Source organism: Chanodichthys erythropterus, chromosome 9, assembly GCF_024489055.1.
Source record: "Chanodichthys erythropterus isolate Z2021 chromosome 9, ASM2448905v1, whole genome shotgun sequence".
Taxonomy (NCBI): domain Eukaryota; kingdom Metazoa; phylum Chordata; class Actinopteri; order Cypriniformes; family Xenocyprididae; genus Chanodichthys; species Chanodichthys erythropterus.
Genome location: NC_090229.1, coordinates 32,007,011 through 32,151,189, shown reverse-complemented (window position 1 = coordinate 32,151,189; position 144,179 = coordinate 32,007,011). Strand labels below are relative to the sequence as shown.

Genomic DNA, 144,179 nt, shown 5'->3' with positions numbered 1-144,179 from the left:
GTAAAATAGGATATTTATATATATATATTATTTATAAATAAAATTATATTTAATATATAGCTTATTTTATGTACATTGATCAACTTTGTACTTAATTCAAAAGAGCTTTGTTGGCATGACTAGGGAAAAATTGCTAAAATTTACATTATTGTTCATGATCTCGTCAGTATTTTCTTTATGTATGGGTTATTATATTCATATATATATCTGCCAGAATGTCGGAGAGGTTAAATGGGGACTTAAATTCTGGGCCGTGATAATTTTATAGCTAACCAATCATGGCCATACTTAATGTTATTTCCATATGATTGACAGTAAATGTATCCAATGCGCGTCAGTAAAATAATTGACGTTGCCAGATCACAAGTTAGCCGACCAATTGAATTGAGGAATGGGTGGAGAGATGTGACAGAATATCGTCCGGCATCTTTACTCAGTCCGTCCAGTTCGATCGGCAACGGGAGCGGAGAAAGGAAAGCGGAGAGCCCGAAGGCAGCAGCCCCCACCACCGCCGGCCCAGGTTACCATCTAGCACCGGGAAAACACACTAGAGAGCCACCGCCGGCTTTACCAACAAGAAAACAACATGAGCAGTGAGGCCGAAACACAGCAGCCGCCGCAGCCTGCCGCCGACGTGGAGAGCCCGTCCAGCCCGGCAGCCGCAGCTACCGCGGGGGATAAGAAGGTCATCGGTAAGCCTGTCAACAAAACCGTAGGTCTTTGGCCTACAGTATTCGTTCTTTCAAAAGAATGTATTTTATCCCATGCGTCGGTGCTTCAAGGTTTACTATACATTTATATTAACCGATTTTACGGTGAGCGTGCGGCTACTGTATGGAGTCGCTATTCAGACACCAACTTAATATTATTGCTGTACGTTATCCCCGTGACTACATGTCTAGTTTTCTATATGGAGTTGTCAGTTTATTTCATACATATTAGGATGTATACGTTAGTTTAAACTTGAGACGTTAAACGGTCTCAGTCAGTTTAAATGTTCGCTCGCGTGCCGCGTTCCATCACATCCGCGTGTGAATTAAACCGCCATGACGCGTGCTCAAGCCCGCGGCCTACTTCAGTGAACACAACGCGGTTCTCATTTTTTAGAACTACTATCGCGATAGAGCACTATTATTATTTACTACACCAGAAACCCCGTATACGATTACTGCATTGTGAAAATATAAATATATTTACTAATAAGGTTGTCGATGTTGACTGTCCATGAAACGGATCCTTGAGCTTGGCCTTGATCGTGACATAATGACCCAGATCACTATTAGCTATTTGTATTAAACACGCACTCTCCAATTACGCGAGTCCAACTGTCGTGGTCAGTGTGAACCGCGTCGATTTTAAATAATCAGATACTTTGAGGGCTGGCTTCTTTGGTAAGCGAATGTAAGCCAAGTTAAGCGCTTGCTCTTTCCCTTTGTTCGTGTGGAGCGTTTAACGCGTCGTTGCATACGTGTCCTCGTTTCTATTAACACCATCAACGCCGTCTCCGGTAGATCCCATCATCTGACAGACGATTTATTATATAAGATTACGTTTCGGTCGTATAGATAAAGATGATCTATATCAGTCACGCCACCCCAGATATAAAATGTCCGCCATGGTTTTTGGATGATGGACGCTTCTTTTGTCTGATCTGCTGCTACAAACCCAGAGCGCTTCGGACGTTTAACTCGAAACGCTAATCACCTGTCAATCTAGGTCTAAACATATAGATGTAACGTCTCGTAGTGCGTATCGTGTCCTGTAGTGAGGATGGAGAATCGGGACTGTTTGGCTTCGATCCGGCCACATGGCTGAGGCTAGTGTGCTAACTGCAGTTAGCATCTCAACATCATCATCACTTCCTACTTAAACACCACATTGGCCAAATGAATGTGCTTTTTAATATACTCCAGTGTAAATCTATCGAACCAACACAAGGTTCTCTTTCGCCCCGGGATCTACGTTTTTAATGCCTATTTTAAAACTTTTTTTAACAATTTTTTTTTATGACAATTGGGTGCAATTTCTTTTTTTTTTATTTTTTTTTTTTTTTTTTTTTTCCCAAGTTTCTTTGTAATTCATTTTATCATCAGTGGTGATTCTTCGTACTTTAATACAATAACTTTTTATGGTATTAAATATTTTTATGATTATGAAAATGTCTCAAAGCAAATCCAACAAGTTCATAACAATGCATTTTTTATGCAAAATGTACATTTATATGACTGATAGAGCTAGTGGGAATCTCACAAACCCTTTTTCCAGTCTCATGCAACATCTTTGGCCACAGCAATTTTTTAAACCAGGGGTTTTCATTCTTTTAAATGTCCCATCCAAAAATTTAAAAGGCAGCCATTTATTTTCATGTGTAAAGACACTTTATACTGTGAAAATTGGGGGACCCGGACCCCAGATTGAAAACCCCTGTTTTAAATGATTTGTAGTGTCTTGATTTCTTTAGCATACTTTCATAATTTTCTTCATTCTGTAATTGGCCTTTCAGTCATCATAACATAAATAAGAGGTTAATAATCTGAACTCTGTGGGTCAGGGCCTTTCATGGTGATGGAGGTTCTTCTGATAAGAGCAGCTGCCTTTGCATCACAGTCTATTAAAAGCACCACAGTTGGAGGTTATAAATAGGACACAAAATGAACTCAACTTGCCAAGAGTGGCTTTTAAATGGCTTTGCTATTTTAATGCATCTCTTTCTATCAACAGTTATAACTTGATTCATGAAAGTACTGTTTATGAGTGGTGTTGGATATATCTTAACAATATTTTTGTGGTTTTCTTTTCTCTTTGAAGCAACAAAAGTCCTGGGGACAGTTAAATGGTTCAATGTAAGGAATGGCTACGGTTTCATCAACAGGTAAATAACATTCAGCCTCTAAAGACTCTCTCTAATATAATATGTGGGTCAGGGAACATCCGCAATCCTATTACAGCCTTTATGTGCTTATAAAGCTAGACCTCACTTGCACTAGCACGCTATTATTTATTCAAATATTTAACTTGCTCTTCAACACTGTATGCTTGTTTATTCTCCATCTGTCCTCAGTTATTAACATTTGTCTCTCTGAACTTTTGCAGGAATGACACAAAGGAAGATGTCTTTGTTCACCAGGTAATTATTTGTTCTGATTGTCATCATTGACATACTAAGTTGGTTTTCAGGGACGATATGTTTTCTGATTGCTTTTGATTTGTATCCAGACTGCCATTAAGAAGAACAACCCAAGGAAATATCTTCGTAGCGTTGGGGATGGAGAGACTGTGGAGTTTGACGTCGTAGAAGGGGAGAAGGTGAGCTCAGGTTTTCAGTCTTTGTTGATTTAGTGTCACCAAAATACTTTATAGTTCCACACATAATGGTAAACATTAGGGTACAGAATTAAATCAATTCAGTTTAAAATACTATCAGATACATTTTGAAATTTTTTTTTTCTCCTATACACTAACAGTCAAGAGTTTGAATATAGATTGTGGGTGTCTTTAATGCATTTTGATCTAAAGCCTTCAATTAAAATTGGTTTCGGATTCAGAAATTTCCTGAATTTCAATTTATTAATTTGAATACATGTGAACTTAAGAAGCTTGTTGAAAGAAAGTGGTGAGTCTAGATGGGCAGCAAGAAAGTGTAATTACAGGAAATTCATCCATTCTGTATCCATTATCCAAACTAAATGTGTGTCTATTGAATTAGCAGACATGTGATATACATTTTGTCTTCATTCTATCAGGGTGCCGAAGCAGCCAATGTTACCGGCCCGGGTGGCGTCCCTGTGCAAGGTAGCAAGTATGCGGCTGACAGGAACCGATACAGGCGGTACCCACGCAGGAGGGCCCCCCCTCGCGACTACCAGGAAAACTATCAGAGTGACGGTGAGGGAGAGGTACGGGAGAAGAGAGAAGGGGGAGAAAACCCCCCCGAGGGTGAGATGCAGCAACAGCAGCGTAGACCCACCTACCCCGGCAGACGGCGCTACCCACCATACTTTGTGCGGAGACGTTATGGCAGACGCCCTCCCTACTCCAACACACCCCAGAGAGGGGACATGACAGAGGTAGGCCGACAAAGAAAAATTACTTGATGACAAACATGATTTAACATGCTCAGACCACCAAAGTTAAATTCTGCAATAATTTCTTCTCTAGGTTCTGTCTCTTCACAAACCTATTGAATCAGTTTTTTTTCCTTTTAATCTCAGTGAATTTGAATATACTTTTGAATCGATATTATTGCGAGCTCTTTGACTGAGAGATTCTGTTCTTGGCCTCTAGGGTGGGGAAGTTGATGAGAGCCAAGGTGGTCCAGACCAAGGCAACAAACCAATGAGGCAGAACTACTACAGAGGCTTCCGACCAAGGTTCAGACCAAGGTTTGCATGTTGTGTTTGCAGACGTGAGGCTGCAGCAATTGTGAGAAGTCAGAATTGTGAGGTATAAACTAGCAATTGTGAGTTTATATCTTGCAATTCTGAGAAAAAAAGTCAGCGCAGAATTTTGACATTTTCTTGCAATTTTCAGGGGAAGAAAAAGGTAGAACTCGCAATTGCAAATTTTAATTTGTGCCCTTGTAATCTTTATTCAAAATAACTTCCCCTCCCACTTGCAATGACTTCTGATGACGTGTTTTCTGCCGTGATGGCTGAGCAACCTGTCATTCACATGAGATCAACCAAAAACAAACCACATTGATTCAATCAATTCATCATGGACCAAAGTCCCAATCTACTTTTTTTTTTTTTTGTTTGTTTTTTTTTTGATAAGTGACAAGTAGCATTTTAAACTTAACTAGCAAAAATGTGGTTGGTAAGTTTGGTCAATTTCTGTGAATGTTCAAACTGTCTGATTCAAAGAATTCATTTAAAAGGTCATCACTCATAAATGTTTGCTCACGTCTGCATGGCATTATGCATATTAAAATGTTTAGTAATGCACAGCATTTTATGTAATTTTTGTATGTTGTTGATATACAATATCAAGATGCACGATATACTGGCTTTTTGGTTTCTGCTGGAATTCAATGGTTTTTATTTATTTTTACTTTTTTATTCAGCTGCAAGCCCTATCATAAATTAATGCTGCCTTCACATGCTTCACATGAGTTTCATAGTGGGAAATTGGACATGAATGCCCTCAAGTCATATTTACTACTGGGAAACTCCTGAGAAGTTTGAGTTGGGTGGGCCATAAACTTTAAACATGGTGCAGGGGAGAATTACTCCTGTGACAGCTTGTCTATATACATTTGACTAAAACACACTATGCTTCAAATGGTTAAATGCAAAAATAACGTTTTTGACCTTTAATGTCTAGAAACGTTAAGGTATCTAGATAGTGCTGTGAAGGTTTATATGGTTGTCAACATATGGGACGCTACATTTTATTTAAAATTAAATATCTCCAGTATATTTTGGCTTAAGAAATAGGCAAGAATAAACCTGGTGTCTTCCATGATACCAATCATTTCCAACAACAAAGCACCTGAACGTGACAAGCTTGTAATCACGACTTCAGAAGTGGGAAGTAGGAAATTTCCGATATCATGTGAAAGCAGCATCTGTAGTCAAGCATGTTATGGGGCCAGTTGCATAAACTGCCAAGACTAGTCTAACTAGTCTTGTTTGTTTTTGTTTTGTTTTTTTTCCCTCTCCCCATTAAGACTGTTTAAGTTTTTCAAACCAGACACATTAAAAAGTAGATTGATCTAATTTGATAGTTGGGGGTAATCAGTCATACTTTTCACTAACTGCTAGTTGGTCATACGAGTTCTTAATGCAGTCTTAACATAATGGCTATGTTTATGCAACTGGTCCCTTTAATGGCTAAATTTTGGCTTTGTACCTCTGAGAGCTTCTGATGGATCTTATACTGCATCTTTTGTGGTCATTTCTCTTATGTGATCCTTTTGATTTGTTAGATCTCTCAAGTTTTTTTTTTTTGTGTAATTCAAAGTGCATTAGATCCTCATTGTACACCAAGTTTGCAGCGTCACCATATATCTGTCCCACAGGGGTCCCCCACGTCCCCGGCCAGTGCGGGAAGGGGAGGAGGATAAGGAGAACCAGAGCGAGAGTGGCCAGAACCAGGAACCCCGTCAGCGCCGCTACCGCCGCAACTTCAACTACCGCCGCAGACGGCCCCAGACAACCAAGCCTCAGGACGGCAAGGACAGCAAGGCAGCCGATGCATCAGCCGACAAATCAGCCGCTCCCGAAGCCGAACAGGGCGGAGCAGATTAACCGGCTTGAACATCTAGACCATCCGGCCGGGTGGGTGCTAGTGCTTCAGATGAGAAGTTACTGCATGTAAATGAACATACTTGTTTATCAAGTATGTTGTTGACTGTAGCGTTCTTTCTTAGGGTTTCATCCTGTAGTTGTTTTCTTGCAGTCTTTGGGCAGCTTTTCTTTTTGTTTTTTTGTTTTTTAGTAAATCACATGAAACCTGTGAAGAAAATGTTCATGGCACATTTAACTCCAAAATAAAATAAAAAAATACTTTAGCTTTTTTTTTTTTTTTTTTAGCATTGATTTCTTTTGCATTGCCATTATTTTCATGACAATTAAGCACATTTTCACCCAGAATTTGTCATTCCTTTTGTTTAGTTTAATATTTTGTAAAGTTAAAATATATATATATATATATATATATATATATATGTATGTTTTACTGCATTTGGTGCTGACAAGTGCTTGATTGTCATGAAAATGTCATTGTTGTAAAAAAAAAAAAACTTGTTTTTAAAAATAGCCTTCAATTTATGCACGTTTGTGTGACTAGGATGTTTTCACGAGATTCCACTTGATCAGATTTGCATTGTTTCATTAGTGTCATAATTATATGTGGCAGTAGAATGGGTGGGGTGGGTCTGTACATAATGGATGGTGGTTCAGCTTCAGTTTGCACTTTTCATTGATGGAAGGCTAGATGATAATGCAGTGGATTTGAATTGGCAGACTGTCTGCTCTGTCCTGGCAAACACTCGTAGCAACTTCTAAAATCTGTCAATCAGTAGCATAAGCATGCTAATCTTTTTTTTTTGTGTGTTTGTGTGTTTGCCTTTTGCAGTTTTGTCAAGAAGAAACATCCAAGATCTGAGCAATAAGAAACGGATATGATCGTCTAAGCTTGCAAAAATGCATTTCGACCAGATTACCACCGATTGCCTGCAGACTCTATGCAGACCTGTTTTCTTTTCCATTATTTTTATGTGACAGCTAAAAAGTTTTGGGGAAACAGCAGATGTTTTTCTAAATCGGTCTTAAGTTTTTACACCAAATGGTTTTTAAAAGTAATTTGATATCTGGTCAGTTTGACATTTTTAAATAACTTTTTATGTATCCAAAACATGAATTTTAACAAAGGCAAGCTGAAATAAAACCAGAAACAGTTCCTCTAGTATGAGTGGTGTTTGTTAACTAACAGTTCATGAGTTCTGACAGTGTTCTAATTCACATTAATAGCACTTAAGACACTGTTTACAGAGACACTAATTGTTTACGTATCAGAAGTACAGTATGTTCCGCGGTGTAGTTTGAGACTTCATTCAGACATCAGTCTCCTTGCGTAGTCGTTCCATACGCTGTATGTTGTTCTCCATAGCAGTGCGGTTAGTGATCTGCGTGGCACAGTTAGCAGGAAACCAGCCCCTCTCGCCATCTCTCATCCGCTCTCCATGACACCAACCTACAACACAGTCAATCACACATTCACATAATTGTTCTATAGCCACACAATCATTTGGTAAACTATCCAAAGCAACACACAAAAAAGAAAAAGCATTATATGAGTTGCTGTGGAAAACGTGTTTTGAATCATGTGAACAGCTGAGCTGTCATCTCATACTCTTCTTCTGACACAACGTGAAAGTGTTATAGGGAGGATGGTTAAATGGTCTGGCTTGGTACGTTTCTGAAATGCTGTATGATTGAAGTGATGACAAAGAAAATCACCATGCTTACCGTCCACTTCCTGTAAAACGATGACTACTTCCGCCTGCTGCAGGCTCAGCTCATCTGGTGCTTTTGGCATATAGGCCTTAGTAGCTTCATATTGAGGCAGTTCTTGGAAACCCCAAACAGAATCAAGTGTCAGAAAACTAATACATGTTAACATGACAAGCTTAACCAAAAAGTGGTTTCCAAACTGAATTAATGTGTACAAAAATGAAGTTACAAGGCTGTTTTAATGACAAATTGCATTCAATGATCAGACTCACCATCATTATCAATGCTGTTGCCTTGTTTGACATCACCGAGTGCTGTGACCCATCGAGCTCTGTCCAGCCTACAAAACATTTCAGAGCAATAATCCATCAATCACTAACAGTACAAGTAAATATGGCAAAAATATTGAGGTGTAATATTTAAAATGTACTTTATTTTATATAACATTACAGTAGTCCTGCTTAGTCTTTAGCAGTATAATTACTTGGTTTACATGTTTTTGAATAATTTATCATGCAGATAGCTTTAGACACTACTAAGTAATATTACATTAATTTTGTTACGTTAAACAATACAAGGCCTGCTGTCATGTTGATAATTTGGAATCTACAAATATATTCAAAACTCTGCAGAAAAACCTATTGCACACAGCTTACTACATGCTAAAACAAATAAACTATTAATCAGACAGGGTAAGTAAAAGGCCTTTTAATACAGTGTTCCCTTCAGGTTGTGGTACATGTGTCTGTAAACCAAATATGACATCAAGCTTTTGAGGAATATTTATTTGTGTATATCTCCATCATTGCTTTATGAAAACGACAGAGCATTGATCATAAAACTAAGCATTTAAATATAATCTTAGTAAGACATTGCATATAAATATTACTATATATCTACCATTTTATGTATGTAGTCTGCTATACAGTTATAAAGATCTTATTGATTTACATTACAAGCTATCAGAATTTTTGTCTGTCTTTACAACTTCACAAAATTGCATATTTTTGCTCAGTTTCAACCACTGCAATTATTCAAAAGCCAATGGAAAAATTCTGTTGTGTTTTTGTCAAAGGAACCAGAGTAATGCCAACTTGTGGGTTGGCCTATAAAAATACAAAAAATGCTACTCTATTTACATCCAAGTGAATGGTAACTTATTTTCTCCTGAAAAAAAGCAAGGGTTAAAATTATTTATACCATAAATGCTGGTGATGAATCCAAACATTCCTTTAAAATTTATGTGGGGAGAAAAAATAGCTCCACCTGCTGACAGTAGCTATGTTCAATCCAAAGTTGCGAAATTAAAGGGTTAGTTCACCCAAAAATGAAAAGAATGTAATTAATTATTCACCCTCATGTCGTTCCACACTATGTAACTTTGGTGCTCCGAACCACTGATTCGTAAAGCTCCAAAGCTTCATGAAGCAGTGTTTTGAAATCGGCCATCACTAGATATTGTTAAAAACTCGTTATTTTGTTTTTTTGGGGCACAATAAATATTCTTGTTGCGTTATAATATTAAGGTAGAACAACTGAACTTGCATGAACTGATTTAAATACGTTACTGTCATGACTGTCTATGCAGGCCTCACTGAGCCATCGGATTTAATCAAAAATATTTAAATTTGTGTTTCTAAGATGAACGAAGGTCTTACAGGTGTGGAATGGCATGAGGGCAAGTAATACATTTTGGGTGAACTAACCCTTTAACTTGTTCACAAAACTGGAACACTGCATAAAACATTTGTGAATAAAGCACCGTTTCCACCCCATGTGTTCAAGAGAGGCTGTTGAGGCATAAAGGGATTTATCTGGTAAACGGGTTTCCATCATAGTTTACTTATGTATAATTATCAAATAAAAAAAAAGTATGCGCCTCAGTTGAGCACATTTCTAGAATTTATGCGCATCTTTGTGTTTCCAGCGTTTTTTATGGATAACCCAAATTTTGCATAAAAATAGGTGGATGGAAACAGCTATTGATAACTTACTTGCTTTCTGCAACAAGTATCATGTATTCACAACGGCCTTCACTGTTGGGATTCATCTGCAGCTTCAGATTGAGTTTGGAGTCTGTCATTTCCTCTTCCATCTCCACCTTCTCCACAGTGGCGTAGTCCAACACAACATAACTCTCCTCACTAGATAAAAAGGCAGTGTTATTGATATACCAGTGCCATCTAACCCTTACAGCCCTTAATATCACTGCTAACACATAATGACAAAGAAAATAAAGCTTAAAGTTAGTTCACCCAAAAATGGTGAAACCCGGTCCAAACCCATAGCACTTTGCTTAATCTTCAAAACACAAATTAAGATATTTTTAAATGAAACCTGAGAGGTTTCGGTCCCTCCAGTGAAATTCCAGGTAACCAGAACTTTGAAGATCCAAAATGGTCATAAAGGCAATGTAAATTCATATGAATAGAATGGATTAATCAAAGTCTTATGAAGAGATGTACGATAGCTTTCTATGATGAACAGATTTAAGTTAGGCTTTTATTTACATATAAACAAACACACATACAGCGCATCATATAAGGTAAACAGAAGCTTGTGTGTGTATCAGGAGCAAACGTCATTGGTTCTCGTGCATCATGCATGCACGTTTGAGTTTGAGCCATGTTTACCATATGTGATGCAATATTTATGTGGGTCGATCATTGTTTACATGTAAATAAAAGACTAAATTAAATCTGCTCATATAAACAGGGTCGCTGCACATTTTTTAAAGTAAATTTTAAGGCTTTTTAAGACCTTAAGAGATAAAAATTAATACTGTACATTAGAGGTGTGCAATATAGACAAAAATGCAAATCTCAATATTTTCAAATATTTTGTTAATAATTAGATGATATTTTGCTGAGTGTGTTTTTGTGCTGATACCATAGCTAGTTTAGGCCTGTTGTGGACAGCTGACTCATAAAGACATTCATATTATTCATATTCTATGCAGTGGTCAGTTCACAGAAGTGACAGCAATTATCTTTTTTATTAAGGGGCAATATTTGCTACCTTCAACTGATTTTTTTACCAATATATGCTTTTTTTTTTTTTTCTAAAGCAAGTAACCATCTTTATTTAATTAATGATTCAATGACCCATTCAATAAATTTGTTGAAAACATGGATTCATTCAGTAATGAATCATCGCTGTGTGTTGCTCGGAGACTCTGTTCTGCTGTGGTCCCATTTTGAAATTTTCATTGGCGAAACAAAAGGAAACAAACAATATTGACAGTATTGTGTCTAAAATGTAACACAATGTTTCTAAGAAACAATGTTTCTTTTATGACCTTGAATATTAAAAATCTAATTTAAGACTTTTTAAGGATCTGCGGGAACTCTGATCAATTCATTGTATCTCTTCACAAGACTTGCTAGATTCACATGGATTTGTTTTAAGACACCTTATGACCTTTTAGGATCCTCAAATTGCTGGTTGCTTGGAGGGACAGAAACCCTCTCAAATTTTATTAATAGTATATTAATTGATATTTTGAAGATGAACCAAAGTCCTATGGGTTTGGAATGACATGAGGGTGAATAAATGAAGACAATTTTCATTTTAAGGTGAACTAACCCTTTAAATGCAAGTTAATCCCCATTAAAGGGTTAGTTCACCCAAAAATGAAAATAATGTCATTTATTAATCACCCTCATGCCGTCCCACACCCGTAAGACCTTCGTTAATCTTCGGAACACAAATTGATATTTTTGTTGAAATCCGATGGCTCAGTGAGGCCTGCATAGCCAGCAATGACATTTCCTCTCTCAAGATCCATAAATGTACAAAAAACATATTTAAATCAGTTCATGTGAGTACAGTGGTTCAATATTAATATTATAAAGCGACGAGAATATTTTTGGTTCGCCAAAAAAACAAAATAACGACTTATATAGTGATGGCCGATTTCAAAACACTGCATCATGAAGCTTCGGAGCGTTATGAATCTTTTGTGTTGAATCATGATTCGGATTGCGTGTCAAACCGCCAAACTGCTTAAATCACGTGACTTTGGCGTTTCGAACTTCTGATTTGACACGCCGATTCACAACGCTCCGAAGCTTACATCACTATATAAGTCATTATTTTGTTTTTTTTTGGCGCACCAAAAATATTCTCTTCGCTTTATAATATTAATATTGAACCACTGTACTCGCATTAACTGATTTAAATATGTTTTTAGTACATTAATGGATCTAGAGAGAAAAAATGTCATTGCTGGCTATGGAGGCCTCAGGGAGCCATCGGATTTAATCAGAAATATCTTAATTTGCGTTCCGAAGATGAACGAAGGTCTTACGGGTGTGGAACGGCATGAGGATGAGTAATAAATTACATTATTTAAATTTTTTAACCCTTTAACTGAATGTGGCAAGGATCAAGATGTTGGCTATGTTCTGTCTATGTTTGGCAAATAGATAATATATGTTTACATTTTGAAATTTTTATTTGTTATTTATTAAAAACAAACTTCCATCTAATGCAGTAAAATCCAAATATATAGTTCACAGACAGTACAATGTGGATTCTACACATATTCCGTATTTTTCTCAGCAGGATGTGAGAAGTTTGCAGAATGTACTTAATTATGTTGAAATGGTGTCAAACTGAGCTGACAATATTAGCAAATTATCCACAGTATTTATTATACCAACACAGAAGAGGCCATGTAGAACTTTGTATATAACATTTAAATTCTGCGTGCCCAGATTTCAGTACAGGATCAGTTATGTGAGAAATAATCAATGACACACTTCTTTTGAATTATTTAATGCTAATGCACATTAGTGCACAGTTACTGCCACAATGTAAAGCAATTATTGCATTAAAGTTGAATAATTCAGCAGTCCTGTGTCAATTAAGTACATTTAATTTCTGTTTATGTCAATAAGTCGCCATAACTGCTTCAGAAACAGCATGATGAAGTCTTATGGAACTCTAATGCGGCCAACACCTTTGTGTCTTTGTCATCTAATCAGAATCAAGAACTCAACAGTGCTGTGGTTTGACTGAGTGGACACTGAATTGAAGTTGCAATTTGGTAAGAGACTGTACAGCATCACTGGTCTGACCTCTTTTTCTTTGTGACGATGAGCACATCATTGAAGAGAAACAGGTAGTAGCTCTTGTAGCTGAAAGCCTTCCGGAAAATGCTGAGATCATCAGTGTATGCAGACAGCTCACCACTCTTTTTTAGCCAGCGAGATGACGACACTAATGGGAAAGGCTAAAAACATATATAAAGTTTAAGAGACACACTACAGGATTATTAAACAGCATGCCAAAGAATTTAAATACAAAGTTTAAGTCGAGAAATAATTATTTTGTTCTTAAAACACATCCCTTGCACTCGTCCATCAAAATAACTTGCTCTGCTTCTGACATGACTTTCCTTTTCAGCTGATCTCTCTTATTTTTCAACCCTTTACCTCTAAAAACCTGGGTTGTAATACTCACTTTTTATGATACAATCAATTCCCGATGCATAAAATAAAGTTGCTGTTTGTTTTTTCATGTTAAATTTATTCAGTCAGAAATAAGTGAAAGTGGTTGCAAAGGACCAGGTTTTACTTTTGAAATATTTGAAACAATCTTAATAGAGTGCTGTAGAGATTTTGTAGGTCAGAACTTGGAAAAGAGGGCATGTTATTACTTCTGGTTCCATTGACCTGAAAGGGATAGTTCACCCAAAAATGAAAATTACATCATTTATTACTCACCCTCATGTTGTCCCACACCCGTAAGACGTTCGTTCATCTTCAGAACACAAATTAAGATATTTTTGATAAAATTCGATGGCTCAGTGAGGCCTGCATTGCCAGCAACAACACTCCCTTTTTCAATGTCCAGAAAAAGCTACTACAAACATATTTAAAACAGTTCATGTGACTACATTGGTTCAACTTTAATATTATAAAACAACGAGAATACTTTTTGTGTGCCAAAAAAAACAAAACAGTGACTCCATATATTCCACAATACCTAGTGATGGGCGATTTCAGAACACCACTTCATGAATCTTCGAAGCTTAACGAATCATTTGTTTCGAATCAGTGGTTCAGAGTGCCAAAATCACACGATTTCAGTAAACGAGGCTTCGTTACGTCATAAGTGTTTTGAAACTTCAATAGTTCATGTGACTTTGGCAGTTTGATACATGCTCCGAACCAAAGTTGTGTTTGTGTAGATTATCAAGATGATGTAGAAATCATAAGCTTTTGTTAGACACAGATCATAATTTCTGCAATAATTCAAAAGCCAATAGAAAAATTCTGTTGTGTTTTTGTCAAAGGAACCAGAGTGATGCCAACTTCTGGGTTGACCTACAAAAATACGTCATTACCGCAGCACTGTCTCTATATATCATAACTAGGCCTCATCTGGGTCAGAAAAGTAAATTGCTTTCTGTAAATGTGAAGTTCTTTATCAGCCACCTGCACAAACATGTACCTTGATTTTGCCAAACTCCATCTGTTTCTGGATGGTGTACATCTGCTCCGTCCGCTCCATCCTCCGGGCTCCATCATTACAGTTCTTCACCAACTTGACAGGAGTAAAGAGAAAAAGATTGAAAAAGGCCTACGTTAACTGTGAAAAACCATTTCAGTACAGTACAGAGTTTGTGCTACTAAAACATTTCTGAGAAGCACTCAAGAGCACTGTCATATTTTAGGCAAATGGAAGTGCAACAGTGACTGAAGTAATATAATAAGTAAGCTGTAAACACACTTGTGCAACTTGTGGCTTCTACAATACCATACATCATTTGTTAACTACATTTTGAAAAGGTATAGTTTTTCACATCCCTAGTTGCTGGATAGAGAGTAGGACCATACCTTACTGATAGCTTTTAAAGCCCAACGGGCAGCAAAGTATTCAGCTTTCTCTTTTGGGGTTTTCTGACAGATGGTCTGTGTAGATATGAAAAGACAAACACAATATCATATAAATACAATACAAGTTCGAGGGTCTTCAGGCTCACTTGAAAATGACAAGTAGGTTTGCTGCTGTCAGTGTTATGCTGCTTTCAGATCATCTGTTTTCAAGATGAGTTCACATGAATGATAAAACACAAAACATTCATTACACACCTCATTTTTAAAACATTAGCAAAACAAATCATTCATAAAACCATGTGCATGTAAATTAAGTTTGGAATAATTAAGATAAAATAGTTTTTTAATTGCTCGCCAAGGCTACATTTACTTGATCATACATAGAGTAAAAACATACTTTTTTTTATTATTTATTTTAATATACACCATATTGTCAAAAGTATTGGGACATGCAGACTGCTTCAACAAACATTTGTGAAAGAATGGGTCACCCCAGGAGCTCAGTGAATTCAAGCGTGGTACCGTGATAGATTGCACAGGTGGCAACAAGTCCATTTGTGAAATTTCCTCACTACTAAATATTCCACAGACAACTGTTAGTGATATCATAACAAAAGTGGAAGCAATTGGTATCATAACAAAGTGGAAGCAATTCGGAACAACAGCAACTCAGCCATGATGTGGTAGGCCACATAAAATCACAGTGCGGGGTCACTGCATGCTGAGGCGCACAGTGCACAGAAGTCGCCAACTTTCAGCAGAGTCAATAGCTACAGTCCTGCAAACTTCATGTGGCCTTCAGATTAGCTCAAGAACATTGTGTAGAGAGCTTCATGGAATGGGTTTCCATGGCCAAGCAGCTGCATCCAAGCCTTACATCACAAAGTGCAACGCAAAGCATCGGATGCAGTGGTATAAAGCACGCCGCCACTGGACTCTAGAGCAGTGGAGACGTGGAGACGTGTTCTCTGGAGTGACGAATCACGCTTCAAGCTTCAAGTCTGGGTTTGGCGGTTGCCAGGAGAATGGTACTTGCCTGACTGCATTGTGCCAAGTGCAAAGTTTGGTGGAGGGGGGATTATGGCGTGGGGTTGTTTTTCAGGGGTTGGGCTTGGCCCCTTAGTTCCAGTGAAAGGAACTCTCAAAGGTGCTAAAGAGGATCTTTTCATCGACTGAGAAACCAAAGACTGTTAGTGAGTTTTTGAAATGAGCGCATGCATAAGAACAACCCCCCTCCTTCACAGCTCATTTCGAGGGAACGCCTCCCAAAACTCGTGCACAAGTATTGGAACACGAGTGTTTACCACCGGCATTCGCTGTGTCGTGTTAGTGGATTCATTATGTCGGACTCACCGCAGGTAACTCATAATCTTCAGTTGTTACTCCTGTCTCCTGACAAAAACATTGCATGCGGCGCCGGTAGAGTGTGGAAAGTTACTGGAGCGTGCAGCTGCGCACGTCTCGCACAAGGAACGTCATGGCAGTGACTGACAAGCCAGAGGGCCAATCCGCGCACGTCTTTCACAAGGAACGTAATGGCAGCGATTGACAAGCCAGAGGACCAATCGTTTACGTGATGATTGCGTAAACGATTTGCTGATGTTTTCAAGGCCCTACCTCGTGCACAGATGATGTATATTAATATTATTCCTTTAAGTGCACCTAATAAATAGTCTTTTATCAGTTAGAATCCTGACCTCAACCCCTTAGAACACCTTTGGGATGAATTAGAGCGGAGACTGTGAGCCAGGCCTTCTCGCCAACATTAGTGCCTGACCTCACAAATGCGCTTCTAGAAGAATGGTCAAAAATTCCCATAAACACACTCCTAAACCTTGTAGAAAGCCTTCCCAGAAAAGTTGAAGCTGTTATAGCTGCAAAGGGTGGGCCAACTCCATATTAAACTCTACGGATTAAGAATGGGATGTCATTAAAATTCATGTGCATGTAAAGGCAGGTGTCCCAAACTTTTCGCAATATAGTGTATGTTTTAAAATGTAATTTATTCCTGAGATGGAAATCAATTCTAATACTGATCAGTTATTATCAATTATTATTGGTCCTCAATTATTAAAAATGGTTCTTATTAATTTCTCAATGTTGAAAACATTTTTGCTGCTTAATACTTTTGGGGAAACCACAATTTTTTCCCAGTATTTTTGATGAATATAGAGTTCATGAGCTTTTGATTGGTAGTGCATCACATGCCCTAAAAATATTAAGCAGCTGTTGATGAACATTAATAATAATAATAATAAATATTTTTTTCTTGAGCAGAAAAAAAAAGATATTATAATGGTTTTTGAAGGATCATGTGACATTGAAGACTGGAGTGAAGGCTGCTGAAAATTCAGCTTTGCATAAGCTTTTGAATAAATTTCATTTTAAAATATATTTAAATGTAAAACAGTTATAATTCAAATATAAACAAATATTCACAACATTACTGTTCTTACTGTATTTTTAATCAAATAAATGCAGCCTTGGTAAGCATAAAATACTTATTTCAAAAACATTAAAAATCATATTTATACCTTTTGACCAGTAGTGTATTCCATGATAAGAATAACTGAAATAATACAATCTAATTACACTTTAGTTTGTTTACTAGCCACAAAAAAAAGTATTACATTTATTTATTCCAATTTCAAAACTCATAAATTTTCAGTATAAGAGAAAGTAGGAAGTAGAAAGGCAGAAATCTAGAGACAGGTCTAGTGATGCCTTAGATGTTTAATATAAAGCTGTTGGTAACAGGAGGAATCAATGCGTCTCTTACATCCAAAAGAAGAGGCAGACGGGTAACTCTCTGCATGGGTAAGATGAGGAAGGAGATCATGGGCAAACCTCCACACTCTTCACTGCCTTCAATCTGCTTCAATGTCTCTCGAAATGCATTGTTGCTTGACCTAAAACAAAAATACATCACATGCCACTATGAGTTCCTATTAAACACTATTTTCCAATCAATACTGCTTTATTAGCATCTGTCCTTTATTTTATATTGTACTGTGTGTACTGGCGCTTACAGTAGTTTCTGGAGCGTTCTCTGCTGGAAAGTCTCGTTGGAGCAGTACACAATGTATGGCTCAAAGTGGTGAGCAGCATGATTCTGGACTATATCGCTGATGTCCTGAATCACAGGGTATTTTTGATGACGCTTTTCCAGATCTTCAAAAAACCTGAGAATAATTAGATATGGTGTATTTATGTGGGTCATCCTATGCCAAGTGTTGCAAACCATGGCTAAATAATACCACATTTATAAATAAAAGTAAACTGGTAAATATTTCTATTTGTAAATACATAAATATTTCCTAATCCTTTTAGGCAATAGAAATAAAAAAGAGATACTGTAAACCTGTTATGGGGGCATAACGCCACCCTAGCTCAAACCAGACCACCAGGGGGCGCAAAAGCATCATGTAACTCTGCTGCTGCGCACATCCTCTGTGTCTTGTTGCCAGGGAAAACTTTTAGTATAGACCTTATTCACATCAGCGCCATGACAGGTATGAATGGAGGCTGTGAGAGATAGACTTTTCATGTTTTCAGCGGTATCCGCTGTTAAAAGGTGTGTAAAGCTCATAGATCACTAATAATTTTCCACAGCTCATGCTGTCTGGAGTTTTTTGTCTACTGAAATTTCTTGGAAAGATATTTTTGCAGCGTTTCGTCAGCAGAACAATCCAAAAACACATTAAATAATAGTACAACCCACTAAACTGTGAATAAGGTCAATGATTGTAAAAACATCAACATCAGGTCATGGTGCAATGTGTCTTCTTTACTGTTTTTTTAGGCCTCAATTTTAGGAGTCCGAAATTTTTGCTCTGAGTATTTCACAAAGCATTTTAGCGCTAAAACTAGCTCCTAAATCTGTGAAACATTAGGAGTAGTCAAGAGGACTCCTAAGTCACTAAGACCAAATCACAAACAGTCCTAATCCACCTAAAGACACTGTACACCATTGAGGCAATAGCAATAGCAAGTAAATGTAAGAATACATTTTATATTGTTAGTTACATTCTTAGATTATGAACACTTGCTGGACTGAAGCAAGGTTTACTTGATTATCCTTTTTTTTTTTTTTTTTTAGGAAAATCATGTTAAAATGAGTATCAAATATGACATATCAGACTTTTGAGGATGTCTACACCTTATCATTGTATTGCATTGTAGGTTTCCCCCCCAGAATGAAAACTACAGAGCACTGATAATAAAAAACTAAGCATTTCAATCATCTTACAAATACATTATTGAGAGATATACCCCCCGTTTCCCAGAAAATGCTTAAAGGGTTAGTGCACCCAAAATGAAAATTATGTCATTTATTACTCACGCTCATGCCGTTCCAGACCCCTAAGACCTTTGTTAATCTTCAGAATGCAAATTGAGATATTTTTGTTGAAATCTGATGGCTCAGTGAGGCCTGCATAGGGAGCAATGACATTACCTCTCTCAAGATCCATAAAGGTACTAAAAACATATTTAAATCAGTTCATGTGAGTACAGTGGTTCAATATTAATATTATAAAGCGACGAGAATATTTTTGGTGCACCAAAAAAATAAATTAAAAAAATAACAAATTATTTAGTGATGGCCGATTTCAAAACACACCTTCAGGAAGCTTCGGAGCATAATGAATCAGTATCAGTGAGTCGAATCTGCAATTCGAGCACCAAAGTCATGTGATTTCAGCAGTTTGGCAGTTTGACACGCGATCTGAATCATGATTTGACACAAAAGATTCATAACGCTCCGAAGCTTCATGAAGCAGTGTTTTGAAATCGGCCATCACTATATAAGTCGTTATTTTGTTTTTTTTTGGCAATATTTTTGGTGCATAAGGTGTAAGGGATGGGTCAACAGTGTAATAATAAATGTAATTACAGAAATTAATTACAGATGTAATTACTTGCAGGTGTTTTTAAAATATAAGTACAATGTAAAAACATGTATGTACACAATAAGTACATTGTATCAAATGATTAATTTAAATGTAAGTACATAGTAGTTAAAGGTGCCCTCGAATGAAAAATTGAATTTACCTTGGCATAGTCAAATAACAAGAGTTCAGTACATGGAAATGACATACAGTGAGTCTCAAACTCCATTGTTTCCTCCTTCTTGTGTAAATCTCATTTGTTTAAAAGACCTCCGAAAAACAGGCGAATCTCAACATAACACTGACTGTTACGTAACAGTCGGGGTGTACGCCCCCAATATTTGCATATGCCAGCTCATGATCCCAACATTATGAAAGGCATTAGACAAGGGCAGCCAATAACATCTGGATCTGCACAGGTGAATCAACAGACTAGGTGCAAGCAAGAACAATAGCGAAAAATGGCGATAATAACTGACATGGTCCATGATATCATGATATTTTTAGTGATATTTGTAAATTGTCTTTCTAAATGTTTTGTTAGCATGTTGCTAATGTACTGTTAAATGTGGTTAAAGTTACCATCGTTTCTTACTGTATTCACGGAGGCAAGAGCCGTTGCTATTTTCATTTTTAAACACTTGCAGTCTGTATAATTCATTCATTCTTTATAAATCTCTCCAACAGTGTAGCGTTAGCCAGATCACAGCCTCAAATTCATTCAGAATCAAATGTAAACAATATAACAGTATACAATACTCACATAATCCGACGCATGCATGCCGCATGCATGACGAACACTTTGTAAAGATCCATTTGAGGGTTATATTAGCTGTGTAAACTTTGTTTATGCACTGTTCAAGGCAAGCGCGAGCTCCGTGGGCGTGGAGCATGAGAATTAAAAGGGCCAGTAGCCCTGAATCGGCTCATTTATAATGGTGCCCCAAAATAGGCAGTTAAAAAAATGAATTAAAAAAAAAATCTATTGGGTATTTTGAGCTGAAACTTCACAGACACATTCAGGGGACACCTTAAACTTATATTACATCTTTTTTTTTAAAAGTTCTAGGGGCACCTTTAAGACCACTTAATATAAAATGGGTCCCGTTTAGGTTATTCAAAGTTTAATTTTACCCCCAAACTATATGCGAGATACACATATCAAACAGAACATCTTGAGTCAGTTCTTTCTAAGCCCTGATGGCAACTCCCTGACTGGAAGGAATCACTCCCACAAACAAGCTAATTTAGTGAGCTTGTTTCATAAACAACACCAAACTGCATGACACAACATGTTTTGAAAGCTTTAGTATATATTAGAGCCACTTTACTTCAGCCTATAGAGCCACACCATTCAGTGTTCACAGCAGAACACATACACAGTTTCTGGGAAACAGGTATGAAGTTTCATTGTAAATGTGTGAAAGACCCTGTTTTGAGAAACATGAATCCAGGCAGCAGCAAGCTGCTTAACCAGTTCAACCAGCATGTTTGAACACGTCCAGCAGTGCATATACTGCACTCATGACTGCTGGAAACCAATGCATGATTCTGCATCCAGTTTTTGTAATAACCTGTATTAGATTTGGCTCAGAAAGGTGCTGAACCAGTAATTCCACTATTAATGATACACTATCATTTTGTATCTAAAGCTATTATCCTCAAAGATGTGGATGAAAACCATACGTGATATAAACTAGCACTCTCTAAACTCCAAATGACTTTAAGTATCGAGTAAATAAAATGGAATTATTGGCCACATGGCTGACTTTAACTTTGTTAGATAACATATGATTTGACTTGAACCGCAAGAACAATCGCCTGACCTTTGTTCATCTTCGGAAAACAAATTAAGATATTTTTGATAAAATCCGATGGCTCAGTGAGATCTGCATTGCCAGCAAGATCATTTTCTTTTTCAATGCCCAGAAAGGTACTAAAAACATATTTAAAACCTTAATATTATAAAGCAACGAGAATACTTTTTGTGCGCCAAAAAAAAAATAAAAAAAAATAGCGACTTTATTCAACAATATCTAGTGATTTCAAAATACTGCTTCATAAAGCTTCGAAGCTTAATGAATCTTTTGTTTCGAATCAGTGATTGGAATACGTCAAACTGCCAAAGTCACGTGAACTATTAAAGTTTCGAAACAATTATGATGTAACGAAGCCTAGCTTACTGAAATCACGTGGTTTTGCCGCTCTGAACCACTGATTCGAAAGAAAAGATTTGTAAAGCTTCGAAGCTTCATGAAGCAGTGTTTTGAAATCGCCCATTACTAGATATTGTTGAATAAATTCATTATTTTTTATTTTGTTTTGTGCACAAAAAAGTATTCTCGTCGCTTTATAACATTAAGGTTGAACCACTGTTGTCACATGAACTGTTTTAAATATGTTTTTAGTACATTTCTGGGCATTGAAAAAGGTAATGATTTTGCTGGCAATGCAGGCCTCACTGAGCCATCGGATTTTATCAAAAATGTCCTAATTTGTGTTCCGAAGATGAACAAATGTCTTATGGTTGTGGAACGACATGAGGGTGAGTAATAAATTATGTAATTTTCATTTTTGGGTGAACTTTAAGAAACCAAATCACACCATGATAGAAATCTTTCGACATGCATATTCTAAAAACCTTTACTACTTTCTACAATCAGGGGCCGTATTCACAAAACATCTTAAGGCTAAAAGTAGCTCCTAACTTTCCAATTAAGGAGAAACTCTTAAAAATAATGGGCGTGTCAGTCCTAATTTTAGGAGTCCGAAATTTTTGCTCTAAGAGTATTTCACAAAGCATTTTAGCGCTAAAACTAGCTCCTAAATCTGTGAAACATTAGGAGTAGTCAAGAGGACTCCTAAGTCACTAAGACCAAATCACAAACAGTCCTAATCCACCTAAAGACACTGTACACCATTGAGGCAATAGCAATAGAGCCTTGGGTGCTGAACCTTTTCTTCATAAATGCAATACAATTTGATTTATAGATTTGAATCTACGATGAGACGCCAAAAAAAAAAAAAACCCTAAATATTAAATAAATAAATAAATAAATATTGTCTGATTATCTGTGGCAATGGTGTTCATGAGTTCACACTTACAAATGATTGAATAGAGTAAAAAAAAAAAAAAATTATATATAATAATATAATATAATTTGTTGCTCGAATTCTGCATTCCCTTGAGATGAAGACGTCCAAGAGGTGGACAATTAACTGTATATACTAGTTTAATTAGTGACACTTAGTCTACATTTTAAAACCTTTATGGCAAAATTATGGCAACATTTTATTTAGACTATGCCAACATTTTTATTAAAAAAATATTTATTTGAATAATGCAACATTTGTATTTTAAAACCTTTATTTTAATTTGGAAACATGACACCTCATTCTACAATATTTCTATGATTAAAATCGCTGACTCCTCCCCCATCAGCCAATCACTGTGTGTATTCTCCATAGCAAAGGTCAACCCCGCCCTTACTCTTAGCTTAAGACTTCAGTCTATTCCTTAGTAAAAGTTTGTCTCAGCAGCTTTTGCTCACTGCTATTTAGGAGAACTCTTAGTGGTAAGATAAAATGTTTTGTGAATACGGCCCCAGTTGTTTATCTATCATGCTTCGCATTAAGACCCCATGCTGCAAGAGAATGACCTGCACTTGAAGAAATATTAACTCCTTAAAATACATTTTCTAGATTTCACTTTTCATCAGTCATCGTAACATGATCCATATTAGAATTTAGAACATAAGAGGATCTTTGTACCATTTGATCCATATTAAAATTTAGAAGGCAAGAGAAAGATCATACCGTTTGCTGACTTCCTGGATGACAGATATGTTGGAGAACAGGTGATGGTGTTCCGTTGTTGTCATGGTCTTTTTCAAATCTGCACTGTCCTTAAAATGACGCACTAGGATGCTTAAACTGTGCTGGTAGGAAAATTCCGATGTGATGATTTCAAAGATGGCCTGCACAAATACAGAGATACAATATGACTTGTTTATTACACAGTTATTAAAAATTCTGAATAGGTTTTATTACCTGATGTTTTTCTCCCTCAAATGCCAGAAACAAGATGCCAGGAACCAATACACTGATATAATGTAGAAATATCAAGAACTTTTCTAGTCTCCAAAGAACCATATAACAACTTATAAACTCTAAAAAGTTAAGAAACTTTCATGATAAAAATAGGATTGTATGCGTATAGTATGCAGTTCAGTGGTAGGTTCGATTCTCGGCCAATGCAAAAGTGACTTAGGAGCAGTCATGGCCTTAATGGTTAGAGAATCAGACTTGTAACCTGAAGGTTGCAGGTTCGATTCTCAATACTGTGAGAAAAATGTAGGGAGGGGAGTGAATGAACAGCGCTCTCTTACACCCTCAATGCTTTGACTGAGGTGCCCTTGAGCATGGTACCTAACCCCGGGTGCTGCAGCAATGGCTGCCCACGGTTTGTAGTGTGTGTTCACTACTCACTGCTCCTAATGTTTGTGTACTAACTTGGATGGGTTAAATGCAAAAGAAAAAATGTCAAAGATGGGTTACCATACTTGGGCTTCACGCCATGTAAGAAAAACAGAATGGCAAGAGAGTAATATGTTTGAATTCATAGTATTCGAAAAACAGTAGGCAAAAAGTACCTGGATGACCTACTACTTCCATCGAGATTCTGGAGTGCACATTGAATGGACACATCCAATGACCATCCACAGTAGCCACAGGAGAGGATTTGTGAATGGCAGTGAAGCGACACAACTGATGCTGGTAGGTCACACGACAGCGACAACATGGCAGATATAGTATGTCAAATTTCAGTCATATTCACTTTTTTAATGGTTTCAAACCAAATGTAGTACCAACTAGGCAGTATGTGATTTCAGATTCAGCAACTGATCTTGAAGAGACTTTAATGTGACATCAAGAACTCCATAGAACCATACACAGATGATTCTGCCAACCTCCATTGAATTCCAAATATCTCTTTAAAAAGGCAGAAATGAAGAAAACATTCCCCAGTTGTCTATGGTCACCACAGATTTAAGAATTGTGCACATAAAGTTAGTTATTTAAACACTTAATATTTGGCACGTAATTTGGCAAGTAACCTGTTCCACCCCAGCTGTGCCGTGGACTTGAATGCACCTCAGATCAAGTGTGCTTTTCTAAGTGTCAGATTTATGATCTCCACCCACTGGACAACAAAATCAAACAGACTTACATTGAAGGAAGATCCGAACCACATTTTGAGACAATATCATATACAGTATATCTATACTGTATCTATGAGAACTATAAGAGTTCTGGCATGTTTCTTTTACTCTCCTGAAAAGACATCTTAAGAAGAACAAATGTGCCCCAAAAGGTTTAGGAATGAATGGCTTTTCCATGAAAATCCACAATACAGCCTCATTTAAGGCAGCAGGTGGAACAAAAGAGCAGGTAAGAGTCAGATGTCTGGGTGTGTCTGTGTGGAGTACACAAAGTGAACTTTAGTATTGACACAGCCGAGTGAGTACACTCATATTCTACAACCATCTGGCTAAGAATACAAGAAAGTACTTTATTTACAAGTGCTAATGGCCCAAAATATATTTGGATACATCTTTTTAGATTGGCATTTCTTAATCATGTTTCCTGAGGACTTCAAACGGAGTATCTTTTGGATTTTACACACCAGAACCAACAATTAGCTCATTAGTATAGCACTCCATTAACTGAACTGGGTGTGTCAAATGGAAACATCTAAATTGTTATACATCAAACTTTGCAAAAACATATCCCAAAACTATGTGGAAAAAAGTGTTATGGTCTGATAAGACCAAGATTGAACTTTTTGGCTAAGATTGTAAAAGTTATGTTTGGCGCAAAAACATCAGAGCACATCAGCAAAACAACAGCATATTCACGGTGAAGCATGGTGCTGGCAGCATAATGCTTTGGGGCTGCTTTTCTTCAGCTGGTGGAGGGAACCATCAATAGTATCAGTCGATTTTGGCATCTACTAGAAAGCTGAAAATGGAGAGAACTTTCACCTCTCAACATGACAATGATCCAAAGCACACATCTAAATCAACAAAACAATGGATACAGTAAAGAAAGATTAATGTTTTGGAATGGCCCAGCCAGAGACCAGCCCAGAATCCAGTAGAAAATCTCTGGGGTGACCTGTACAGGGCCGTGTATAGAAGATGCACTTTATCAGATTGTTGTTGCAAAGTAGAGTGAGAAAATATTCCCAAGTCAAAAAGAGCCAAGCTGATAGACTCCTAACCAAACAAACTGAGTGCTATAATAAAATAAAAGGGTGCTTCAACTAAGGGTGTGCACACTTATGTAGTATGTTATTCCAAGTTTATCCATTTTTTTTCCCCTGAAATTTGCCACTTTGGTTTTCAGTGGAATTGCATAGGTTGTCATTTTTACATTATAGGTGCAAAAGTTCTGATATATATTTGTTTAATTTTTACATCACAAAAACCAGTGAACGTGCTAAGACTCACTTCTTGTCTTTTGCGTTCTTCAGGAGAGATGATTTCCAAAATGCCCAAATCCTTCACCTAAGTTTGAAAGAAGACAATAAAAGTCTATATTAGGAATCAGCAACTCTTATACAAATATAAGCCTAATTATTTTGAATTAATAGGATGAAAATGTAAAAAATGCATTTAAGTTGAAACAATAAGATTGGTTAAGTCTCCAAATGTTGTGAGACTGGCAGTATTCTACAGCCATAACATTTTTTGTGACCCTTTAACAGCATTTGACCCTCATCACCTGTTGTAGTTGACTCCATGTCATGTACGCTGCCCTGTAGTTCTTCACCACAATGCCCTGATCTTCCTCTGGAGGCCCGGTCGGTGTGAACTCATCATCCTCTGTGCTCAGGTTGTTGGCGTTCAGACCTCGCTCCCTTATCTCCTGGTAAAACCGCGGTTCTAGGAGATGATGATGAACAACTTACAACTTGCTGTAGTTCAGATCTCAGCTTCTCCCCCAAATTTATTTTGATAAGAACTAGTCAATTCAGGCCTACAGTACTGGAAAAATGCACTGTCAAAATATCTTGATATCCGAATTTTTTATGCATCACAACAAATATTACAGTTTTTACACTCACTAGGACACATTTCTCAATACTTGGGTCACTTTTTCAAAACTCTTAACACAGTGAGCACAACATCAGTCTATGTGGGCTAAACTGTGGATTATTTATCATTGCTTTGGAATAAAATGCATTCAATGAATACATCTTTCAAATTACATTATATTACTGAATTCACATTTCCCACATAGACACAACCACAGCCAAAACACTATATACTGTACCTACAGGCCAATTTGCACATTTACATACTCTTTTCAAAACTTAAGTTCAAAACCAAACATAATACAAAACTGAATAAGAAAAATTTGTTACATTTCTACAGTAATACCATTTTGAAATTTATTCTGAATCTAAAAAAAAGAAATACTAATCAAAACAATTAGATGTAGCTGAACACCTATACACATCTATAAAAACTTATCATTTTGTATTGTAATGTAAACATGGACTATGTAATGAAATCTAAACAGCAGAGTGTTATTCTTGTTTAGTAAAGAAACTTCACAAAAGAAAACATTGTATAATGCTACATGTTGTTAGAGTTTTTTAGGTCATTGTTTTATGAGACAGACTTTGTTAGTGTTATTATTTATTATTTATTTATTTATCCTTTATCCATCCAGGAAAATCCCATTGAGATATCGTAATCTCTTCTTCCAAGGAGACCTGGTCAAAAACGGCAGCACACATAGTTTCAGACAAATAATAAAAACACAAACAATCCAACAAATCAAATAGGCCGAAGTTCAAGAAAAGCACTTACAAGACTCTTTGAAAGCAGAATACAAAATACATTTAAAGGTGCTCAAAGGTGGCAAAAACTCTAGTTTCAGTACAGTTTGTAAGTCATTCCAAGCCCTAGGGGGCATAAAATAAAAAAGCATGCTTTCCAAATTCAGAGGATACCTTTGGGACTTTTAATCGAAGATGCAGCTGCGATCTGGTACCATAACCATTAGTATAAAAAGTTAAAAATTTTGTAATATAAGATGGTAATTTACCAAAAAGTGCCTTTGCAATAAATATATACATATGCAAATTTATCCTATGATATAAAGAGGACCATGACAAAGATTCATAAAGGATGCAGTGATGCGTACGAAATTCCGCACCACATACAAAACGTAACGCTGCATGATAGACAGAGTCCAATTTCCTTAATAAAGATGAAGCTGCATGCATGTAAACAAGATCACCATAATCAAATATTGTTAAAAAAAGTACTCTCAACCAGCTTCTTTCGGGCCTCATAGGGAAAGCAATTTTTAAAACGATAGAGGAACCCCAATTTTGGTTTAAGCTTCTTCAGCAAATTATCAATATGGACATTAAATGCTAATTTTTCATCTAGCCATGTACCTAAATATTTGTAAGAACGGACTCTTTCAATTTCTGAACCACATAAAGTTGAAATTGTTACATCTGTATCCTTAAGGTGAGTGCGGCTAAAAATCATATATTTTGTCTTCTTTGAATTTAAAACTAATTTTAATTTAGTCAACAAATATTGTATAACATTAAATGCATTTTGTAAATTCAGCAGACCTTGATTTATAGATGAGGCTGCTGTATAAATAATTGTGTCATCAGCATAAAGATGTACATTAGCGGAGTCTACTCCTAAATCTAAATCATTAATAAAAATATAAAAACAGAATAGGAGATAAAATAGCTCCTTGCGGAACTCCTTTTTAAATTTGAAGAAAAGGAGAATTATAATTTTCTAAATTCACACATTGAATACGTTCAGACAGATAATTATCAAACCATTTCATAGCAGCTTTACTAATACCTATAGATCTAAGTTTCTCTAACAATAAATTATGATCAACAGAGTCAAAAGCTTTTGAAAGGTGGACATATAATGCGGCACAGGACTTTTTACAATCTAAAGAATTTATAAGGTCATTTGTAACTAACAAAGCTGCAGTTAGGGTACTATGACCTGCTCTAAAGCCTGACTGGTGATCATTAAGAATATTATTATCTGTTAAAAATTTTTTTAACTGATCGGCCGTTATGAAAGAATGAATTGATATGAAGGGTTTTGGTAGATTTAGTGCATTCTGAATGTGAGATTAATTGTGGTGGCAAGTTGAAAGTTGGTCAGCAGAACTGTGTGTTTTGAAAAAGAAACCCAAATACTGAAAAATGTGTCCTAGCAATTGTAAAAAACAAAAAAAACAAAAAACTGTACTCAATGCAGTTTTGGCTGTTAACAGTATGTACACTACAATTTAACATTCCATCCCATTTTATTTATATGTTTTCAAACCAAAATCTTCAAACTGCATGTATATTTCTCTTAGGTACAATAGTGACACAAAATGAAGTAGAAAAGGAAGGTTCATCCAGGCAAATTAGAATGTTGGTTTTACAACCTTATCACCTTAGCTAGCTTGCATATCACAGTGGTTCTCCTGGGGATCCACTGCTGCACATTTTTTTTATGTCTCCCTTATCGGCCACACTCAGTTCACTTCATGGAGCTCAAACTGATGATCTGAATCAGGTATGTTAAAGAAGACACCGAAAAATGTGCAGAGCAGTGTGTCCCCAGGACCGAAGTTGAGAATCTATAGTATCTCTCTAGGGAACAACAGTGAAGAACAAACCGTCTTTAAATGAGCCAGCATGTTTCCTGTTCCTGATCCTCCCCAATGTTCTCTGCAAGGAAAGACAGCATAAATACAAGACAATTTTGCCTTTACTGATAGAACAGCAGAAAGCTATATTTAACATTGCTATAATCCAGTATAAAACTGAGTTTACTTCTTTTCTTTTTTTATTCAAACTCCTGCCTTTCACACTTGTTAACCCTGAGACACTGTAAACCCTGGGTAAACGGAATCCTGAGTTATCTTGCTTCACATTTCACACTGATCATAATTTACCTAGGGTTAACAATTAAAGGGATAGAGTTCACCCAGATTTCACGTCATCATTAACTCACCCTCATGTTGTTCCAAGCCTGTATGAGTTTATTTCTTCTGCTGAACACAAAGGAAGATATTTTAAAGAATGTTGGTAACCAGACAGCACCCATTGATGGCACCCATTGACATTCATAGTAGGAAAAAAAATACTATGAAAGTCAATGGCTACCGTCAGCTGTCTGGTTACCAACATTATTTAAAATATCTTCCTTTGTGTTCAGCAGAAGAAAGAAACTCATACAGGCTTGGAACAACATGAGGGTGAGTAACTGATGACAAAATTTTCATTTTTGAGTGAACAATCCTTTTAATCCTGGATATTCATAAGCTGCCGTTTCACACTGTACATTCCAAAACCCTGGGTTAACATCCTTATTTGCTTATTTGCAGTATCAGTGTCTGATTGGAAGAACAACACACATTATGTTTACATAAATGCTCAAGCATTGCACATACTGTATTTTGTCGACGTTACTATCAAGCTGATCATGCTGATACTATCATGAAACAGTCTCTTCTTCACTCCAATTGTTGGGTTTTCTATCAGCATTTGACGTTTCCTCTCAAACACTGAATTTACTGTTTATATACAATGCACAGTGTTTCCGTGACTGTCCGAAGCATGTGAATAAGAGGCACGCAATTGGTTGTCTGTTGCTAAGCGTCTAGCAGTAACATTCTAACACTGCATCCTTTCACACTGTACAAGTTTGGCACCACAATGCAGGTTTAACAGTGCAAAATCAGTGCTACTGCTACGAAGTTTCATAACCCCGGGTAAAAAGCAGTGTTAACTCCACTTCTAAATAACAAGTGTGAAATGTTCCTTTACTCGGGGTTAAAAGTGGTGTTTAGAATGACGATAACCCAGGGTTAAGTGCAGTTTGAAAAGCCCTATTGTGGATTTAACTACATTAATTCGAAAGCATCCTAGTGGTTTAATATAATAATCTGAGAGCAAGATACTTGCCTTGCGTCCCGATTTGTGTGCTTGCTTTTGGTTGGCCGCCTTCTCTTCACTGACCAGTGTCAGCGTTTCTGTTTCGCTTGGCAAATCCTCAATATTTAAACTAGTGACTGCAGCACGGTATGATTTATTCCTGCGATTTCTCCTCATTGAAAACCCATCACCTGCATCGCTGTCATAGTCCTCCCAGGAGATATCTGTGGATAGCAGGGGGACGGGCAGGGTCACCACGGTGGTGTGGTGGCGGTTTTTTGGACGGCTAGTCACAGCCAGGTTCTTGGGAATGAGCTGTCGAGTGCCCATCTTACGAGCTGCAACACTCTGGGTGCTGAGTACAGTTCTCCTCTCATCATTTGGTGAATTCGCACTGGACAGGTCGATGCTTGAAGCTGAACGACCTGGTGGCTGGTCCAGCTGAAGGGCTGAGCTGAAATAGCTCTCTGGAAGAAGAAGAGACTGGCCACCCATGGAGCCATCAGATTTTCTGTTAGACATGGCACCTTTACCTGGTTTCTTTTTTGGCTGGTTGAAAGTGTTTGGCACTTATAGAACACCAGCTTGGGGTCGCCAGCAGACCACTGCCCTAACCTGTTACAACAGAGATGGGTGGAGTGAGAGAATGTTGGTGTACAGACCAACCCTGCTCCTGGGGACCCACTGTCCTGCGGAATTTAGCTCCAACCCTAATCAAACACATCTGAACCAGCTAATCAAGCTCTTCGGGATTGCTTGAAATTCACAGGCTGAAGCTGGTTGGATATACAATTAAGGGCAGTGGGTCTCCAGGAGCAGGTTTGAAGACCTTTGGTACAGAGTCTTTAACTGTAAGGTTTTGTAAATCTACTCTTTGTCTACTATATTCACTTAGGGTTCAGTTAGGGTTGTAATTCTATTTGAATGTAATTTAAAAAAAAATGTAAGGGTGGAAGCCTTTTCATTGTTAAAGATCTGAACAGAAGTAAAGGGCAGGTTAAGTGCAATGACGGTGAACAAAGCAAATGAAGCATTTATAATGTCTATTATGAAACATTCACAACCCCAACAACAAAATACTCAATGAAGTGAAAGTAAAAGTTATTATGAGCTAGACTTTGCTTATACCGTATAATAAAATTACCATCTAAAGTTAATGCAGCAACATGTCCAGCTTTTCACTCCAAAAACAACATTACATAAATAAAACCTATATTTTTTTGTTTGTATAGAGACATTATTTTTATTATATTCTGATAAATCAGCAACAATTTTAAACAGCATCATAAATACTACCATAAACACCTTAAAACTATAACTAAAAGGGTTAGTTCACCTGTTTCACACCCGTAAGTCCTTCGTCAATCTTCGAAACCCAAATTAAGATATTTTTGATGAAATCTGATGGCTCTGTGAGGCCTGCATAGGGAGCAATGACATTTCCTCTCTCAAGATCCATAAAGGTACTAAAAACATATTTAAATCAGTTCATGTGAGTACAGTGGTTCAATATTAATATTATAAAGCAACGAGAATATTTTTGGTGCACCAAAAAAAAACAACTAAATAACGACTTATATAGTGATGGCCGATTTCAAAACACTGCTTCAGGAAGCTTTGGAGCATTATGAATCAGCATATCAAATCAGCTGTTCGGAGTGCCAAAGTCACGTGATTTCAGCAGTTTGGCTGTTTGACACGCGATCCGAATCATCATTCGAATACGCTGATTCATAACGCTCCAAAGCTTCCTGAAGCAGTGTTTTGAAATCAGCCATCACTAAATAAGTCGTTATTTTGTTTTTTTGCTGCACCAAAAATATTATTGTCGCTTTATAATATTAATATTAAACAACTGTACTCACATGAACTGATTTAAATATGTTTTTAGTACATTAATGGATCTTGAGAGAGGTAATGTCATTGCTGGCTATGCAGGCCTCACTGAGCCATTGGATTTCAACAAAAATATATTAACTTGTGTTCTGAAGACAAATGAAGGTCTTACGGCTGTGGAACATCATGAGGGTGAGTAATAAATGACAGAATTTTCATTTTTGAGTGAACTAACCCTTTAAGTCAAGTCACATTTATTTATATAGAACTTTATACAATAAATATTGTTACAAATCATCTTTACATTAATAAAAAGGAAAATAGCAGTGTTAATGTTATAAAATTCAATTCAAATCAAATTATGAAACAAATTAAATTTCAGCAGTAAAGACACTCTACAGAAGGTAACAGTGTCATTATTCAGTTCAATGTTGATTCAATTAATTTCAAAACAGTCAATGTCGCAAAATTAGTGTCATTCTCCAGCTCAATTCAGTTCAAATTTAGTTTTCATCCGATAGTTTCAGTACATTTAATCAATATTACTAAATACTTATAGTCTTTTAAAACTTTGAATATGTTAATGAATAAATAATATATGGAAAATATCACATTTTATGATGAGAAATGTTTTATTACGAATAATGAGAATTATGGAATAGGCATGTCTTTCAGTCATTTGCCACACCAACATGGGTTTCACTGTATATTTTAATTCACAGTCTAAGTCTTCCTTGTTCTTATGCATTGCAAATAAAGTCCTGGAGGAAAACATGCTTCATGTAGCTCCATCTGTTTTAAATGTAACATTTTTCAGCATTGCCAAAGCATGATACTGCCACTGCCTCTATTAACACAGCCTGTTATCTGTTTGGAATGTCCCTTGTTCACGGAAACAGGTGCACTCATTCACAATCAGAAATCATGTGAAACATTTCTAAAGCTTGCATAATAGTCATAGAATTACTCTAAACAAACAATTATGCCACTTGGTCAACACAATTAGTTCAGTTGCCATTTACACTCGAAAATAAAGGTTCCAAAAGGTGTTTTTTACAGCAATGTCATAGAAGAACCATTCTCGGTTACCCAAAGAACCTTTCAGTGAACAATATTGTATATTTTAACCCTCAGTGTGAAGATGAAGAACATTTTAATCATCTGAAGATCATTTGTTTTCAGTGTAAAGAAAATTTTGTGCAATACAAAACTTCCATGGATGTGAACTAATGAGGCGGCAACAGCAACAACAACTTTATTTTTAAGATTGACATTATAAAGTATAAAGCCTGTGTTAATGACACCTGTGGTCAAAATAGATATGCTATAATATTAACAAAATGCAATAAAAAGTCAATCTATTGGTCTGAACTTTGTTTTTTTTTTAGAGCCGTTTTGACATAGAGCATAACTGTTGGATAAAACCATATAGACACTGCGGGAATCTTTTAACACAAAACTGATCACAGTCACCCGGATAAACAACTCACTGCACTTCACGCCCAGACAAACTAGTTATCAAAACAAAAGCACTTTCATTCTGTTTAAAGGTCATACATAAATACTGGATTGACTTACCCGGCTAATATCACATGCCCTATGCTTTTGAAAGTGTGCAAATGTCAGATTTCCCTGCACGGATCCAGAGCACATTATATATATGCGTATATATTTTTAGCAGAACTTCAACACATTCCTACACCACCTCCGCCGTCTCTGTATTACAACTAAATACGTCACTCCAGGTGAGCCGAGAAACACCCACCTGTGATGCGCTTATGCTTCCTCAAACTCTCATACATTGATTGCAGAATCTTATTTCTTTTCATACAAATTGGAAATTAATTTGTGCACTTATGACCACACAGAATATGTTTTATTTATTTTGTTTATCTATTTTCTATAATCAACTGATTTTCCTGTAGTCTACTTCAACTGTAAAATGCTCATTGCGCCATCTGCTGGTAAAGTTTGGCACTACATGAATACATCGCTAAACCCCGCCCCTTTAGTTACTCTTGCTGATTCTCAATTCATGAACTAAACCTTCATTGAAGTTCATTCTTCTGATAACTTTCTATTCAGCTTTCACACTGTCACTTGTCTTGCAATGCCTGTTCAAATGGACTGTAGCTATAGTCATATTTATGAGTAAATATTACAAAAACCATACTAACATCTGTACAATACTAAACATCCTGCAATTGAGTTTTAGGATATTATAAATAATATATACGCTATATTTATAATGTTTATGTACTACCTATTTCCTCCTATCTCATTAATGTTCATTTATTTCTTGATGGGATTTATTTGTAACATTCAGTCCTGTAACTTCATTTTTATTCATTAAACCTCTGTAAAAAGTAAATAAATTTTAAAAAGATAGCCTATATATCAGCTAAAGCATCACTGAAACTGCTCCTTGTTTAACAGTTTAAGCCTGAGGAGCTGAATTGTCACTTTATAACAATGTTTGATGTATTGGATGTGTTTTTGTAATGTATATTAAGTATGTCACAGGCAAATATTATTTAAATTTTTATTACATTACTTGTTTTGCCATTGGGAAAATTAAAGTTTACAATAGTCTGAAAACGGGGGTGGGGGGGTGGGGGGGGGGGGTATTATAGGGCAGTAGGAGCTTATAAGCATTGAAGTAATTTTGAACAGAAAATCTTCTAATGGCAATGGCGTTCATATCTTTGACTTCAGCATCATTATGGCATCTGATAAACAAAAGCAGAATGTTCCCAAACACAAGGAGGGCCATGCTTATCACTTACATATACTTGTAACGTGTTTTTTTTTTTTTTTTTTTTTTTACAGTTGTACAGAAAGAAAAAAAAAAAACACTTAAAATACATCAACTCTAACCATCACACAATGTATGACACAGGAAAGACAAGTGATATTATGCATGTGGAAATATGCACACACATATACTTTCTCATAATGCACGCACACATACAGATTCACATCCGGCACTTTTCTGATGTCTAGTTACACTAAACACATTAACAATAGAGAAGGATCTACAGTTGCCAAGCAGAGAGGAAAAAAAAGCTTGATTTTTTGGGGGGACCACAGCATGGCGGAATACAATGTCATGATTTCATGACATATTAAGCTACCAACATCATTTCCCCTCCTAAAGTGAACTTCCTATGTAAATCTCAGTACAGATGATAGGGATTTTTTAAAATTAAAGATGCAATAGAATATTTAAGACATTGGCTTCATATGGGTTTTACTTTTTAAAATCCTTTCTGATAAACATGTCAAGCTTTGTTATCTGGGAAGACTTTCTATGGCCAAATATCAGTTATGATCTCTGACTCCATCTTCTGGTGAAATATTGTTTTTGCCTTATGTACAGTGGGGTCAAATGTCCAAAGAAACTACTGGTAAAATATGTATACTTTTTTTGATATTTCCAAATTGCACAATTATTTTATATAAAGAAATGAAGATGTACCATAACGCAAAGCATCACTTTATGTAAGTATACTACACCTGTTCAGTACTATCATACTTCATAGATTATGACCACATGAAGTAAATTTTAAAATGCATTCAAGCAGAGTACATGTGATTTCCTTGACATATATTATCTATCTATACATGAAAATACTACTAGAGATTTGAAATGAGACAAAGCAAGCAGGAGGGAGATGTGTGAAGTATTAGTTGGGGAGTGCTAAAAATATTTTCAGAATTTTCTGCAAAATAATTTACAGATCTTTTTAGTTCTCAAGACTGCTAAATAAATCATATAAACAAGACATGACCACATTAAAACATTTGTTTCATTCATTTTCACTCATTTTAATGGTACAACGCATCTTCAGAACTAAGACTCTGAAGAAGTGATGATGAAATGGTCGAGCAAGCAGACCTTTCATATGGACCCGTCTGTGGTTTGGGTCTAAAAGGTCTGGCAGATTCTGAACCATGTCAGCAGAGAGTTGTGCAAGAGTAGATGGGGACTACTGTTTCGCTATGTCGCCTTTCTTTAAAATGATCTGCCGTTGCCATGGCGCCAGCTTGGTTTCATCATAGCCTAGTGTTCGTAGTCGCTCCAGTTCCGACTTCTCTTCGCTCTCCTTCTCCATTCGCCGTCGTTCCTCCTCTTTTCTGCAGGGATGAGAGAAGAAACATTAACATGTTTTTGATAAAATTACATATAATGCACATTAATACAATTAAAATGTAGCATAGTCTTAATGGAATAGGAACTACTTCTACAACTACTATTAGTACTACTACGTTTACTAGCGAATATCTCACCTTTTCTGTTCCCTGTCCATCCAGGAGTGAATAAAAGAAATTAGAGGATTACATGATGTATATAAATATATATCTATATTTTAAAATTTTGAAAAGAAGTCACTACAACATTCAAAAACACTACAACAGAAAATATTTTACAGTTTTACTTACTTCTTACCACTTTGGCATTATAATCCACAAAAGATATTGAGAGTAAAAGACAGAAAATTCACAGATTTGCATGGAAGAAATGCATAGAAGAAGGCAGAACTATAAGTCTTATTCATTAGGCTAGTTATAAATAGCATAAATAAAGCTATTACTTTTTGATTTTAGAAATTGGTTCCCTTTACCTTTAAAAGTTATGGTTGTTCACAGTAATGAGATAAACACTAAATTGTTTGAAAATGTGATGAATGAGGTTTACAAACAAGAAACAGAAAAACACAGGAGATAATTAGAAGGAAACAGAAAGACAAAATCAAGAGCCCTGGCTTTAACTTACTTCTCTTCATCCAGCTTTTTCTTCATAATATCTCTCCTCCAGGCAGGTAAGGAAGCCAGACGGGCCGCCTCTTCTTCAGCCTGTCACACACAGGAAACAATGACACATAGCTGATGATGAGATCAGCAAAGATTTTTTAGGTTAATAACATTTTGTGTAGACAACTTCAAAAGCATTTTTGACGTCACTGCAGTGACCTCAAAAAAAAAATCACAAAGCATTAGAGTGAAAAAAAGATACAAAAGCAGTCACTGGGGCGATACCCTTTCAAAAGATACTAATATGTTCCTAACATGCACCCCTTAGGTGTAAATAAGGTACAAAGGTGTGCCTTTTGAAAGGGTACTGCCCTAGGGACAGCTTTTGTACCTTTTTTTTCTGAGTACTTCAGGGATGACGCGTTTTTGTAGGCCAACCCGGAAGTTAGCGGCGCACGGGTTCCCTCGACTGAAAGCCTATGCATTTTTCCCATAGACTTTTGGAAAATCGCAGAAAATAAGCTCTGTGTTTAACAAAGGGTTATGACACTTACACGTTTTGTCTATCAAGATAATCTTTACAAGTTAAAACAACATGTATACATTTTGAAGCCTAAATAAAGTTGTCAGAAAGCTAACAGTAGGCTATAAACGGACTACAGCACACCATGATCGCGGATCAATGTCGTCACCACCAAGCTTCTTCAAACTGTATTTGAAAAACAACGTTATTTAAAAACATGTTCGCTGATTATGATCTTTGCTGTTATGAATACTTATACACTTTTTCATGAGAAATGCTGTCCAAATGTCCTGTTTATCATGATGACGTCTAAAGTCCCCGCCAAAGGAAGTAGTCCCTTTTAGCAATTTGTTAGCAACCGCCGTTTTTAAGACACAGTAAAGGATTAAAAAATCACAAGCGGGTTATAACTGGTGTGTTTTATGTCATAGATCAAAACGTGAAAATATTTAGAGGCTTTGTTAACCACAGACTTTATTTCAGGCGATTTAGCAAAAACCCATTCAAAAAACCCATAGACTTTACGGCACTGGAACCAGAAGCCCTAAAATGCTAACTCGTTTCCGGGTTTTGCCTACAAAAATGCGTCATCCCTGAGGTACTCTATAAGTCCCGTCTTCTAAAAAAGAGCCAATTGCCGATTGGTAAAGTCATTGTGTCATTGCAGCTGCCGTTAGAAGCTTCGGTTCTAAAGAAACAGTCAGACACATGCTTTCTATATGCATGTAGGACTGCACATGCACATTAGCTTGATCCTGCCTGAAAAATGCCTTTTTTTATTCATGATTCAAGCGTTTAGAAACAATATTTATGAGACAGTTGTTGTCAGATTTTATTGGTGATTTCAAATATAAAAAAAATTGGAAAAAATTTAATAGAAAGCTTGGCGAACAGCTTTGGAGAATTTGATGTTTCCCCATTCAAAGAGATAGGAGCTGTACTTGCATGCCAAGAGGTATTTCAAAGATGGCCGCCGAGTGAAATTATGTCTCTTAAAGGGACTTTGTCGGTACACAAGGAAAACTGGCCGTACACAAAAGGTAAAAATAGAGAAGTGCCGGTGTTCTGCCAAATTTCGAGCCCCTGCCAGATTATTACCCTCCTAGTATTGGTAGGTTTAGGAGTAGGTGCTGGGAAGGTGTTAGGATTAGGGGTGGGATTAGGCAATCAGGTAGCGACTTCAACGAGGGGGTAATAATTTGGCACGGGGTCGTAATTCGGCACAACACCGGAACTGAGTACTGGCCCACTTTAAAAACTGAGAGTACCACGAGAGCGATTCGAAATCATACTACTCTCTAATCGCTCTCGCAGTACCTTGATGTCATACATAGCGCCTGCATAGCGCCACTTCAAGTCGAACACACCTAATAGAGCAAAGCACCTATTATAGAAAAGTACCTGATATAGCACCTGATATAACATATTATTTTACTTAAGTACAGTTTTAGCCATCTCATGTTTTTATTTTTGTGCTGTTACATTTACAATCAGAGCCCCACCAAAATATTCATTCAAAACATAGACCTCTATATAAACTGAATCGTGAATTGTAAATGTGTTCAGCATTCTGTAACAAATATTTTCTGATTTTCGGACTATTTTAAGTTGTAAAGTGATTAGAACATATTACAATTCAGTGTATGAATTCGGCAGGCATTTATTATGATACTAAGTGGGGCAGCAGGTTCCTGAGCCCTCCCCAGCTCTACAGTGCCCCACAATTTTCCAATGTAAATCTGTGGTGAAAAATGGAACTGCAGCACGTGCTAAAGTGAATAATGTGAAAAATGTTATATGTTTGTTCTGTGAATAGAACAACCTAAATTTATGGTAAGGAACTGCTACTGGTCTAAACTAGAGGTGAACTCGGATGCTCCAGTGCAACCAAAACTCCTCCAACATAGTAGGATCCAACTATTTGTACAAATTCTGCGGTTTTCATACAGAATATGCCACCAAAACCCTTTAAGACGCTCTTAAAAAAATACACAATTTCTGTATACACTGCCCAATAAAGTTTTTTTTTTTTTTTTTCTTTCACTCAGACAGGTACTGTGTGCACAGTGTGAAAAGTGATCTTCTTCCTCCATTCAGATGGTAACTATAGTCCAGCAGAGGGGGAGGCCATCTTCAGCTTCTCATTTCCCCTCCAAACGGATTGATTACCTCAAATGCTACTGTGGAGCCACATCAGTGGTAACAGCCAGAGTAAACTAATCTGTGTCTTAATATTTCATTATTCCCCTGGGAATTATATGCCAAGAAAAAAAAAAAAAAAAAAAAAAAAAGGGAAAAAATTACTAAAAATTGCTTGATAGATGAAGATCCTTGGAATATGCTTTGATAGATGCAGAAGTTTAGAGGATGCAGCTATAAATTATGAAACACATGAATGCACACTGATGTAATTTTTTGCTATATAACAATCAGATCAAATAATTAGCTGTTCTTCCATCAATACTTCCATTGATAATGTAGTATTGCTTTTCTTTAAAATGTTGGGTTGCCTTTGGATTCTGCCTAATAATTTGGAAAATTTGAAAGGCATTAAATGACAGCTCAAAAAAGATATTATATAACCTCTTCATGAAGAAGGCTATACTGAATCTATAGGGAAAAAAAAGAGAACACAGTTACAGTTGAAAGTTTGTAGTTGAAAGGTTAGTGAAAGAACAATATTTAGAACGATACTGCCAGAGTTAAATGTTAAATGTAAAGAGAGATTAATGTATTCGCACAGAGAAATATTTTGGTCTCATGAAAATATTTCACCTAAAATCAAAAGAAATTATATTTTGCATTAAGAAAATACAATACAATATATTATATATATATATATATATATATATATATTTACCATTATGTAAGCAATAAGGTACGAGAGGCTGTGCTGTATCGTGAATAAGTCACGGCTGAAGGGCGTTGTTAGGCACGATGCGAAGCACCTGATATAGCACCTGATATAACATATATAACATATTATATATATATAACATATTATTTTACTTAAGTATAGTTTTACCCATCTCATGTTTTGGTGGCATATTCTGTATGAAAAAACGCGGAATTTGTACAAATAGTTGGATCCTACTATGTTGGAGGAGTTTTGGTTGCACTGGAGCATCCGAGTTCACCTCTAGTTTAGACCAGTAGCAGTTCCTTACCATAAATTTAGGTAGGGCATATTCTGGGTCTAGCGTTAGTTTATGATAAACATTTTGTGTTTATCATAAATACAGCACTAACCCCTTCAGCTGTGACTTATTCACAATACGGCACTAGTCTCGAGTACCTTATTGCTTTTATAAAACGGTTACCAAACAATACAAATATTAAAGCCAGAAATATGTATCACTGCAACTTTCATGGAGTAAACTTTTTCTAAAAGCCTTTCTTCCACCAGAAAAAAATAGTCCCTGACCATGTTACAGAATGCTGAACACATTTACAATTCATGATTCAGTTTATATAGAGGTCTGTGTTTTGAATAAATATTTTGGTGGGGCTCTGCCCCACCTGCCCTTACAGACGAGCTGGTTTAGACTGATTGTAAATGTAACAGTACAAAAATAAAAACATGAGATGGGTAAAACTGAACTAAGAAAAATAATATGAGTTAATTAGAGATTACTTTTACCTCAAAATATAGAGCACATACTACAGAACAGAGTTATAACATTGTGCATATTTAGTATCTGCCATTACATACTTTTCCAATTTACACACTTTCAATACTGCTGGAGTTCACATACTGTACACACTTACATACAATTCTGCCTTCTTAAGAAAATGGCTGCTAAATGCCCTCAAGAACACAGCCTGAGCTTGACTCCAAAAATAGCCATGATGCCATAGTTAACTCTAATTCTTATTTAACTCTTTAGATAAGTTAAATCCATGGAACCTAACAATAGTTGATAATTTGTAGAGCAATAAATTATTGTACTAAGCAAGCATTAAATTGTAAATTTAAGTCATTTAGTAAAATATATGTTCATAAAAAGGTGTTCAATCATTTTATTGATGTTGTAATAGGAAATCACAAATGAAATTATCTCGACTTTATGTATCCAATCATAAACTTTAGTTTTATTTCGTTTTGTGTATATTTCTCAAAAAAAAAAAAAAAAAAAACCATCAAACTGACACTTCAAACATGGCTAGATGGAACAAAACTGAAACAGCTGAACAATTTAAATTCCAATGTTAGGTGTAAAAAAACTTATGAATATCAATGGCAATAAAAACCTTTGCAGTTAACTTAAGTAGAAATCCACCTGCTTTTTAAAATCTCTTAAAAACAATATTGCCAAACACATCTGCTATCAAAAGATAATCAACCAGAAAGATAAACAAAAAGGTCAAGAATTCTCATACATAAATGCATCATGGATAAATAAAAGCATTGATTATGTTCAGAAACTAGGAGTTGTGTGTTCTTAACTCAAACAGGGCAAGAACACTAAGAAAAGAGGCAACACATTCTCTCTTATACTAAAAAATGATACTGATATTTTCCAAATAATTATGCAACATGCAAAATAAACCATTTAAAACAGATGATGTAAAACATATTGTAACAGCAATTTAAGTCAATGGTCTTCTTCTGATACACTCAACTGTAAGTCATACAAATACCAAACAACAGTCCAAAGTTACAAAATTCAAATGGCTTCATTTGATGAATGAATCAGAAGAAATTCTATCAAAATGATGTTTAAAAAAATGGTCAGAATAATCTTACATTTTAATTTATTTGATTTCAAGAATATGTATTTTGTGCTTCAAAGTTTGAGCTGATTATTTACTTAAGTAGCTATAAAAATTGATGATTTAAAGCAGTTTCAACAGATGGATATCACTGTTAAGATAAACTAGCACACTTAAAGTGTGTGTGCATTATTTCATTGTTTATATCTTATATACTCACTGAAAAGTTGTTCTGCTAAAAAAAGACTGTGATCTTTCATTCACTTAACCCTGTGAGATGAGGTGCTGTGTTTTCTTTGATATTTCTATGTATTTATTGTTTAATCTGCATGACAGCAGTTTGCAAAACATATCAATATTGACTTACGAGGTCTAAATTTACATTTTACACAACAGCTTACAGTTGATTGTAAGAAGTCTGATGACAAATGATGACGGGACAGGTTGTTGTTAAATTCAGTTAAGCTCAACATTTGATTGTTTATTTTGACAATCAAGACGAGAACATTTTCTAAAAGTAAAATGCCCCTGTGACCAAACTGATCTGCTTAACACAAGCATTTATTCTTTCTCCTGATAATTGTGTTTCATCCTTCAAATAATTTGACCTGATAAGTCAGATGTCAAACATCTCAGCTTCCTTCTCTTTCCAGAAGGCGAAGCTTCGATCAATATATCTAATAATTTCCTCATTGCTAAACTCTTTAAGTTCATAAATAAGCTTGATGGAATCCTCATTGGGCTCCTCTTTGGTATTTGCTGGGCCCTGTTTGTTCACAGTGTGTGGGGCTTCCATCTGCGGGCTTTCAGCTGTTATGGTTGCTTGCGTTACTGTGTTTTCTGACTGTGGTGCCCCTTGTGCTACAATGTTATCATGTGGTTGTTGAACTTTGGTACCACTCTTCTGTATTGCTGTATCATTTGTAATGTTCTCCGCTGAGTCTTCTGAAGAGCCCTGCTGGGTGGCCATTGCACAGTCATCTGAAGTTGGCCCTGGGTGTTCAAAGGGGACATCTGGTGGTGAAATACTTGAGAGACTTATGTCAGCTGGAGCCGCTTGTGATATGCTTACGGATGCCTGCAGAACCTCTGGAGGAAGAATGAGCTCAGCAGCTTCCAGCAGCCCACCACCCTCCACAGAGTCACCAAAATACTTCACCTTGATATCCTCAAATCCATCTGACCAATCACGTTTCCCTTTCTCGATACTCTCCATTACCTCTCGGTGGAACTGGCGAATCACTTCCCATGGGTGACTGCCAAGTCTGTCAAACATTTCATAGCAAAGCAAGTGACGGAACTTCCGCTCAGTGCGGGACATGTTCATCTCAAGAAGCTGGAAGTAGCCAAGCATGAAAAGGTCAAGGGTTAGACTCTCATATTGAACAGGTGACCCATTGATGTGGGGAAGGAAGTGCTCAGGCCAGTAGATCATCTGAGCTCGACTGAGTCTCCGTATTTGTCGTGTGGGCACCTGGCTCATAATGGTCCTCCAGTGGCCAAGAAGATTACCCACAACCTGTCTCTGTTTCATGAAATACAGCAGTTGGTCATCCTCCATTTGCATGGTACCATCTGGCTTAGCTAGGTTCTGATAATACAGGGAATGACAGTCATTCTCTTCAACACTTAGAGTCTTCCCTCTTCCTGAGCACTTGTAGGATTCAGTCATTGTGTACTTTCTCCAGTGTTCCAGGAACAGAAACACAATCCTCTCCTTTCGCATCTCGATGCACTCCTGGACATAGCTCAGGTCTGTCTGCACCTCTAGACTGCGGGTGAGCTGCTCTGAGGATAGTGGATTCATAGAGATGTCAGGGTGGTCATGGTGTTCTGAGTCAGATGGTCCTGTTCTTTCAGGCCCAGTGTATACCAAAGTTGCATGGGAATGTGTTATAGGTTCCTCATTCACCAATGGTAAATTTGGATCTTGCTCTATTGGTGACCCATCTCCGACTTGTGGGTTGCTCTTACTGAGAGAGAACAGCAGCTCATCCTCCAGGATTGGCTCTGATGGGTAGCTACATTCACTAACTGCCGGCAAGGACCTTGTACGTTTGTATATGCGGTTCATTTTGTCATCCTCATACTTTGACTGGCTATGAATTTCATAATTAGCTTTCAGGTTCTTCACTGACACACCACACTGCTTAATCTCCTTCTCCACTTCCTCTCGAGTGGAGAATGATTGTGATCGGCCAATGTTTCCAGAGGCCACTGTATTTGAGATTCCTGTTTGGCCCTTTCCATTCTTCAGACCTTCGTACGTATATCCTTGAGTGATCATTTCCAGAATATCGATCTCCTTTCCACCCAAAGTGGCGAGCAAGATGGCCATGCTTTTGAGCAGCGTGGAGATCTTGCTGCACCAGGCTGGCAAGTCTTCTGCTTGCCCATGAACCTGTTTGGGGTTGACAGAGAAGTGGTCTTGGTTCAAAGCTGCAGACACAGGTAAGAGTTGCTTCAACTCTTGCTCCAGCTGTTCCAGATCTTTCTCCACTTCTGTCACTTTGTGCATGACCTGGAGGTTCTCAATCTGCTTCTCAATGCGGATAAGGTCGTCCTCTGTCATTAGCTCTCCAAATGGACCCAGAATAGCATTGTGCACATGAGAATAATGCCAGTCTTGGGCTTGATAGTATCCACTGGCAGCAAACTAAAGTAGGTTCAGAGGAGAATATAGAAAGGAACAAAACAGAGGAGGGGGTGCCCTTCAGCTTTTGGGTCCGATGCGTTACATACACGCTTTTAAATTCTCTTTACCCCAAACGTTTCAAACTTACATGAATTTAGTGGTGCGATGATACTGCCTTGTTTTTACTGAGTTGACTTGCAAAGGAAGATTCAGGCAAAAAACTAAACAAAACAAAACTTCAAGACAGCTAATTTGTCTTAAAATGTTTCTAGGGTTATTAAATGAAAAATCTGGGTTACTTTCAAATGATTGTCTATGGATACAATCAGTGACATGCTATTGAATACTACAAACAATAATTTCAATGCAATCCTCAGTTTGTAAAAAAAGAGAAAAGAACAGGGACTATATAGAAAAATGCTTACTGTGGAAGCCCTTACTGTGGTAGTAGGTAAGCAAATTTAAAAGTTCATTTTAAATTTTTTGTTTCACATAAAGCTGATATATGTGTTATGACACTTCCTGGTATCCTAGTGCAAATTGGGTTTACTTTTTAGCTGGTCATGGCATGAACAGATTACAAATTTGTACAGACAGGGTTGGTGAGCTATTCTATAACACCTCATGATTACACATGTAATGTTCAAGGCTTGCTGGCCACTTTTCTGCTAGACTTCCAATGTAAGGGTATTTAGAGTAATGTAAGTGTTGTACGTGTGTTGTACAATGCAAGTGTATTTGCAGCACTTGTTTCCCATTCAGTTTACTTAAGACAAGTCTACATTTTTTGCCTGTAATTCCACAGCCTGCCACAGATGCTGTCCATATAGATATTCATTTGAAAATGACCCAGAAGTTTCCATACTTTATCTGTAAACTATATTTAGCTTGTGTTTCCAGGGAGCATGACCAATTTCCACTAATCTTAAAAAAAACTTTCAGGGCATTAACAAGATGTATGAAAGTATAAGAAAAACTAAAAGCTTAATGAGTAGAATGAGCAAGATGACCAACTGCACTTCATGCTGTAAGCGCCAGCTGCAGTGTGAAGGGGCTTTGCATCACACCACTGAATCCCATTGTAAAAACTTAGAGCTGTCGTCCACCATCACCAGTAAGCCACATTAAACTAATACTTCCTTAGTAAATGTCAAACACACTTAGGCTTGTGTTGAGATGGTCACGACAGCCCCAAATTAAACACTGCATCACTCAACACAGAGTATAGGAAAGGCCAACCAAATGTCACACTGCACAACATTCGCTTGAGTTCCCGCACTACGAAAACCAGACCAAATAAAGATTGAGTATTATTTTAAAAGTCTGTCTTCACCATAGGCTGAAAACCATGTCTGATCAGTAATATAAAGCTCTTTACTCTTTAAAGAGATAGTTCACCCAAAAATGAAAATTCTGACAGTAATTACTCACCCTCATGTCATTCCAAACCCTGTAAGACTTTCCTTCATCTTTGAACACAATTGAAGATTTTGTTGATGAAATCTGGGAGCTTTTTGTCCCTCCATTGATAGCTACACAACTGACAATTTGACACTTCAAAAAGTTCATAAAGAATTTAGGCTTTTATTAACATGTAAACATTTATCAACTTACACATCATTTGTGGTAAATGGTGACTCAAGCATGTTCGCTTGACGTGTGAGAACCAATGAGGTTCATTCACGTGTATTACGCAACACGTATAAGCTTCCGCAAGAGGTTTGTTCTTGCGCTTCAAGTGGGTTCGGTTGAGCTTCTGTTTATGTTTGCTGATCAATGTTTATGTGAATGAAAGCCTAAATTAAATCTCTTCAGAAAATTTGACTTAACCGCTCAATTCATTTGGATTAGTTTTACGATCTCTTTATGAACTTTTTGAAGCATCAAAGTGTCAGTTGCGTAGCTGTCTTTGAAGAGACAGAATGCTCACTGATTTCATCAAAAAGATCTTAATTTGTGTTCCAAAGATGAACAAAAGTCTTAACGGTTTGGAACAACATGTGGGTGATGACAGAATTTTCATTTTTGGGTGAACTAACACTTTAAAGGATTAGTTCACTTTTAAATAAACTTTTCCTGATAATTTACTCACCCCCATGTCATCCAAGATGTTCATGTCTTTCTTCAGTCAAAAAGAAATTAATGTTTTTGATGAAAATATTCCATATAGTAGACTTGAATGGGCACCAAACGATTGAAGGTCAAAATTAGTTTCACTGCAGCTTCAAATTGTTCTACACGATCCCAGATGAGAAATATGGGTCTTATCTAGTGAAACCATTGCTCATTTTCTGAAAAAAAGTTTTAACCTTAAATGCTCATCTTGAACTAGCTCTCTTCTTCTTCTTCTTTATTAGAATTCCAGCAGTATAGACACTGCTAAATGTATTACTGCCCTCCACAGGTCAAAGTTTGAACTAATTGTTATATACTATACTGCATATAAAAATTAGTTCAAACTTTGACCTGTGGAGGGCAGTAATACGCTTAGCAGTGTCTACACTGCTGGGATTCTAATAAAGAAGAAGAAGAATAGAGCTAGTTTGAGATGAGCATTTAAGGTTAAAACTTATATAATTTAAAAAATGTTTTTGAAAATGAGCGATGGTTTCACTAGATAAGACCCTTATGTATCATCTGGGATTGTGTAGAACAATTTAAAGCTGCAGTGAAACTAATTTTGACCTTCAATCGTTTGGTGCCCATTCAAGTCTACTATAAGGAGAAAAATCCTGGAATGTTTTCATCAAAAACTTTAATTTCTTTTCGACTGAAGAAAGAAAGACATGGACATCTTGGATGACATGGGGGTGAGTAAATTATCAGGAAAAGTTTATTTAAAAGTGAAATAATCCTTTAAGCTTTACAAATCAGAGCCAACTCTAACATACATGTTTGTTTTACCAGCTATTTGACTTTGCAATCAAGTACATCCAGAAGGACACATCGATGTATTCACAATAAATATGTAGGGAAAAAGTAGCCGATAGCCTTTGATTCAATAATACCATCTAAGGCAAGTATAAGCAATCCAGCCAAGCTGACTGATGCTTGCTGTCATGTAAAGCAATGTTCCCTGGACAAAATATATACAAATATAATACCTACATAATATTATTGATTCAATCATCAATTAATATCTCATCCCAACACTAATTCTCAATCCTTGCATCTCTTAACTACACATTTCTACGATTTATGTAGTGACAATTCCTGCTAACCCGAAAATGTCTGCATTTATGAAATAATTCAGAGCAGCACAAATGTTTGCTCATTCACACAGCACTGCTATAGTTACCCAGAGATAATAAACTTATTAGCCAATTTCTCATTAGGGCCTAATGGAGAAGTGAATGATCCAATTTTTTTTAAACAAATCTTTTCTAAATTGTTGGATATCATTTAAAAAAAAAAGTGTATACTCAAAATCACCATGCAGACACTCACTGCTCAGCTATCCTCCATGTAGATACTGTAGCTCAAACCTCAATTTCATCTTTATAAATTTACATTTGAAATCATAAGCCTTCTTAAAATCAAATGAGGTGATACTAAAGCTCACACTACTAAAACTACAGGAGGATAGTGCTGAACTCATAAGCTGAGAAAATGCACTCATTTCCATTTATTAATTATAAATGTTAAATTGTTAGTCTTTTTTATAAACAGCAGTCTATATAAACATTTAAAAACAATAAGACATGAACTGTGAGATTGGCTATGTTCAGAAGTCAATACTAGCTTTTTATTTAGTGTGCACTGTATACTGCCTAGTGCCTACTATTAACAGCAGCATGCTACATTGTTGTCAAATGACCACATCATGTTACGTGTGAGTGGCATCCAGGTATCATCTAGTATATAAATATGGTTATTTAAAGCCACAAATATCCAATTTTGATTCTGGTGTATTTAAGTATGTTATGAAGTTGGGATTTGAAAGCTTTGGTTTAAGTATCTAAATGTTGAAATCTAAGCTGGATAAGAGATGCACTGCCTCAGCTTATGCTTAAAACACCCAACTGTTTCATCACTCACCTTTCTCTTGTTCTCTTCCTCCTCCTGCATCTTCACTTGTAGTTTCCTCACCATCACCTGTCTCTTCCATTCTGGGATGGCTCGGCCCTGCTCGTCATGTGTGGGCACCAGACTCTCAACATCCACCATACTGGATTTGCTCTGGACTACAGCAGTATTTCCATTGACGGTGGTTACAAGCTGCTCACTGCTCTGAGAAGTGGACAGGTTCTGGGGCGAACCACCGCTTGTCGTGGGAGTGGGTGGCGTGGATGGACAAATAGGCGGTGGAGATTCTGGTTTTGCAGATTGGGTGTCATTGGGCTGGGGCTTTGGCAGAGGCTCCGGCGGTGATGTTGGACGTTCCTCCTGGAATTCAAAATTATCAATTAGAATTGAATGTTCTAGAAAAAAAAATATAGAAATAGTGACAGCTGATTTTAATTAAAAAAAATAAAATAAATAAATAAATAAATCTCTCTTCAATGGTTCGCTAGAGAGGCCAATCTACTTCGAGTGTAACTAAAACGAGCCAATGCACATTGGCATGCAAACATATGCATCAGCTGCTCTCCTCGCAGCGCGGGTATATAATGAGCAGCAGGTGCATTGCATCTTCAGCTTTCATGGTGTCTACGAGCGAGTGTGTGACAACGAGTCAGCCCTTTTCGGAAGACTGCTCTTTGTTTGGTACAGGCGGACAGCACTGCAGCAGGGTCGATCTCTCTCTTTTTGTTTTGGTTTCGTTTTGTTTGCCTTTCATTGAGCAACGCGTCAGTTTCCAGCTGAAAAGCCGTTCGCACGGCTAGTAAACGGTGTGCTGTTGAGCGCTGAATAGCTGTTTTGACAGCTGGTAAGAGAGCGGCTTCAAAGAGAGAGTGCACACGACAGGCTGCACTATCCCCTGTCTGTGCTGCAGCGGCCATTTCCCTGCGTGCTTCGGCACATAAAGAGTTCAGTCCCTAAAAGAGCTTGCACAAGTAGTTTCGTGTCTTTTTAAAGATGTCATACTACTTGTGTGTTTCTGGATGTGGTCGTTACCTGGTGCCTCGGGATGGTCACCAACGCTGTATCGCGTGTCTGGGCTTAAAACACACTGAGGCGGCGTTTGTGGATGAGTCATGCACCCATTGTGGGAAGTGACCATCGCAGAGTTGCGATCTAGACTCCAGTTCCTGCAAAGGGGCGGAGTCCCGGTGCCGCTGCCTTGTTCCAATCCTCCTCAGAGGGTTGCTTCGGGCAGCAGCGCTGGTGATCTGAGGATCACAGTGAGTGCGCTTCCTTCGGAGAACCAACCCCCTAGGAACCCTCACTCCTCCTGCACTCCGCAGCCAGTAGAGCTGCCGGGGGAACACGGTGGACCACCTCAGAGGTGTGTACCATCCGTATCCTTCGGAGCTCCCCAAAACGACAGGATATTGATCGCTGCATCGGAGGGTGAGCCTGACACTTCCGAGGAGGATGATTCGGCGCAGCTGCCTCCTTCGGGGGTGACAACTGTGCCCGATTTGGACACGGAAATGATGGCTATGCTTTCCCGGGCCGCCAACAGGGTCGGGCTCGTGTGGAATCCTCCATCGTGTCCCGAAACCTCAAGGTTGGATGATTGGTATCTCGGAGTGGCAAGGGCTGGTTCTCAGCCCCCCACCCCAGTGCCCTTCTTCCTGGAGGTACATGAAGAACTCACTGGCATGTGGACGGCACCTTTTCCTGCCCGAAACCGTGTCTGTGGGTCCTCCTCCCTTACCACCCTTGATGGCGGGGCGGCTAAGGGTTATACGCGCATACCCCCTGTTGAACGGGCCGTTGCTATGCAACTGTGCCCTAACTCCACCTGGTGGGGGGAACAGTCTCTCCCTTCCTGGGCCTGTAAGTACTCGTCAGATCTTACCGGCAAGGCTTATCAGGCCTGTGGGGAAGCCGCCTCTGCCCTACACGCTATGGCGTTGTTGCAGGTCCATCAGGCCAAAGCACTTAAGGACCTGCACAAGGGTGGTCCTGATCCACAAGTTCTCCAAGAACTTCGTGCCACGACAGACCTTGTGCATTGTGCAACAAAGGTCACGGCGCGGTCAGTGGGTTGTGCGCCACTTCGCAAAGACAGCCATCCGAGCCGCCTCCCTGTGTTCCACCTCGCTGCCCCACTGCGGGTATGCCGGTGGTCCCTCTGATCTCGCTGGTACGGTCTCTGAGAGCCTGGTTAGCATTCCCCAGCCCGTCTCACTGGCTCATTCGGCCCATCAGGCTCGGCTATGCGATTCAGTTCGCCCGGCGTCCCCCGGGCTGGCCCTGTCTCCCCGCGTCTTTACGAAAGTCGTGAAGGGAGCCCTTGTTCCCATGAGAGAACAGGGTGTTCGCATTCTCAACTCTCATCTCGACGACTGGCTCATTCTAGCACAGTCTCGGAAGCAGTTGTGCGAACACAGGGATTAGGTGCTCAGACACCTCAGCCAGTTGGGTCTTCAGGTCAACTGGGAAAAGAGCAAACTCTCCCCTGTGCAGAGGATCACTTTTCTCGGTATGGAGTTGGATTCGGTCGAACAGATAGAACGCCTCACAGAGGAATGTGCTCAGTCGGTGTTGAACTGCCTGAATACATTCAATGGCAAGACAGCGGTCCCACTGAAATTCTTTCAGAGGCTCCTGGGGCATATGGCGGCCGCAGCGGCAGTAACCCCGCTCGGTCTGCTTCATATGAAACCACTTCAACACTGGCTTCACGGCCGAGTCCCGAAATGGGCGTGACGTACGTCTCCATTCCCTCCTTCAGAGAACGAGGGTTACCTTTGTAACCGAGACGTTCTTCATAGCATCTAAGGATCAGTAAACAACTCTCTTCCTAAAAAGAATCGGGTTCACTTGCAATGAGGTTTAACATGATCTGTGCCGATCACTGTTTTATGCAATTAATTATTGGCTGTCTATATAGTTATGCTTGTTAATATTAATAAATGTCATTCATTTTTTTGTTTATTTTTGTACAATAAACATTTTGTTTTGCGTTTGCTATTTGATGTTCAATGTAAAATCTGATTTTTGAAGCAAAACTTGAGAATCTCTTGAGAAACATGAAAAAACTCTACTTATCAAGAACTATTTTTCTTACCAAGAACCAGGGTTCTGGAGTTGGTTATATGATTTTTTGGAGATTAAAACATTGCATGTCTACATACATTTTAAAAAATGCATTACAAACACTAAAAACAGAGCAATTCCAAAATTAAATCCTAATTATGTCTTCATCATACTCAAAATCACCAGTTTGAAAGCTCAGATGTGAAAAGCTCAGACGTATACAACTTTACCGCTGTGATGTAATAAAAATGGCACCAGTACATTTCAACTTATTGTCGGTTTATAAGCAATGCTACCTGTTGTCTTTATTAGGCCTTCAATATACCAAATTTAGAGGAGAATACATTTTATCAACACAACAACAGACACATCTGTAATTACAATATTTGTAATCGTTACTCAACATTAAACTTTTACATTTTACATATCATGTAAACATTTAATTTACATGAGCAACCATACAAGTGTCAGAATTTTTGTTGTAGTCTAGAAATTACTGGTCAGCAAATTAAGGCAGATGAAAGGATTTTAATGCTCCACTGTCATTTCCTTAATTATATAACTTTAATTAATTGTGCTATTGTTTTACATCTCCAATAACTGAGTTACACAAGCCTCTCACTGAACTGGCTCACTGAATTATCCTGGACAATAGATTTGGTGCCCGATCGCTGAGCTGCACATTTATAATGCTCCAAACTACGATTTTATACACTGTAATTTTGTTCTGGATTTCATTACTTGTTGTGGCCCTAGCAGTTTTATTTTGGGAATACTGATTCCCAACATCTCCATAATAATAACTGGAAAGTTTTCCTATTCTTATTCAATACAGAATTCTTTTCTCATGTATTTAAAGAAAGCTCACTCCATGTCCTATGTGGTATGGTATCTATGTGGCATATCTGATTTGGCTTTTGTTACTGTCAATAAACATCAGTATTTCTAATTCAAACAATATTACTTCACATCTTAAGCCAAACAATGACATTGACACACAAATGAGAGATAACAGGTTACAAGTAGACAACGGCTATAACTCATATCATGAAATAAAATACTTTTCATTTCTGAGAATCCCTATTAAGAATATACATAACTCAATACAAACTTATAGGTAAAATATTAGTAAAATATTACAATAATAACAATGTTCTTGACAGGCTTCAGAAATTGAATTGTTTTCACTTTATAGATAAGAACTAAATTTATTAAAGAAAAAGTAAAATTTAAAAAAAAAGAGTGCGTGACCTACGTTGTTCCCAGCTGTGCTGCTGTTAGAGAAGACGGTCGTGTAGCCTTTACTGTGAGGTGTCGGCTTCAGACTCTTCCCAGCTTTAATTTCGGCCAGAAGCTCAGAATTATCTCCAGTGGGGGACATCATGTTGAAGGATTTATTGCCTGAGATAAAGACAGAGGGAAACTGAGCCAGGATGGATGGATGCGTGAAGCGAAAGAAAGAGACTCACAGGACAAGCTTCTCCCCTAAATTTTTAATTTAAAACCCCAGACGTCTAAACAAATGTCTAAAGCACTCGGTAACTGTGCAAGTACTAAACAGTTACTAATTAAATGAATACACACACTGAATAAAGTATAAAAAAGAAAAGACTAAAAGTAAAGCTCAAAAAAGAAAAATGTTCAGGCCTTTGTAGAAATATACTGTAATAATAATTCTAATCATCATAATTCTTTGTGGCAAATTTGTTGAATTTGACTGAAAGAACAATAGTGGCTGGCAAATGAGTCCCAACGGGATTTTATGAGACTTATGATGTGAAAATACGGAACTTAATAAATGTAAGATTGTTATATAACATAATCTACTTGACCAAAAGTGGCCTCTGCTCTCTAAGTTTTAGTCTCATAATACATTGCAGTGCCAGGAAACAAAAGGTTGTTGTGCATAGTGTCTAATAACAATCTCTAAACATGATTTTATCATCTTTATATATGGAAATGATATAAAGTGAGAAAAAAACAAACAAACTTTTAACCAGAACATTTAATCCACCAGAAAGGCACTAAAGTATTACCGAATATAAATGAATGCTGACAGCTACAGGTATAAATAGAGCACAAAGCTACTTGGCAGAAAACAGAAAAAAAAAAGCATAGCAAAATAATGTACAAATAAAATAAAAATAAATATAAATAATAGAACAAAAATAAGTATTTAAAAAGTATAACTGAAGACAACTGAGGTATCTGCACTACTCAAACTCTCAACATCATTTTTCAACTTCTCAAATGTACAAACTGAAATAAATTAACAGTATTAAAGAAATAATAAAATAAAAGTACATCACCTGCTGTTTTTGATTTAAACCTCCTGAGTGCCTCGTAACAGACGTGCTATTGTTTTGTCATAGCTGTGTTTATGAAAAAGTCTTCTCAGTCCAAGAGAACCGGTCAGATCTACAACCCTCCTGATTCAAACTCTCCTCTCCTCCCCCAAGAACAAAAAACACTGCGTTTGCTTACTGCTGGTGGCTCATCACAGTTGGGGGAAGTCTGAACGGATCAGCGGTAATCAACTCTGACAAGAGACTGCTGCCAAATTGGAGCTGGATTTGAAGTCCACTCACTGACCTTACGTCCTCTCCTTACTCTCACTGACCCTCCTCCTTACTCACACTTCCTTCCGATCAGCCACCCTCTCGCTCTAACTCTCCAACTCTTGCTCTTCAGCCAGCTGAGTGGATTAACAAGGAAGAATCAGGCATCACAATGAGCGACACATAAACAGTGAATAAAAGGACTGAAAAAGATGCTTTCTGTTGATGTTTTTTTCATTAGATACCAATAAATCCACCAATGCCTACAAATGACCATACAAATGACCAATCCCCACCAAAATATAAACAACTTAAACCAGCCTAAGATGGCGCCTTAGTTGGCTTAGCCTGTTAAAACTGGTCTACTTGGTCTCCCATCCTAATCAGCTTAAAGTGCCAAAAAACCCTTCAAAACCAGCAAACAAGACCAGTCAGGAAAAATAACACTAAATGAAAATAATAAAATGCAACTTACCATATCATCTTGCATAGATACAACAACAAAACTTTATGCTGATCAACTTTTAAAGGGATGTTTGTGGAAACTGTAAATACTGTACAGTATTTTGGAACAAATATATAATTCCCTAATCCACAAGAAAACATTACAAAAATCTGAAGAAACTAGTTGAGAACCACCATTGATCATATTCAATAAATTGATTTAAGTGCCTAAAATCCTAAAATCTCACTATTAACTAGTTGCTTATTAGCATGCATATTACTAGGAAACTGGCTGTTTATTAGTACTTATAAAGCACATATTAATATATATATATATATATATATATATATATATATATATATATATATATATATATATATATATCAAGCGGCAACCTCCCCCTTTCTCTCGTGAAGCCAATACGGAAATAACTTAAACTGCGATTCATCGACTGGCCGCTAGGGACAGGCTGCAAAAGGGAGCAGATTCTCATTGACCATCATGTTAAAACAGCCAAGTTTACAGCAGAAAAAAAGGCGTCATGTTACCTCAGCTGCCGCTGAATTTGGCATCTCAGCCGTTTTTGTGCTTTTTTTCTCGATTATTTTATACAATTATAAAATATGGCTTGCTGCATAATATTCGAGACTGATGTGTGTCTGTGTGCATGCATGGGGAAGAGACACAGAACACACGTTGTTGGATCGTGGCATTGGCTGAAAGTTTTGATTGCGAGATTTACTACAATGACAATACCAGGAGGATATACAACTCTGACAGCACTGCTTGGATATTATAACTAAAACTGCTGCACTATTTTGAAAAATATATACTTTGGACACAGGCTCATTTGTTTGTTAGATACGATCGCTGCTCAGATTGCATCCTTTCTTGAAGAACGATGACAGAGAGCAGATCATTCAGAAGAAATGTGAAATGTTTTTTTTTGTTTTGCAATGGACATTTATATTTTACCCAAGTGCCACAGATTGGATTCATCTCACGATCTCTATAAAGGTATGAAGTCCCATTTGATGTTCCATGTTGTTATTTGCACACCCAACACAAATTACTGGTGTTGGAGCGTCTATATCTTAAAAAACACCGTAAATTGACAGTAAACCTTTAGAACTTTCTGATGTTAAAACTTATCTTTATTAATAATTTAGATAGTATCTAGATAGATAGCTCCCTTGCTTGCTAACGTGGTCACGTCGAGCTAGGCGGGCGTGGTTTCAGCAACCAATCACATCAGCTCAAACCACCTCCCCACCTCTTTGCCCATTTTCAGTTATCCGGGAGTGACGTGCGGTGACGCGCAGCTAAGATGGCCGCGGCCTCATTTTCGCTTCAAAACTGCTGTTCAGAACTCTATGGGTGACGTCACGGACGCTACGTCCATATTTTTCTACAGTCTATGATATAGATATATATATATATATATATATATATATTAGTGGTGTGCCGTTATCGGCGTTAACGTGCTGCGTTAACGTGAGACTCTTATCGGGCGATAAAAAAAATATCGCCGTTAATCTATTCTCAAAGTTGGGTTGGGAGCTGGGTCTATACTACGCAAGCTATGATGACTTTCACCTTGATATTTTAGCGCGATTGTATACCTAGCCGAACTGACCCTTAGCAAAGACCTGCCCCCCTTAGTTACTGCTGCTTTGTCCGACAAGCCATGGCCGCGTCACGCCACACACAGTGATAAATGCATCACGGAGCAAAGAGGACACTGACAACACGTCGACAGACAAGACAGAGCAGGTTACTTATGATATTTAACAAAGTCCCAGCTTTAAAACTGTGTAGTTTAAGAAATTCAAACAATAAAAATCGTTTTCTTTAATGTGTCGTGACCATGGTCGTGACAGACTGCTGTAATGCCTCAACTCAAGAGGCTCGTAAACCGATCATCTCTTACTACATAAAATAAACATGAATGAACATGAGAATCAATGTTGTTTCAAACGCGGAAAGATGTCAATATACAAAATATAATATACAAAAGTTTAACTCCACTGAGGTTAATCTTTTAACTCCTATCTGCTTTGTCGGACAAAATGGCGGATTACTTTTAGTCGCTGCGTCCCAATTCGCCTACTTATACTACGCCCTAAAAGTATGTACTCTTTCTGTGAACAAAAAGTACTTACTTGTGTGTAGCAAGAGAGTAGACAAGCTTTAGGACATACTATCACGTCATACAATTGCGTCTTTGCTCTCTGTCGCATCCAGTCACCGTAAACTGCCCTGTCAATCATCTTACATCCTCCACATTTCATTTAGCTAATTTCCAACCGTGTCGGAGAGAAATGCAGCACGTTGATCTGCAGTCACGAGTCTTTCATGTGGAGAACTCTCCTCATATTAATGCATAATGATGCATTTAAAAGTTAATGGCCAATCAGATCTTTATAAAAGTCCACATTGGTATTTGCAGATGAAAAATAACACATATAACAATATAGCTGCAAGCAGCAATTCGGGGCCAAGCCCCAGAAGGGGCAGTAGCGCAATACGGAGCAGGAAGAGCAAAAACAGCAGAAATTGAATGTACATGCAAAACAGCTGGTTCAGAAGGACAGGTGGAAATGAAATGAAAATCAATAGAAGTTCAGAGAATGAACAGGGAATGAACTAAAAACACTTGTATCTCATTCAAGAGGAATAAAGATTAGTACAATGCTTATTTGGATAAAAAAGGTATCAAAATGACTCATTACACACAATTGTATAAAGGAACCCCACACGGGATTCGAACCCACGACCTCCGAGTCCAGTGTCCATTTCTCATCTCATTGCACCACTGTGCAGGTGAATGTTTGCACACCTGCCGAAGTTCATTAGTTTATGTGAAAATGAACTCAAAATGAAGAATTTTTATAAAACTGCACTGAATGTTATATTTAATAACTACTTTAGATCATTCTGCAGCTCATCATGCTGTAGCGCAATACAGAGCAGGAAGAGGAAAAACAGCAGAAAATGAACAAACATGAAACAGCTGGTTCAGAATTACGGGCGAAAATGAACTCAGAATGTACATAAGCTTAGATGAAAATGAACACAGCATGAAACAAAAAGCATTTATTTCTAATCCAAGAGGCAGTAAAGGAATCAAAACACACTATTTCATAAAACCGCTCCACCTGGGATTCGAACCCACTATCTTGGGGTGCAGAGCTCATCAGGTAACTGGCTTTACACATTGAGCTACTTGAGGATGCACATTCAACAATCTGTGGAAGAGAACTTTTAGTGTAAGAAAGAATTTACAAAAAAGCATTACTTAGCATGCTAACCATATTAGCATGCTAAGCTAACTTAATGCTAATGAAGCTCATGGTTAACTTGATAGCTGAAGAGCTACATTAAAGAGAATGACAACTGGTTAGCATGCTAAGCAATTAGCATGCTAAGCTAACTAGCATAAGACAACAAACACAAGCAAGGTCACATTCAGAGATGAATATCTTGGGAATGGTAGCGAATATCAAAAATCCGTTCAGTCATTTCTGTGCGGCTCGGTCCAAAGATCACCTGAGCTGATTTTGGACAAAATTGGACAAAAATTGTAGGAGGAGTAGTGAAAAAATGGAATACTGTACTTTTCAAAATGGCCACTACTGTACTGGGTGGAGTCTTAATGTAAGATATTGAATGTGATCAGTATGAAGAGAGGAATCAGTTGTATTGACATTCATTTTTCTGGAACAAAGGGTTCAAAAGTTATAACCTTTACAAAAGTGAATATTTGAACTGGTGGTGGCGCTATAGACTTAGTCCTAGATACTCCAAAGTTGGTCAAATTACTTTTAATTACTATCACTACATGCATGCCAAATTTGATAATTTTCCTTCTTATGGTTCATTGATTACCATACAGGGGGAAGAAGAATAACTACGAATTTGGACATAAAGGAATTGCATGTGATAGCTTCAGATTAGACCAGTTTTAGGCAGAATGCCTAGAACAGACACAAGTTCTGCATCTTTTCCTGCCACAGTACCTCATGCGGTCTGGGCATGTGTCACACTGAGTTTCGAACCCACGATGCAGAGCATTCGGGATCTGTGGCGTAACACATTGAGCTAATCAGCCATGCAAGTTCATCAGTATGCTAAGCAGAGGTTTCAGTGTGAGAAAGAGTTCACAAAAAAAAAAGCTTCATAGCATGTTAACCATATTAGTATGCAAAGTTATTTAATGCCAACTAAGTTTTGGTTAACCTGTTGACTGAAGACCACATTAGAAAGAATAGCAATAGTTTAGCATGCTAAGCAATTACTGTGCTAAGCTAACTAGCATAAGACAACAAACACAAGCAAGGTCACATTCAGAGATGAATATCTCGGAAATGGTAGTGAATATCAAAAATCTGTTCAGTCATTTCTGTGCGGCTCGGTCCAAAGATCATCTGAGCTGATTTTGGACAAAATTGACCAAAATTTGTAGGAGGAGTAGCGAAAAAACTGTTTTTCATTTACTTCAATACGGCAGACAGGTACATTTAAGGAAAATGACAAATGATACATTGTCGGAATCGGCATAAGCCAGGGAATAAAATGACATGAAGCATACACATTTTGGAAAGTGTTTTCAAAAGTTATAAGCGTTTTTGAAATAATCATTACATCTGTGGAACAGTAGGTGGCGCTGTGCTGAAACTTCTCAGGTACCTTCACGACCTTCTAAAGGTCATACATACCAATTTTTGTGAAGATATGTCAAATTGTTTAAAAGATATCGCAATTTATGACAAAATTCAAAATGGCGGACACGTGATTCATCCAATATGACAGAATCGGTATCGTCGGATTCGGCATGATCCAAGGAATCCATAGACACCAAGATCTTGATTTTCTGACAAACTGTTCAAAAGTTATTGGCCAAAATAGCCATTTTTCATATCTCATGACCTGTAGGTGGCGCTGTTCCCAAGTTTGGCATAGACCCTCAGACCATGGTTCTGATGAAGGGTACCAATTTTTGTTTCGATTGCTCAAAGTTTGGCCGAGATACAGCCTCTATACTAATTTTGGGTCGACCTCGTTAACTTCGTGACATCATAACCTTTGAACAAAGATGAATAAAAAAAATCTGTTCAGTCATTTCTGTGCGGCTCAGTCCAAAGATAATCTGATCAAAGATTGGACAAAATTGGACAAATTTTGAAGGAGGAGAAGCGAAAAAAACAAATACTGTACTTTTCAAAATGGCCGCTACTGTAATGGGTGGAGACTTAATGTAAGAAGTTGAATAGCATCAGCATGAAGAGACGAATCAGATGAACTAAATTTAATTTTTCTATGACAAACAGTTCAAATGTTAAAACCGTTAGAATGTTGAAATTTTGAACTGGTGGTGGCGCTATAGAGTTGGTTCTAGAGACTCCAAATTTGGTCCAATCACTATTCATGAGCATCTCTACAACTGTGCCAAATTTCATCATTTTCTCATGTTCTGTTGATAGGGCTGCCATAGACTCCCATTCGGGAGGAAGAATAATAATAATAAAAGGGAAAACGTACAATTACAATAGGGGCTACAGCCCCTTCGGGGCTTGGCCCCTAATTAAATAAATATTTTCTATCAGTTTGAACTGATTATTAGTCACTCAAATAACCTCTCAGCTTCGATCGTGCATATTCGCCATGTTTTGTAGTTTTTTAACACTTTTTACTCGTTTGTAGTTCTGAACTGAATCTGCGCCCAACACGCAATGGGTTGTGGGCAATATTAGCCTTTATAGTGTGCACGGATCCACACTTCAAAAATCTACCGGAAATAGTAGACCATCTGGGGACTTTTGGCATACTCTTTTCAACATACTACGCTTTGGGACACACTTATTTTAATCTCACATACTATTTAGGATGGATAGTACAGACATTGGGACGCAGGGACAATTTGGGTATCTCACATATTCTGAATGTCTTCGGCAGAATTCAAATGAGCCATTTTAATGTAGATTAATCTAGATTAATTCCAAAATTAATCTAGATTAATTCAGATTAAAAAAATGTATCTATGCCCACCACTAATATATATATATATATATATATATATATATATATATGTAAAACTTGTGGTTAATTACTACTGTATGTCCTAATTTATTCATGCAAATAAATTAAAATGATTATATATCACACCTCCCTTTGTTGATTTATTAAAAAAAACTGATGAAAACATGATGTTATCATTCATATCAATCTTTACTTTGTTAACACTGACCATTTACTTGGCAACATTGCAACAAAACATCGTCCTTTTAGTCATTTCAGGGTAATTAAAGAAAGAAAGAAAATCATCAAAAGGCTTGAAATATCAAATTATAATTTATAATATTTTTTAGCTATTTTGTCCAGCATTAGCTATTACTATAGTTAAAATAAATCATATAGCTTAGTACAAACACACATAGTACATTACCTTCAACCTTGACTTGGCAAATCTTCATTTATGACCTTTAGCTAAATATCACTTTAATATAACTCAAACAAAGGCAAACAGAAGAACTTGTGCCTGAATATGAGCAGAAAAAAAGCATCAAGATGTTCACAATAGCTGTGCATAGTGAGGAATGATGTGACAGTTTGAAGGCAGTGCGTTGATGACAGGGCTAAGTAAATAAGGCCGCCCACTGTTTACACACCTTTATACTCATTCACCGTATGACTCTGCAGACCAGTGTCAAAGGACAGCAATTTAATAGATGGATTGCTTGTAAATTCAATATTTTAATCAAAATCGTAAATGGTTTTTATTCCAGAATCGATTTTTAGAGGATAAGTCAACATGAAATCAAAATTCAGATTTGCTTAACCTGATTTTATTGTACATAATTAATCAGTGCATTTCATAATCTTTTATCAAAATAAAACAACTTGCTCTGAGTCTGAAACAACTTATCTGCTGGTGTCATTAAGACCTCATGGTTGTCAACCAACCACCTGGCTCTATTCTAGTATGACACACCCACATTTTTTTTTAAATAAATCATTTATCAATGACTATCCTGTTTCACTCAGAAATATATGAGTAAAAAGGGTTGTGAATGCCATTTCATGTTGACTTCATTGTTTTTGTGATAGAGTGTTTTGAGCCATAAAACGACCTCACCCTCCGCACAGTTTATCAATCAATATACAGTAGCTAAGCTGCATTAACAATCACAGCTGATGTGCCAGAGTCCCCATAGCATCTGGGAATTCTGTGGGCTGATTGCACCTGGAATCACAGGAAAAACTCACTCTGGGTGCTGTGGTTTCTTTGGCTATCTGAAGTGACAAGAATGTTCATGGTAATATTGAAAATTATAGTTATACTTCAACTTGTGGTCCAGTAGCCAAACAAACAACACAATTAATGCTCTCAATGAAGGGAAATTAGAAGTTTTAAAGTAAAGAATAAGACATAAATACCAACACACACACACACACACCCAAACACACATAATGAGGTTGGGGGAAATACTTACTCTTCCTCTGACGGAGTGTTTCTGGAGCAGGGTTGACAGAGCAGGGAGACAGATGCATAGAGGAAAGATCTTCTTTAGAGAGATAGCGTCAGGAGAAGAGAAAAATATGAAAAGCCAGAAGGCACAGGAAAGTGTCCATGCAAAGGAGACAGCCAGAGAGAGAGAGAGAAAGATCCCAGCAGACAGGTGTTTAGTAAGACAGGTGTGGTGAAGACAGATACAGAGGATGATGGGACGACAAATACAGTAAGGACATAGAAGAGATGAAACAAACAAACAAACAAAAAATGAAACACAACATTGTTTTGATAACATGTTTCCCTCTTCACTAAATACAAGAAGCTAGTTTTACCTTTTTAATTTTTAAATGAATTCAAACGGCAAAAAAAAAAAAAAAAAAAAAAAAAGATTAGGTACTCAATTAACATCTACAGCAGTGGTTCCCAAACCTGTCCTGGAGGACCCCCAGCCCTGCACATTTTGTATGTCTCCCTCATCTAACACACCTGATTCAACTCATGTGCACATTAGTAGAGACATAAAGTCCTGAAATGGGTGTGTCAGAAATAGGGAGACATACAAAATATGCAGAACTGGGGTCCTCCAGGACAGGTTTGGGAACCATTTCTCTACAGTATATATGTTCTAAAAATATTTGATTGAAAACATTTAATAAATTCCAAAAACCAGTAAAAAAAATGGTACAGGGCAATAAAACACTGGATTTCATCTAAAGTGGTTACTCATGCAAAATACTGCCATCAGGCGGTTTGTTTGGTTGCTAGGTATTTGTTATGTGGTTGCTAAGGTGTTCTGAGTTCTTAGTATGTGCACAGGGCATAAAACTAACTTTTGCCACACCTGTCAATGGCCATAAATATTTTTTCCTATCCATCAAACCAAATCCAAATTTTAGATACCAGTGAAAATTCACAATTTTCAGATACAGAAATTTAATAAAGTAATCAATTAATCAGATTAATCCTTATTAAAGTTACAAGAGCAGTTATTCAGTCAAAAGCAGTGAGAGATATTTCTTTCTTTTGTTTAATTAACAGACAGCAGCAGTAATATTAGACTGCTGTCACTTTAAGAGTGATTGCATGGATCCAATATAATGATACACGTGTTTTCTCTCTTAACTGTTTGTTCACTTAATATATAACGTCTCGGTTAATGATGTAACCCCCATGTAACCATCATAGCAGCTGTTCCTCTATTGAGACATTACATGGGGAAAAGTGCTTCGGATCTCAATTCCTATATTTTTTCAGCCATGACCCTGTGTTGTTAATACTGGGGAGGCATGCCTAGTCCAAGGGATGTTATAGAGACCACAGCCTGTTGAGAGTGAGGTAACAGAGGAGTCAGCCCTCACTAACCGGGGGCATGGCTTGCCTTGAGACTGGTTCACCAAGACGATGGCATCCACTATCCAGTGGGCCAACCTCTTTTTGGAGACAGACTTTCCCTTCTGCTGACCTCCAAAGCAGACAAAGAGCTACTCTGAGCTTCTGAAGCTTTGCGTGTGGTCTGCGAAGACAAGCAATGCACAAACAGGATACAGCAACACGAGGGCTGGGTCTGCGCAAGTTCATCACCTGATCCCTAAAAGGAGGGGTGGGAACTTTGGGCACATATCCAGGTATATCCACATATACAGCTTACTGAAGATCAGAAAGGACCACAGAGAGGTCCCAGGAGAGGATGAGGCATAGTCTGGGAGGATTTAACCTCCTGGCACCTCTCAGGAACCTGATGACCAGGTTGTGCTTTATAAGTGACCTGCCATCAACAGCATTGTGATGTTCTGCAATGGCGGTGACTTAGACTTTCAAGGTGGAGGGGGATAACCTCCACTCCAATCTCTCTTACAAAAAGAAAAGCACAGAGCTGCTCAGCCATTTATAGAGATCTTCCTGCCAGGAAGAACACCACTCAGTGAACAAAGCAAAAGTGTGCCTGATAGAGGGGGCTCTAGCTTGAGTAATAGTGTCTACCACCGCCGGAGTTAAGCCACTTAAGTCCTCCGTGACCTGTCCAGAGACCACATGTGGAGGTTCCAGAGGTCCGGATGCAGGTGTCATATGGCACCCAACTCCACACTGAGAAAAGAGATGCTCTGCGAGGGGAAGAGCTTGCTCTTTTCCCAGTTATCCCGAAACTGCAGATTCTCCACCTGGCCCCCCTGTGGGAGAAGGAGTGGTATGTTCACCATCTCCTGGTTCAGAGCAGCTCCCTCCATCTCTGGGCCACCCGTCTCAGGACCACTTCGATTAGATGTACGCTTAGAGGGTTTATTGGCCTGGACGGGCTGTGTTGCATTCTTGGACCACCAAGGTGGACATCATCTGGATGAACCAGAGGACCGAGGACCCGCACCATGACTGCAACAACCCCGGCTCAGAACTACCCTTGTGCAGCTCTTTAAGAGCTTTTGCCTGATGGACCTACAGGATGGCCATGGCATGCAGGGCGGAGGTGGCCTGTCCAAAGCCCAATGCCCATGGTGGGCCAGGCAAGCATGGCTGTCAACTCTGAATCAGATTCAGCATGCGTTACCACCCCCAAAGTGGGAAGCTCAGATTCATAATCCTCTCCAGAGGACAGTAGCCCACTCTCCGATGCAGGGATTGACATCTGGTCCTCACCCGGAGTGCCGATGTCGTGTAACAGCAGAAGGGACCCGTGCCTCCCTGAAGAAGGAGAGTCGCAATCGCAATGTCAACATGGACATGCTCTTGCACTGGCCAGACATGTGAGACAGCGATTGTGGCCATCAGATGAAGCCGGGAAAAGACCACATCCAGAAAGACAAGGTCAGAAAGACATCTTTAAGAAGACGCTCGCCACCTGTGCTTGCTCTTTTAGGAAATCTGCTCTGAACGCCGAAGCACTGAGGGGTGAAATGCTGCACTTCTCCATACACAGCAGACTGGATCACTGCTGGATGCGCCCTCAGACTGGCAGAGAGATCTCCAATGACAAGCTGCTTCAAAGCAATTAAAAATGCTGTTTTCGGAGTTTATCTCCTTTTTAGCAATTACAATTGCTGTTTGCTCTTTTCAAGAAATTTACTCTCAAGAAGGTAGATTGGAATAAGCAAGGCTCCGAAGCAAAATACAAATGAAGTTATTTATACCCGTATGTCTGGGTAGGTGTGACTTGGCATGCAAATCTCACTGGCCAATGTCCATTGGCTCGTTTAGTTACCACTTTGAGGTGATTGGGCTCCCATGCAAGACCCCATTACATCTGTATTGACATAACGTTGAACATGACTGACTGAATGGGAACTGACTGTGTACAAGTTTACTCACCAATACAGCCAGAGACAATGTGAAATAAAGTTCAGTTCAGTATTCACATTATCTGAGATGTGGCTTTTAGGGCACACAATTCAGATGTTTGTGCACAGAAAATTTCCCACACAGAAAGTAACGAACTGAGTTCCTTTTTGCATCTTGTGCTTTAATAGTTCAATTGGCTTAAATTTTCGTGACAATGTAACACTGGCCCGTCAACTGTCCTGAGCATCGTTCATGTTTGTTCACGTTCATGTTCTCAGAACACTGCATTGCTAGAATTCATAAAAATATTACTGGCCAACTGGTGATTGACACAGTTGCATATACTCGCCAACACCGATTTTTACTCGAATTTGGCTCTTGGCAAGTGTTAATTTTAAGCCTTGGCACAGAGTATTCTTGGAGGTTGCTAGGGTGCTCTGGTGACTGCTCATGTGTTCTTGGTGGTTGCTAGAGAATTGCTAGGGGGTTTCTATGGTCTTCTAAATGGTTACCATGAAAGAGGTTGCAAGGGTATCCTGTGTGGTTGCAAGCAAGTAAGCAGGTGCTTGCTTACTTGTCCAAGCCATTTCTACACATTTTATTATCTGGCAGGTGAAAATTGCACCTCTGCTCATCTAATCATATGAATTTATCAATACTGTGCAGTACAAGTCACACACTTAACATTTAATACATATGGTTTCTGAGTTTGTTCAAATGTATAAGCAATAATAATAGTGATACTTGGCATAGCATACAGCACATCCTGCATGGCTGTCATAAATATGATGGAAGAATTAAGAGATTTCATGATTGAGTACCTTAAAACACCAATTCTTTGCAACAGAAGAAGGAAATCAGGTGTCCAGCCAGAGAGTGTTGGGCATTCTGTCTGTGTATTCACTGCTTTTGTTTTCTCTTTCACAGGCCACCATAGATGTGTCTGTATAAAGTGCTACATTTCCCTGACATAACACTGAATTGTACAACACATCACGTATATTGCCCCGTCCTGAAGGCATGTCAAGTATCCCTTGGAGGAAGAACAATTAAGTAAATGGTAGAACACTAAACCTGATTTCAAAGTAACAATAGCCCATGTGCATTAATTCGTAAATAGACTTTGGAATGAGCGGGCCGCCAGATCTCATGTTAACAGGGTAGAACTTTGTAAGATTTACCTTGTGGCCATTTCTACATCTTCCATCTTATGCTCTTGGTGATAGTGAGAGTTGGACTGAACATGGACATGTCTACTGATATCCACAACATCTGGTTTAAATAAACGGTTTAGGATTGCAGACTAAACAGCATTAATATTTTAAATTAGATGTTAGATTGGTTGCACATTTACCCATGGCTGAAGATCCAAGGAAAACAAACACAAATACGTAAATTGAAGTTTGACACCTATGCGCTCACACCAGTTATGTTAAATCTCGAAAAGACATGTTAATTATTTTAAAGGAATATTATTCATTTACAATTTATCAACAGCATCTGTGACATACTGTTGATCACCACATACAATTATTTTATTGTTTAGCTTTAAATGGTTACATTATTACTGAAACTAAAAGAGCTTGAGAGTGGCATTGTGTAATAATGAGAAAGCTGTAGAATACAAGTAAAAAAGACTTTAAAAAAATATTTAAAAAATATTTCATAGAGATTTTTCATGAGATTTTTTTTTTTTTTTTTTAGAGTTTTCCATGGTCTGGCTCTCTGAAATATAGCCTAACATTGATGACAAATGCAACAGATGCCTGGCTCCCATGTAATTTTAGTCAATTGTTGTTTTTTTCCAATAGTCTAAAGGGTTTTGATTAATTACTTAAAATCAATGTACTGTAGATATTTGGCCTGCTGCAATTTGGTCGTTTCCTAGAATTTGGACTCTTAGCCTTTATCTCCCCATTAGCTAGACACTGTATACTAGTTCACAGGAAATTTCTCAAATCACCAACTACATCACAGTAGCTTTTAGACAGTTCAACTGTGTTCTGATTGACAGGGTCCCTATGCAGTATTCAATGCTCCATATTCCCTGAGCACGGGATATCTGTACAAGCTCACCTAACATAAAAAAAAAATAATGTGTTCATTTGCAGAGAAAACTTGAATCATACATACTGGGGGACTTTGAGGTATACAAAACTATACAAAACTAATTTCTGTGTTAATCAACATCATGCAAAACATGCTGCCAAAAGCTCTAATTGTTTTAGCCTGAAATATTTATTTAAAAATACAAGTACATCCTGGATTTTAAAATGTACTAAATGTACTCGATAAGCCCATCCTGGAAGGCTTGTTCCTGCGTGTACCGTTTTAAATCTCGGCAGATCTTCCGCTGCTTATAGACATTTGCTGCACTCATTTGTGCACTTTTGAGGGCTTTTGAAGGCTTGCATGCATGAAAATTGAACAGTGGTGACCTTACTTGTAAATAGCAGGTTTCGAAACACATTATATTATAAAAAAGCTAAACAAAAGTATGTATGTATTAACTGTATTAACTCAATGAGCAAAATCTGTCAAAGCTGTGGCATAGCATGGATGTATTTGTCATCACTTTCTGACACTAATACTCTGCCCTCTAGGGATAGGAGAAGATTAAAGGGGTCAAACTATAAACAAAGGGTCAAACGCGTAACCCCTAAGTAAGCATTGTTATTTATTTCACAGGCAAAGAGGTCAGCAAAATATAACTTAAGGCCTTTACACAGAAGTTTTAAAAGTGTTCACATTGTCAGTGGTTAAATTCATGAAGGAGATCTCAAATCTTACTGCTGTTAGGCTATAGGTGTTCCTTCTCCATCACTGTATCCAACTGTATCAGGTGACAAATCACTGTCTACACTCCCATTAGTAGTCACCGCATTGCATTGCTGCTCATTATGCAACTTAATTTGCATAAATCTGAGCCGTGGTCAACTTTGTTGCATTGTCAATGGTTGCTGTCACTCATGTTGCCTCAATTTGCTAACTGAAAATAAACGGGTTTCAATCACTTTGCCATTGTTGTTAGTATGAATGCTCTTTAAAGTTAATTGTAAAGCCTGTGACACACCAAACCGACATCAAAGAACTAGTGGCAGCAAAAACCAACTTGTTATTGTCTGGCTTTGCCTGCACCAAAAAGTTGAACTTGAACACATTGTGAGAGGAAATAACTGTCTATATAGGCAGTATAGTAGCAGTAGGTTATCTTCGTCATTCAAACAGAGGAACCAAATACAAGCCATAAAAAAGCAATACTTGCTAATTTTAAATATGTTGATCAGTTGGGTTTTTTTGGTTCTTCATTCCAGATGTCCATGTTGTTGGAATGCTTATATAAGTGAAGATATACAATGAAAAGAGCCGTTTGTGTGTATACTCTTAGCTTCAATCGTGCCCTGTTGAACAGCCAATCAGAGTGGTCCCTTTCACCAACTGTCTGACTCCAATTCAACATACCCAACCGGCCAAAATGTTGCAAACGTAGTCCAACAAGTGCAGACAGTTTGGAACAGGCCAAAAAACTAGGCTGATAGCAGGTCAACAAAGGCTTGACTTTGGCTGATGGCTGACTATTGGCTTGGTGTGTTACGGTCTTAATTGAAATGCACCAAAAACTGAGTGTAACCGCAACAACTAGCTTATGTTGTGCTTTCAAATTGACAGTATATTGTTACATGGTGTGAAGTATACAATGAAAAATTAATGATGTTAATGTATGACCCCTTTAAACGCTTCATATCACCATTCATTTCCTAGAAAGATAAAGGATTGGGATGTTTTGGATGAGATGGTGTCAGTACTCACTGCTGGAGGAGGAAGACATGCGACGCTGGGCAGGGGCTGGTGTGGTGGTGGGTGGGGGAGGAGGGGGCAGATCCGATGGAAGAGGTGGAGGAGGAGGTGGAGCCGGGATGAAGGTGCTGGCAGGTGGGGGAGGTGGTGGAGGAGGAAGGGGGAGATCTTCTGCAGTTCCTGTCCCGTTCTCAGTAGCAGGGGCTGTGTCTGCAGCTTCCTCCAACAGTGCAGAACCCTGTAGAGAGAACAGGTAAGCATGGAGCATTCACTTGGACTCCACATATATATATTTTTTTCTAAAAAACTTAATTTGTGTTCAACTAAAGAAAGAAAGACATACACATCAGTGATGACATGAGAGTAAATGATTAGAGAGTTTTCATTTTTGGGTGAGCTATCCCTTTAAAGGTGCCCTAGAATCAAAAATTGAATTTACCTTGGCATAGTTGAATAACAAGAGTTCAGTACATGGAAAAGACATACATTGAGTTTCAAACTCCATTGCTTCCTCCTTCTTATGTAAATCTCATTTTTTTAAAAGACCTCCGGAAAACAGGCGAATCTATCTCAACATAACACCGACTGTTATGTAACAGTCGGTATCATTAATATGTACGCCCCCAATATTTGCATATGCCAGCCCATGTTCAAGGCATTAGACAAGGGCAGGCAGTATTAATGTCTGGATGTGCACAGCTGAATCATCAGACTAGGTAAGCAAGCAAGAACAATAGCGAAAAATGGCAGATGGAGCAATAATAACTGACATGATCCATGATATCATGATATTTTATGTGATATTTGTAAATTGTCTTTCTAAATGTTTCGTTAGCATGGTGGTTATGTACTGTTAAATGTGGTTAAAGTTACCATTGTTTATTACTGTATTCACGAAGCCGTCGCTATTTTCATTTTTAAACACTTGCAGTCTGTATAATGCATAAACACATCTTCATTCTTTATAAATCTCTACAACAGTGTGTAATGTTAGCTTTAGCCACGGAGCACTATCAAACTCATTCAGAATCAAATGTAAACATCCAAATAAATACTATACTCACATGATCCGAAGCATGCATGCAGCATGCATGACGAACATCTTGTAAAGATCCATTTGAGGGTTATATTAACTGTGTGAACTTTGTTTATGCACTGTATTACAGTCAAGAGCTCGGGGGGCAGGGAGCGTGAGATTTAAAGGGGGTGCAACCTGAATCGGCGCATAGTTAATGATGCCCCAAAATAGGCTGATTGGGCAAAATGTTTGAGAAATTTGTTTTTTTTTTAAAAAGAAGCATTTTTTGTATTTTGGCATAGAAACTTGCCAGAACATGTTTCAAACATTTCTTAACCCTATAAAGCCTACTGTATCATATTTAATATGCAAATTTCTAAAGCCTCTAAATAATCAACATGATCAAAACTTTGTTGAAAAACAGCTGTTTTTTCACCTCCTCGAGTGTGAGCTCCATATTCTTCTACTGTATATCATACCATATGAGCCATAAAAGTATAAAATATGAAACACATATGAAAAACATTTTTTTTTAGATTTTGTTAAAGTAAAGTATTTTGTCTAATTTAAATATTTTGTCTAAATATTTTGTCTATTTTTATGACTATTATTTCATATATCAGGCTTTACGAGGTTAAAGTTCAATTTAAAAATTAAATTTTGGACACTAAAATGATCATCTACCAAATAAAATAACAAATATACTTCCCAAAACCGCTTAATTTGACCAACCTACCTCCCACTGCACCCCACCGTATGCATTGCAGCTGGTGATGAATCCACAATTAGATCTAATTGAGTGGTTTGCTGGAATGACAGGACATCTGCTAAGCTAAGAGCAGCAATCCTTCACACACAGCATCTCCAGAGACCACCCGCCCGCCCCTTATGACTGATGGCAAGTAAACAAGGCCTGACCTTTCACCCCACGCACCCCCACCTCCTGGACGCGTGCCACGCACGTGCCAGTTATCCCCTCCCCTCCTCCTCCTCATCACTATCTCCAGCATATGGTGCGTTTCATGTCCCATGCATATCCGTGTTAATGGGTCATTACCCAAAGTGACATGTGGAGTACCATCTGGTTCAATCAAGTGGCCAGATGCCCCACTGGGCATCTAATTGGCTCAATGAAGATTAGATCTGATAGCAAAGAGGGGCCATATGAAATGCTGATATCTTGCAAATTATTCTTTAGTTCTTTAATTATTATTATTCTAGATCACATTATCCATGCTCTCCTCAGAAGAAAATGTTATCATTCTAGAGAATAATGGAGTTCTTCTTCATTTAAGTATCATCTTTGACTCAAATGTATTCTCAAACTACTTAAGGTAAATAGAATGTATGCAAATTGTTGACATAGAAATTAGCAGCTCAGATATTGGAGTTCTTAGCTATTTAAGTAACTTGTCTGAGATGTTTCTCCTAAAATTCCTTAGTATTATTTAAAATGAACAGAAATGGCACATTTTTGGCTAACACTTTATTTCCATAGTCCACTTAAGACATTTCACCAACTATGCAACTTCATGTCAACTACGACTCATTAGAGTATTAGTAGACTGTCTGCTTAATATCTGCTAACACTTTAGTTTGATTTATTTTGATGAATCAGCAGACAACAGTCTACTAACAGTCAATGAGTGTTAGTTTACATGTAATTACAAATAAATGAGAGTTAGTTGACATGTAGTTGCAAAGTTACTTACTTATATTTAGTAGAATGTCTGAGTTGGACAATTGAAATAAAATGTATGTCATTATTTACCCTCATATTTTTAAAGGGTGGTTCATTGCGATTTCACTTTTTTAACTTTAGTTAGTGTGTACTGTTGCAGCTTGAGCACAAACAGTATCTGCAAAGTTACAGCGCTGAAAGTTCAATGTAAATGGAGATATTGTCTTTTAAAGTTATGGCAGTTTAATGCCTACAAAAACGACCGGTTTGGACTACAACGAGCTTCTTCCCGGGTTGGTGACATCATAAACCCTGCAAAACACTGCCCCCGGGAACATGCAACAAAGTGGGTGAGGCCATGTCGCGTGGCATATGAAAGCGGAAGAGTTGTGTTCACCGGACGTGAGCAACGCGTCAAAAGATAATAGAACCCATTATAATAATAATCTGTGATATTTTCTACACTGGATGCAGCTCTGAAGACAGCTTCCATAATCTACACGAGTTCAATGCTGGATTTGCACAAAGGCTTTTACTGAAAGATGAAGCAGTTCCCACTTTAAAAGCAAAATCTGCTGTTTATTGGCTTCAAATTGTAAGTACATTTTATTGTTTGTACATGTCTTTTAAACGTATAGTTCTGTTGTTCATGCTATAAATTAAACGCTACCTTTACAAAAATGCTACAACTCAGGCATTTTGGCTACAGTAAAGCTTTAATCAGGATAAAACTGTATATTGAAAGCTAACAAACAGCAGTGACAGCATATCTAAACACTTTGACACAAATACAAAATTAAATACCATTCGCCCTTTAAAAGCCGCGATTACAGAGGTTCTGTTTGACCCTCTTCATTTGGGTCTGATTCGGGCTCAATTTGATATGGCAATATAGACGCCATTATTTATATTTCCAACGAAGCCCATGTAACCGGTAACAACTAATGGTAAGGGGTGTGGCGTTTCCGGGCGCTTCGGTGAATCACGATACACTGGGCTAGCAAACCACATTGAGTATTTCAGAGGGAGTGGCTTCATAGAACCAGGAAGTCAAATTAGCCGTTTGAATGACAATGGAAACAGAGGTGTAGAATAAAGGTAAAATATATGAAAAATACGGCTTTTTAAAAAAAAAAAAAAAAAACACTGAACCACCCCTTTAACTAGATCATACAGATCATTAGAGCCAATAGTTTCTACAATCCTAAACGTACTATCCTAGCTGGGTCATTCCGTGTCAGATCAACCAGAGGTCCCTGGCTCAAATTTTTGATTTTGTTAATATTTATTCTGTTGAAAGACAAACATAAATAGTGATGAAAGCCAAAATATTAATTGTCACAGATGTATTTTTATTAGTAATCCACTGTTTTGTAGAGGGGGGTCAAAATGACAATTTTCACCTGAGATTTGGAGCTGATTTACAGGGGGCAAAAATGACTTTAGAAAGATGACAGCATCATTATTTTATTTTTACACAGAGATTGATAGGTCTATTAGTAAAATCTGTTGACTTTCACAATCTTTGTTTCATTTTATGCCAACAGTGACAGTTCAAAAATGGTAAAAAGCATTTCTTGTGTTTATTGCCTCAAGTTTGCATGCCTGTAACTTGAGAAGTATTAAAGATATCTTAATATTCTTTAAGATTCTGGTTCTTAACAAACTTTCCTTTTGGTATCTTCATTTTAAAAGCTCTCGATGGTTCAATCTTAAAGATAAGGAGATCTCAATGCGGCTCCATGAGAAAAATGGTAAAATGTACACATTTTCAGTGGTCAAAACCAAATGTGGGTCACTTTGTATACAGCTGATACTTTTTTCTTTTAAAGATGAATATCTAAAGAACAAATAATGTTAAAACTAGAAATTTATCACCTGAAATGCATAGAACATACCTGAGTGCCATAAATATTATTTTTCTAAAGTTGTCATGCCTGTATTCAAGATATCTTAATATCCTTCTAGATTCTCATTCTTAATAAACTTTTCTTTTGGAATTCCTATTTTTAAGGCCCCGTAGATATTGGGACCCCAGTGTGACTCCATGTTCACATTGTTGAATTTTGCCCATTCTCAATGGTCAAAAACCAAATGTAGCTATATGTAACTATATAGAGCCTTGAAAATTAAGATTTCAAAAGGAAAGTTTATTAAGAATGAGAATCTAGAAGATATTAAGATATCTTGAATACTAGCTCTGGAATGTCACCCCTTGCATGGATATGTGTTGTAATGTGACAGGTGAGGGAGTGAAGCCAGTTTGATTTAGACCAAAGACAGCTGACCAGGAAACAACTGCTTTGTGTTTTGGCAACCATATTGGTTGTGGTTTTCCAAGTCCATTGTTTCCTGCTATAGATATATTTATTATTCAGTTATTTTTAAGTGTGAGCATTTTAGTGTAAAAAGGCATAAAGACAAAGTGTTTGCAATGTTTAGGATATTACTAAAAGCTATGAAATGCAAGCATATAAATCTTTTTATAATGATAAACAAGCAAACTGCATCATCAACATAACTTTAAAATGTATAAATCTCTTTGCATTATTTAACAAAATTAAACCATGAAGCATTTATTTTGGGGGAAAAAAACAAATAAGTTTTGCTAGGTTTCTGATGATATAGAAATATATACTGTCCAAAAGGAAGACAAAAAGTATTAGGTTGTGTTTGTCACACATTAGTGAAATATGTCCATAGTTCATGTAATAAACCACACATGTGGACAACTGTGTGAGCTTGAGGGGAATACTGTACATCCGAAAATAAATTGTGCCATAAAAACAGCATTTGTTTGCAGATGTTATCTAGTAAAATGACACTGAGAGAAATTGTGTCTAAATACTTTTTGTATACCTGAGATCACTAAAATACTAAACGCTTTTAACCTTTTAACCACTTTTTTGTCAATAAAACAGATACTATTTGACGTCCAAGTCCTGAGTACAGACTTAAGACGTAACAAGCATACTGTTAACCATTCATACTTTTACTGAAATTGAAAATACATGAACATGAATATGTCATTGCTTTACCTCCTCGTTGGGTGCCATGGCTCTGTTGGGGTACTGGTCCGTGGTATCGCTACCCAGGGTTTTGTAGTAATCCCCAGTGCTGGGCTGCTTGCTGAAGCTACGAGACTTTCGATTAGAGTCGACTCTTCGAAGCCTTTCGTGGCTCTCGCCAGGATTCAACTGCTGCAGAAATGAACAGCACATATTCAGAGATGGAAACAAGTTAAAATGCAGAAAATTTTTAAAAAAAAAATCATATGAATCAAGCACTTTATCTCAATGTTGGGGAACATGTCTATGGTTCTATGGTCTACGGCTCTCACCAGTGTTATTTGGATATCTAAAAAGTTAGTAACCATGAAATCAAAATTGACAAATAATAGCTTTATGGAATATTGCGGTATTTATATAAATAATTATTCATGCTCATTATTATTTTTAAAAAATGCATGTGCCCCTTTTTTGTATTTTTCTTAAATAATAATAACTTTCCCTCCCTCTTGCAACAACATCTCTTCATGTAAGGTGTGTTACTGACATGTTTACGAATTTTAGGGTAGGAAAAACTGTTCCATGAAATCATTGCAACCAACAATGATCCAATAACACAAGAATAGGAAGAATTGGGAAGAAGAGACTATCACAACTTATGCCAGTTTTAAAGGGTTAGTTCCCCCAAAAATGAAAAAATTGTGATCACCCTCACCTCACCTCACCTCATATTGTTCCAAACTCAGCATCTTCCAAACACAAATGAAGATATTTTAAATGTAATTTGAGAGATTTCTGTCCCTCCACTGACAGTCCACGCAACTACCAATTTGTTGCTTCAAAATTTCATAAAGAAATCGTAAAACTAATCCATATGAATTGAGTGATTTAGTCCAAATTTTCTAAAGAGACCTGATCGCTTTATATGATGAACAGATGGAATTTAGGTTCTTATTCAAATCTAAACATTGATGATCAGCGAACATAAACAGAAGCTCAACCGTACTTGCTTGGTGCATTAGAACAAACCTCACTGGTTCTTACGGAAGCTCAAACATGCTGCATAACACATGAGAATGGATTGGTTCTTGCACGTCAAGCAAACATGCTTGAGCTTCCGTTCACCATATCTGATGTGTGCACTGATGAATATTTATATATGAATAAAAGCCTAAATTCAATCTGTTCATCATATAAAGCAATTGTGTCTTTTCAGTAAATTTGGACTAAACTGCTTGATTCATATGGATTAGTTCTCTTTAGGAACTTTTTGAAGTGTCAAAGTGGTAGTTGCGTGGATTGTCAACAGAGGGATAGAAATTTCTCAGATTTCATTAAAATATATTCATTTGTGTTTTGAAGATGAATGAAAGTCTTATGGGTGGGTACATGAGGGTGAGTAAATGATGACAGAATCAATCATTTTTGGGTGAAATAACCCATTAAGGTACTCAAATTAGGAAACTGTTGTTTTAAACTATTTAGGTTAAAAAGCAGTATTATGAACCTATTTCAAGAGTCCATTAAAGGTGCCCTGGAATTAAAAATTGAATTTACCTTGGCATAGCTAAATAACAAGAGTTCAGTACATGGAAATGACATACAGTGAGTCTCAAACACCATTGTTTCCTCCATCTTATATAAATCTCATTTGTTTAAAAGACCTCCGAAGAACAGGCAAATCTCAACATAACACGACTGTTATGTAACATTCAGGATCATTAACATGTACGCCCCCAATATTTGCATATGCCAGCTCATGTTCAAGGCATTAGACAAGGGCAGGACGTCTGAATGTGCACAGCTTAATCATCAGACTAGGTAAGCAAGCAAGGACAATAGCGAAAAATGGCAGATGGAGCAATAATAACTGACATAATCCATGATATCATGATATTTTTAGTGATATTTGTAAATTGTCTTTCTAAATGTTTCGTTAGCATGTTGCTAATGTACTGTTAAATGTGGTTAAAGTTACCATTGTTTCTTACTGTATTCACGGAGACAAGACTGTTGTTATTTTCATTTTTTAAACACTTGCAGTCTGTATAATTCATAAACACAACTTCATTCTTTATAAATCTCTCCAACAGTGTGTAATGTTAGCTTTAGCCACGGAGCATACTATCAAACTCAATCAGAATCAAATGTAAAAATCCAAATAAACACTGTACTTACGCGATTAGACATGCTACATGATGAACACATTGTAAAGATCCATTTTGAGGGTTATATTAGCTGTATGAACTTTGTTTATGCTGTTTAAGGCAAGCATGAGCTCCGGGGGTGGGGAGCACAAGAATTTAAAGAGGCCGCAGCCTGAATCGGCACATTAATGATGGCACATATTTAATGATGCCCCAAAGTAGGCAGTTATAAAAATGAATTAAAACAAATCTATGGGGTATTTTGAGCTGAAACTTCACAGACACATTCAGGGGACACCTTAGACTTATATTACATCTTTTGAAAACACGTTCTACGGCACCTTTAAAAAAAGTATTTTTATAATTAAATTACACTATAAACTCTACTCAAAGACTTAGCATGACTAAACCTTAACTGAACCAAGTAAAATCATTAAAATTAAAAATATCAATTCAGCATAAATCTTTTGCAGTTGTTACCTATCAGTGGTGCACATACATGTGCTAACATAACTAGCAGATTATCACTGTATTGGTTTGTGAACAATTATTGTGTTTTAAATAAAGCATCATGCAGCATTAATATAATCACATTATTCTTTGACCCATTCTAGACCTAACCACATCACATTGGTAACCCATAAAACTTCAACATTACAGAAACAACAGTAAATCCTGACACAACAGAACATTAACAGGTACAATTCTCCACCTATATTATTATTTCCACCTATATTACATTTTTTTGTAACACTTAATTTTTGTAATATTATACATTGTACATTTTAAAATTGTATCTCAAATATTATGTGCTTACAAAAACTCCATGTAAAATAAACAATATTGTTTAAATTAGTTTTAGAAGTAGAATAAGTATAGCATTAACTATAGCATGTCACACTGCAGAAGCTGCTGTCACTTTTTATAATGACATGTCAGCTTACATATTTGAATACTGTCTTACCACCCCCACACACACCATAAAAAGGTGACAGGCTTTAGTATCAGTGTGAAATTTCTTATATAATTTGTCTGACAACATTTTTGACAATTCTCCTTCCCACTGTTGATAGAACTGTTTGAAAATGCCACAGACCAATGATAGACCTTTTGTTTTTACACAATCTAAGAAATCTGAAACATACCATTAATTGAATTTTCATCCCATACTAAAGTTGCTCCACATTAGAAAAACCTGACACACATAAGCCACATAAACTCTTAATAATTCCTCTTGAATTAATGTGGCAAAGCCTCATGTGACTCCAGCTGATTTACCTGAAAACAAAAAGACTTTTCATGGTGCAAAAGCTGAACTTTAACATGGATTTCTAAGCCTCACCATCTTAGCACAAGATAAACAACACAGCAGGCTAAAAGAGAGACTGTCTGACCTCTTGTATGCTGTTTCAGTATCAATGCACTGAACGGTTTCACTTCACCTGCACCTGTCACTCACTTGTGTATGATAGCGAATCTTCATCACTGAACTAAAATCAGTTTTATCACCTGCTTTTAGTAAAGGCTTAACATCACAAGGAGAACAGAAATTACATTAGAGCAATCTGGGAAGTGGTTTCAAGAGTTTCTAGAAATTTCCAACACAAAAAAGGTAATGCTTTGTTTTCTCTTAAGATTTCCCTTATGCAAAGTCCTTGAATTTGCATAGTAATCAAACTTATGCAATAGAATTCTAAAACAAATAAAATGGCACAAAGTAAAGCACCAAATGTGAGATATTATTCAGTTGTTTGATGTTATATTGTCATTTAAAACATTAATGGTACCTTTCATAAAATAATAATAATAATAATAATAATAATAATAATAATAATGATCTATTTTGGGTCAGAAAAAAAAAAACAGGAATTCAGCATGATCTCTGCCTGAAAGCATATCCACACAATGAAAAACAAATAAACAAACATTGATGACAATGAATTTGAATTCTGTCATCTGTGGGTTTTTAAGTCTCACGCAGGCTCTGAGGATGGTATTATTCATTCATGTTCTTCCAGCATCCAATTTGCATTGTTGTCTAAAGCATTGTCCTCCCTGCAGAGTTACTCCCAGTGTAACTCGACTCAGCCCAATGCAGATGGTTTGATTATCATACCTCAGGGAAATCGCTGCTTGAATGGCTAGTTGACCTCTATACAATGTGAAAGGACCTGAGCCTTTTTAAAACCTGCTGAATTTTTCATCACCAGTCACCAGTGCTTATTCTTCAGGGTTTTGCAACACACAGGGGCCGATGTAAAGAGTGTGCAGTAAGGTTAGATAAAGTTAAATTGAGTGAAGAAAATGAATGCAATGCAGTTGAGCATATATCTGATACTGCATGCAATGCATTTGAAAGGTTCTCCAGGTTGTCACAGATTACTAACCAACTAAACAACCAACCAAGGCTACATGATCGTATAATAACTAAACATAAGTAATAACAACGTCTGGAAGACATTCCTGTAAAACTGACAAAAACACCCATTGCAGCGGCAAAGAGATTTACAAGTATTTACAAGTAAACCAAACCAACAAAGTTTTAACTCTTGCCACCATCATTATTTACCATTAACAAAATAACACTGAATTGCAGTCTTACCCTTTCCGACTGCCCTTATTTCTTTCCACAGTGCTGTCACCTTACGCGACGGTTTAAACAGAGAGCCGGTAGATGCACAGGTGTCACAGGATCTCCATTCTACTGTGTGTCATTCTACCTGACACACGGCTTGCCTTTCCCCGCCCCTTTCAACAATCACATCCCAGAGCGATGACTTCACTGCTCACCTGTTAACCAACCACAGGTCACAGTGCTCATGGTCTCTTATGCAAACCATTGTGACACAGTGGCTAAGCATGGCCGTTCTGACTCAACTTTCTCACCGGTCGAAGGACTGCATTATGCACACCGGCCACCGAAGGGAATCTGATTACAAATAAAAGTGGAGATCTCTCTCAAAGGTAGTTGATTTACGGAAATAACAAGTGGCAGTGGGTGATAAGAGTGAAGCACAACAATGTGTATTAGAAATAGAACATAATGTGACTCTTTTGTTAAACTGTATAAGAATTATATTGAATAAAGTGCCGATCTTGCATTAAAAATAAGCCTTAAAGTGAACTCAGGTGAACTTATATAACATTCTAGTGTAAGTTGAATGAATCATAGCCTAATATGGGCCTGGGTTACTGAATGGTGCAGTATTCAAATATATTAGAGCTTTATAAACAAACTAACCTTAAGTGAGTTGAACTAGACTAAACACAACCCAGAACTGTGTCAGGTTGCTATGCATACTTGTGTTATCATGGTATCCTATTAAGAGGATGTTTTTTTCTTCAATACGCATTATTTCTTCCAGTGTTTTCCCCTCCAAACCATGATCAATATTTGTATGAGAATAAGAGGAAATAAACAGTATGTATTTTATTATTCTTTGCATATATGAATACTATACACTCATTGCTGTCTATAGAAGAAACAACTGAGATAAAGAAATCTTATTTGTGTTTTTTTTTAAATAAATTAAAACCTGAAAGGTTCCATCTCCTAAAAAGGAAGTACATGTAATCAGTTAAGTAAGTGTTTGATTGGCAGCTCTAAATCCCGCCTCACGATCACCCACACCCAACAGCATTACAGCTGCTCATAGCCTTAAGTATTTGACCATAAAAGGAAAAGCAGACTGCATATGATTTGAGATGACAGATTCTAGAACATTTCTTTATGTCTTATTTAAAGTATTTATTTTCATTAGAAGGAGAACACATTTTAGCTCTGTGAAGTTCATTTTGTACTAAATTAGTCATGATTTGGTCATGAAATATCATTTATATAATGTACTTACACACTATAAAAAAGCAACTACATATTTTCCAGTTTATGGGACCTTCTGAGTCACAAATATTTAAGAAATGTAAATTACGGTTAATCCATGTTAGACAGAATTCTCAAGTGTCAAGTATTAACTTATATGTACAACCTTTAAAAACTATATCCCATAATCATTATTATATTACTAGGGCTGTCAATCGATTAAAAATTTTAATCTAATTAATTACATACTCTGTGATTAATTAATCTAAATTAATCACATACATAATTTTTGCTGTGAAAGTATTAAATATTTCAATTCAAATGAATCAATGCAGGGTTTTTCCTGGGTCAAAAATGGTCTTCGGTGGTGACAGACATGGTCATCCACACAAACAGTAAAAAGTGCCCTACCCACGTGATCTGCGAGCCCGATACTGACAATAAAGTACCCGTCACTCTCACTCTCAAGTGATTTTATAGCTTTGTAAGAGAAGATGCTTTTTTGCTAAACCTGAAAAGTATTAAAAAGTAGCATTTAGAAGTTATATTAACTAATAATATAATTTTCTACCATATACAATTGAATGCACCTAGCTAACAACAACTTGCTTTGTTCTGGTTTCACCTCACTCCAGTCTAAACTAACTGATTTTATAGGTAGGCCTAATTTACTACACATTGTCATTTAAATAACCTGAAAATATTGTGGATTATTAAGGCTAATTTTACTAACCACTCTTGCTAAATGGGGTAAGCACACTTATGTTCTTATTTCAGAGTTGTTCGAGTAAATGATTCATTATAGACCGTGTGTACAGATCAGTTGTTGTCATGATTCATTAAAATGAATCTGTTCAAATGAGTCATTAGGTCACGAATTGGACATTAGCGGATGTTGACGCGTTGCGTGTGAATCGCGACTGTTATTAGGACATCGCAAAAGATTTGTCAACACAGAAAACACTTCACCACTGGATAGGATTTTCTTTTTGTTTTCTGAAAGTGTGATTTATGTCAGCTGCACGTGCAGGGCGCCTGTCAGAGAAGATGAGGTGACGTTCTTTTGAGCACTATTCACACCCAACGGTTATTCAGGAAAAACATTCTCCGAATGCGCCTCGTGAAACATGGATTCGGTCTTACGAACTTTTAGCATTGTGTCAGTTGATTTAGATTATTATGTGTGAGGTAGAGAGAGTGCAAAGACGGTGCTTACTTTGAAGAAAGCGAGAGGTCACGCACACGAGGGAGGAGCTCTCTGCTCATTCTGTCTGTCAACGCAGCAGTCGTCTCCCTCCTTCATTTTACAGTCGAATGGTGGCTAGAACGGCTCCAGGTTCAAAGGTCAATACGGAATGGATTAATCTGCGTTATTTTTTTAACGCGTTATTTTTTCTCAGATTAATTAATCGAAATTAACGATTAAAAATTAACAGCCCTATATATTACATTGTATTACATAATTATTATATTATATTATGTTATATTATTATATTATTATATTATATTGTTGAAATAACTTAAAAATCCGAATCATGTTGCCTTGATGTTTTTAACTTTTCAACAATTTCTTTTTAACAGTGCAGTACAATAGAATTTCAAGGCATTTCAGAGGGTTTAATGGCAAAAATACAGTTCTACTTTTCTTTAAGTACTTATATTAATTCTTCCATATAAAAAAAAAATTATTTGACCTGTCTAAATCATCATGAAAATTTTTTTATTGGATTAAACTATAGACAGACAACATCAGTAAGCGATTCTTATTAACTATTTGCAAATTCTATTAAGATTATTATATTTTCAAATATATGTGTAGGGATTTTAACATTTATTGTGCATAGACTGATGTACAGTAAGTGCATTACTGTAAACACCACCTTTTTTTTACATATATCGAAATTTGAGGGATACACTGTATTTTCAGCATCTGTACTACTGAATGCCTAGCAATGACTGTCTCCTAAAAAGTGCAGGATTTTCTAAAGTTATGAAGGTTGCCACATAAACATACAGGGATAATTTTTCTAGAGGCTCTGCTCTATGGCTCAGTGGAAGAGATACTGTCTGAGAGGAGTGACAGAGGTCAGGCAGAGGGTCATTCTGGGGGTCAGAAGTCAGACAGGGTCTAGCTAGCTAAAGGTTTCATTTCGCTTGGTGGATAAAGTAATAATGGATACCACTGCAGTGTTGGGGAAAGTTACTTTTAAAAGTAATGGATTACAATATTTGCGTTACTTAGTTACATTTTATGAAAAGTAATGCATTGTTACCTTTCTGTTACTTTTTTTAATAACAAAAATAAAAAGAAAAGTTTTATTTTGGCAAATGTTAAGGCCTTTCACACAGAGGGCCCTATTTTAATGATCTCAGCTTATGGTCTGAAGCGCAAGGAACAGGTGCATTTGGGGCGTGTCTGAATCCACTTTTGCTAGTTTAACGACGGAAAAAAATGGTCATCACGCCAGGCGCATGGTCGAAAAGGGTTGTACATAGTCTCTTAATGAGTCATGGGTGTGTTTTGGGTGAATGTGGATTAAACCAACCAGAGTCTCATCTCCCATTCCCTTTAAAAGCCAGTTGTGCTTGCACCATGGCGGATTCGTTATTTACAAGTTGGAATTTGCAAGCGGAAAGACTGAACGCTTCTCCAAAGAGGAATCCTTTTATTTGTAATATTTAAAAATGTTTGTGTGCTGCTGCGCATCCCTGTGTGTGTAACAAGCAGAGTGTACGTGTGTTGTGTACGCACATATAGGCACATATTACTAACGCACACTTTAAATAACAAAAATAAATAAATAAATACTGTGGCATTGACTTTAGACCAGGTTTTAGTTGGTCAGTGGCACAGTCCTTTTCACTTGCCTCAAAATAGCAATGCGCCAACAATGCACCTGAAAACACCTCGTTTTTAGACCAGATGGGCATGAGTGCATTTGCTATTTAAACAACGTGTTGCTGGACGTGAAAATGATAACTGCGTCGGGCTGAAACTAGCAAAAAACACACGCCGCATTGCACTGGGTGTATCATAGGGCCCCAAATGTGAAATGAAAAAGCCTCAGAATGAAGGAAATGCAAACTCATGCCTGTATAGTAGAGGGCACAGCTCAAACAAACCTTTCAGCTGTGCTGCCATTCTGGATTGCAGAAGAATAGGACACAGGAGAAGAAAGTTTATCGCTCAAGTAAGAGAAGAACACTCTTACTTGAGCAATAAACTTTCTTCTCCTGCAATAAAAAATAAATAAAACACAAATGTGATGTTTATCTAAAGTCATTTTTGCTTAGTGTGGTTAAATTGGATCATCAAAGGTCAGCAGCAAATACATTGGGTAATAAAGTAAGATTAAATACATAAATTATATTTGGGTTAACATATTTAATTATTGTGGGTTTGTGCACTGTTTTATTCATTTTGAGTTATACTGAATCTGCTTTTGTGCAATTGAGATGAGTAATGCTCACATTTAGTCTAGAACTACAATAACCATCATGTTCACACAGCCCACACAATGCCTCTGCATCTTTACTCCCGATTTCTCTCAATATGGGGACAGGAGAGGTGTCAGTCAATAAATGGGAAAACAAAGTAACTTTCATTACTTATATGAAATTATTATGTATCTTGAGTTATTTGTAATGTGTTACCCCCAACACTGGATGCCACAACTTTACCTGCACTGTATAGATTCCTCAATTTGGAAAGCTAAATTCATCATAAAATAAACTGAAATGTGAAGCAAGCCAATGAAAATGAATGAAAATTACATTCAGACATTTTAAGTGTTCAGATAATTTGTGGGGAATCTGAATACTTATATTTATTTTATACTAAGTGAACTGTTAAGTTCTTTTTTCATCAGTTAGTCCACCATAAGGTACAATGGTAATCATCAAAACAAGGTTTGATGGGAAGATCTGAGCTATTACTACAAATGCTTTGCAAACATGCCAGACAACAAGTGCATTATCTGCTCTTCATACTCCAAAAATGCCATTAGAACAGTTGAATTCCCATTAATGATCTGAGAATGTGTGTGTTGGGATGTGCTGGCATATCTGACAGTTTAATTAGTTAAATTAATGTCAAGTCTGTCATGCAATGCATCAATAGAGCTTTTGGGAGGTCAGCTCGGCTAATGGAAGCCCTCATTAACGGGAACACAAAAGTAGCATTGTGTTTTTCTCTATACGAGTATGCGAGTCCATATCGTGCGTGTGCACCTGCTCTGGGCTTTTCTCTTTTTTTCCCATAGATTGAAGTTTGTTGGCCAGACAACAGAAGATGCACTGCTGGTCTGATTATCCAGCTTTCTAATGGCCGCTGTGCACCTCTGTGTGCTATTTGTGACAAACCACTGTGGTTAAGTTCATGGACGATTAATTAGATCATATTGTGTTGCTTTACTGTCAAAGCTAACTGAGGTGTTATCTTACACCTACATATGTATTCCATGCCAATTAAAAAAGGATAAGATGATAGTAAGTGCGTGTTAATTAGATGTACAATCCAAAGGGAATGCTTTGCTATTATGGGCCTATAAGCAGAACGACTAAATCTCTACGGAATATTTAGTTACACAGGACTCAGATGGGATGCAACTAACTCTGCAAGCTGTTCTTTGTAATTAACTGAGCTGTTTAATTATATCATATTGCTTGAATGCACTTATTTTAACTTTTTAAGATGTTAAGTCATTAACAACAAAATAGTGGTTGAAATGTCATAAAATATTCTGGCATCTTTAGTTCTGTTCTACAACCTAGTGTGCTGAATACCTAGTCAACTCATTACCATTTTAAAGACAACATTTAAAGGTCTTCACAACCCATTTTATTTCTGTACCCATTTTATTTCTGATAAGCTCAAAAAAATCATTCAAGACAGAGGAATCATGAGAAATGTAGAAACTTGAAAATATTGTGTGCTGTGTATTTTGTTTTTATGCTTATTAGAGGAGTTAGGTCAAGTCTAATTTATGTGCATAACACTTAAATCACATTACTTAAAAGTAGCTTTAAAGATCATCATGATGTTAAAGTCCCCGTGAACCGGAAGTTGCAAACAACTTTTGACGCATTTTCAAGCAAAACGGAATATTGAATAGAGGGCAGGGTTTTACTTTAGCGCTCATCCTGTCCATCACTCGCTCATAGCAGAGCAACGGTTGGAGGGGAGTGGTTTAAGCATTTTCAACCCCAGCAATCAAACTGACATCATTCCATCATTCCATCGTAGCTTTCCTGTAGCTCAGTGGTTAGAGCATGGCACTAGCAATGCCAAGGTCATGGGTTCGATCCCAAGGATTGCACATACTCAGATACAAATGTATAGTATAATGCAATGTAAGTTGCTTTGGATAAAAGCGTCTGCCAAATGCATAAATGTAAATGTAAATTCCAGACAGGAAGTAACTTTTCAGATTTTGATTACCACAAAATACAATTTTTTCCTGTGTATTAACTAACACAAGACTAGTAATATGTGCTAACAAAGTAAATAGGGTCAATTTTGATTTCATGACAACTTTAATGTTTATAATATATTAATATTTTCAAGCCTTATTGTTGCACTTAGCAGATTAGAACTGGGCAATAATATAGTTTACATTTTGCGACGATACAAGAAATTGGGATTTGCTATATAATACATCTCACCCTATGTGAGTATACTGTATGTCTGCGGATACAGCATACTGGTGATAGCAAGTAGTGTGCCTTTGGCTTAGTCAAACTCTATTGGAATCAATTCAGGAAGTTGGAATTCAGGAAGCATTTTAAATCAGTCTCCATTTCATTTGGGCTGCCTTTTGTGTTGTGCTAGATGTTAATTTGCAGTTCTGTTCTGATTGTGAGCCTGAGAAACAATAAAATGTATGAGTCCTGTATATAAGCATACAAGATTATAGCTTTACTCACTCTTGTCCATTATTGTACAGCAATTCATTTTATTCTATACTGTCCATTAGTACAAATAAGACTCCTTTATGTTCTATGAATAAACATGATGATTCAGGTCTTTAATCCTCATGGCTTCATATCTGTTTGATCAACAGCTACATACTGTAGATGATGACTCACTAGAGGCCATGTGCCCTGCACTCTAAATGGATACATTTTTATGTAGCTCTAAATGAAATAAACTATGATCTTTTTTTTAAATGGATCGTACAGAACAGATCGTATATTGTGTTTCTGGAGGTTAGCCTATGAAGGTAAAGCTGCAGTCCGTAACAGAACGGTGGTGTGAACTTTTAATGGTTTACTGGGTAGATAATGCTAATTAGATAACGCTAATACACACTAAATACACATAGTCACGCAATGTTGATGTTGTTAACATTAACAATTTGAGAACAAAGTATAACAATAATAATTTGCACGGTTTGACGTGATGAGCTAACTTTGCGATCGTTAGATTCAATCACTTTGATTTATATCAATCATTTTTGATTTATTGTAGAACTCTTTTTTTCAGTTGTTTAGAACAAAAGTGGCAGACATGTTACTGATAATCCGAAGTAGAGTATCCACACCAGTGCAGTGACTGACAGCCTACACTCCTCAAAACATTAGATTCATCTGCGCTGAGGAGCCGTGCTGATGCACAACCCACATAAAATGATAATTCCGTAACCATCTGCAATTGCAGGTTTCAAACAGAGATGACAACAAAGAGGCAAAACTTACGGACTTCAGATTTAAATCAAATTCTTAAGTCAAGCCTTTCAGTTATAAGGGCCAAATGCTTTTCTAAGTCTGAGAAGAGGAAAAATATACATTTGAAATATGTATTTGTTGATCATTCTGTCAACCTTTAAAAGTACACTTGCATATAGATTTCCTCAGAGTTAACAAACATGATCTAATGTCACAAAATCCAAATTTGATTTAATTTATCCCTGTAACATTAGTTACAGATTTTGAGAATGACTCTAGGGGAACTGAGGAGGACATTCTGAAGTACATTATAGAAAGTATAGTATATATTTGCATACAACATTGAATTCTTATATTTAATAAAATGAATAAAAATACAAATTTTTAAAGATATTTTTTGATAATTTTAAAATTAATGCCATGAAAACATATTTTCTTGAATTGTTTTCACTGGTTTACAAATTCTGCATTGTATTATTAAACAAGGTGTATAACATGTATAGCATACAATACCTCTTTTTTGACAACGTCATTGTCCACTCTACGAAGGTTCTTCTTCACCTTCAAATATTCGGCAGACGCTTCCTCCTCAGGTGGTTTGGGTGGGGGATAGGCAGGTGGGGGAGGTGGTATATGGGAGGAATCGGACGGAGGTGGGGGTGGGGGAAATGTTGGAGGGGGCGGCAGGTGTGCAGGTTCTTTTGTATCCTGGGAGATTCCTGCTACATCAGGATTCAGCATGTCCATATAGGTCTGCATGTCTGTAATGTTCGTATCTGCACCTCCTGCAATAAAACATGTTTCTTTAATTATTCATTGATTTAGTCAAACATCAAAAAAATTAGTAAATTCAAAAAATAAAATATAATGTAGTTAAATGAATAAAAAACAAATATTATTACCATATTATATTTATAAAAATTATATTTCAATGTGATATTTTACATGATAAATCTCTTATAAATATAGTCTCTTATAATCTTGTAATCACTAAATTGTTTGTATTCACTGCAGTTGGCAGGTGTGTTATTTTTCATTTATTTATTTATTTATCATTTCATTTTAAAATTCATTTTACGCTTTCTCTTTCTTTCTTTCTTTCTTTCTTTCTTTCTTTCTTTCTTTCTTTCTTTCTTTCTTTCTTTCTTTCTTTCTTTCTTTCTTTCTTTCTTTCTTTCTTTCTTTCTTTCTTTCTTTTTAAAAATAGCCAAAACTATAGGATATTTCATTTTAGCCACAGAAGTGAATGGCTAACTATGGTAACTGTAATTGTTTTCCTTACGCCCGTAGAGACAGAGCTATGGACTACTAGGTTGAGAAATAGTTCCGTTTTTGTTTAATAAACATGTACTTTTTATTTATTTATTTTAGTTATGGGAGTGTGTCACACTTGGAAAAACTCATCACATCTTATTTTAAAGACTAGCAAAATGCATTCTGTATTTATGAAAGGTATTCACAGTGCTTAGCCCAATCATGAATCAACCTATTAATATTCACTATACCTGAAATAGTCTAAAGTCTCATTCCTCATTCTTTATTATTACTACTTTTCAGCATTTTAGGATAATAATCATCATAAGTAATCAAAATCATAAGCACAAAATGTAAGTATGAGAATGTTGTAGTGGTGAAAAATGTTAAATAAATCAAAATGGTTTTTTTTAAGATCATGAAAAACATAAATTCAGTCAAGTGTCTAAATTTCGAACTGCTAGTGAAAGTATAAAAATCTATACCACTGTTGTATATAGATGTTCTAAATGCGTCCACTAGAGGACATTACTGGGAAGGCTCACAGCAGGTTTCCTGGACAATGCTATGGCAACATGTTTCTGAATGAGTTCTGCTTCAGCGAGCTCAACTTTTCCCACCATTGTTAAGATAATGCTTCAATTACACTGCATTGAGCAAACTTATGCACAGAGAACATGGAGTATTGTCATTTTAGAGAGGGCAGTTCTATTCAAAACACACAGGAATGCAGGAGATGTGAAAAGAAAATTTTGTATCAAGTTGATGATGAAAAATAAACGGTTCAAAAAGTTCAAAGTATGGTTTGATATGCTTATCAAGCCTGTTTGATCCAAAATACAGTAAAAACTGAATTTATTTTGAAATATAGAATATATTTTAAAATGTAATTTACTCCTGTGATGGCAAAGCTAAATTTTCAGCATCACACCAGTGTTCAGTGTCACATGATTCTTCAGAAACTATTCCAAAATGCTGATTTAGGCTGAATTGAATTTACATCAGCATAGTGAAATAATTAGAGTTCTGTACATGGAAATGACAGACAGTGAGTCTCAAACACCATTGTTTCCTCCTTCTTATGTAAATTTGATTTGTGCAAAAGACCTCTGAAGAACAGGCGAATCTCAACATGGCAATCTCTTCAATGGCAGATGGATCGATAATAATTGTTCATGATCCATGATATCATGATATTTTTAGTGATTTTGTAAATTGTCTTTCTAAATGTTTTGTTAACATGTTGCTAATGTACTGTTAAATGTGGTTAAAGTTACCATCGTTTCTTACTGTATTCACGGAGACCACAGATGTCGTTATTTTAATTTTTAAACTCTTGCAGTCTGTATAATTCATAAACACAACTTCATTCTTTATAAATCTCTCCAACAGTGTGTAATGTTAGCTTTAGCCCCGTTAAGCCTGAGCATAGGCTACTATCAAACTCATTCAGAATCAAATGTAAACATACAAATAAATACTATACTCACATGATCTGATATGCTGCATGACGAACACTTTGTAAAGATCCATTTTGAGTGTTATATTAGCTGTGTGAACTTTGTTTATGCAATGTATTATAGAGTTGCGAGCTTGGGGGCGGGGAGCGCGAGCATTTAAAGGGGACACGCACAGAATCGGCGCATTTTTAATTATGCCCCAAAATAGGCAGTTAAAAATTTAAATAATACAAAATCTATGGGATATTTTGAGCTGAAAGTTCACAGACACATTCAGTAGACACCTTAGACTTATATTACATCTTGTGAAAAAGGGTTCTAGGGCACCTTTAAAAAAATTACTGATATGTATAAATGTGTGTTTCTCTGACCTGTCGGTACTCGTGAGGGAGGTGTGCCACTCCTTTTCTCTCCAGTACTGGATTGGCTGGAGTTTGCAGAGTCGTAATTGGACAGCGAGCTGGAGGGTGAGCAGATGTCAAAGTGGGCTACAGGGGGAGCTGGGGTGGGCATGGTGGCGTTGGGAGAGGAGAGGCCTGAGTCAGGTTGCTTATACTCCAGATCTGCCGAAGGGTCCCGTGACAAGACTCGGTGTTCCACACTCTGAAATGAAAGCCAGTGTTTATGTTAAGCATAGATTAGTGACACTTATTTGTCATGTTGAGAGTAAAGATGACTGTGTTTTTTAATGAACTCTTTGAGGGTGCATAAGGCAAGGAATTCTTTTTGACACACAAAAGCTAATTACAGGCAGTAGCAAATGAGATTGCAGCTGATGAGGTGGCGAGAAAGCACATCACTACACTGGGGACATGCAATCACTATTATCTACAGTACACACTTACAACAACCTAATTACAATGAATAGCCTACATGTACAATTATAGTTGCACTTAGTTGTTGTTCCTCATTAAAGTTTTACACATATAAAAAGGAAAAGTACTGTAAAATGTGGCTAAAATCTTTTGCACACAATAAGAATTTAATATGTATCAACAAAAGCAAATTACCAGGTAAAAAAATTATTAGCAAATTTTGTAGTACTGAGCATGTGAACAGAGATATGTGAGCATATCTGATGAAAATGTAACATTTCTTTTGTTGTAAAACCCTTGTCTAAGACTGTGTGTGTTATACTCTATCTCACCATGTTTTCGACAGTGCGGAGGTACTTGGCACACTGTTGATGCCCGTTGTATTCAGCTAGGTCTGCTGCTGAGAATCCATCCTGGTCCCGTATTCCCAGATCCACTCCATTTACTACCAGAATTTGACAGCACTACACAGAGAAACAGACATTTACATTAACACCCAGATAATCTGTGCTGCTTTATTAAATATATTTACTGCTTTCTGATAAAGCAAGCATTACTATTCCTATTGCTCATTCTTAAGGGATAGTTCACCCAAAAATGAAAATGATCCCATGATTTACTCACCCTCAAGCCATCCTAGGTGTGTATGACTATTTTCTTTCAGACGAACACAATCTGAGATATTTAAAAAAAAATATCCTCAGTCCTCCAAGGTTTATAATGGTTGTGAATGGCAGCCCAAATTCTGACAAAAAAATGCATCCATCCATCCATCCATCCATCCATCCATCCATCCATCCATCCATCCATCCATCCATCCATCCATCCATCCATCCATCCATCCATAAAAACATTAATCCACACAACTCCAAAGGGTTAATAAAGGCCTTCTGAAGCGAATCAATGTGTTTGTGTAAGACAAGTATCCTTATTTAAAACTTTATAAAGTAAAATAACAAGCTTCTGGTGTGACAGCCATACGCATTCGACATGCGTCCAAAAAGCGTTAACTTCCGTGACGTAGTACACAATGCCATGGCGCTCTACACAATGGCATACTGCATTGAACATAATGGCTTAGTGTAGAATCTCATTATTTTACTTTATAAAGTTTTAAATAAGGATACTTGTCTTATACAAATGCATCGATTCGCTTCAGAAGGCCTTTATTAACCCCCTGGAGTTGTATGGATTCATTTTTTTTAAGGATGGATACATTTTTTTGTCTTCATAATTTGGGCAGCCATTCACAACCATTATAAACCTTGGAGGACTAGGGATATTTTTTTTAAATATATCTCAGATTGTGTTCGTCTGAAAGAAGAGGATACACCTAGGATGGCTTGAGGGTGAGTACATCATGGAATAATTTTCATTTTTTTGGTGAACTATCCCTTTAAGGATAGGAATGTGTGAATGTGAATAATGTGAATAAACCCTTTCATAATCGGACATATCTCTATTACATACAGTTTTGAGAAAATGTTGCTTAAATATATAATATGTTTAACTGATTTGATAATGTTTGCAGCTATCAGTACTACTATCTATATCAATACTTCTATCAATACAATACTCAGCTCGGAGTATTACACAACTTATTACACAAAATTGTGCACATATCTGTGACTAAACAACAGCAGTTGAAAGAGTGTGTGCTCTTCCTGTAGGGTGTGAATATTTGTCTGTTGACATATGAGAGTTTGAGAAAGATAGTTGAGTAAAGTATTAGTGGTTTTAATGAATGCAGTAAAAGGGTACTTTGTTAATGACAGCTGTCATGCGTTTTAGCCCTCAGGTGGAGAACAAGAGACAATACTCTCTGACTGTTTCTGTGCCTCCCTTTTTCTGTCAGCTGCTCTCGGACGGATAATGTTACAATGAATAAAGGTGCTGTGCTTCTGTGGAAAGTTCTGTGCTTTCTGCAACCTTCTTTACAGCACTTTCACAATAATCATAAAAGTTATGGCATAAATACAATTTTCCTTCACTTACTATTTATTTTCTAATTCTGTATTAAAAATTTATTCATTCTAATAATAATAAATTGCTATTTTAAAGGTTCCTTATTTTGATTTGGAGGTCTCCTACAATTGTCACTTGGTGTGGTAAGCAATCACACAGGAACTAAGGAAACACAGGACACAAAAAACATAGAAAAGAGAAATACAAGCACAAAATGAAAACTAACAAACACACTAATAAATCCTCCCAAAAGGTGCATCCTTGCACCACAAACAGTCCAGCTGTGTAGAGTGGAGGGGGTCTTGGAGGTTGATGAGTAGCTGGCAATGTACAGGGAACCAGAGGAGCTGGAACACCATGGTGGAGCAGATGGGGGAGGAGCCAGGGTGAAGCCCTGATGGACTTCCCTTAAATCCCAAGAATCAATTAGTCTAGTCTGTTTTCAGTTGATGAATGAACAGAACATGTTCACAATAATCAAGAAATCACAATAATCTTTGTGATTTGTTACTTTTGATATGGAGCAAAGTCTCAGATTTCAAATGACATCCATCTTATTATGAGATTCAAAAAATAAATACCGTTTTGGTGCTGTTTAATGTGGCATGACAGATCGCTGTAGTGCCTCAGTTAAAGAGAAACGTCAGCACGAAGTGCATGTGAACAACCTCTCCTCCGCTTTAATACCAGTTACAGCGTGAAATAAACATGAATAAACATCTGAAGGTGTGTTAAAAGAAACAGTACAACTTACCGACATTCATATCATGTTGTTTCAACCATGGAAAGACGTCAATAAAACAGCTTGTTAACAATGTCACGTAACATCACATTTACCTCAGAAAAACCACATTCAGTGACCATAAACTCGTTAGTCAGCTAGAAAAATTAACTCTAGAGAGCAGCATTGTGATAAATATATGCACCGTTATATATATTCATTATCATTTTTAATGTTCTTCAATATTTAATGCATGTTTGAATAAATCAGTTATGACAGCCATGATTTAAATGTTTATATTTCAAAAAAACGAATTGGAGTATAAATATGATTATGTAATTCTAAACTTTATTTATTATAAAAAACATCATTGAGTGTAATTTAATTGTTTGTATATAAATAAGTTAATTTAACCTTTAATATTATAGTAAAGTAGTACCTACTGACTCCCATAGTTTACAGTATTAGTTGAGATTTTTTTTTTCCTCTAGAAAATTTGCCATGTACTGTATCTGATATACTACATCAAAAATAATCGATATCGAATCGATATCAAAATCGGAATCGAATCGCAACCATGTGTATAGAAATTGAATCGAATCGTGAAAATTGTGCCAATACCCAGCCCTACCTCTAACCGACGTAATGTTCCCATGTTGGTTATTTCATTTTTTTTAATCCTGTTAATAGCCTACTTCCCCCTTAAAAACATACTACCGCAGGTGTAGTCACGTGACTCTGCCCCGTCCAGTCAGCGGCATGGAAGCAACACGGAGGTTAAACGCTGAGTCAACACACAGAGACGGTGCGAGCAGTGAGCCCCAAGATTTCTTTCACTTGCGTCTTCACTACACTTTGTCAGTTGTATGTGTTTTAAGGTTTGCCAGTTTAGACATTGAAGCGATTTTAGACGATCAGATGTGTATTATTATATCGAGCTACCGTGCTCGCGCAGCTGCATTGTGTAACGAACACTCATTTAAGCAATAGCTGCACAAAACATGAAGATTGCACGCACAGAGAGGAAAGCAGAAACTAGATGTCAGCGCTGTCCTGTGATTCATCACTAAAGTAGCTTAGAAACTCAAAAGTTATTATAGCATATATTTTTCTACTTTTGAAGGAACTATTTACAACCCACAGCTTCACAATTAATAGAGAGACGGTATGATTAATTCACAAGCTCAGAAGCAGTGTTTTGAAATCAGCCATCACGAGATATTGTTGAAAAGTCGCTATTTTGTTTTTTTGTCACACAAAAAGTATTCTCATTGCTTTATAACATTAAGGTAGAACCACTGAACTCAAATGAACTGTTTTAAATATCTTTTTAGTACCTTTATGGATCTTGAGAGGTTTGGTGGCTTTGCTCTCAATAGAGGCCTGACTGAGCCATCGGATTTCATCAAAAATATCTTAATTTGTGTTCCGAAGATGAACAAAGGTCTTATGGGTGTAGAACTACATGAGGGTGAGTAATAAATGGCATTATTTTCATTTTTGGGTAAACTAACCCTTTAACAGTACTAGGGGTGTACAGTACACGAGAACGAGACGAGATTTTTACACACTATTTTTAAGAAATCCTCAAAGATGATTAGAAAAATAATCTGCAGGTGCATTTGAAATGTTAAAAACTAATCATCTTGTGATTAATGTCATTTCAGTTCTACTTTCTGAGTATGAATTATCATATGCAGTAAAAGACAACAATATTCAAGCACTGTAAAACGTTTTGCCGCAAACTCAACTGACTAGCTTCTCTCCTGTATAATTTCATACAAGTCTCTTCAGACCTTACTGTACATGATTTATGAGCTTCTACAACTTTTGACCTCCTAACTGAACTCCTTTCCACAAATTGTTTATAGAAATAAAAAGAGTATAAATAAAAATGGTAAAACTTTACAATAAGGTCTCATTTATAAACATTAATGTATTAAAGGGTTAGTTCACCCAAAAATGAAAATTATGTTATTAATCACTTACCCTCATGTCGTTCCAAACCCATAAGACCTCCGTTCATCTTCGGAATACAGTTTAAGATATTTTAGATTTAGTCCGAGAGCTTTCTGTCCCTTCACTGAAAATGTATGTACGGTATACTGTCCATGTCCAGAAAGGTAATAAAAACATCATCAAAGTAGTCCATGTGACATCAGTGGGTTAGTTAGAAGTTTTTGAAGCATTGAAAATAGTGCAAAAAAGTGCATTACCAACGCCGACAGATGAAAGGATTCAATGGAATCAATTCAATGAAAAGGATTCCGGAAGAGAATACAATGCTGAATAAAGTCGTAGTTTTTGTTATTTTTGGACCAAAATGTATTTTCGATGCTTCAAAAACTTCTAACTTCTAACCCACTGATGTCACATGGACTACTTTGATTATGTTTTTATTACCTTTCTGGACATGGACAGTCTACCGTACATACATTTTCAATGGAGGGACAGAAAGCTCTCGGACTAAATCTAAAATATCTTAAACTGTGTTCCGAAGATGAACGGAGGTCTTACGGGTGTGGAACGACATGAGGGTGAGTCATTAATGACATAATTTCATTCAATTCATTTTTGGGTGAACTAACCCTTTAACCAACATCAACAATGAGCAATATCTTTGCTACAGTATTTATTAAACTTTGTTAATGTTAGTTAAACATAAAAATAGTCCTTCATGGTTAGTTCACAATAGTGCATTAAGTAATGTTAACAAATACAACTTTTGATTTTAACAATGTATTAGTAAATGTTGAAATTAACATTAACTAAAATAGTGTAGAAGTATTGTTGAAACACTTACAATGAAACCTTATTGTAAGTGTTATCTGTCATGCTTGAAGAAAAATTTGGTCTCTATTTGCACTTTGAATATTGAGAGATTGCTTTGATTATGGTTGCACTTATTGATTGCACTTAAGACTAAAAAAACGTCTCGGTTACGTATGTAACCCTCGTTCCCTGAAGGAGGGAACGGAGACGTACGTCAGTAGTGACCGACGAATTGGGATATCGCTAGAGAGCCCCTATCAGCTTCGAGAGAACTAAAACAAGCCAATGGAATTGGCGTGCGATATTTGCATAATGCGCACCTCCCCTAACAGGTGGATATAAAAAGGGGGGCAGATGCAATCGCACTCTGTTTTTCGCTGAGGAGACAACCGGTGTCCGCACTGCAGCGAGGGTACAGAAACTGTGGCGACGGGACGTACGTCTCCGTTCCCTCCTTCAGGGAACGAGGGTTACATACGTAACCGAGACGTTCCCTTTCAGTCGGTCACTTTCGACGTACGTCAGTAGTGACCGACGAATTGGGATCCCAACTAAAACGCCACAGTTACGAAACCCCTTCCAGTGCCCAGCGCAGGCTCTAGCCGCCCGTCGCACCAAGGGGACGGAGAAGGGGCGAGCTTACGCCGGGAAGTCTACTGCTGTTCCGATATACCCACTAAGTAAACTAGACTACACTGGGGAAGCGAACCCGTAAGGAACGCTGCGGAACCACTACCTACCCAGAGGGGAAGGAATTTACATGGAAAACATATGGACTGGCCCGCAGGGCAGACGCATATGAGTCCCTGGGATGGCTCCACCTGAGTAGGGGGAGACTCATCTGACAGGAGAAAGCAGAAGCTCTGCTAAGGGAAAGACACGGGCTCACCGTAGGGAGTAACCGTGGACAATACACATATGGAATCACTCACGTAGAGGGATTGCAACATATGGAACCCAACCAACAGACAACATCGAAGATGGATGTTGGTCTGGCATCAGACACTCCGCAATGCCCGAGCCGAAGGTGGAGGTGGAGGAACTCGACAGGGTTCACCGAACGGGGAACACGACTGGAGTCAACAGATGCACATATCCTGCCCAGGGGGCGGGAGTGGCATTGCAAGCCGACACGAGCACAGGTTCAACGCGTCTACCGGCTGGTGGAAGCGAGTACACGGGAAGAACCAGCTTACACGTAAGCTAAAAACCCTAGCAAACGTGTTGGGTGTCGCCCAGCCCACAGCTCTACAATCTGTCAGCGAGGCGCCATGAGCCAGCGCCCAGGAAGAGGCCACTCAGGTGGAGTGGGCTCTCAACCCGAACGGGCAAGGCACGCCCTGGGAACATAAGCCAGGGCGATGGCATCCACTAACCAGTGGGCCATCCTCTGCTTGGAGACAGCCTTTCCCTTCTGCTGGTCTCCGTAACAGACAAAGAGCTGATCTGAGGTCCTAAGCTTCAAGTTCTATCCACGTAAACACGCAGGGCGCGAACTGGAAAGAGCGAAGCTAGGGCTGGGTCTGCCTCCTCCGAAGGCAGCGCTTGCAGGTTCACTACCTGATCTCTGAAGGGAGTGGTAGGAACCTTGGGCACATATCCAGGCCGGGGTCTCAGGAAGACGTGAGAATCCCCAGGCCCAAATTCCAGGCACGATTCGTCGACCGAAAATGCGTGCAGGTCCCCTACCCTCTTAACATGAGGCCAATACAACCAGGAGGACGGTCTAAGAGACAGTACTTTTAACTCGATTAATTGCAAAGGCTCAAGGGATGACACCGAAGTTAGCTAAGAACTAAGGTGAGATCCCTAGAGGGTAAGGAGGGTGGGCAAGGAGGAATCAGTCCCCTCGCCCCCCTCAGGAACCTGATGATCAGACCGTGTTTCCCCAGGGCTTGCCATCAACTGCATGGAGATGTGCAGCGAAGCGGCAACATACACCTTGAGGGTGGAGGGAGACAGCCTTCGCTCCAAGCCCTCTTGCAGGAAGGAAAGCACAGATCTGACCGAGCATGATCGGGGGTCCTCTCGTCTTGCGAGAGGAGCACCATTCAACGAATAGGTTCGACTTCAACGCATAAAGGCTCCTCGTGAAGGAGCTCTAGCGGAAGTGATGGTGTCTACGACCGCCTGCGGGAGATCACCCAGAACCTCCGCATCCCGTCCAGGGACCACACGTGGAGGTTCCACAGGTCGGGACGCGGGTGCCATAGGAAGCCCCATCTCTGAGTCAGGAGGTCCTTCCTCAGAGGAATCGGCCAAGGAGAGGCTGTCGTGAGGAGCATTAGGTCCGAAACCCGGGTCCGAGTGACCAATATGGAGCCACTAACAAGACCTGCTCCTCATCCTCCCTGACCTAGCACAGGAGCTGTGCGAGAAGGCTCACTGGGGGAAAACGCATATTGCGTAGGCCCCGGGGCCAGCTGAGTGCCAGGGTATCCGTGCCGAGCGACTCGCCGGTCAGGGAAAACCACTGGCCGAGGGCAGTTCCTGGGGAGGCAACAGGACTACCTGGGCCTCGCCGAAGTAGTGCCAGATCAGCTGGACCGCCTGGGGATGGAGCCGCCACTTGCCCGCAAGTGGAGGCTGCCGTAAGAGCTCGTAGGCTGCACGGTTAAGCACACCTGGGACATGAGTGGCCTGAAGCGACCTCAGATGCTTCTGACTCCATAGCAAGAGATGGCAGGCGAGTTGCGATATGCGACGGGAGCGTAGACCAGCCTGATGGTTGATGTACGCAACGGCCGCCGTGCTTGTCCGAGCGGACCAGTACGTGCTTGTCTGACAGCAGCTCCTTGAAGCGGCCCAGTGCAAGACATACTGCTAGCAACTCGAGGCAATTGATATGCCAATGCAGGCCCCGAGGCCCCGTCCAAGACCCGAACCGCATGCCCGTTGTACATGGCCCCCCATCTGGTGGTAGAGGCATCTGTGTGGACCACAGCGTCCAAGGGGTACTCCCGCCCGCAGGAACAAAGGGTCCGACCACCGGATGAGGGTAGGGCGGCAGCTCCGTGTCACGAGGACACTGAGCGTGCTGCGCTGCTATGGCCATCTCGGGACCCAGTCGCGGAGCCGGTGTTGAAGCGGCCTCATATGGAGCAACCTGAGCGGCGAAACGCGGCTGCAGATGCCACATGCCCCAGGAGCCTCTGAAGTCTTTCAGTGGGGCCGCCATCCTGCGCTTGAGTGAACTCAGGCAGTTCAACACCGACTGGACGCGCTCCTCAGAGAGGCGCACAATCCAGGCGACCGAGTCTAGCTCGAGACTGAGAAAAGAGATCCTCTGCCCGGGGGCGAGTTTGCTCTTGTCCCAGCTGACCCAAAGACCCAACAGGCTGAGGTGAGCTAAACCATCTCCCTGTGTACGCACAACTGCTTCGCGAGCTGGCCAGGAACAACCAGTCGTCGAGGCAGTCGAGAATGCGAACGCCCTGTTCCTTGAGGGGAACAATGGCCACCTCCGCAACCGTGTAAGGCGTGGAGCGACAGGGCCAGCCCGAAGGGTAGGAGTTTGTACTGACATGCTCGACCCGAGCGCAGAATCGAGACATGAAAGTATGCATCCTTCAGGTCGAATGCTGCAAACCAAACCCCGGGACGGACGCACTCGAAAATGCGCTTCTGCATGAGCACCTTAAACGGCAGCCTGAAGGTACCGGTTCAAGACGTGCAGATCCAGGATTGGCCATAGCCCACCGCCCTTTAGGGTACAATGAAGTAGGGCTGAACCTGACTTCAAATCGGCTGGAGGGACCGGCTCGATTGTATCCCTCGCCAGGAGGACAGCAATCTCCACTCGGAGAACAGGTGCAATGTCCAACGACACCTAAGTGAAGTGGACACCCCTGGACGCCGGAGGACACCGGGCGAAATGAATCGCATAGCCGAGTCTGATAGTACGCATGAGCCAGCGGAACGGGCTGGGGGCACTAACCAGGCCTCCAGACACCGAGCCAGCAGAACCAAACGCACCACAGACGTCACGCGGGGCGCTGCACATCGCCAGCCACACTCTTGGGACGTAGAGGATCGGAAAACAGTTCTTAGTGGGTACCGCTGGACTCCGGAGAGCCAGCGGCGGAACAGACCAATTCTCCACCCGGCCCTCCTCCGGGGAGAAAGAACCGTTTACGTCAGCTCCAGGTCGCCATATCTCCAGGACCGTCTCCCGCTAGTCAGGTGACTGCGGGTTGAGCGGGCTGGGTTCAAGGCCAGTTTGTGAGATGAGCGCATCGAGAAAGCACACTTTGACGACGGCACATCCCAGCAAGACTCGCCAGGGGTGTTTCTGGACCACCATGGTGGACATTGTCTGGCCAGGGGCCTGCGCTTTGATTTGCATCCTGCGTAGCTCAACCCCGACTCAGAACTACCCACATGCAATGAGTGCTTTGACCTACTGCAGACTTGCCAGGGGCCAAGACTCATGCAGGGCAGAGGTGGTGTGCCCGTAGCACTGCCACCCCACCCTAGGGGGTAGAGAGAGAGAAAAACTTGTAGTGCAGATTATGACCCTCTTGGCGTTCCATATTAACGCCAAAAAAGGCCACAAACTACCAAGTTTTTTCATGCACATCCGGGCTAAGCCAGGGGGCGGGGCAAGGCGAGTATGCGTCGCACGACACCCCCAGGGGCCCGGGAAAGCATGGTTGCCAAGTCTGAATCCGATTCGGCATGAGCACGCCACAACCGTGGGACGCTCAGCCTCATCTTCATGTTCAGAGCCCAACAATACTCTCTCCAATGTAGCAGTCGACATCTGATCCTCTGCTGGAGCCCTGACTAAGATGTTAGGTCCTCCATATTTATTTTAAGGAGGACCAGCAACACATGCAGAAGCTACCAGCCATGTTGGACAGTGAACGTGGCCGCCCAACTGGACGACACACGGCACCCTGGGCACCGACGTGGCCATGTATCTAAACATGATCCATCCACGAACATAGTCACAACATGTTTGCGATGCACTAGAGGAGTGGGGGGCCCACGGAGAATGACTCGGCGGGTATTGCCCCACTGTGATCCTCTGGTCACCCAGGCTTATTAACCAAAGTAGCACTTTTCTGATTCAGAAAAATAACTAGATCGGGGAATAAGTGAGGGGACTCCACCTCATTAAAGGCAGCCGAGTCTCGACCGTGCATCTAGAGCGCCAGACAGCGCGCAGGGTTGCCGTGGCAACGCGCGCTGTCAGCCGGCAATTCGACGGCACACGGCGCGCTGAGCGCTCAAGCCCTTACGAGAAAGGCGAGCAAACAACGCGCCGACGTGGACATATTTCCATAAGAAAATATGACCACCCACAAACACAGTCTCAGCACGCTAAGCAGACATGAGAGAAAGTGATTGTGGCCGTCAGAGAGGATAGGAAACGACCGCCTCCAGAAACGCACAGACAGAATGACATCTTGAAAAAGACGCAGTGTCTGTCTGTGAAGCTCTTTTAGAAGGGGAAACTTCAGCTCTTTTGTGTCGAGACACACAGGGAGCGTCACGACGTGTTTAGAAAAACACAGGAGGAACCAGACCAAATCGCAGACCAACCAGTGGAATTACAGCGGAACGCTGGGAAAACAGTAGGTGTTTCCACCCGGCTCACTCCAACTCGCGACCTCGCTGCAGGCGTCGTCACACCAACACAAGCGCCGAAACTTCTTCAGAGGCTTGAAGTTCAAACAGCCGCAGGACACCAGGTAGGCTCCGAAGCGAAAGACAGAGTGCGATTGCATCTGCCCCCCTTTTTATATCCACCTGTTAGGGGAGGTGCGCATTATGCAAATATCGCACGCCAATTCCATTGGCTTGTTTTAGTTCTCTCGAAGCTGATAGGGGCTCTCTAGCGATATCCCAATTCGTCGGTCACTACTGACGTACGTCGAAAGTGACCGACTGAAAGGGAACTGTTATTTATTTTTATGAGAGCTGAGAGATGCTTACAACGACACAGCCCAGCCTAAGATAGCTTTAATATTGGAAGATATTTGCATGCATCAGGGAGCCGCTTTCAAAATGCGGGATATTGAAATCGCGTTTGAATACGCGCTCGCGTTTACTTTCACTTTCGCGATCGCGCGTACTCTGTGAATAGGGAGCGGCAGCGATCGATATCTAACTGAATTAAATGGTTTTTTATTTCTATAAATAGCAAAATGACAGTGGAGGCATAATGTAAACGTAGCGGTGGCATATTCTTTTCTAATTTCACCCTCACACTATCACGAGACTGCTTTTCGCCTCGACGAGAAATCTCGTCACAATTTAATCTTGTGAGATCTCGTCACACCCCTAAACAGTACCGATGGTGTTGGTTTTACCATATCAATTTGAGCCCAAGTCCTCAGCTTTTGGAAGTGTATACAAAAGTGGATTTGCTTTCGCAATGCAGAAAACAGTGTTTTCTTGACAAGTCAACAACACAAACCAAACTCTTTCAGTTCCCTTTCGAAAGGGAACTTCTACTCTGCGCTGACTGCGCTATGGGGAACGTCCTCCGTGACCCGTGATCGAAATGCCAAAAATCACCACACTCCAATCCTATTGGCCGGCGACAGCCTATCAAGTCAAACGGCGTGAACCGTGACGTATAAATGGAGCGCCTGGGGAAACAGCTGGCATCCTCTTGTCTTTTCGCGACTGCTTTTGCTTGTGCCTTTTTCACTCTGCCAAAGTTAGTATGTCTGCTAAATCGTTCAGGAAGTGTGCTGATCCTTGTCCCAGGTTTCTGACACCGGAGGACACACACAACTTGTGCATTTTCTGTCTGGGCGAGGAGCACGCACGGACAGTACTCTAGGGTGCTGCCTGTGCTAACTGTGAGCGTTTTCCTATGAGAATGCTCCGTTCTCGTTTGGCCCTCTTCTCGAGGGGAGAGGTGCCACCACCGCTGCCTGGTGGTTCCGGCCCCGCTCGTGCTGAGGCTCAGCGGCGATTGAAATCATGGGGCTCGCAGGTGGAGCTCGCTGAGGAATTTGAGAGGGGTGTCAATCTTTCTCAAGCTGAAGCGGCTGACGAGGACGCGCTTCTGGCGGATGACGATGATGTTGTATCCTTAACATCCTCAGACCCAGGAGCGAGTGCTCTCTTGGCTCAAGGCCCCGGGGAGCAGGAGATGGCCGAGGTGGAAGAAGCGGGCGAGCCCGCGGCTCCCGCTAGGCCTCCCTGCACGGCGTTTTCTGAGTTGCTGGAGGTTATGGAACGCGCCTCGAGCAGACTGCAGCTGCCATGGGAGCGCGTGAGGAGGGAACCCGCTCGCAGCAGGTTAGACGATCGTTTTCTCTCTACTCATAACCCGGCAACTCCAGCTAGTCTTCCATTCCTTCCCGATCTTCATGCTGAGATCGAGAAGGTATGAAAGAACCCGTACTCGGCCCGAATCCATCAGCATCAGTATCAGCGAGCTGACTTCGCTGATGTTGAGGGATTGGGCCAGCATGGGTACGTGTCGATGCCTCCTGTGGAAGAGACGTTTGCGAACTATCTCGCTACAGGGAGTGCACCGACACTGAAAGCTCCGGCACTGCCATCCAAAGCGTTGAAGGTGACGTCACGTTTGAATGGCAGGGCTTACGCCGCTGCAGGTCAGGCTGGTGTGGCGTTGCACACTATGTCAGTGCTTCTGGCGTATCAGGCTGATCTGCTTACGGATTTTGATCAGGGTCAAGGTCTTTCCGCTGAGGCGGTCGCGGAGTTGCGTCGGACCACGGATCTCGCTCTGAGGGCCACCAAACAAACTGCCGCCTCGATCGGTCGATCTATGCCAGGCATGGTGGCCACTGAGCGGCATCTGTGGCTCAACTGTGCGGACATCGGGGAGAAAGAGCGGCGTATAGATCTTGCATCCCGCTCAGATCCAGCTCTGGGCCCAGACAGCCGGGAGGTCCCGGGCCTTCTCGAGCCGAGGCTCAGAGGCAGGCCCAGAGGGAAAGTGTCGCCGCTCGTGTGCCTCCTCCTCCTCGGAGTAAGTCGCAGAGACGGCGAGACGCTAGAAGGAAGAAGCAAGATCTGAGGGAGGTGATCGAGGAGCGGCGCCAGCAGCACCGGTAATCAATCCCCTCTCTCGCAAGGGCTTTTTCTCGTCCTCGCTCTTCCTTCGCCTCCCGGTAGCGTTTTGTGACATCTATATGCTGCGGGCTTTACAGTCGGGCTGATGTAGTGGGCCTATGATGAATATTTTTCTGACGGCCCGCCGTCTGGCTTGATAGTAAAAGTGCTTTTGGGCTTTGGAACTTTGGATTTTCCCCTCCGTGTGACGTATCGGGGAGGAATCTGCATTCTACGAGCCGCAGGAGGTAAGCCAGGTCCATTTTTCATTCTTTATGTAGACCTTGCTTTGCCTGTATAGCTTCCCGTGCATATAGTTGTCATCTGTTCATGTTTTATGGGGTTATTTGGGCAAATAACTGTATGTTAGGCTGACTGTGACAGGCAGGCCCTTTATGGCCGCTTTGTTGTTTTAGCGTTGATGTAGTTTCTCGGCTGATACTGTGTATAGCTAGAACTAGCTTTCGCTATCGTCAGTTATGTGTTGGCCAGTTTTTCGGCCGCCTAATGCTGTCACTTGCGCTGCTTTCTCCGTGTGTTTAGGAATTTGTAGCCCGAGTGTAGCGTGGTCTACATACAGTCCTTAGCTAGCGGCTAGGCTAGAACTAGGTTAGGTGTATGTTTGTTTACATCCCCCTGTCATGACTAGCCTCTAGCCTCCTTCTGAGGAAGTTGCTGGCCGTATTTTTGCCCATATTTCCCCTTCATATGTTTATGCAGGCGTGTTATGTGAACGTGTTTGTGCTGCCACAGGTTACACCTGTTCTCTATGATAGCAGGCTTTTCCGGCCTCTATTTATGAATACGGTGCTGTTGTTGTACTCCCCGGTTAGGGTTTGTGTTTCACTGAGTGCATCACCTGTTGGATCGCACACTCATTATGAGTGTTGGGAGTTTTGTTTACCCGACTTCTCACGGTCGTTCGCACCACAGCATCTGGGATTCGTTGCTGTTTGATTGTTGGCTATTTGTTTTTAGCCTCTCTGTATGCAGCTTGTTTGGATACAGCGCTGTTGGTTTACGATGCTCGTTACGCTCACGCTGTTTAGCATGTTTAACATTGCCTGCTGGAATGTGTATGCCTAGACTCAGGTTGTGTAGCTAGTTCCCTTAAATTTGTCATTTTAGGTTATACTAGCTCTTCCTGGTAGCTAGGGCCCTGTCATGACCACGGGCTAGTGCCACATGGTTTTTTAAATAGCAGGCCTCTTTTATAGCTTCCTGTTGGCCCAGCTACGCTGGTCATGTACGGGCATCATTCCATGAGTCATACGTTACTCTGTTGTTGCCAGGTGTTCATGGAAGTTGTTGGCCCCCGTTGGGGCCTCCTTTCATGTTTTATCTAGCATGTTGGCACTGCTTGTATGGGTTTCTGTATGTCTCATACCCCTTGGGTGTTATATTAACGCACTAGCTATCGCTGCGCATTTTTAAGGTTACAGGCCGTTTCAGGCCTTCCTTTGCTAGCATGTCAGAGTTTAGCTTGGTATTCTTCTCGCTGAGAGTAAAAGATGTTTTTACTGAGTATTTTGTGTGTTTATTCCCTTTAGCTCTAGTCGAGCTAAAATAGTTTCTCTGTCTATTTAACAGGTTCTATTTTTGCTCCTAGAACTTTAGTGGCCGCTGGCTGATGTCGCGTGTGACGGGTAGGCCGTAAAGGCCTCCTGTGGAGCATACTGACCTTTGACAGCAAATAACCCTGCCACGAGCTGATGCCACGTGCCTGCTGGGATTATAGGCCCACGGGGCCTTTCCTTAGCGCATGATGGTGTATGTTGTACTCCTCTTGCTTAAAGAGTAGAAGGTACTTCACCGAGTGCACTGCTCGTTGGTTTGTGTTGGACGGGCTGTCTCGTGGGCACTTGCAGCTGTTATGTCTTGGTGTTTGCTCCACCTTGATATGCAATAGGGTGTGGCCCTACAGGCCATCCTGGGCTACCGCCGTCTGCATTCAGTTCTAGTTCTCTAGTGAACTCTGGTTATGTTGTAGGCCCTTTTTCCCGGCCTCCATGACTATGTGCCCGCTTTACGGTCTGTCTGTTAGGTTGAGCTTTGTACTTCCCTTCGGGGTTAATTGTGCTTAGCTCCCTAAGCTGGTGTGGTTGTAAACTTCTATGAAGTCTCCCATTAGACCAGCCCCCAGGCTGGTTTGTGCTCCCCTGGGTCAGGGGTCTTCAGCGCACAGCCTCCTCAGCACCTTGTTAACGGCTGAGTAGATCCTTGGATGAGTGGTTGTACTCCCCTCATACGAGGGTCCAGAGTGTTTAGCTGAGTTCCGCTCTCCAGGATGCCCATCTCTGCGTGTGGGTTTGAGTTGCTTACTGCCCTTTCGCAGTCGCTCTTTCCTGCTCTCCTCTCTGGAGTTTGCGCTTGGAGATTCTGTATATCAGACAAGGTTGGCTAGGCCGGATTTAACTTTGCTGGATCTGGCTAGGCCTCCTTGGTGGCAGAGGGATGGATTTTTCTCCCCGAGTGACTGGCTGAGGTTCCTGTGGTTCCTTGGCCACATTCCCTTAAAGGGACCACCCCCTCTCGGGCTGTTGGTTCCAGATGCTCGAGCAGCCTTGGTAGGCTTTTTTCGGAAGGCCTCTTTTAGGCTCAGCTTGGGCTGTTGGCCGTAGGGAATGCTGTCACTGACAGCCTTGGAGTTCTGCCCCCAGTTTTTCCCTGGAACTGCCGGATGTGTGTCCAGACATTTGGACTGGCATTCTCCTCTAGCATGGCGGCGTGGGTATATCGTTCCCCATAGCGCAGTCAGCGCAGAGTAGAAGTTCCCTTTCGAAAGGGAACGTCTCAGGTTACGTATGTAACCATGGTTCCCTGAGAACAGGGAACGAGACTCTGCGCTTTCATGCCATGCTGCGGGATGCCTGCTACAGTCGCTCAAAGACAAGAAGATGCCGGCTGTTTCCCCAGGCGCTCCCTTTATATGTCACGGTTCGCGCCGTTTGACGTGATAGGCTGTCGCCGGCCAATAGGATTGGAGTGTGGTGATTTTTGGCATTTCGAGCACGGGTCACGGAGGACGTTCCCCATAGCACAGTCAGCGCAGAGTAGAAGTTCCCTTTTGAAAGGGAACCATGGTTACATACGTAACCTGAGACGGTCTCAGCTACAACTACAGTGTATGAGGGCGGGTCAAAGTAAAAACTGTTTATGAGTATTCAAATTTGTTATAAACCTATGTTAGTTCGTGCAGGAAATAAGATTGGAATTACTAATGACTTGCTTCAGGCAGTTCAGAATCGTTTCTTTCTTTTGGGAGATAATAAATCCATTTATCGTGCACTTTGATCTTTGACACAACATGAAAGGTACTATCCACAAAATCATAATGGGGGACTTTAAATGTAAGAAACATTAACGTACAGTAGTTTTCTGTTGGTTATTTCTTTTACATACCTCCAGCTCTCCATTCTCGGCTGCATCATGAAGAGGCGTACCACCCCAGTTGTCTGTCACTATTTCCCCACCATGCAGGAGGAGCCAGCTGAGAACCTTGGCATGGCCACGGCTGGCGGCAAAGTGCATGGCACTGGCCCCATCATTGTCTCTGTCAGCCAGGCTGATTTCTGTGAAACTCATCTATAGAAGACAAAAAAAAGAAGTCAAATTCACAAGAAGTCAGCGTGCTAGCATGCCAACAAGCCTGATCAAGCACCTTCAGATATGATGTTAAACTAAAAATATATAGATTCATAATGTAAAAATCAAAAAACTTGGAAAGAAAATATACAGACAACCAGCTTCAAAATCCTGCTCAACAGTAGTAGTTCAAATAGCAAAAATGCTAAAAGCTCAAATTATGCACCTGAAACAAATAGTTTCTCACAATGTAAATTATATAGATTATATATATAATATTATAATTATATAGAATAAAGGATAAATCAATCAAATCACATTTATTTATATAGTCCTTTTTTACTATATAAATCCTTTCAAAGCAGCTTCACATCAATAAAACAGTAAAAGTTCAGTAGGCATAACAGTGCCGAATCCGATCATTATCAATTCATTTCAAAATTTGTTCTCATCCTATAGGAAAATCAGTAGTTCTAAGAAACTAAAACTGTCCAAAAATGAACAACAATAACAAAACAAATTTTTTTTTTTTTTTTTTTTTTTCATTTGAAATGCTCACAAATTTTGATGTTTTTTTCTGTAACAGTTGCTTGTTTTTGCTGGAGAACTTGTATTTGTGGTATGTATATTTTCAGTTCCATTCTAGCAAAGTGAAAATTTTGAAAAATGTTCTTTGATAACTTGCATTGACCCTGGGAACATTCTGCAACAACATATTTGAAATTGGACACTTTAATAAAGAACTCATCCAATAAGGCAAACTTAAATAAAACCTGTTTTTACCAGCCAGACAATGACAGTGTTGTGTCCCATCTGGGCAGCAGCGTGCAGTGGTGTCATCCCATCATTGGCTCTGATACTTGGCTCTGCCCCGCAGTCCTTCACTAGGTACTGGACAACTTCCAGGTGGCCCTCCTGACATGCAAGGTATAGTGGTGTGGCACCATTCTTGGTTTGAAAATTGACAACTCTAAAACAAACAAACAAAAACAAAAAATCAAGGAAATCATACAAATAATAGGTGACTGGAGATACAAAAAATCTTTAATGTTGTTTCTATATAAATGGTACCTATATGTTTATATAGTCACTTAAACACCCTTCTTGGTATAAAAAACGTGGAACAGCAGCAAAACCCTAACCCTTCATAATTATATGATTTAATCACATGGGACTGGAATACCTTTAACTGCAGCATAGCTGCACATTTTTGTACACTGAGTGACATTTATGATGACAACATCCAGTTAGGACAACTCTAAGGGCCAGAGGATCGACAGCAGAAAGCAGCAAGTGGGCCCAACTAACCTTACGGCACCTTGGATAATATTTTATAATATCTCACCATCATACCTGGCTATTGTGTGTCGAGCCACTAGTTGTATTTTTCCAAGGTATACAACTAGTCATGAAATAATTACCTTATAATAACTATACTTTGGTGCTGCAAAGATATTGTCAAATAACACCAAGATCTCATGAGCTGATAAACGTTTGTCAATGTCAAAATGAGATTGGCAATCAAATCAAAGAGGACAGTCATTACTGTTACTTTATATAGGAGCAGAGCATGAATACCAACATGCTTCAGTCTTAACAGTAAAAAAGTGAGATGTAAGATGTAAATAAGTAGCTAAACATTTAATATTTGTACTAAAATAGAAATTTTGAACAACAGCAATATCCAGGCATTCAAACAACTCAACCAGAGCCATTTTAGCATATTAGGCATAGCGTCCATGAACTAAAACATGATAAAATGTGTTTGTCACAGCCTAACGAAAAGTTCATTTTATGAAGTCTGTAAGTTGCCTCTTTGTCGCCATCTCTGTTTGAAACCTGCAATTGCAGTTATTTGTGGAATTATTCTCTTTATGTGTGTTGTGCATCGGCAGGGCTCCTCAGCAAGGATAAATCTAATGTTTGCTGTCAGTCACCGCACCGGTGGATACTGTACTTCGGAATCACAGATTCTACATCTTGAAAATATAACCAAAATAAGAATTTTCACCGGAAAATGACATCTAAACAAGTAAGTAACATGTCTGCCACTTTTGTTCTTACCAACTGAGAAAAAATGCATTACAATAAATCGCACTGCCAATGGTGATTAAACCTAAAGATCGCTTAGCTCATCACGTCAAACCATGTAAATTATTATTATTGTTATACTTTGTTCTCAAATTGTTAATATTAACAACATCAGCAGTGTGTGACTATGTATATTTACTGTGTATTAGCGTTACCTCAAATCCTCACATGCCATATAACCTACTAGCTGGGACTCCTTCTTCATTTAAACAGACGTAATGATGCAAAGATGAACGACTGCATGCTCAAATTTCCCGCAGAAACCCACCAGTACCAATTTTATTATAAAACATTACAGACTTACCATTGTGAATCGGGCTAAGGTAAGGAGATAGTTTTGAGCAGTGGCTGGTTATGTACTAGCTCAAAATTTGATTTTGGATCATTTTTAACCAAAAAAATTTACGGCAGCTTTAAGTAATGTTCAGGTTTATTTTTAAGTATGCTTTATGAAGCAAGTATACTAAAATCAATGTACTAGTAGTAAACTTGTAAGTGAACAATTTCAGTACTGCTTGGGACTAAATTGACCCACTTTTTAGTATATAAAAGTATACGTTTAATTGCAAACTTTAAGTGCACAACTATGTTTCAGATTTGTACTTCTTCTGTACTACAAGTGAACTTAGTATACTAGTAGTTTACTAATACTTGTAGTACATTTTTTTTTTAGTTTATGAAAGTACACTTTGAAGTATACTCTCAGTAAACTACTAGGTTAGTAGTTTTATAGTTTCCTCAATATTGTGTATTGTTAGATGGGAGACTCAGATAGGGATCCAAATGCGGAGCTTTTATTAAAAGTGAGCGTGGTCGTACAGGCAGGGTCAAAACAGGAACAAACAGGAACAGTGAGGAACAGGCAGAGTCGTAGTCAGGGTACAGGCAAAGGATCGAGGCAGGCAGCAATGGGTCATAAAACAGGAATCAGGCAAGAACAGTAACAAACAAGAAGACAGGGAGATAACGCTTAGAATTGCACACTGGGGAAACAAGACTTTGCAAACAGGTAGTGTGTGTGAGTCTTTTATAGTCCAGGTAGTGTGCTAAGCTGTATGTGGCAACAGGTGATTGGTGTAGAGTGAACATGTGACTGGCAGGGAGGATTGTGGGAAATGTAGTCCGGGAACTGACAGGAACAGACGGTGATCATGACAGTGTATATTCAATATTGTGTAATATTCGTCAATATTGTGTATCTCACGACTGTATATCCCCCATTTAAGTATATATTGGGAGTTATTTTTTTATGAATAAATTATATAAATAATGTGCATCGTACGTGATATGATCGGGGGAATTACTGAATGAGTAGCTGTAGCCTGTACTGACTAAATCTACCTGCCGGTAAATTCGAGCAACGGTTTGAGTGGCCGTATAAGCTACAAACAAGTAGAAAATAATTTCTTTGTAGATCATACAACAGCAACTTGGAAAACAGACAAAACAGAAAAGGTAAGAAGCGATATTTGAGAAAAGAGCCTATCAATCTAATAGCCGTAGACGCATAGCAGAACTAACTTTACCCCGCGGCATGTGATTTCCGATTCTTGTGAAAAAGGTCAATTGTCGAAGTTTGCCGAGGATTATCGAGGAGTCTGATGAGTGAGTTGATGATACATCTAAATATGCTTATTATGACTACTGTTATTAACTAACATAGCTACAAAAACCTTTCTGTCGAGAGATGTAAATAAATTTTACTATGGTTTATTGTACATGCAGATTATATTTTAAGTTGTTAAGCGAAATCAGTGAGTTTATTCTTTATTTAGACATAGAACATGTCCGCGTTTGTGCATGTGTGCTGCAGTGGCAATCTTATCCAAGATGTAGGCTAGGCTACTCAATGGTCAGTCGTATCCGACAGGGTATGGATCCAAGGATCCACAAATGAAAGTGACCACAACTTAAGAGAATGAAAGGCAATAATTAGCACACATATCATTCACATATTGCTGCAATATGCGTCCACAACTTTTTATTTGAATGCTTCAATATGGGTTGACACAAATGACTTTATTTGAATGTTTCATTGATATAACATGATCACGTTGTTTTACATTTGCATAAGCAATCTTCTATCGCTTGTTTCTGCTTCTTCTTCACCTGTATTTTGATACTGAAATTCTGTACTAGAAGATGAGTAAATAGCGCCCCTTACTGTTTAACAATGAAAACATGGATAGCCGGAATTAGTCAATGGCAGGGAAAGAGTAGTAGATTTGAAATAAATTTATATGTACATACAAAAACTCCGATCAGAATTATGAACATATCTGTTTCCTTTATAAAGCAATATTTTCAAACAATGTAAGTTTATAAGACAGTAAGTAAAAAGTATTTAATAGACTCAATCAAAAGATTAAACACAACTACAAGCCAAATATACTTAGAATACTTAATTATACTTTTAGGTATAGTGTATAGTCCAAATATACTTAGACCTTTCTGCCAGTAAGTGCAATTTTAAGTATATTTCTGAGAAGAAAAAGTAGACTGAAAGTATAATTTCTTATTTTTAGTTTAAAAGAAGAATACTAATAGCACACGTGAATAAACTTATTTTTCATAAGGGCAGTGTGTGTAAATAGGTTCCCTGCTGAAAAATCCAGCATTTGCTGATCACCAGGAAAAGGTATGTTTGCATGCTGGGACCAGCATGGGATGCTGGTTTGCTGGTCGCCAGAAGCGGGAGTGCTGGTGGACCAGCTACACCAGCTCAGTTTTGCTTGAGAGCAGGTCCACCACCACTTATACCAGCATATGAGCCTGGGACCATCTCCCAGGCACGTGTACAGGGGGTGGGTTGGTGCCCAAAGCAGCTGCTCATTTGCCCTCCACTAAAGATGCCCCTATGGCAAATAAATTGGCAAATAAAATCAATAATTCCAGCATAAATATGAAAATTTCCACACATAAGTAAAGGCCTGGTTCTAGAGCACAAATGCAATGTGGAACGGACACGATCACTCACTCACTCACACACACTCTTCACTCCTGTTCATATTTCCTTATTGCTGTTTTGTTTTTGTTTTTTGTTTTTTTTGTTTTTTTTTGGGGGGGGGGGGGGGGGGGTATTTAATTTTCTTTTTAAATTAATTTCTTATTCTAAAGTTAAAGGGTTAGTTCACCCAAAAATAAAAATTCTGTCATTTATTACTTACCCTCATACCGTTCCACACCCGTAAGACTTTCGTTAATCTTCAGAACGCAAATTAAGATATTTTAGTTGAAATCTTAACGAAAGTCTTACGGGTGTGGAATGAAGTAATAAATGACAGAATTTTCATTTTTGGGTGAACTAACCTTTTAATTAGCATTTTTATAAATGGATTATTGAAATATATAATATGTTATTACAATCAAGTCTGGTCTTTTTTGCAAATTTATTTGGCATTATTGCAAAAACAAGATGCTTCAAACCACCTCAAACAACAACAAAAATGTTAACTTTGACAAAAATACTGATTTAATGTATTTTATAATGTTTAAATATATATTCACAAAATATCATTACAAAATATCATACACAAAATATTATTAGCCACATCCAGAAAACTTAATGGATCTCTATTGGATGTATATGGTAATTACACTTTTTATATCCTACAGATTTTTCTCTAATTTTCTCTAATATTCCTCATTTAAACAATCCCTTGGGCAGGAATTGTTTAAATGAGGAATATTGTGACATGTTCGTTCCCCGAAGAAAACTCAAGACTACAGTTAAGCCGTTTCAGGCAGTTCAGAAACAGTGCTACTGATTTAGAGAATAACTCCCTTTGGAGTGGAATTTGTGATTTGTAAATTTGCAAGCCCTTTTTGTGCCCAAACAGCAACATTACACACTAAAGAAAAATGTTAAAAAAACCATAATATTAATAGTAATAATAATAATTGAATAATAAAAAAAATGAAATAAAAATAATAATAATTCTTTAATATTACAGTAGTATACAGAATCAAAAATAAGTACCAGTGGTTCGTAAGTGCATTGCTAATAAAGTTGCTTGGGTGTTCTGAGTGGTTTCTAGGTGGTTGCTTTCTGGCTGAAATAAAAAAAAGCCTCTCTAAATATGATTTGGTCCCTCCTTTAGAGTAAATCTATAATATTCTTTTGCTTGTTAAATGCACCACCATGATACTAGGGTGAGTCGGTTGTGAGTGTTGAGCCATGTGTTGCTAGGTGGTTGCTAAGGTATTCAATTTAGCTCAGTGTTTCAATTCAGTTCAATAACTGTCATTATTCAGGCAATAGTGGCAATAGTGTCATTATTAGTTCAAGTCAGAGCTAATATTGATTCAGTCTATGTTGATTCAGTTCAGTTCAATAACAGTGTAACAAGTACATGACTTCAGGTGTTATTTGTGTCCACAGCATAAAGGTTAGAGGTTTCTCTCAAATTATGCAGCTTGTTGAGTTGAGGAGTGCTGTAACTCCACCCCCGCCCCACCCATTACAATTATCTTTTTTTAAATATTCACATTATTGATGATGAGATGACAAAGTCTGAATACATATAAATGCTCAATCACATTTAATTTCAAATTCAAAAATGTTCCCAGAGACATTGTTGACACTCTGAGACAAATTGATTCAACTGTCCAGTGTTTGCCTTTCTCAGGGGAAGCATCCAGCATTAATGTCTGTCCCAGATCCTTCTTCAAAGTAACAGCAGGAGTTCTAGGAGAGAACAGGAGTCTTCCTATAAATACCATAAAGCTCAGCTTTATTTGGACACAGACTGACAAGGCATCAATGAGTCTCTTAAGAGGATCAGGGCTGCTTCACTCACTGTATTCACTCTCTGTATTCATTCGCTGTATTCACTAGCTCTGTGCAGGAGACAAACTATGAGGATTGTTACTAGAGGAAAAACGATTGTTTTGTTTTTTCCTCTGTGGCTCATGTCCAACTGTACAGTTTGCTTTTGCATCCCCTAAACCACCTTTTTCTTGAAAAGTTATGAAAAGAATAGTTACAGTATGTATCTTTCATGTGGATTCAAGATGGACTGTTCAGAATAGCATACTGCCATACTACTCTACTGTTCAAGCAATATAGTATGTAGTCAAACTCACAATGTCAAGTGGAAATACTATATTAAATATTTAAATTTAAACAAAATTGTTTTGTTTTTTTTTATATATAGGGAGTGTTATTTGCTTTTTGTCAAACTGAACAAATCAGGTTTGAACCAGAAACCATGATTTTGATTTTGATTGCATTGTGTTGCTTGCTCTCTTTGTAGACAGAGTATACACATACACACACACACAGTCACACACAGGATTAAAGAGCAGAATTTAAGCCTGCCAGTAACCAAGTAAACAGTCTGACTGTGGGAAACATCTAATTCAGCAATCAGACAAAACAATGCATTCAATTTAATAGCATTATAAATTCAGCATATAATTGACATATTTAAAATAATTGACATTACCAGGTGATTCAGATGAGAATGGGTTGTTAATCTAAAAAATAAATACAAATAAACATTTGACTGTGGTGGAGAGACTTCCAAAGAAAAATAAAGAGATATTGAATTTTTAAAACAGGAAGAGGAATTAATCAGGGGCTTAGTCATTAGGAAGTGATCAGACATGTGAATCTTTCATGAGTGTAACCCTAACAGGCACAGTCATCCGTGCCCTGGGGGGGGAGGGACACACACACACACACCAACAGACCTATGTAATGACCACAAATAAAACACACACATTATTTATATGACTACAAATGAGGCAAACGGAAATATATCACATCTATAGCTTATATTCAAGAGAATATAATTGTTTCACCAATGAAACCAATATAGAGTATTGGTGTATCATAATCAACATTATTTTCTAATTTCCAGCCTATATTCTGTCAATACTAGCCAAGAACTTCCTCATCTCTACAGAAACAATTGGTACACAACAGTTTGTAATGACATCATCATAACACTATTGTATGTTCACAAAGGTCCCTGACCTGATACAGCCTTATTTGCGGCACAGCTGTCCTTCCTGTATAAATAATTTAGGCTTGAGTGAAAAGGTAACAGAAGCAGCTGTCAGAAGATGTGTGGTAGAGCAAAGCACTTCAACCAACAAAGTCCCACTTGACCTCTTTATCACAAGGCTCAGTTGATCAGCTTTTTTAATTGTAACAGTAATGTTCTTACATGAGGAAGACCTTGATAAAAGAAAACATGTAAGCCAACATTAAATGATACTAGAAAGTAATGGAAACTCACTAAAATTGGACAAAAGGACACAATTTGGAATTATGCATCACTAGCTCTATTGCTGCGACATGATCATTGAATCAGTGAGCTGAATTTGAGAACAGGATAAGTCTGAAAGAATCGTGCACATTCTGTGAACTGGATGAACAGATTAATTGAAAAGAATTGGGAAAAAAAGGTCTGGACACTGCAACCTCTCTCAGAGGAAAGCTGCATAATTATAGATGGTACAGTCGCATATTCACATTCACAATACCTTCACATACTTAAGCATTGTTGTTAAAAAGATAAGTCAAAAGATAAATCTTTCATTGTTTTTTTTTTTTTTTTTCCTGTTTTACACTTCCGTTTTACACTTCTGGCAATGGCCGTACATGCATTCATGAGAGAGACAAGCTCCAGCAGAAGGGTGACCTTGCTTTAACCCAACATAGCGCCTCCTCTCTTATATTGAAATCCTCCAACATTTTTATTTAAAACTTCACGTTTTCGACTTCCAGTTCGTAACTGGAATTTTGTCTTTTTCTGCCCTCTGCATTTCCGCATTTGTCAATTCTCACCTAAGATTATGCAAGGCCTACGTCATACTTGGGGTCAGAGGTCACCCGTCCGCCAGAACTTGAATCTCTTGTGAACGATTGCTGGAAGCCAGTGATTTATATAGTTTTATAAAATGGTTTTTTCAAGTCCTTGATTCTAATTCACAATAAAACATGGCTATGACCGCTTCACCCAACGGTTCTGTGTATCACTACATAACACACTTAGCAACCACTCTAAGCAACGTAAACATATTTGTTCTCATTGATATTGTTCATTGAAGCTTACTGTGTTTATGGTAGAGTATTGGGAGAGAGAGATCGAGTGAGCGAGTGTACCTGCATTTAGATTTCCTTCAGGTCAGTCCTATGTTCGTATTAAAAAATCCATTTGAATGTCATTGCAATATCTTGTCTTTTAACAGTTAATGGGTTTCCCCGTGCCCTGACCCTGACAGTGCTAGTTCCAAGCTTTTGTCAGTTGTGTCTTGTTCCATGTTCACAAGTTTCGATCCTTTCAATGTAAAAGTCTTCACTGCTGAATGACTCACTCATAAAGACAGTCTTTGCTGCCATCTAGCGTAATAATATAACTTATTTTGCTGTTCACAGTCAGGGACTAGTTTTTCCAGTGGAAGGAAGGCTTTAAGTGATTTTACTTCATGAAAGATGCATTGATACATACTTTTTTGGCTTTAATATTTGTATTCTGTGGTATCCATTTTATAAAAGCAATAAGCCCTGTGATGCCATGGTTTACAGTGAATTTATAACAGCTAAGGGGCCGTGCCTAAAAACACCCCTTAGCTGTTATAAATTCACTGCAAACCATGGCTTCTTGGGGCTTATTGCTTTATTAAATATGGATAATTTTCTTACAAAAAAACATCCCTTCACTTCAGAAGGCATTTATTAACCCACTGGAGTTAATAAATAGGGATTACTTTTATGATAGATGGATGTGCTTTTTGGAGCTTATAAAACTCGCCCACTATTCAATGCCATTACAAAGCTGGGAAGAATTATATTATTTAATATAACTCAGATTGTGTTCAGCTAAAAGAAGAATAAAGTCATATACACCTAGGATGGCTTGAGGGTGAGTAAATTATAGGATCATTTTTATTTTGAGTTATTTATTCCTTTAAGTAAATTAAGGCCTATACAATCCTACACAACTGTGCCAGAGTCAAGATTTGTAGTAAATAATGACTGTCCTATGCTACTATTATTATGGGTTTTTTTACGTCATTTGGAGTTTGACAGAAATCAAAGGGTGGTAAGTCTGAATTAGAGTTGTCAAAAGTACCGACTTCGGGACCAATCGGTACTGAAATTTTGTGACGCTTTGAGCACTGTTGAGCGGAAACATCTCTGATTAGCCATTGCGTTTACACGCTCATCGCATATGTCTGTGATTGGCTACAATGATCAACACATGGGAGCGTTTGAAAGCACACAGAAGTGTTTGAATTTAAAAGCATTTTGAAAACGGGAGCATTCGAAAGCAGGCGTCTATCAGCGTACTGGTCCGTGATAGACGCCTGCTTTCAAATGCTCCCGTGTGTATCTGTGTAAGTGCTCAGTGAAGAACATCATTGATGACTATTTACAACGTTTTTGAAGCATTGATCATTGAAGCCAATCACAGACATATCCGATGAGCGCGTCAACACAATGGCCAATCAGAGGTGTTTACGAATCTGCTCAACAGTGCTCAAAGCGTCACATTTTTAAAATTTCAGTACCAATTTGGTACTGAAGTCAGTACTTTTGACAACTCTAATCTGAATTAACCTAATATATTTCACCAAAATATATAAAAAAGCACTGTCACTTTATGCAAATAAGAGTCCATCCTCCAATTTCTGACACATGAGGTAATTGAAGCGAGTTAGTGCCCCTAATCTGCATTAGCTGGTTGTGTAACTGCCCCCACCCCACCCCCCTTTGTGGCACCTTATGTCTACAATGAGTTTTATGACCAATGCATTCATGTCATTAGCTTTATCACCAGAGGACCATGTCCTCCATGGCCTGTGAGAACAGGATATGCATGAGCAACACCCCAATTTGAACTCCTCTCATAAATCACTCGTTCATTCCCTTTATCTACATCTGTCCTGGAACATATTCTCCTTTCACAAAAGACACTGATACCCTAATAAGGCCAACAGCGTGCTCCATTGAGCAGTCAGTCTGACTGGAATTGATAATGCTCGGTGTGTCCAGCCATGCTAAAAAGACAGTGAGATAGCATTAGACAAAAGGCAAAATTGTTCATGTGCACTAGACTTCTGCTTTTTTACGCTCTATTATATATTGCATGGTAAATGAAAGTTGTTTTCATATATCTGCAACAAGCTATATTGTGTTATTAATGTGTTGTTTTAACATTAACAGCAATAATATAGTTTCTTTGAATTTTATATAATTTTATGTTAATTTTCATGAATATAGAGGTGCTGGGATGACGTCAGAAGCCGGAAGACTCAACACTGGTTCCTTCGAGATTTTCCTATGGGGTTTTATAATAGGTTTTTTTATTTTTTATTTTTATTAGACGTTTTGGCCTACAACATAAATTACACACACCCATACTGAAAAAGAGCATTTTGAAGCAGTTATGTTTATTTTGGAAAACGTATGTTTTTAATAAATAACTAGATAAAACAGTTTGGGATGTAAATGTGTGCAGTTCACATTGTAGAACAAAACGTCAAAGTATCGTCAAGTTATGTTTACCACAGGCCTTATTTTACTCATTAATTGAAAAAAAAAAACCCATTATAAAACCCCATAGGAAAATCTCAAAGGAACCAGCAGCGAATTAGTCTTCCAGGTTTTGACGTCATCCCTGCACCAACCTATTTCAATAAATTTACAAGAGAATGTATCTACGTAAGGGTAAATGCTATATTAATATGAGGATGAAAGGGTAATGGGGTGCTGCAGTAATTATGTATTTTTGTAGGCCAACCAAAGTTAGCATCATCCTGATTCCCTCAACAAAAATCCAATAGGATTTTTCCATTGGCTTTTGGATTATTGCAAAAAATAAGCTCTGTGACCAATAAAACTTTATGATTCCTAGACGTTTTGTGCATCATAACAATCTTCACAAATGAACACAACTTTTATGAATTTTAAAGCATAAATTTAATTGCCAGAATTAAAAAGCTAAACGTAGGCTATAAACAAATTACACCACGGTTGCAAGACTTCAGTGTATCCATCACTTCTGACATCTCTTTCATTCTTTGTTTAAAGACATTTACTCTGAAAATTTGAGTTAGAACAGTTTGCAAGAGTGCGATTATAAACACAATAAGGCTGAGAAAGCGGACTACCAAGTAGATGAGTTTACATGTTCACGTGAAAACTTTTAATGCCTCCAACAACCTCTGTAGTCCCATTTTGCCACTTGTGACACCACCTTTTCAAGACAAGTAAAAGCTTTAAAAAAAATCACAAGGGGGATATTACTGATGTGTTATATGTTGTATAATAAAACATGAAAGTATACTGAGCTTGTGTTATTTCAGGCATTTAACCAAAAATCCATTAAAAAAACTTTGAGACGATGGAACCGAACATGCTAAAATGCTCTTGATTCCGGGTTTTGGCATACAAAAATGTGTAATCTCTGCAGCACTCTGTGAGTAGTCATTTTTATCAACGCTGGTCCAATTAACCATTTTTCTGCCTGTAGGTTCTAACAAATTTATAGTGCATTTTCAAGTGTATGGTTAAAAACATGCTGTGAAAATGGTGTGTTTTGCGAAATATCTAAATATCCAAGGAATCGATTTCTGACTGGGTCCATATGCCTCAAACTTATCTATACACCTCCGTTGATTCCTTTTAAGTTTACACTACCACAAACCACTCTAAGGTGTGTCACCATTAGAGTCATTTTCTGCACACCCCATTAGGCCAACCATAGTGTTCAGGTAGACAGCTGTGCTACAGCATTATCTACATCAGTAAGATGTGTTGCTATAAATCATCACAACAACAACAACAACACTATGCAGCACTTTACATAATGTATCAGATTTAACCACCATGTCAAGATTCATGACCCCTGACCAAGAGACATTGCCTGTAATAAGAAAAGGACACAGTTACAATACCCTGACCCACTGACATGAGAATGTTATCTCTACCCTCCAAAAGCAACCCTATCATCACAATGCAGAAAACTCCTACATAGCAGACCTCTTTTCAAGAGTATTTGTTTACCTCATTAGTTTATCACTTGTGCGATACTGACAGTCACCATTGAGACAGGAATACACAGTGCTGAATGAGCATAAGCAATATCACTCTTCCTGATTAAACTTTCAGGGGGATTTACTAAGAATGAACTGATAGCATTGTTTATTTGCAGCCGCTGTCTATGTTGTCTTAGCGCCCAGTCTAAATGAATCATGCAAATCAGATAACAACACAAAATGCTGAACTTCAATTTACACAGCACAGTTCCCCATATTATGGGTCAGTTTCCAAAGCTAGGTTGTGCACTGTAAGAAAAAAATCTGTAGAAAACGGAAAAGTAATTTTCTGCCAGGACATTATTCGTTCAGTTTACTGACATTTACTTTAATGCTTAAACACAACACAATGTGTAACAATGCACAACAATGCAATGCAATGCAATGTGTAATTCAAAATATGGGTAAAAGATGAAAAATACCCTAACCTGTGAAAAATCTAAATTTCGTTCATATTAACCCAATACATGTTGCCCTATATATAGCTTGTCACTAGAGCAATAACTTTATCTACCCCTAAAAGATGCACCTTAGAGGGAACTGGCAAGCTAACAAGCTGTTGTACCTCTAAAGGTACAATTTCTGCACATTTTACCTTAAAGTGTTAAAAGTGCTGTATTTTATATTCTCACTCCTAAAATTAGAGGTACTTTATTGGCATCTATGGTTCCATGAAGAATCTTTAACATCTATAGAACCTTTCAATGGCACGAAAGTTTCTTTATTATGGAACAAGATTCTTCAGATTGTTATAATTTTCTTCACACTATAGAAAAAATGGTTCTTCTAAGAAAAGAACTTCACTGAAAGGTTATTTGGGGAAACCAAAAGTTTACTTCATGGCTGCAAAAACTTTTTCTACTGCTATTTCTAAGCATTTAGAAATGCTTAAACTGTATTGTGGAAGTTTGTGATGAAAACTCAAAACTCAACAGTTTTTTATTCATCCAAGTCAATGTGACATCAAAACTAACCTTATTTACTTTCTTAAAGTAGAACTAAGTAACTTTTTTTTACCTTCATAAATAGTTTTCTAAGTCCTTATGATGGTTAATTGACTTGTAGTGGTGTGTTTGAGGCGTGCATTAACCCCCTCTGGCTACGCCAGAATACAGCACTTGCAAGTTGAGCTGCACCGACCCGAAACAATCTCGCCTCATGTTCACGTTCACGCGAGAGTGACAAAATGCTTTACGGTAATTCAAAAACAATGTATATATTATGACTTTATAAAACAATTTTGAAAATTACCCACCTCCATCGAGTGTACTGTATTTGCAAATTACCCACCTCCTCTTTCTTGTACTGTATTTGCAAAACTAGTGCGCTGGTGAGCGTTGTAGTCGTTGTAGTCCAGAGCTGCGCTTGGAGTATTTACGACAGTGTGATTCACTGAAGGAAACTGTAGGGGGAGCTTCACAAATCTTACTGAGTTCTGCTTTAATACACATTCTTGGTCTTACTGTGCATGATTCATAATCTCAACTTTTTTCCAAATTATCTTAAAGTATCAGTTCACCCAGTAATGAAATTTCTGTCATGAAGTACTCACCCTCATCTTGTTTCAAACCTGTAAGAACCTCTTTCATCTTTGGAACACAAATTAAGATATTTTTGATGAAATCCAAGAGTTTTTTTTATCCTTCATAGAAAGCAACGTAATTACTGCCATTCAAGGTCCAGAAAAGTAGTAAAGACATTGTTAAAATAGTCAATGTGACTCTTGGATTTCATCAGAAATATCTTAATTTGAGTTCCGAATATGAAAGAAGGTCTCAGAAGGTTTGGAATGACACGATTGTGAGTACTTAATGACAGAAATTTCATTTTTGGGTGAACTAACCTTTTAATATCAAAATGTAACAGCTCCATTTCTGAACTGATTTTCCTTTTGAGATGATGTCACAAATCCCTTTCCCTTTTCAACATCTCCCCTCTAACCACCTCCATTGGTGTACAACACACTTTTCACGAGTTCACATATCCATATAATTAAATAGAGTAAAGTTATGTGTATTTGGCGTGCTGTCCAGGGAGAGGGCTCCGAGCTCGGAATTTTGGCCCGAACCCAGAGTACTCCCCCCGGTGTGGTAAAAGTCGATAGAACTATAAGTGAGTAGATGGGGTGGAGGAGGGATGCTGATAAACTCTCAGATGAACAGAAGTCAGTCTGCTGAATTTATACCTTTTGACATTGGTTGAGTTGATTAACTGAATGCTCTCCACCTGTGCTAATTAGGTTAATTATCTGAACTTGCTCCTCCCCAAATTTTGTTAATAAAACATCATTTTCCACTTTGAATTTCCTGTTTCACTCACTCAGCCATATCAAAGACTGTATATTACCAAGACGGTTCACTCATATGTTCACTCATGCGATATTTAATGTTATGAGCAAGAAGGTCTGCTCACACCATCACAAAAATTCAGTGTAATAAATAATTTCCTAAATATCTACAATATGGACAGAATCAATTGTACTACCACTTTAAAAAAGACATCCAGCAGTAAAGGCTGACTAAACTCAGGGTTTAATGATAGTGGACATTGATCTTGGCAGCAGGCTGCAGTGCAGAATGTATAGCAATAAACATGACAGTCCTCGTATACAGCAGGAAACGAAGTGTAATCATATCTGTTTGTAATCAAATCATTATGCTCTTTTGAAGCCAAGAGTCTTTCCTGAAGGATTTAACCATTTTTTATATAAAAAGTGTAACATTGCTGGACTGGATGTTGGATATGTTGTAATTAGTGTTTACAAAGACAAGCAGCACTATTCCTATTGCTCATATTTATGAAAAAGCCCAAATCCTAATTTTTAGCTGTCGGACAATTAAACGGGGGTGGAAAAAACCCATTTACTGGCATTAAAGGAAGAACCAGAGCCATAGAGACCAAAATATAATAGAGACTTAGTGGATGGACTCTTTTTACTATTTATACCAGTGTATGTATCTGGCCACCATCCGAATGTTTCTAGTAACACCCTAACAATCAACCACAATTCCTTAATATTATGAGTTATGCATGGATAAGCACAAGCACCACTCACATTTTCTTCTTTAAAAATTAAAAATCGGATTCTGCTATTGTACTATAAGGTTCAGAAGAAAAAATAAAATAAATAAATAACTTGACATTAAACTATTAAATACATTCAAAAAGCACCTTCCTTTATTCCTTTAATATCAGGATGTTTTGAATCTGTATGAATAATAATGCTTGTAATACCAGTGTTGATAACAATAAACAATGCATGTGTTATGTCAGTAAGATAGGCTGCTCTCAGACAAAAAAAAAAAAAAAAATGTTGCAAAGAAATTATCTTGATATAATGTAAGTGAAATGCTTGTTGCTAGTCATCAACAATGTAAATACAATCCATCTTTTTCACACAGACTCTAATAAACAGAGAATCTATAAACTATTGTTGGGTATGTTTGACTATGTCTTTATAAATTTTCAGATTTAATTCATCATGAATTTCATTTATCTCAAGGAAATTTCCTGACTGTGGGAGTCCGTGTAAAGTTTGTGGCTATTCAGACAGGGGTTTTCTGTAGAAAAGAGTCCAGCAGAAACAACTGCTGACATACAAAGGAACAATACAATATATAGAATAACATTGCAAACACAAAATTTCATGCCCTATGAGCTTATACCTAAGGACCACTTGTTAAAGAACATTCGTTGATCCTAACAGTCTGATAAGATTGTGACAAAATGTTTGGATGAGAATAGAAAAAAAAAAAAGAAGAAGGAAAAAAAAAAAAAAAATTATATCACACTCTCACTATTACACACTGTATGATCTTACTTTGGGCTGTGTTCCAGTAGCAGCCTGAGCGAAGGCAAGTCCCCTTTAGCTGCAGCGTAATGAACAGGCAATGCCCCCGTATCCGTGGCAACAGTAGGATCCCCTTCCCCACTTTTCAGCAACCAATCAATGATCTCATGATGGCTGAAGCGAGAAGCCAGATGCAGGACAGTGGCTCCTGAGCTGTCCTTATCCTGCAAACAACACAGTACATAATAAATAACATATAATATATTAAACTATATCACACAATAACTAACATTCATCTGGAATACAGAAATACAATTCTATGGTACATTATTTAATTGCAAAAAAATTGCATGCTACATGTTATAAAGCACTGACAGGAAACATGGGTGCATTTTAACAGATGTATTAATATGAGACAATATTTTTATTATTATAATAATTTTCAGCACATATGAGAGAGTCTCTTCTGGATCATATTTAACTGGTCAAAGTTTTTTGTAGTCATTCAACTTGCTGTGCAGGTATGAAACACAATAATGTAACGTGAAGCCATGCTGTAGACATCTTGCTCCCCATTGATGGCAGAGATAACTTCCACTACTGCATGTGCACAGAAGGAAAAAGCACAACAACAAGAGCTCTACTTTTTCATTTAGGCAGATATAATGCAGATTTTGAATTTTGTGAAAAAACATTTACATGTTAAAGTAACATTAATATTATTAGTCTACCCAATAATGTAATAATTAATGTTACTTTTACATGTAAACGTTTTTTTCACAAAATCTGCATTATAATGGCAGGAAAAATACTATTTCATTAAAATGTCAAAAGACAATGGTTCTCCTACTCAGATGAGGACAATTGTTAAAAAATGTAAAGAATTATAGCAAGGTTTTTTTGAAACCTTACTTTTAGCTTCAGATCATGCTTCTCCTACAACTTTCCTTCTGTGCACAATGGTAGTTAGTAACTCGGTACTAACCCTGAACCTACCCTTAACCCATCTAGTTACCTTATATTACTCAGTACTTTCTTAGTTAAGTAAGTACACATAAGTGCACATACTGTAAAATAAAGTGCAACCCTGACAACTTATGAGAAATCCACCATATTTTAAACTGAAAAAAAGTGGTTAGACTTTATTTTAAGGTGTCTGTGTTACAGTGTAATTATACATTTAAGTACAGAGTAATAATAATTAACTACATGCACTTACGATAGGGTTAGGATTAGGATTTGGGTTTTTCTTTAATTTGAAATTCAATGTTTCCAGACACTTAACTGCATGTTATTTGTAATTAAATGGAAATGTATTAAAAGTTTAAATTTAAATGCAATTATTTGAACAGTATAGTGTTTTTTTTGACCCAGGACTTAAGTACATCTTTGTGTAATTTCATAACTTCTATTGTCTTATGGTTAAAATGTACTGTTGAATGTACTGAAAAACATTTATGGTATAATAAAATATACTAATGTCATTTCTATTGAAATTTGTAATCACATACTATACATGTGCTTTAGTATGTTAGTCAACAAATCAAAATAAGTGTACTTCTTTAAAGCTAAAATGTACTTTTATAGTAAAACTTTTTGACATTATTATAAAGTGCACTTTTTAAAAAGTGTAAGTGTAGGAAAAAGTTATGAGTTATTTCAGTAATATTATATTATAGGCCTATTTTACATTATCGGCAAGTACAGTTTTTTTTTTTTTTTTTTTTTTTAATATATAAGAACACTACAGGTGCACATTCAATACAAGTATACTACTTCCTCATCCAATGATGCTTCACAACGGATTAATTAACAGGCGATTTTCTGACACATTTAACTAAAAGATGTATAATATTTATAAAACATTATATAACTCAATTCCAGTGACTCAAAATAAATTCTTTAGGGCCTGAGATGTTTATGGAAGCCATTTGAAACAACCTTTTCCTGAAAACAGCATAAAGGATAAAGACACTAATGTGGCCCCTCTATCTCATTCCACTGAAATATTTTCTTCTTGTTGTTTTGCATGGGTAGGTTATTATTATCTGAATGCTCTTAGCACTTACAGAACACACTAGCTTCATTCCATAATTATACTCACTGTATGAATCACACACTTGATTCCATGAGGATGGTATTATCCACAGCACGGGTCAAGCGGCTAAACTGAAGTCACACACTTAATAAGACCTCAGGAACACTGTTGGGTAAATTCTTTGACCATGAGACTGAAGGTTAAATGAGTGTTATAAGGATCTCCTGCTAATGAGATGGGATTTCTTAGCATATGAGGTGACGATTAGGCCATGAGTGCATTTTATGCACCATGTGTGGATGCTAAGCATACATTGATGGTTGTCTTACATTGGTTCCATTGCACTTCATTAGACAGAACAAGCTTAGTGATTTTAAAAAACAATAACTGCAGGGTCGTCACTACTGTTTGTGGACTGTATCGACCCAGAGACCCACAACGTTTTTCCTCCTAAATCACTAAATAACATCAAACACCACCACAACATTTATGTAGTTTGTAACTATGTAATGCAAAATATCTTCAATGACTAATTGTGTGCAGTGACTGAAGACTGAGTTTTAAGTAATTTCACCTAACATTATTATTTTTAAAATGTTGCTAATGAACACTGATTTTCGTATTTGTTATTAATTATGGACATTGTATCTACAAAATGCAATGTGTGTGTGTGTGTGTTGGGGGGGGGGGGGGGGGTTATTATTAAAATGATTTTTAATCATTTTTTAAAAACTTTGTTTTTCATTGTTTACTAGACTTTTTGTCGCTGAAAAAATATGTAATAATACTAAAAAGATTCTGTTATTAACATACATTTTTTTTTCGCAGAGCACCCACTGTTTACCCTACTTTATATGTAGTCTTAAGATGTGTTGTTACTGACTGTTATTGTACTGTATTCTACTGTTTATATTTACACGGACACTGTAATGCAAAGTGTTGCTGAAAAAGTAAGATACTCACGGCCGCTCTACATCCTCCATGCGTCACGAGCCACTGCAGGCAGGTCAGGTTGCCCGTGGCTGCGGCGTCATGAGCAGGACTCGCACCATTTCTCGCCAGGCTGTTCGCCGGTAAACCCGCTTCCTCAACCAAATACCGCAGACAGGTGAGCTTCCCTGCTCGAGCGGCGTGGTGTACGGGAGTCGCTCCCAGCACATCTTTCACATCGCTGTTGAGTACTTTCTCCGCTAATTGTACTTTCAAAGTTTGTACATCCCCTTGCCTAGCCGCGAGAAGTGTCCTCTCAACCACCATGATGATGTAGCGCCCCCAAAACAAATGACTATTAGCGCACCATTAAGCGTCAGTAATAGAAGTCCTCACTACAGAGAGCGTATTCAGTGCAGCCTCCCGCAAGCGAGTTACATTGTTCTGTCCATCCCTCTTTGTTTGAATCACCAGACCATAATGGTACAGGCATATATCTAAGAAATATTTTCAGATGATATAGTGATAATCAATGTATGGCATTTTGACAAAAATTACCTCCATTCACCGCGTAGCTCCTACCTAAAGAAAACCAGCCAAGCATTTTTTCACGGTCGTCTTTGAATGTATCCACTGGCTATACTAATCTTGTCTATATACTCACAGCATATTTCACCTGTTATGTCCCTTGAGCCCTAACTAAATATAGACACAGGCTAAACTAAACAATAACACCGCAAGACCAACGCGTCTACTAGCGCTAGGTATTTGGCTTGTTGTCAAACGGTTCGTTCAGAAGTCTTGAGGGACTGAACTTGTGAATAATCCATTAAGGGGAGGAGAACTGCAACATGTTCGCCATACTCAAATCGGCTCAGATGTTAAAGGGACAGCGCGTCATGATGACGATGTATGGTTGTACGAGTATCTCGTATTTTCTAAAACAAGGCCTATTCATTTTATGAATATTATATGCTATTTTCTGATTATTGGTATGCAGAAAAAGGAGAACAGTTTATTTTTCATAGTAGGCCTAGGCTACGTTTCATCTAGGCCTACTTAAAACGTAGGCTATTCAATAGAAAAAATGTTGCGAACATATTACTATAGTTTAGCTGTATTCGATATAAATGTTCGTGTAATTTGGAACTTGCAAATGCAACCGGTTAATTTACCTCAAAGGCCTTACCTTACCAACAGATGGCAGGCTCGCACAATATTTGTTGCGCAGCAGTAGCCAAAGAGTCAGCATATAAAACAGTCTATTTTCTTTTACATTTTACATCTTTTACTTTGTTCCCATATAGCCTAACGATATTGCCTTGATACCTGATAACGTGCTACGCGAACAGTTGCTCTAGTATTGTGTCACTGAATAGCTAATCTGCGACATTCCCATAAACCCATATGTTCCCATTAGAATTAAGGCAAAATAAAAATAATCAGCGAGTTATTCGAAATATTATCATGTAATTTACAAAAAAAATAATAATAATAATTCATGATGTTATTTAACAATCCATTGCGTTTAATGTACATTTTAAACATCCCTGTTCATTTGGGCTAATTTTTAGAAATCAAATCAAAAAATTAAGTAGCTAATGCGTTCATTATGACATACTTTCTATTAAAATGTGGCTGTATAAAGCCTATGTATAATAATACCTTTCAAAAGAATCTATTTGACTTTGATTCTGTTAACATCAATAGGCCTGATTTAATATTGTACATACATGTAAATAAATATTTCAAAAAACACATTAATAAGAACCACATAAAATATAATTTATACATTCTGTAAAATTAGATCGGAAGAAATTTAACTAAATGGGGGCTTCATGACCCAAGGTTTTGACTTTTTTTTTTTTTTCTTTTCTTTGTCATGACAATTAAATTAACAAATGCTAGCCTACTATTTAATATCCTATAATATATCCACTGATTCTTCGTTAGTCTGTACATTCTAAACTTTTGTAAATGCACATTGTTCTTTAGGGGGATCTCGCCCACAATCATATAGCCTATCTCATGCATCAAGTCTATCACAGATGCACATCGTCTATGACAGGCCACCACTTTTTTATTTTTATTCTCGAATAGGACTAAAATGCTTAAATTGGTGTTTTTTGCCTCAGATAAACTCTGAAAATACGTGCGAGAATTGAATTTGCCCCTTGGGATTTACGAGAAGTTTGAGGCTCTCGTTAATTTACAACTATGTAGGCCTAGCTACTTAGATTTTGCTTTTGGGAAATTAAGAAAATAAATAAATAAATAAATAAATAAATAAATAAGTATAGTCAAGCGATCTACTTTTTATGTAATCGAAACGCAACACCCCACACTCAGTCTCCATATGCTGTACAGCAATTGCTGGAGCTGGCGCGTGATTTATTCTGACATCTCCCATTTGGCTTCAGCCTCGTGCCTGGCGCGTGCCATACTCATCTATTTAACTATACAGAGGCGCACGAGCCAGGCTTATTACTGGATAATCCCCCAGGGGCTGTGCGCGACACGTCTCACAGGACAGTTTAGATCTTTGGTTGAGTGATTGTTTATTGTTAAGCAGTGCTTAAAGAGTTGAATACATACACATTATAATCCTGTTACTTTTGTCCCATAAATAAATATATGCCTACCAATTGCATATATATATTTGTCATACGTTTAGGCCTAGTATTTCTACTTGATTTCAGATTTGTAACCTAATATATGTAGTCTGAATAAAATCAATGAACTGTTATATTAAACACATAGGCCTAAAGCACATTTTTATGTTAACATAGTTCTCAGTGAAGGCTAACTTGTCGCAATTAATTTTAAGTGCATATTTTAAAGGTTTTCCTGTGACCCTGGTTTACTGATTCACTTTCATTTAGCATCATGTTGTGAACATCTTTGTGCGGTCTATCAAAAAATCTAGGTCACATCAACCGTTAAATGAGCTTTGTCTCCTCTTCCTCTAACGGATAGGCCTATATTCAAATTCCTTACAAATTACTCGTGTGAAAATAGGCTACCAAGTAGCCTACAATTCAAATAGATAATGTAACGGTCACTTTCTGAAAAGCAGAGGGCGTGAGAGCTTGGAAAAGTGGGATATAAGCTGCACGCGTCGAGCGTGTGACAGTTATTCAAATTTCCCTCCAATTAGGCCAACCGAAACTCCATTCTAGTGGCCATCTGCTGCCAGTCCCGCATGGGACTGTTCTAAGACAGTTTTTAACCTGATCCATAAAGAGTAGGAAAACTAGATACTGCACTTTGGTATGCACAATTTGAGGCACTTTAACATGTATCACATTAATTACATTCTTATTATAGCCTAATAATCCCAAGTGTTATGAAGGATAGGCTATTTTTCGATTGATTGATTGAAATGCAGTGCATGGAACTTGTCCTACATGCATCGCACACAATTTTTATTTATTTATTTATTTTGAATTTAACGTTGATGCAAAGTGAAACCGCAGGGTGACGTTTAATAAAACAATATGGCTAGATTATTTATTTTATTTATTTATTTTTAAGATTAAGCAGCCTTAAGTAGGCTATATTTTGGTAGTTCGATTTTCTATTCGATCTCAAAATACCTACTCAAGTTGTTTATTTGCCGTTCCTTCACACGTTTTCCACATTTTGAGCCCATCTGCCACCCCTGCGCGTGCCATTCATTAGCGCAGGTTCATGTTTGCTGTAAGATAGCCTGCGTGAATTAAAATAGAAGGCTTTGAGGTTGTGTTTATATGTATGCCCTATCATTGTTTGGATATATGCCTAACAGATTTATATGCAGTTGTTACCTAATTCAACAATTTCTGACTCTTAAAAATGACTATGGTATATGCAGTGAGGTTGAATCTGTCATATGAAATGTTAATATTTTAAGAAGACTCCCTTAAGTAGATTAAATTTCAGTTAATTCTGTCACATGAAGGTTATCTGCCTGACAAAACATTTTACAGAACATTGAGAAGAACAGACCACAACTTCGTTGGTGCAACGACAAGATTATTTAAGATTATCTTCATGTATAATACAGTTAAATATTACTATATCTTATGGAAACAATTAAGCATGAAATAAGACAACACCAAGGGATAGAAAAGTACTTTATTTTGTGTGCATGTGCGTGTTTATTTGATGTTCACAATGAAGACTCAGAGGCCAGGTGGTAAAGTACGTTTATTTAGCATTCTCTCTTCACACACACACACACACACACACACACACACACACACACACACACACACACACACACACACACACACACACACACACACACACACACACACACACACACACACACACACACACACACACACACACACAGGTTTGTTTTTGTGAATTGTGGGGACATTCCATAGGCATAATGGTTTTTATACTGTACAAACTTTTACTTTCTCAAAAAAACTCATTCTGTATGATTTATAAGCCTTTTGAAAAATGTGGACATGGGGTAATGTCCCCATTTCTCTCCTTGTAATACCTATGTCATACCCATGTCATTATACGAATTTTTGTCCTTCTGTCACAAAAACACACGCACACACACACACACACACACACACACACACACACACACACACAGAGAGAGAGAGAGAGAGAGAGAGAGAGAGAGAATTTGGTTTCGATATCTTTGTGGGGACTCTCCATAGACATAATGACTTTTTATACTGTACAAACTGTATAGTCTATCCCCTAACCCTAAACCTACCCATCACAGAAAACTTTCTGCATTTTTACATTTTCAAAAAACATCACTTAGTATGATTTATAAGCTGTTTTCCTCTTGGGGACCAAAAATGTCTTTGTGGGTTTTGTCCCCATAACTACCAGGACACACACACACACACACACACACACACACACACACACACACACACACACACACACACACACACACACACACACACACACACACATATGTTTGTTTTTGTGAATTGTGGGGACTTTCCATAGACTTCAATGCATTTTACACTGAACAAACTGTACATTCTATCCCCCTACCCTGCCCCTACCCCTAAACCTAACCCTCACAGGAAACTGTGCAAACTTTTACTTTTTCACAAAAACTCATTCTATATGATTTATAAACCCATTTACATTGTGGGGACCGCTGGCTGGTCCCCACGATGTAGGTGAACTCAGGTTTATATTACATCATGGGGACATTTGGTCCCCACAATGTAATATAAACAAAAGCACACACACACACACACACACACACACACACACACACACACACACACACACACACACACACACACACACACACACACACACACACACACACACATGCTGGGATTTCCATTACAGGGACTTTCCATATAATGATTTTTATTCTGTACAAAATGTATATTCTATCCCCTATAACCCTAAACATAGCTCTAACGGAAAACATTTTGCATTTTTACATAAAAAAATAGTATGATTTATAAGCTGTTTTCATCATGGAGGACCAAAACAATTGTCCCCATAAGGTAAAAAAAAATATCAGGTTTTCCTGTACTTGTGTGGACATTTTGTTATACCCGGATCACACACACGTTTATAAATGAAAGTTACTGAATATCATTCCATATACAGTACCTTAGATTTCATCATATATCAGCATCCCCAGATGTCCTCAAATGAGGTTTTGTCTGATTTAGATCACTTCTGGGGTATCAATTTTATTTATAAGGAGGTATACACATATACACATATATTTAATCTATAGCAGAACTTTATATATATATAAAGACACACACACACACACACACACACACACACACACACATGGCCAATAGCTTTTGAGTAAGAATTTAAACATTGCTGCAGGTTGCAATGTTTAATTTTCTCAAATTCATCTGTGAATAGACCTGTACCTCTGTGGATAGAGGCACAGTGGTTAGTGGAGCTTCAGAGGACAGTGGAAACATACCCAGGAGTTGTGGGAACTGACTGACCCCTGTTTTTGTATCAGCCTGCAAAGCCATTAGAACATTTCCCCCATAGATGTAACATTAAACTCTCACTGAATTTCATTTGTCTGCAGTCAATACAACGTCCACACAAATCTGTGTAGGCTACTTTAATTTATCTATTAATATTTTGTATTGTTTTACATTACTTCTATTTTATTTAATAAAAGTAGCCTAAATAAAATATTAATAAATGCATTCTGATAGTACAGCCAAAATGTAGTCTGTCTACATTGCATGAAAAGTATGAGTAATAACTGTATTAAGTAATTGTAAGCATAGCAAAAAAATTGTGTTGTCCTGCAGGCGACTACGGGAGTCCGTACGATGCACTTGAACACTTCAATGAAGTTATTCATGAGCACTCGTAGATCTATGAAGATTTTCAAGTAGCCATACGGGAACACTGCACCAACTGAACACTGCATGTCGTATTGTGAACTCTTCAGTAAGTAAAAATGACAAATTGTGTTGTAGTGAAAATTTGTAAGAATCACCAGTAAGAACACCAAACTCAAGGTGCTGGCAATTCCTGCATGCATGTATCATTTTTAAACGTCGTCATTAGTTGGCGAGTTTCATGGTAATGAAATTGAGATAGCAAATTATGTTTGCTAAACGTTTAATATATATATATATATATATATATATATATATATATATATATATATATATATATATATATATATATATATATATATATATATATATATAAACAAGTCACTGTTTGAGCGTTATTTTCTTTATGATATTTAATAATGTAATGTAATATCTATCATGCATGACCCTAATAATATTTACATACAACACTGTTTAATCATGATAAAGTTTAATTTGATCAAAGTGTATGTGACGGTAAATGAGATGTGTTCAAAGCAAAGAATAAAGGTAAGCCTATAAATTCGGTTTAGATAGATTGCGATTGGAATGCCATGATGACAACACTGAATCAAAAAGAGATTATGATTATATCATTTTTGCATACGATTTGACATTACAGTGATCATGAAATCTTTCCATACTTTAAAAGTAATGTTTAACGTTCAATTACATTAGGCTATATAGGTACAACGTGTGCAGTAACCAGTAGTAATAAGTCTATAAACAGTGGTTGGTCATTGAGGCTTCTTTGTCACAGTAAGAAATGGTTTTAGCCTATTTGTATAGGAAAACGTCAGATGTTATCTCAAGGTAACAAATGACTCGACTATTAAATTAATACAGCTGACTGCAAGTATTATCAACGAAACTTAAGTCAAAGCGTATTATTATTGTTTTACTAAAATTCGTTCATTTAGATATTACGCGTAAACATTCAGTATCCGATAAAGCATTTTACAGTTAAATAATCTGAAAACTTAAATATGCTAAAGTACTGCAGTAGTCTATTAACAAGATTTTTCTCTTATAAACTAAACTGTCATTGCATTGAAAAAAAGAACCACTTACCCATACTGTAACTTACCTGCTCTCAAATGCGACCACGTTATTGCGTGTTTTGCGGAAGCCTCTGGATGAAAGCTTGTTGTTAAAGCTCAGTCGTGTGCTTGAATTGAGCGCTTCTACTCGGAGAGCCTGCTCGCAAATGAAGAGGAAGCACGCGCTTTGTGGGCGTGGAGGGTGTCCGCCCTTTCTGAGGTCGCCATGCTATCAAACTCGTGTAAGTGTCTAACACGAAATCTGAACAATTCGACACTTTAAGCAAACACTATGTACAATTTTAGCAGCTATTCGTATCGTTGCTCTAGATAGCCCTAGCCTACATATATGCCGCTGCTATAAAAAAAAAATAAAATACTCAAATATGATCCATAATGTAAATTAGACGAACAACAGCAGCCCTTTCGTATCTATAATTCATTATAATTGCACAGCCATCTGGCCTTTTGTCCCCATGGCTCGTGCCATTCTCGTGCCTAGCGCGAGCGGGTACCCAATAGCCCCCTGTGCACATTTACGAGGAAAACGCGCCTTTTCGTTGTTTTTCCCTGGTCTTTTCTTTAGGGGCTGAGGAAGTTGCTAAAAATTCTATAAGAAAACACGCTTCTCAGATACCGTGCATTATGATGCTGCTCTCATTCAAAGGATTACAACGTAGAAGCTTTTCACATACGTCACAAAATCATGCACTATATGGGCGAATCATTATAGAGGAAAACAAGTCTTTGTGTGAAAAGTTACATCACCAGATGTTCATTCATTTGGCTTGGCTTTTAGCTTGGGTATTTGAATTAAGACTTAATGTTGTTTGCTAGATGTGTTATTGATGGGTTTTTGCAAAATTTGGGTTGAGATCAGACTGTTTATTAGTTTTTTGGGTTTTCAGTGTAGTAGACTACATTCTAGCCTACATTTTTTTTTTTTCAAGCTAGGTCGTTAGAAGCACGAAGGCTATTTGAACCAGAGTGTATTACGATATAATATAGGAACATAACTTTTGAGCATTAAGATTGGTCTCTGAATCAACATTAGTCTAGAGGAAAGAAACCGGTGCGACCTCGATGACTCTTGCTCAATTGCTCCAATGACTCATCGGTAATTTTAACAATTTTACTAATATTTAGTGACTGTTATTTGTTATACTAAACTCTATGCGATCAAAACGACTACCCACGCAAGCACAGACAAACAAACACTCGGTCTGCAGTCTTGGCGTGATGCTGAGAGAGACGCGCAGCTTTGCGAAACTCCACATGTCCGCTCATCCGTTCCACATGCACTTATTTGGTTTTAGGTTCCAAACAACACAAATTATGTAGTGTTGGCTAGTAAGTCTATGCAATATTGCATGTCAACAGCTGTTTGAAGGCAGCGTTGGTTTTGGCTTGGGAAGCATACTTTATTTGGGCTTTGTCTCTATGCAGCGTTTGCACGTTTTTCAAGTGAAATAAATAATATGTATATGATTTAATCCACATGTTCCCGAACATAAAGCTTTATAAAGTTAATTCTGTAATCGCTACTGTTTATTTTAAGGCTAATATAAAAGTGATTATTTGGAGGTTGAATTTTATTATCAAACATATAACATCATACAGTATACTTATTATCACTTAATGTCATGCTTTTTGATGAAATCTCTATCTTCACCTGTTTATAAACTTATATATTACAAACAGCATAGGCTACTTTAAATGAATGAAGATAAGCAGGACACACAGGAGAAGGAAAGTCACAATAAATTACATAGCACGCTATAGCCTACATATATGTAGATAATATAAGTGTATTTAGTAGGACAGCAAACATCACAAATGAAAAAAAAAAATGAAAAAAAAAAAAAACTGACTCTAGATAAATTTATTTTGTAGCATTTGAAATGCTATATATCTTAATATAACTGAATTATCTAAATGACCTTTCCTGATGACTGGTTGCATTTAAAATATATATACATTACACCAGTCATTTTAACATTGCCGATGTAATACACTTCAAAATGTACAACGTTTCTAAATGTGGCTTATAAAAGAGTAAAGGAGTGCCCCTCAAAAAAGCGCTTTATTTACTGCTCCTGGCATTTTCATATTCATATTTGATTGTTATATTGTATAGGTACATAAATGAGACTGCAATCATCTAGATGATTTCAAATAACCATATTTTTTAACTGGAATCTTAACTGACCTTTCGGATATACATCATATTAACCATTATTAAAATGGCTCAAATCTTCCTTATGAATATATTTTAAATAGGCTATGTTACTTTCTATACGCCTAAAACTCATTGCTTTTAGCTTTCCATAGCAATAAGCAAGTAGTAAGTTGAGTCGTTTTGAGTGATAGTTGCTCTCACTGTAGAGCAAGACATGAATGTTTTTTTCAAGGTAGGTCGTTAGAACCACGACATATTTGAATTAGAGTACATTCAGATTTGACAGATTACGCAGAAACACAACGAACGATTAGGCCTATATATACGCAATAAAATTCGTCTTTAAATAAACCATCATTAGCCTATAAAGTGCGACCATCTCGATGACTCTTGCTGCATTCAAACAGCCTAAATGTAAACTGTCGATTTGACTCACCAGTGATTTTAGTAGGCTATTTAATATTTAAACATTCTGCTATTTATTATTGAACAATAATGTTCTCTTTGTGTCACCGGCGACTACCATGCGCATTAAAAAATAGATTCGCTCTGCTGCTGCAGTCTCAGCGTGATGCTGAGACGCACAGCCTTGCAAACCCCCAAAACTGCTTATTTCGCTCATTCATTTCACATTTACAATTTCAAACAAAATTTAGATGCTATTGGTAGAATGAAGACCAATTCACTAACCAGTGACAACACATTATAAAGTTTAAATCAAGCAAAACCAATGAGGAATAAAACACACCTCGTCAAACATTGACAAACAGAAAATAAGCACTCTGATTATCTGCAATACCCTTGCAATACCCATTATATCAGCATGCTTAAGTTTGTCCTGCAATTCATTGAATGTGTATAATGATATCAAGTGAACTTCAGTTTAATAAACCATGATTTCACACACAGTAATATAGGTTACACTTGGCTGTTTGAGTTCAGTTTTTATTCTCTGGAATATATGGTCTGTTTATTCAATTTATTCAGCTTGCACAGATGGGGTACCCACGCTATATACTAAAGATGACTCCAACAGAACCTTTTTTTTTTTTTTTTTTTTTTTTGACAAGACCAGCACAAGCCAACTAGTACATCGAAGGTTAATTGATGCGCTCTAGGAGATGTGACGCGTGCCTGCCTCTGATGGAACATTCAAAAGGTCTTCAACGCACAATTAATAATTGCTCTTATAACTTGCATAACATGTACAAATAAATAAATAAAAATAATAAAAATAAAGACATAGCACAAGAATGTTCTAGTTTCTAGTTCTAGTTCAGTTTCACCAATCAGTTTGACTGTTATACCGCAGACAACACACCAAAAAAGGCAAAAGCTGTCGACATATATGCGTGTCACCCTATTCCCTACTTGCCTCACCCCCCAACAAAGAAAAAAAGAAGAAGAAGAAGAAGAAGAAAAAAAAACAATTCTCTTTGTGTCACCCCGTGAGGCTTTATTGCCATATTCGGTCATATGGCTCAGACACAGACGCCAATATTTTGGAAAGACACGCCATAAACGCAGCAACGTGATAGGGTAGTAATATAGCAAACAGGTGACTAAAGAGTTTGACAGTCTTGACTGGAGGGGGTTGGGATTCAAATTAGTGGCGCGCTTTGGTGTGATTGGAGGAACAGACATCCATCTGTTACATAGTAACGGCGCGTGTCAGGCGCGTGAGATCACCACTGATTTGAAAAAAGAAGTTAGGCCTTTAATATAAACCCCTGAAAAGCTAAAATGTATGGACACTGGAAAATACAACCAAAAAAAAAAAAAAAAAAAAAAAAAAGTTTAGAAAAAAGAAGAAGAAAGCATACAAATGATGTTCTATAATATGAATACAACCTTATGAATAAAACAAATAGGCCTATACTTGCTGAATTTGCTGACATTAGAGTAGGCCTAGTAAATCCAACATGGTCCGAACATAAGCAGATGTTAACTATAGCGTGGCTTGGTTAATTATTGCGTGCATGCCCTGTATTATTTATCAGTTTAGGCCAAATATATGGCGGTTTTATTTGTGAAACAAATATCTTACAGCACAAATTTTAATAGAGCAATGACAAGTTAAAATGAGGGACAGTACAAATTGTTATCAATCACACCATGATTTGGATGAAGCTAACATCATTCACCAGATGGTAACTTTTGGGACAGTCAGATCAGATCTCCCTATGGCATCCCCCTCTGCGTCAAACCGAAGGCACAATAGAAAAGAAGCCCTCCCTCCATGCCAAAGAGCCTTATAAAAGACCCCTCTCGCCCACCCAGACCACAAAACACTCCACTCTCCTCTCAAGAGCACATTTAGAGACACCAACCGATAAAATCATGACTCCAAACATTATTACCGAAGCTAATTCCCACTCAATCGGTTCTCGAATGACTGTAGCTCAGAGAAAAGAGGCACATGAATTGAGAAAGGTGAGGACGATTTTGGAATCCTTTAATGAACACCCCTGAACCATTTGTAGTATCTGACCTTGTAGTATCCAAAAACTCACACTCACATTAACCGATTTCTTTCTTTTTTTTTCAGACTCTCAAGCCATTGATGGAAAAGAGAAGGCGGGCTCGAATTAACGAGAGCCTCAATCACTTAAAAACACTGATACTCCCTCTGGTCGGCAAAGACGTAAGTATCTTAACTTTTGTACTTGCATGGCCGTACCGTTTTACTTAGTATACATCCAAGTGTGTGTCAGTGTCTGAACAATATCCTAATGTGTCAAATCACTTTCAATTTGTAGGCTTCACGTTATTCAAAGCTCGAGAAAGCTGACATTCTCGAAATGACTGTCCGGTTCCTCAAAGATCTGCCTTCCTCATCTGCTAAAGGTGAGTGATGTAGGTCTAATTTACTTTTCTTTACACCATCAGCGTTTAATTGGAATTAAACTGCATTAATTCAAATGGGCCAAATATATTTAAAGATTTAATTTTTTTCCCTCCAAAGGTCAAACAGACAGCTATAAAGAGGGCTATAAAGCCTGTTTGCAGCGCATCTCTGTGATGCTGCCGCAGTCTAACCTGGGAACAGAAACCCGTCAGCGCGTTAACGAGTTCATCCAGCACTCCATGGTGTCTGCCACATCGTCCTGCGAGAACTGCTGTGCTCAGAACTCCAGAATGATTTCACATATGCACCAGAGACTTGTGAGCTTGAGGAACAACAGCTCTACAATGGAGAACCACTCCATCAGTACCGCGTCAGCTCCCAGCCAACCTCAGCCTGCGCCACAGGCAGCTGTGGACATGTGGAGACCGTGGTGACCAAACACGCAACAGGAGGCTTCAGGGAAATTATTTATAATTAACTTTGTATATTATTTATTCGTCGTAGTAAGTTTGAGTTGAAATGTAAAGCCTGTGATTGAGATTATGTGTAATGTTTTTTTAAGTATGTATTACCTAAAATGTGGCTACTTTGTAAATGAAAGAGAGCCAGCGAGCACAGATCATGGAAGTAGTTGTATTCTATGAGTATAACGTTATGCAATCCTCGTTGGGGTTTAAATATTATGAGTTGTAAACAACACAATTGTAAACCCCAAGGGTTAAAATGTATTTGTGAGGTTTGCACACTTTATTTCATTTGGTCTGTGCAAAGAAATCGTAAACACTGTGTGTTAATGACTATTGGCAAAATGAATGTCCCTGAAGGAAACGTAATCACAAAAATGTTATTGTGATGCAACAGAAAAATAAAATCATTTTGCTTTGGAATTCTTGAAATCATGTTTATTTTTTATTCATTGGAAATCGTTTTTTAAAAAACTGGACGTTGTAGACGAAAGGAAAAAATATATAAATCAGGACACAAAATGACAAAATATCGAACACATGAATAGCAAAACTGGTTACTTATTAAACAGGCACACATAAGCCTTTATACGCACTGATCTGGGTAAGAAAATTAGGAAACAATATCAGCAATCTTCGATTTATAATCTGTTATAACGAGATTCACTGACTCTAAGTACTTTCAATGGTCTTTCAGATGTATTTAAATATAAAATCATTTCTAATTAAAAAACAAAACAAAAACATTAAACATACAGGTTCACCAACTTTTTTCCAACCTTTTTAATACGTTTGTCCTCCGGTTAGTGTTTTGGATGGCTATCTCTCAGTTTAGTGCTTTGGAAATAAAAAAAAAAACAAAAAAAAAAACACCTTACCTAAATAACATGTAGGCCTATTTCTATTGTAACTCTTAAACAACAATTCTTATACATTTTTTGAACAATTGTATAAATATTGTTGAGTTGATCTCCCCCTCCTTCTCACAACCCTCTTCATCAGATGAGGGTAACTTATGATGCTGTGTTCACTAAATAATAATTTTGTGGGTATTTTTCAAATATGTTAAAGTAACGATTCAGGTTTTCGGCCAAAATCTCAGTTCATTCCAGTTAATTTACCTGAAGTGCTTTGGTTCTGTCAGGACGCGTAGCGCACTGATAGAGAAGCATGTCCACTGGATGCACCCTGCAGAAAACCCCAATGCATTTTTATAATTAGCATATACAGTCATGTGAAAAAGAAAGGAAACCCTTTAGAATTGTATGGTTTTACGTATCAGAACATAATAAAAATCATTTGATCGTTAGCAGGTCTTAAAATGAGGTAAGTACAAAGTAGAGCCTTTTTTAGCAGTAATAAGTTGAAGGAATTGTTTTCTGTATGACAGTATCAGTCTCTCGCATCATGGAGGAATTTTTAGCCGCTCTTCTTTCTCTTCTTCAGTTCATTGAGGTTTGTGGCTATTTGTTTACGCACAACTCTCTTAAAGTCCTGCTGCAACATTTCAACTGGGTTGAGGTCTACTCTGGACTTTGACTGGGCCAGTGCAACACCTTGATTATTTTATTTTTCAGCCATTCTGTTGTAGATTTGCTGGTGTGCTTGGGATCATTGTCCTGTTGCATGACCCAATTTCGGCCAAGCTTTAGCTGTCGGACAGATGGCCTCACATTTGACTTTAGTATACAGAGGAGTGCATGGTCGACTCAATGACTGCAAGGTGCCCAGGTCCTGTGGCTGCAATACAATCCCAAATCATCACCCCTTCACCACTGTGCTTGACAGTTGGTATGAGGTGTTTGTGCTGATATGCTGTGTTTGGTTTTTGCCACGCTGTACATTATGGCCAAACATCTTCACTTTGATCTCATCTGTCCAAAGGACATTGTTCCAGAATTCCTGAGTTTTGTTCAGATGCAACTTTGCAAGCTGTGCTGCCATGTTCTTTTTAGAGAGAAGAAGCTTTCTTCTGGCAACCTTTCTAAACATTGCCATACTTGTCTTGTCTTTAACATCTAACATGCTAACTGAGGCATGTAGAGTCTTAGGTGTGTGCACAGTCTAACCTTGGGGTGAATTTGCTGGGACGTCCACTCCTGGGAAGATTTTTAACTGTCTTGAAAGTTTTCCACTTGTGAATATTCTTCCTTATAGAATAATGGACTTCAAATTGTTTGGAAATAGCCATATAACCCTTCTCAGATTGATGACAGCAACAACTGCTTCTCGCTGATCCTCCTTGGCACTGTGTTAAAACACACCTGAATGCTCCAGACCAGCAAACTGCCAAAGCTTCTATTATTACCCATTATTTTAATTTTCAATGATAATAAGTCTTTTAATAGCTTTGGCTTAGCTCTTTTTAAGAAGAGGTCAGATGAACAGGGATCGTGCGTCACTTTTCATGTTCAACACCACACAAAGCAGATGAATGTTTGTCCCCCACCCACCTCCAGTGACAGCGGAGGCCACTAAAACACAAACTTTGTCCCTGAAATATGAACAACGCAAGATTGCAAAATACAACTCCAATTATAAGATGAACAAAACGTAAAAAATCAAGTGAACTAAACTCAGTCAACGCTTTGCCAGAACTTAAATCTTCCTCCTGGTCTGCATCAA

At 38.0% G+C, this 144,179-nt stretch overlaps 4 protein-coding genes across 5 annotated transcripts; 2 read left to right on the top strand and 2 right to left on the bottom strand.

Annotated features, from left to right (window-relative positions):
* Positions 1-426: 426 nt before the first annotated feature.
* On the top strand, positions 427-7,401 carry ybx1 (Y box binding protein 1). 2 transcript variants are annotated; one of them, XM_067395339.1, is made up of 8 exons: positions 427-692; positions 2,809-2,872; positions 3,094-3,127; positions 3,217-3,306; positions 3,744-4,067; positions 4,285-4,370; positions 6,020-6,278; positions 7,078-7,401. In XM_067395339.1, exons 1-7 carry the CDS (start codon positions 587-589, stop codon positions 6,246-6,248), a joined length of 933 nt encoding a protein of 310 aa, XP_067251440.1. In that variant the 5' UTR covers positions 427-586; the 3' UTR covers positions 6,249-6,278; positions 7,078-7,401. The 2 variants fall into 2 exon arrangements, with proteins under 2 accessions (XP_067251440.1, XP_067251439.1); XM_067395338.1 differs by having other exon boundaries at positions 4,285-4,382.
* A 153-nt stretch (positions 7,402-7,554) lies between these two features.
* Positions 7,555-34,233, bottom strand: arhgef16 (Rho guanine nucleotide exchange factor (GEF) 16). Its single transcript, XM_067395337.1, has 15 exons — positions 34,097-34,233; positions 30,713-31,297; positions 29,422-29,473; positions 26,476-26,636; positions 26,202-26,258; positions 23,506-23,666; positions 17,830-17,982; positions 17,580-17,709; positions 14,801-14,875; positions 14,415-14,507; positions 13,037-13,191; positions 9,950-10,099; positions 8,228-8,295; positions 7,971-8,072; positions 7,555-7,695 (listed from the first exon to the last, which is right to left on the bottom strand). The coding sequence occupies exons 2-15, from the start codon at positions 31,202-31,204 to the stop codon at positions 7,556-7,558; spliced, it is 1,989 nt and encodes a 662-aa protein (XP_067251438.1). The 5' UTR covers positions 31,205-31,297; positions 34,097-34,233; the 3' UTR covers position 7,555.
* Positions 34,234-36,202: 1,969 nt separating this feature from the next.
* On the bottom strand, positions 36,203-129,432 carry espn (espin). The gene is made up of 13 exons (XM_067394013.1): positions 128,710-129,432; positions 125,739-125,932; positions 109,559-109,745; positions 108,593-108,775; positions 92,022-92,153; positions 91,246-91,477; positions 88,674-88,945; positions 75,558-75,719; positions 69,833-70,058; positions 53,492-53,637; positions 49,183-49,530; positions 37,296-37,375; positions 36,203-36,655 (listed from the first exon to the last, which is right to left on the bottom strand). The coding sequence occupies exons 1-13, from the start codon at positions 129,001-129,003 to the stop codon at positions 36,508-36,510; spliced, it is 2,604 nt and encodes an 867-aa protein (XP_067250114.1). The 5' UTR covers positions 129,004-129,432; the 3' UTR covers positions 36,203-36,507.
* An 11,150-nt stretch (positions 129,433-140,582) lies between these two features.
* hes2.1 (hes family bHLH transcription factor 2, tandem duplicate 1) lies at positions 140,583-141,524 on the top strand. The gene is made up of 4 exons (XM_067394011.1): positions 140,583-140,675; positions 140,791-140,886; positions 141,002-141,089; positions 141,208-141,524. The coding sequence occupies exons 1-4, from the start codon at positions 140,583-140,585 to the stop codon at positions 141,522-141,524; spliced, it is 594 nt and encodes a 197-aa protein (XP_067250112.1).
* The last annotated feature ends 2,655 nt before the right edge of the window (positions 141,525-144,179 follow it).

Excerpts from the sequence above, each read along its gene's own strand:
- ybx1 (XM_067395338.1), top strand. The coding sequence starts at position 587 with ATGAGCAGTGAGGCCGAAACACAGCAGCCGCCGCAGCCTGCCGCCGAC. Across the intron at positions 2,873-3,093 it reads GGCTACGGTTTCATCAACAG|GAATGACACAAAGGAAGATG; the intron begins GTAAATAACATT and ends GAACTTTTGCAG. Across the intron at positions 3,128-3,216 it reads AAGATGTCTTTGTTCACCAG|ACTGCCATTAAGAAGAACAA; the intron begins GTAATTATTTGT and ends ATTTGTATCCAG.
- arhgef16 (XM_067395337.1), bottom strand. The coding sequence starts at position 31,204 with ATGTCTAACAGAAAATCTGATGGCTCCATGGGTGGCCAGTCTCTTCTT. Across the intron at positions 26,637-29,421 it reads TGCTGGCTCATTTAAAGACG|AACCGCGGTTTTACCAGGAG; the intron begins GTTTGTTCTTCA and ends ATCATCTCCTAG. Across the intron at positions 10,100-13,036 it reads ATCGTCACAAAGAAAAAGAG|TGAGGAGAGTTATGTTGTGT; the intron begins GTCAGACCAGTG and ends CTTTTTATCTAG.
- espn (XM_067394013.1), bottom strand. The coding sequence starts at position 129,003 with ATGGTGGTTGAGAGGACACTTCTCGCGGCTAGGCAAGGGGATGTACAA. Across the intron at positions 125,933-128,709 it reads ATGGAGGATGTAGAGCGGCC|GATAAGGACAGCTCAGGAGC; the intron begins GTGAGTATCTTA and ends TGTTGTTTGCAG. Across the intron at positions 108,776-109,558 it reads ACACTGTCATTGTCTGGCTG|ATGAGTTTCACAGAAATCAG; the intron begins GTAAAAACAGGT and ends TGTCTTCTATAG.
- hes2.1 (XM_067394011.1), top strand. The coding sequence starts at position 140,583 with ATGACTCCAAACATTATTACCGAAGCTAATTCCCACTCAATCGGTTCT. Across the intron at positions 140,676-140,790 it reads AGGCACATGAATTGAGAAAG|ACTCTCAAGCCATTGATGGA; the intron begins GTGAGGACGATT and ends TTTTTTTTTCAG. Across the intron at positions 140,887-141,001 it reads TCCCTCTGGTCGGCAAAGAC|GCTTCACGTTATTCAAAGCT; the intron begins GTAAGTATCTTA and ends TTCAATTTGTAG.